This window comes from Tribolium castaneum, chromosome 3 (assembly GCF_031307605.1).
Source record: "Tribolium castaneum strain GA2 chromosome 3, icTriCast1.1, whole genome shotgun sequence".
Classification (NCBI taxonomy): Eukaryota; Metazoa; Arthropoda; class Insecta; order Coleoptera; family Tenebrionidae; genus Tribolium; species Tribolium castaneum.
In genome coordinates, this window is record NC_087396.1 from 9,143,647 (window position 1) to 9,287,825 (window position 144,179).

General features: G+C 34.5%; 1 protein-coding gene and 4 long non-coding RNA genes across 7 annotated transcripts; 3 read left to right on the forward strand and 2 right to left on the reverse strand.

Annotated features, from left to right (window-relative positions):
* Positions 1 to 33,300: 33,300 nt before the first annotated feature.
* LOC135265675 (uncharacterized) lies at positions 33,301 to 37,432 on the reverse strand. The gene is made up of 2 exons (XR_010333453.1): positions 34,754 to 37,432; positions 33,301 to 34,701 (listed from the first exon to the last, which is right to left on the reverse strand). It is a non-coding gene; the product is annotated as an uncharacterized LOC135265675 (long non-coding RNA).
* A 26,867-nt stretch (positions 37,433 to 64,299) lies between these two features.
* LOC135265704 (uncharacterized) lies at positions 64,300 to 66,619 on the forward strand. Its single transcript, XR_010333488.1, has 2 exons — positions 64,300 to 64,551; positions 64,606 to 66,619. It is a non-coding gene; the product is annotated as an uncharacterized LOC135265704 (long non-coding RNA).
* Positions 66,620 to 77,507: 10,888 nt separating this feature from the next.
* LOC103314333 (uncharacterized) lies at positions 77,508 to 81,836 on the forward strand. The gene is made up of 4 exons (XM_015984642.2): positions 77,508 to 77,688; positions 77,750 to 79,286; positions 79,768 to 79,871; positions 79,925 to 81,836. Exons 3-4 carry the CDS (start codon positions 79,794 to 79,796, stop codon positions 81,377 to 81,379), a joined length of 1,533 nt encoding a protein of 510 aa, XP_015840128.2. The 5' UTR covers positions 77,508 to 77,688; positions 77,750 to 79,286; positions 79,768 to 79,793; the 3' UTR covers positions 81,380 to 81,836.
* Positions 81,837 to 92,877: 11,041 nt separating this feature from the next.
* LOC135265643 (uncharacterized) lies at positions 92,878 to 94,476 on the forward strand. The gene is made up of 3 exons (XR_010333381.1): positions 92,878 to 93,617; positions 93,702 to 94,230; positions 94,279 to 94,476. It is a non-coding gene; the product is annotated as an uncharacterized LOC135265643 (long non-coding RNA).
* A 6,591-nt stretch (positions 94,477 to 101,067) lies between these two features.
* LOC107399002 (uncharacterized) lies at positions 101,068 to 104,092 on the reverse strand. 3 transcript variants are annotated; one of them, XR_010333380.1, is made up of 5 exons: positions 103,119 to 104,092; positions 102,869 to 102,943; positions 102,669 to 102,817; positions 102,479 to 102,626; positions 101,068 to 102,425 (listed from the first exon to the last, which is right to left on the reverse strand). It is a non-coding gene; the product is annotated as an uncharacterized LOC107399002 (long non-coding RNA). The 3 variants fall into 3 exon arrangements; XR_010333378.1 differs by having other exon boundaries at positions 102,869 to 104,091; XR_010333379.1 differs by having other exon boundaries at positions 102,479 to 102,605; positions 102,869 to 104,088.
* Positions 104,093 to 144,179: the final 40,087 nt, after the last annotated feature.

Here is a 144,179-nt window from a genome sequence, read left to right on the forward strand (position 1 = left end):
TGTCATTGTCTTCGGATTCTGTGTCTTCGCTTGAGTTTCTGTAGAGTTTGAGTTGAGAAACATTGGCTGTAGTCGTAAAAATGCGTCCCTCCTCCGCAAGACTGGAGATACGATATATATCCGAAGGCAATTTCTCAATAACTGTTAACGGTCCTAAATATTTGGCTTTAGTTTTCGATGATTGTCCGGTTGGATATTTTCGGGAGGATTCCAAGTACAATCTTCGCCTTCTGCAAGCTTAGTGAGTTTCCCATCGTCGAACACGGGTAAGTATCCATGAAGGGCTTCAAATGGAGCTCTACCAGTGGTTTTATTCAGCATAGAATTTAAATTGCGTTCTACCTTGACAATCTTTTTGTCCCATTGTTCTTCGATATCCATTTCGCACATTAATGTGGGTATAAGAGTTCGCATTACTCTTTCCACTTGTCCATTTGCTTGAGGCCACCGGGAAGGTATTAATAAAACCTGTATGCCTAAGCTGTCGCAAAATTTACCGAATTCATCTGATTTGAAACAGGAACCCTGGTCCGCCACTACGAGACGGGGTATTCCATAATTGTCAATACAGTTTTGTAAGGCGCTTACACTTTCATTGGATTTTGTACTCTTCGTGGGGTACAGTTTCACAAACTTCGTTAAAGCATCGATTACCACAAGAGTGTAAGAATTTTCGTCGTCGGTTTTTACTAAAGGGCCTACATGGTCTAAATGAATTTTTTCGAAAGGTCGTCGTGGTGGTCTCGGTGGGTGTAGCTCTCCGGGTCGCTTTCCTGATGGGATTTTATTTAGTAAACACTCCGCACACGCACTGATATGTCTTTGTACATATTGTTTCATCTTCGAAAACCAATATCTTTCTCGAATTTTTGCAACTGTTCGGTCGACGCCGAAATGTCCTAATTGGTCGTGATGTTTCACCACAATACTTTTCCTCATCGATTTTGGGATCACATACAGCCATTTTTCAGTACCATTCACATTAACATTTCTGAGTAGTCTCGCACTATCTAGCTTGTAGAAAAGCACTCGCTGACGTTTCACTGGTGTTCTCTCTTCATTAGGTTTTTTCAAAATTGGGATTAGCTCACGAAGTGCAGCATCTCCATATTGAATCATTAGCACGTAGTCGGTTTCGTCGAGTGTTTGCAGGACTTCTAGTCTCTCATGAATGTGATCACGAGTGTCTTGAGAATCATCGACAGGAGCACGGGAAAGGGCATCCACATGGGCCATTCTTCCGCCTGGACGATGTTTAATCTAGAAATGTTATGGCTTGACAGTCCGTGTAGACCACAAATTTTAGTCCGATTAACAAATTACGCAATCTCTCGATACACCAAACTACCGCCATCAGTTCTAATTTCGTCGAGTGATACTTCTCCTCAACGTCAGTAGTTTTCTTCGAGATATAATACACGGGGTGTAGTTGTCCTGCACTGTCCGTTTGAAGTAGCATTCCCGCCACGCCCGCACTACACGCGTCCGTATGTAATTCGGTTATAGTCGCTTTTGGATTATACAGTTCCGGTTCAGCACACAAACTATCGCGCAAATCCTCAAAAGCTGCACTTTGGTCTTCACCCCACGTAAATGTCTGAGTCTTCTTTGTCAAATCCGTCAAAGGTCGGGCACGTATTGCGTAGTTTCGCAAAAATCTCCGAAAATAACTTGTTAGTCCTAAGAATCTCTTCAATTCATGAATATTTTTCGGAGTTGGAAACTCTGATATGGCTCTCATTTTGGATTTAGCTGGTTGCATCTTCTCACTTGAAATTGTGTAGCCAAGAAATTCAATTTCTTTTGATCCAAATACACATTTACGCAATTTAAAAGTTAACTTTGCTTTCTTAAGAGCCGTTAAAACCATTTTTAACTTGTCTAACATATCTGTCCAATCTTTGGCACCAAGCAAAATGTCGTCAATGTAAGTCATGCACACTTCCAAGGACTATGTGCATTAATCGGCAAAACTCATATGGACCATTTGTTAATCCGAACATTAACCTCTCAAACTGGCCTGTCTCGTCTGGAGTTATAAAAGCAGTCTTCTCCTTCGATTCTTCGTCCAACGGAATTTGCAAATATCCATGAGCGAGGTCCAATGTCGAAAATATTTTTGATTCACTCAGCATCTCAAACTGTTCATCAATACTTGGAATTGGAAAAGGAACTTTTTCAGTTTGTTTATTCAATCTCCTGTAGTCAACAACTAGTCGAGGTTCACCACTTTTCTTCTGGACCAAGACGACTGGGCTAGCATATCGACTATTTGTTTCCGTCACTATTCCATTTTCCTTCCAATCACGGACTATATTTTTAATAATTTCTCGTTCTCGCAAACTTGCTCGATATGGTTTAGCACTTACTGGAACATTCGTATCTCTAATTTTCATTTTCATGACATCTGTGCAACCTAGTTCCTTTAAATTAAATGCAAAACAAGATCTAAATTCGTTGAAAAGCTTGAGTAGCTCGTGTGTAATTTCAGGAGGAGTTGATGGGTCTACTATTATTTGATCTTCAGTAATTTCACACTCTTCGGAAACAACTTCTGAATCTCCTGCCGTTTTCTTATGTTCATCGGTAGAAATTTCCTATTCCGAAAAGGGAAAGTCCCCGCGTTTTTGAAAGATTAGTTTATCGTCTACTCTAAGATAGATTAGATTTTCATTTTCCGTAAATGGTCTGCCAATAATCATGTCCACACTTTGGGCATCATCAGCAACAATGCAGATATCAACATTATCTACGCGAACTTCATCGATTTGAATACTAGTATTCACTACACCTAAGCATGGTATTGGTGGATTATTTCCAAAACCAAACAATTTAACATCTTTTCTCGTGATGGGCCAATTGTTTTCTTGGACAACTGAACTTCGAATTGTGCAAACAGAACTGCCCATATCAATCATTGCATGGATATTTACGTCGGCTACTTTTGCCACTTGTAAATATTTTTCAATTCCATCGCTGTTTTCTCTTGGCTTCTGATGGGACGAAATAACACTAACTTCTTTCGTTACTGTTGCAACAGGCTTTCGCGAAAAATTCTGACTCTTTTCCCCATAAGAATTTTTACAATCCTTTGCCACATGACCCGTTTGTTTGCATTGAAAACAAATTGTTTGTTTTGGCTAAGCACATTTCGACGCCAAATGTCCCGCTTGTAAACAATTGTAGCACTTAGTTTCGTTAATGTTTTTACTCGGTTTTTTCGAACGTTCTTTTATACCGGAAAACGCGCGCGAATTATTCAAAATTCTCGAAAATTCAATGATGTCATGAAGAAGTTCATCCGCGTCCGTATGCGATTTCGCGACAAGTCCTTGCACGATATTTTTATTCGATAGTCCCACAACTATTTGTTCCTTTGTTTCTGCGAAAGGTAACTTCAATTTTTGGCACAATTGGAATTTATCATGAAAATAGGTGGATACAGACTCACCGGGAGGAACAGCTAAATATCTTTATGAGCGCATGCGCATTAATTTTGTTTTGCTTGCTGTCGTACGAACTGTCAATAAGCTGTCAATTGGCTGTCAACAGTGTCAGCACACTACCAAAATTTTGTCATGGAACTTGTTTGTTTTTGTCGTTTTTAACGTGTTAACGATGATGTATGATATATGGTGTCACAACTCCCTTTAATTCCCCATATAAAAATGTCAACTGAACGCAATGCTAGCAACATGGCAAGGTCGGGAACTTTTTTGAACATTGTCCAGCAGATGGAGCTGTTCTACAAATTTTTGACTATTTTTCAAATTTACGTCATAATGACACATCATATTAAATTCTGTGGTCTAAGGCTGTTTACGGTGTTTACGACTATCTACGAACCTGTGCCAGGAATTATATTAGTCAATGAATCACAAGTATGGTCTTTAAAGGGAAATTGATTTATTTAGCAGTAAAATGGTTTCACTACAATAATCTCTTGAGTAGAGACATCAGCTATCATAAAAATAAATAAATTCATATCGGAGGCCCGAAAACAACTGTGAACGCATTATAAGGTGATTGATGTCTGTACAAAGGGTAGTTGCACTTGAGTTTTCGAAAATGTTAGAATACAGCAACGCCAAAAACAACAAGGTAATTATATCGCTTAACACCATAGACAAAATGATTTTGAACTATGTACCATCGAGTAAACTTTGTAATCAAACCCATTTGGATGTAGGAACCAGCCTTGATTCAATGATTTTAACTGAAATTCCGCATAACATAAGAAATGACAGTAATTAATAAAGTTATTAATATTTTTAATCAAAACTACAGATGAGAAGTATAATACACAATTAGCAAAATCAGTCTTTTAATTAATTACAGTTGGGTGTGAGTCTCTTAGGTATGTAAATGTGTGAACTTGTCTTTGGGAGCCACTTTTTGCAAAATTTTTACATACACAAGTACCACTGAAAACACAAACCATCACAAAATATCAGTTTGATGTGCCCGTTACTCAGTTAAAGACCGGTAATAGTATCACTATCTTCCCTTTTTCAGTAAATTGAATCTTATCTGCCAAAATGCTACTGTCACTGAAATCAAATTTGAAGCATTTTTGAAGTTCAAAATGTAATCGGTAATAAGGATACCTTTAAATCAAATTCAAAAAGCGCTATCTAATGGCCATTGTATGAAATGGTTCCCGACCTCGTCAGTTCGTTCCAGTTTAAAACAAATGAAGGGAGTTGGAGCACCATACCTTCTAACACCACCGTGTTAACCGTCCATAAAACAAGTCTACTTAATTTTAATTGAAATAACTTCTAAATGGTAATGAGTTTTATTGAAAACAACGAAAGAAGACAGCGATGAAGACAGAGTTTTCAGGGCGACGGAGGAGGAATCAACTACTAGGTATGTTTTGATTTTGTCGTCGGGAAATACGTTTGGGGTGCAATTTTCCTTTTTCTTTGAGAAGAAAGCTCAGGTAAGTGCGCTCCCTGTTTTTTCTTTAAAATCTCCCCTCCCTCTGACAGTTTACCAATTATCATCTTGTAGTCATTTTCGCAAGTGCAATCCTCAAGCACTGATTCAAAAAGATTTTGACATTCTGCACGCCACAATTCTTTGTCTTTAGTTCCGCTACTCCTGTTTTTTTCAGATTGATGAGCAATGCGGATGGCCATTTCCTCATTCAGATCATCAACCTGCTGATCGGCACCGGAATCTAAACACTTGAATTGTGGAATGAATCTTTCCTCGGCAGAACTTGAAGCAGCATTTTGAAGCTCCTTATTTTTGAGAAAGATGGCTACAAGATGAATGTGCTTGCAAAAATAAATGATTGTTGGTGGTAGCGTCTCGACAAGTACAGGTAAATTTATGGATGCAAGTTTCACACACCACACAGCGAAAAGTTCGACAACTGCACCCTGAATTTACTAGCACTACCTCATAGAAATTAATTTCTCTTTCGGAATGTACTAAAAATTTAGAGCCACTTTCTTGAGCGACGTCATCTAAGCTCATTTGTATGGCTTTTCGGTGGTTTTTATTTACTAAGAGGTCCTGATAAGTGGCTGTGGGTCTTAGCACTGATGCCAATCTGGACCAAGATTTATCAATGATAAGCCTGTCTAAGGCGTCCAAACATGTTTCCAATCGTTGGACCGTTTTCCCACAGAAATACTTGTATTTCAATGTTTTGTGCATGGATTCCAAATGCATGTTGGTGTTTATACCAACATGCTTTCGGAAACAGTGAACCCACGATTTAATCCTTTCTTCACTTTGGAAGTAATATGTTTCCAAATAATTTAAAAACGTCATTTCATTATTAGTTTTTAAATATTGCTCTAATGCTTCCTTAAGCCTCGTAAATTCGCAGACTTCAGTTTCTTTTAACAGGACATTCAAGTCATGTTCAACTTGCTTCCTTATGTTTTTATCAAGAATTTTTGTTCTCGTGTGTTGTAGCCAATTTTTTTTGACGTGCCACGTGCAAAGTAAACGGTGTGGCAAAGGACCCATAATTTTGTTCCACGCGTTGTAGTACACATACGTGTCGTCCGTCATCATATAATTTGGAACAAGCACCCCAATGATTTTTTTTTAATTCCTTTAAAAACACTTCTTGTACAAGGGTATCTTTTCTGTTTGAAATTAAGAAGACTGCTGGGTAACCATTATTCTTATCATCTAGGATTAAAATAGTCGTTAACTCAAAGTTGTACGGATTGGTTCAGTGGGTGCCGTCCATACAGATGATATTTTTTCCATACACTGTCAGCATATGTTGCATTTCATCGTTCATGTATGCAAACACAAAATCATCTTTTTTAAGGATCTCGTGGTCATCTCCTATCTTTTTATAGAAAAAAACATTTTTCTTTCCCCCCAAGTTCCACTCCGCCACTTTAAGGTCGACTGCCACCAAGTCAGACTTATGTCTTTTTCCGCTAAGACCATTCTTCTCTGCTAAGTAGCGAATGTCTTTAATAGTTAAAAGATTAAGTCTGGAACAATCCTGCCCCTCTGCAATAGTTCTTGCTCTATTAATAATAGTATCATAAGATACACCCATCCGAATTTGGTCAACTATATATTTTTGTTCCGTTTCAGATAATGATTGACATCGAAGTTCTGCGTCGTGCCCAACATGCGTAGAAGTAAATTTTGCAGTCACTGTTCCAGTGGCGCTGCAAATTTCTGCCCTAATGCGAGGACACACACCATCCACTCTTATCGAGCCAGAAATTTTAGGTGCTCGTAATTTACAAGTACTTTTAAAATCAAAGAAATTGCTCCTGTGGCACTCGAAGTACAATGTTTTGCCAGACGTACTGTTAGTTGACGTCTTCAGAAAATAGAAAGATTTTGTCTCTCTTTCCGTCTTTTCTTTCCAGAAATTAAACGCTTCTGTCGGAAAAAGCCAACTGCTTTACTTCACATTTTACGGAATGAACGTGGTTCAAGTGCTCCACATAAAACTCAAAGGAGGGAAAAGGTGTAGAGCACAGAACGCAAGAAATGCGGTGTTCCCTTTTATTGAAATTGTCAGGCAACTTTTGATGAAGCTCTCTTAAATGTCGATTTCGAGACGACACTGAATGGAATTTTTTTCCGCAAATATTGCATATTGTCACGGTACTAAAAAGTTAACAGTAATTGATATCAAGACAGTCTAAAAAAATAGTTATGTAAAATTTACCTAGACATTTTCCCAAAAAATGCACTTGATAAATTATTAAGAAGAAGTTTTTTCTTATGACACTTGACAAAGTTGATTACGTGGGCAAGGGTGGCGGGAAATTCCTGGTGAAAATCAGGGATGAGGTGGAAATTGGTAGAAGCGCGTACTTTAAATTTGTATCATTTTAATTTCAATTTGTAAAAGTTAAACGAAATGTAAGATAATTTAGAACTCAAAATAAAAATTTTCACTTTAGTTATAAAATATAATTATAGTATATGTTAAGTATACGCAGGTATGTATATGAGTACCTATGTGCACGTTAATAACGTGTTATATCTTGTAAAGAATTAGCCCTGATCTAGTTTTTGGCGCTGAGGTCGATTTTATTACAGGTTAACAAATATAAAATTGCTCGTGGAATTGTTACAAATTCTAAACTAATACTAAATGACTTTGCTTTTCTTTTTTTATTTTATGATTTATGAAAGGATATTTGTCTTTAATTATATCATTTCTTATTATTACATAAATACCGTGAGGTTTTTATTTCGCTGAACATAGGCCAACAGTTACTAACAAGCAAGCAAGCTTTGCGAGTTTATTTGGTTGCCTACATTACAATTACCACAACACGTTGATGCGGTTTTTCAGAAACTGAACATAGGGCTATGTTCAGTAAAATAAAATCCTCACTGTATATTGGCTCGTATGCTTTCCTAGTAAATAAAGTTACTGATAAATTTAATAGCGTCAACATAAAACGATATAGATTAATGCCAATTTATGCCGTTTCAATGAGTTAGAAAAAGATACAAACGTTGCAATGGAAATTATTATCATGAATAAATTTATTTATTATACAAGGAAAGCATACGGCTCATTATTTTTAAATGAAAAGTACATTATGAGAACAGATTTAAAATTTTAACAAGAAAGTAATTTGAACATTTGAACTAGCCCGCCTAGGAGTAGGATTTGGCAGCATTTTTGACCTGTAATTTGACAGCAAGCAAAACAAAAGCAATGCGCATGCGCGCATAAAGATATTTAGCTGTTCCTCTCACCGGGTATCTGTTGCCTACTTTGCATTTGTCGCCAACACTCCGTTGTGCTTACTCTGATTTCGAAGGTTTTCTTAAATTGGGTAACGAAGTCGGTCCACGTTTTGATTTCCGCGCGATGGGCATCATACCATTTTCTTGCCGCTCCCACAGGATGGTTTCGGGCTGTCTCCGAGCAACATTCGTTTGACCACGAATGGATTTCTGCCGTGACGTTTATCTTCTCCAACCATTCGATTGCTGCACCACTCTCACAATCGCCATCAAATGTCTCAACTGATTTCGAAAAATCGGGCACAGTTTGAATCGTTGTTCCACGATTTTGTTGTTCCAGCATCATTTTCATTAATGTTTCCTCGCTCGCAACACGGTTTTGTTCCATGACTCGTAAAGCGTTCGTGAACATCGTCATCATGTCCGCAACAACTTTCTCGGTACTCATGATGATAATTTCTTCCACTGCTCGGCTGCTCTTCACTTTTTTTCTCCACACACTGGACTTTTTGGGAAAATCCCACTTCTGATTGTTAGATTTGAGTGTCAGGGAACACAAAACACGGTTTGTTAAAACAAAAGTTTAATGATTGCCGGAAGATTAACAGATTAACAACAAAACCCATTTCAGGCCGACGCCATCACAGTCGTTCTTCCTAGTTACTTTCTGACTACCAACCTTATAACCTAAACTAACTAAATATTTTAACACTTATTTACTGTGCATTTATTATTTTTACTGATCAAAAATACTTGTTTAAATAAAATACTGTGCATTTAATTTGTACCGTTTAAAAAACTATGTTAATGGCTGCACTGTAAAAATGAAACACCCTGTATGGGGTAAAATAATATTAGAACGTACACTTTGACTTCCCATTTGCAGTAAAATTTGATATATTTCGATATCTTTGACAGTGTACGAGCAATCGAGCACGCCCATATTAATGACTCACCCTGTATAGGTAAATTTTCATAACAAGAAATATAGTTTAAACGACATAATATTCAAATTGTTTAAAATTTCATATGCACCAAACACATGTTCCTCTAGTGATTCGTTTTGGTAATATAAAGGCAAAGCATCCCACTGTTGCACTTTTCTATTGACCACAGCCTCTAAAGAAAGCCATTTTGTTTGGCAAGGCCGCAACATTTTATGAGGTTCTGCCTCAACAAATTGTTAGAATTGTTAGAACATTTAACTAAGTTGAGTATTTACCGATTAGGAAATGAACAAGTAAATTGTAACAAATGTTCAAATAATAAAAAAGGCAAATCATGTTCCACAGCAAACACAATTAGTTTATGTTCTAGTATTTTAATTTGCTTATTCATTTTTAGTGTTGGCGTATTTGTTATGGATGTCTTTATATTTACTGCACTACGAATTTTACGTTCATTCATTTTATGAACTTTAAAACTTTAAAAAATGAGTCACGGCAATTGCCGTAGTAATTACTACATATTTAGTCAAATCATGTTATAATAACAAAGTGAATAATAGCGATATCGCTTCCTTTACACTTCCCAAAGATTCGTCATTGAAACAAAAATTGTAAGTATTGTGAGCATCATTAAGAATTTCACAAGTTTAGAGCACGAAAATGGCTAGAAGCAGTTAATTCGTTTTAGTCGTATTGTAAAAGAATCATAGGTATTTTACAATAAGACGAAAATTGATTAGGCGTTTTATAATACGCCTAAAATTTTCATTCGCATTATAAGAAACCGACATTTATTGATTTATTTATAATATGCCCAGTTGTTTACAATATGACTAGGCCTTTTATAATACGCCTAATTTTAATATTAGCCTACGACAGATACACTGATTCAATGAAACAGATTTGCTTAGGGTGGTACTATTATTCTCCAAAAGGATACAGAGAAGTGGCATTAACACTGCATCTACTTTCACCGAGGTCAATAAGAAATTGGCAATCACTACTTAATGTTGGTCCTGGATTTAATGACGTCGTTATGTCTTCCATTACATTCGAAATTGTCCAGACCAACATATTGCTTTAACTTTACTATTTTTTGATGAAATGAGTTTAAAAGATGAAATTCATTATAGTCCTAGTAAAGATAAAATTATCGGTGTTGAAGATGATAGTGAAACTCGATCTAATAAAAGAGCTAAAAGTGCTTTAGTATGTATGGCAACTGGGATGGAAACTGCGATGGAAACATGTGCTTGGCTACTGGTTTCTATGCGCAAAACAGTACTCAAACACAAATAAAAAAATTGTGTTAGAAGCTATAGCAGCCGGATTGACTGTGAAAGCTATCATTTGTAATCAAGGACCCATAAACCAGGGATTGGTTCATTATCATTACGAAATCATTACGAAACAACTTACGAAAATACAACTTATTGTGGAATGATCAAATAAACTCGGATCACTTTTGTAATATTAAACAAAATCGCATCAACTTCAAAATTTTGGCATTGTAAGTTGCGTCATTTATCGCGAATTTAGGCTTTCAAAAATAGGTTACGTTATATGTCAGTGTCAAATTGTTCAATTCTTTAAGGCTCTAGACCAGGGTTGCCCAACCTTTTTTTGTCCGTGGGCCGGATTCATCATGACATACGATTTCGCGGGCCGGATTCTTTATAATTGCATATCTTAGTAACACCTTTGAAAAAAATTCAACATTTTCAATGAATTCACGAATATGTTTGTGCTGATTCATTTTTTTTAAATATTTATAAATTTTATGAAAATGTTGCGTTTTTTAATTTATTTTTAGAATTAAATGAAATCATAAAAGGTTAAAATTTCAAAAGAACAAAATCTGTACTCACGATTTATTAATGTGAAGTCTGATGTTGTTTTTCGGAAACTAATTTTTTAATATTTGGTTCAAGTTGAGTGACGTTCATCCTTAATATGGAACGAAGGTGATCATCTGAAAGTCGAGCGCGAGACGCTGGTTTGGCTCTTTTTAAAGTTGAAAATGTTTGTTCACAAATGTACGTGCTTGCAAACGCCGTTGTCATTTTCATTCCAAGGTTTCTCAAATTCGGATAAGAATCTAACGCTGCATAAAAATCTGGTAAGGACTTCTCGCGAAAAAGATCCTGTAATGGTGTTTGGCATTGCAATTCAATTAATTCTAATTGTAAATCACCTGGCGCCGTAGAAACATCCACTGTAAAAGGATTTTCAAACAAGCGTATTTCATTTTTAATCCGGTGAAAATCTGCAAATCTATCTTCGAAACTTTTGCTGAGTAATTGCAGCATCTTGGTAATTTTTTCACTTGGAAAATGATCATTTTTCCTTTCTTTACGTAAAGCAGTGCAAGTCGGAAAGTGCGTCAACTGTCCTTTTTCCGTTTGCTGTATGAAAAGCTTTAATTTTGTTTGAAACGCACATAAATCAGCATATACATGGGAAATAAGTTTGTCTTTGCATTGCAATTTGAGATTAAGTTCATTTACATACGCAGTTAAATCACAGAGTATAGCTAAATCCCACAGCCACACAGGGTTACTTAGTTCGTGGAGCTGAGTTGATTTTTCAATAAAGAATATATCAATTTCATGTCTCAAATCAAAAAATCGCTGTAGTACCCTACCGCGGCTCAGCCAGCGGATTTCGCTATGATAAACCACATCACCATATTCGGCTTCAATTTGTAAAAGAAATTCTTTGAATATTCTGTGATTCGTAGAATATGATCTTATTAAATTTACGGATTTAGTAACTACCTTCATAACATGATCTAAATTTAAAATTTTTCCACAAAGATTTTGTTGGTGAATGATACAATGTATATCCAACGGCGGTGATCCATTTGATTCCAGCACTTTTTTCCTTAATCTGGCTACTAGCCCATTGTGCCGACCAACCATAGATGGAGCGCCATCTGTAGTTATGGCCGTTAATTTATTCCAGTCAAGGTTAAGATCATCAAAAATTTCGGATACTTCCTTAAATAAATCTTCACCCGTAGTAGTTGTTTTAATACTTTTCATTGCAGCAAGTTCCTCCGTAACTTCAAAACTATTATTTATTCCACGGATGAATACAAGCAATTGCGCAATATCAGTCACGTCCGTAGATTCATCTGTAGCAATGGAAAACATTTTGAACTGACTTGCTTTTGATTTTAATTGTACCATAAGATCACTTCCTAAATCTTCTATTCTTCGTGTCATTGTCATACGTGATAAACTCACAGATTCGAATGCACTTTTTTTTTCCGGGCACACTTCTTCCACTACCGCCATTAAGCACCTTTTAACAAATTCCCCATCTGAAAATGGATGAACTTCTTTGCCTATTATGTGACCTACTCGATAGCTAGCTCGCACAATCGACTCATTAATATTTTTCGCGTTGTTAAATAGTTTGGTTAATCCGCCAATTTCACTTTGTAAATTTGTAATTTTATTTTCGCGGCACACACCGACGTATTTGTTATATGTCTGCTTATGTTTGGAATCGTAATGTCGTTTGATGTTATGTTCTTTAAATACAGATAAACTTTCCTTGCAAATAAGGCATAAGCATTTTTCCCCTTGCGCCACAAAAAAGTACATGTTTGTCCATTTCTCTTGAAAAACGCGGCACTCACTATCCACTTTACGTTTTTTCGTCGACATTATTTGGGGTAAAAATATTCAATATTATAAAACTTTCACAAAATTAAATTTATATTTTTTAATAACTTATTTATCAAAAATTAACTTAAAGTTTTCACAAAAGTTAATGTAAACATATGTGAGCATCTCCTATGAAATAATTACCACAAGCACAGATCACTTAACCTCTAATTCTAATCTGTGCCACAAGTAACTCCATGATTATAACTAACTTCACTCTGTAGTCACCTCGACTATCGGCCACTCGCGGCAGCACTAGTCGACACACGGTGTGTCATGCCGATATCATGTACAAATACAAATTATTCAATCAAAATACATATAACAATATCAGAAATATTGTAGTTAATAAAATTCACAGAAAATACTTTAATAAATTTAAAAAATACGCGGTATTTGGTCAATAATTTACGAATATCCGACTAGGAGCTCGCGGGCCGGATTGAGCTTCTTCGCGGGCCGGATCCGGCCCGCGGGCCGTAGGTTGGGCACCGCTGCTCTAGACCCTTTGGGAGCTGGCGCATACGTTTTACGTGTAAACTGTTTTCACTGTTTTTAGCCGCAAATTTAGACTTGAAGAGTTTCTTGACATTTGCAGTGTTTCTTTATAAGTAAATGTAGTTCCAAGAAACATTCTTGATTACGACTGCCGCAAAGCATCTTCCATGATAAGAACCGCGTTCTGAAAAATTTATTCTTTTACCCCCAACAAGTTTGTTAACTACTGAATTAAATGACTCAACACAATTATTATCGACATCATACAATAGACTTGAAGATAAATTTGCAACTCGTTTTAATGCCTACATGAACAACTCAAACAAGGAACTATTTTTAAAGTCAGAATATGCAACTGCATTTGTTATTTGACCAACTGTTTTACAAAAATACGTAGCGCACTTTGAATGATTACCAAAAATATGTGCAGGTCCATTTAAAATATCATTTTTCAGGTTTTCTGCTTTTTGATCGAAAGTACAGTTTTCGTTTTTTCTGTATTTTATCGCTGAAACAATTGCGGTTCTAAATTTCAAATAATTGTTGCGCAAAAAAGTTTTTATATTTATGTCAGAACGAGGAGTTTTAGCGATTTCTCTAATTTTAGTACAAAAATTTCGTAGTATATGATTTCGGCATTCAATTTTTTTAATAAAATAATTAGGCCCGTATGGTCTTGCATTATGAATTTTTTTGTAGACGCTACTATCACCATCTCCTATGAGGTTTTTAAATCTTACGTTATGCATGTCTACTGATTTTTTAAATCCATCCAAAATAATTGCTGCTTCCATTGAAGTTGAAGTGTTTTTCCAATTTTTAAAACATTTATGAGGGGGCGTCGTTTGGTTTTTTTTCTTATAATACATACATTTTTTACAATTTTTATTTTTAACTCCCACGTATAAAATTTTTTTAGTCCTTGCACCGACTATTGTTGCAACAAACGAGAAATAATTCCTAAATTCTAAAATAATACATAATTATAAAAGTATCATTTGTTTTACTAGGCGTAACGTAAACAAATTATATCCCTAAGACTGGATCTTACAATCTCTCGATACGTTATTTGTACTATAATTATTACTGGGTATAGTTACAATAAATTTTTACAACAATGTATTTTTCAGAATTTATTACCTGGATAAAATTATCAGACGAAAAAGCGGGTTTAAAGAAGTTTTCATCATTTTAATGAGATATTCCTAGTAACTTTTTTAAAGTTAAACTGTTTTCTGAAAGAACAATAATGTTTCACCAATTAATTTTTTTATTTTATATTTTTTCAATGCAAGTGATCCAATTAGAAATGCACATGACACATAATATAGCGAACAGAATTCGGTTAATTAAAACATAAAACCCAAAAAATAAATGGTGTAATGGTGTATTATTTTTTACAAAACTATGCTAGTATTTTAGTATCAAATTTTTTTAACAAAATAAAACAAAATAAAAAACGCATAGTTTTGTAAAAAATAATACACCATTTATTTATTGGGTTTTATGTTTTAATTAACCGAATTCTGTTCGCTATATTATGTGTCATGTGCATTTCTAATTGGATCACTTGCATTGAAAAAATATAAAATAAAAAAATTAATTGGTGAAACATTATTGTTCTTTCAGAAAACAGTTTAACTTTAAAAAAGTTACTAGAAATATCTCATTAAAATGATGAAAACTTCTTAAAACCCGCTTTTTCGTCTGATAATTTTATCCAGGTAATAAATTCTGAAAAATACATTGTTGTAAAAATTTATTGTAACTATACCCAGTAATAATTATAGTACAAATAACGTATCGAGAGATTGTAAGATCCAGTCTTAGGGATATAATTTGTTTACGTTACGCATAGTAAAATAAATGATACTTTTATAATTATGTGTTATTTTAGAATTTGGGAATTATTTCTCGTTTTTTTATTTTAGTTTAGAAAGTTTTTCATAAGCTCATGAGTCATAAGACTTGTATTTAGTGGAGGGTTTAGGGTGGTGGTTGGTACTTATATATAATCAAAACATATATTTCTACAACTTCTTTACTCTTTGAGTCTTTGCAGAGTGCTGGTCATTTTCTTGCCCCACAGTGTTTTGTAATAAGTGGTAATTTTTAAACAGTGGTATTTGTAGTTTTTAATTTGTTACTTTGCAGAATATCAATTTTATCTATTTCTTTTTATTTAATTATTTGTTGCGACTGCTGGTTGGTAAGTGTATTTCCTAATTTCTTATTATATCACTTGTAAATAGTTGAAATCTTTGTATATTTAAAATTATGGGTAATGATAGTAAACTAAGTTTTTCAAAAAAAAGAAAAAGTCGAAAACAAATAATGCGTAATTTTTGGAAAAAACAACGAAAGGGTTCTAAAACGGAATTTCCAAGTAAATCAAGTCTCGCGGAGTGTAGCTTTCAGTCAATTGAATCAAGTTCCGATGATGATGAAGTATTTGTTATTGAGAAAGATACTAGTCAAGAACAAATTTATATCCCAAGCGGGGTAGAAGGATTGTTGACATAGGTCATTTATTTTCGGAGTTAAAAAACATAACACATGACATTTATTCTTGCAGTTTTTTCAACGTTGACATAGTACATGAAGCGCATTTTGGTTTTAAAAGTGTTTTTAAATATAAATGTAGTATGTGTGGAGTAACAGGGACTTTTAGTACGGAAAAAGCAGATAATAACATAAATGAAGCAGCTGTCTGTGGCACAGTAGCAATACGTGCTGGTTATTCTCAACTAACAGAATTTTGCGCAGCTTTGAACATTCCACAACTTAAAAAAAACATATATTAAAACCGAAGGAAAAATTTTACATATCGCGGAAAACGTTGCTCTAGACGAAATGTTAGCAGCCGGTCAAAAAGAGCGTGCGTTGGCAATCGAAGCCGGTGAGATTGATAAAGATGGAGTACCTTACATTACAGTTGTGGTAGATGGTGCGTGGTCTAAACGTTCCTACAAATCAAATTACAACGCATCTTCTGGTGTTGCAACAATAGTCGGTGCAAGGACTAAAAAAATTTTATACGTGGAAGTTAAAAATAAAAATTGTAAAAAATGTATGTATTATAAGAAAAAAAAAAACAAACGACGCCCCCTCATAAATGTTTTAAAAATTGGAAAAACACTTCAACTTCAATGGAAGCAGCAATTATTTTGGATGGATTTAAAAAATCAGTAGACATGCATAACGTAAGATTTAAAAACCTCATAGGAGATGGTGATAGTAGCGTCTACAAAAAAATTCGTAATGCAAGACCATACGGGCCTAATTATTTTATTAAAAAAATTGAATGCCGAAATCATATACTACGAAATTTTTGTACTAAAATTAGAGAAATCACTAAAACTCCTCGTTCTGACATAAATATAAAAACTTTTTTGCGCAACAATTATTTGAAATTTAGAACCGCAATTGTTTTAGCGATAAAATACAGAAAAAACGAAAACTGTACTTTCGATCAAAAAGCAGAAAACCTGAAAAATGATATTTTAAATGGACCTGCACATATTTTTGGTAATCATTCAAAGTGCGCTACGTATTTTTGTAAAACAGTTGGTCAAATAACAAATGCAGTTGCATATTCTGACTTTAAAAATAGTTCCTTGTTTGAGTTGTTCATGTAGGCATTAAAACGAGTTGCAAATTTATCTTCAAGTATATTGTATGATGTCGATAATAATTCTGTTGAGTCATTTAATTCAGTAGTTAACAAACTTGTTGGGGGTAAAAGAATAAATTTTTCAGAACGCGGTTCTTATCATGGAAGATGCTTTGCGGCAGTCGTAAATGTAAATAACAAAAACAAATTTGTATTTAAAATTATAGAGAAAATATCAGGGAATAGTGGAATTTACACCACAAAATTTTCAAATCGCTTATTAAAAACCAAAGAACTTCAAGCTACAAAATTAAATAAAAGAAAAATTCGTATTCAAAGTGCAGATTCGGATTATGGTGCGACTAATGACTAATGAATTGGTCAACGTAATAATGAGCAGTGGGATAAAGAAAGAAATAATAGATTAACGGCTAGTAATTTCGGAAGAATTATTAATATGAAATGTACGACCAATACAGCGAATGCTGTAAAAGATATCTTGTATCGTGTGGGATTATCTAAATTCAAAAAATTACCCGAACCACTACAGTGAGGAATTGATAATGAAGAGAAAGCAAAGGAGAAGTTTAAACAGATCACAGGTATAAAGGTAGATTCATGCGGCTTTTTTGTTGATAAAGAAAAAAATTTTTTAGGTGCAACACCAGATGGGTTAGTGGGTTCAAATGCTATTGTTGAAATTAAATGTCCATTTAGCGCAAGAAACACAAATATTAAAACTGCCATAGAACAAAAATTGATTAAATACTTAGAAATAGATTCTCAAGATGATAGTAAAATAGTTTTAAAAGAAAAAGATAATTACATGTATCAAGTACAAGGTCAGCTCCACATTACTAATCGCCAAACTTGTTATTTTATAGTGTACACCTCTACAGATTTAAAATATTGTATTATTGAGAAAGACGATAGTAAATATTGGAACGGAAGAATGATAGATTGTCTTGAAAATTTTTATATGAATGCCATGTTACCAGAAATAATTTACCAATTTACCATTACGCAGCATAATAAAAAAGGATTTGTAAATAATATTTCAAGTTTAGTTTTAGACATTTTTACATAAATACATAATATGATGATAAGCATTTTAATAATAATTATAATTTTTAATTTGAACAATAAAAGTAAAAAAAAACTTCCTCAGTGGGTTGACACCTTGTCGTGGTGAGGAAGCTCAGTAGTTCTATCACAGAACCTGTGCAGAACGAAGCTAAGTACAACCAAAGTTTTAATCATCTTTTTTTATATTTTTTTTAAAACAGGAATAATTTTATTGTTAAAAGTATTCAAAAAAATAGCGAGCGTGATTACTCGTATTTCAAAATCTCATAAGATACGTTGATAGCAGTGTCTACAAAAAAAAAACGTAATGCAAATCTATAGGTACCTAATTATTTTGTTAAAAAAATTAATTCCGAAATCATGTGCTTTAATTTTATACCACTATTAGAGAAATCGCTAAAATTCCTATTTGTGCCGATACATTTCTCTGTCTTGAACAAATGCAATAAAATTATTATCTTGTGGGTCACCCCAATGGTGGTTACCTCCAGCGGTGCGTCCTAAACCCGTCATAAATCTTCTTCCAGCTAGCTACGCATTCGAAGAAGGATGCATTAAAAGTTGCCTACTTACAATTTAATTTTTGCTTTATATCTAACAATTCAGAACAGTTAACAAAAATCTAAAATATCTCAAGTCTGTATTTTTAAATTTCCTATAAAATGGTTTTTTTAAATTCTCAATACAATGCACCGTTATCAAAAATTCGTATCAACTTCATTAACAGACATTTTATTTAATAAAAAAATATCTAGGCATTTATTTCAACCAAAAATGACTCTTCGACCTACATTTACTTATAAAGAAACACTGCAAATGTCAAGAAACTCTTCAAGTCTAAATTTGCGGCTAAAAACAGTGAAAACAGTTTACACGTAAAACGTATGCGCCAGCTCCCAGAGGGTCTAGACTCTAGAGCCTTATGATATACCGGCACCTATCGCGAACGGCACCCCAGCAGAAACGACGGAACAAAAGGCGGAGGCACTGGCGGCACAATACGAATCAGTACATAGAGCAGATCAAAATTTAAATAACGAACAAAATGATATTAAAAGGCAAGTTGAAGAATTCATAAATCAAAATCGCGAGCAGATAAATTCACAACACTATCTATCACGAATTGTAACAAACCCAACCGAAATTGCAGAAATAATTAAAAAATTCCCCAATAACAAAGCCCCGGGGCTAGACGAAATAGAAAATAAAGTAATTAAAAATTTCTCACGTAAAGCTTTAGTACAACTGACAAATTTAGTTAATGCAATGTTCAAATTAAATCATTATCCCCAATCATTTAAAATCGCAAAAGTAGTACCCATTTTCAAACCAGGTAAAAACGCGCAATTACCGAGTAGTTACAGACCGATTAGTTTACATTCTTGTATCTCCAAAATTTTCGAAAAAGTAATTCATTTTAGACTCAGCAAAATTCTTCAGAAAAATAAAACAATTAATAATTGCCAGACCAAAACACAATACCACACAACAACTTGCCAGAATCGTTAATGATATACAGATTAATTACAATAAAGATAAAGTTACCACAATGGCTTTACTTGATATTGAGAAAGCATTTGACCGCGTTTGGATCGACGGTTTAATATACAAAATGATCCATTACAAAATTCCGAAAAGTTTAATCTTATTAATCCATTCATATTTAACAAATCGGGAACTTCTAGTACAATTAAAAAATACCCAATCGACGAGGAAATTAATTGGAGCTGGGGTCCCGCAAGGTCAGTCTGAGGTCCGACCCTTTTTAATATCTTTATAAACGATACACCAATATTCGCGAACAAATACGGCGCTTTACGCAAATTCAAATTCATATTAATTTATTGGAGAAATTTTATGACAAGTGGAAAATCAAAATCAACGCGGAAAAAACACAACAAATAATATTTACACGAAAATTTACCGACCATAAAATTTGGGATAAATTACGGGTATCCGATAACAAAATTACAGACGAACCGCAAGTTAAATATCTCGGGACGTACATTGACACACGTTTAAATTTTTTCAAAAACACTAAGAGCCGGTTTACAGAAGATTTTAATTGCAATTAAATTTTAATCGCGATTAACTGGACATTTGTCAATGCATTTTAAATGGCAACTTAATTCGAATTAGTTTAATTTTGAATTAAATCTTAATTTCGCTTTCTGTAAACTGGCCCTTAGAGCCGGTTTACAGAACATTTTAATGGCAATTAAATTTTAATCGCAATTAACTTGACATTTGTCAATGCATTTTAAATGGCAACTTAATTCGAATTAGTTTAACTTTGAATCAAATCTTAATTTCGCTTTCTGTAAACGAACCCTAAAAATCTTTAAAACAAAAACCACCCGTTTCTAACAGGGGGTGAGTAAAAACGTAACAAATTAAAAATTGTCAAATTTTGATATGTTGTGAATTTAGATGCGCAGATAAGAACTATACAATAATGTTTAGATTTCACCCCTAGATTTAGTTCAATGTCCTCAGGAACTTAGACGATTTTTAACAGAAAACACTTATGACGTAAACAATTATAGAGAACACACTCGCTCCGCAAACAGTCTTTTCGAGATAGCATCGTTTAAAGCAACAATTCCGGAAGACAGAAATCAAGATCAAAGTACCTGGTGCTTTAATATCTGCGAACAAATTTACCATTTCATACAACCACTACTTTCACAAACAAACCGACAACCAAAAAATTAGAAACTACTATTTTAATATAAAGAAGGACTGCGTTTATTAGAGAACGGTTGGAAGCAAACACAATTGCCTTACTAGAGCATGTATTAAAACAAGACAATCCATTACGGAAGTGTTAAGAGAAAGACGACAGCAGACAGCGAACAAAGACGATGAAGAAGTAAGAAACGTTGACGTAGCATTTAAAGATAAAATAAATGACCATCTACAGGCACATAACCTTCCGTCAAGTCGCAGTGATATTGCGGCTGTATTGGTCGTAGACGAACCCGCATTTTGAGAAGATTTGATACTGTACCTCCAAAGAAGCACCCCACTGTCATCACAAACTTAAAAATTTAAATCTGCTTGCTGATCCCATGGTTTACCCACTTTTTTTCCATACGGAGAAATGGGATACAACAATGTACTGCACAGATACGAAGACAATAGAAGACGAGCGGACGCCGATGCTATGACATTGACAAAACCTCCTCAAAGCATACAAGAACAAGAGGAAAACGAAAACAGATTGAAGCAAAAAGTCATAATCAGAGAATTCAACAGATATCGTCTTCAAGTCCGAGACCATTTTTCTAAATTTACATAACAGCGGCAAGCTATTTCAACAGTACATTGTTGATGCCTGGGTGAGAGCAGAATCAGACTATTTATGGTGGATAAAGCAAAACCAAAACCAACTAAGAGTAGCTGAATATACAGCGATAAGGCGGTATCTAGAAAACAGAGCGGTGAGGGAAAATGCAAGAATTGGCAAAATTACCATTTCACCGGCAACGTCTAACGGCAACGTCTGTTAATAGCCCACGAGAAAAATAAAGAAGACGATATCTTAATGCAATGACAATAGTAGCAAGACACGGCAAACCGGATCTATTCATTACTATGACATGCAACCCCAAGCGACCAGACATACACAAACAAAAGTATGAACATAGGCCGGACCTGGTGTGCAGAGTGTTTCATACCAAACTACTTCATTTAATCGACCAAATTTCAAATGGGCAAATTTTTGGCGTTGTGCTAAATTATATGTAAGCTAGGTGAATACAATATCGCCAAGCTGGCAATTACGCCAAGGGCTAAAATCTAGGATTTTTTTTGGGTTCTAAAAGACAGAAGACACTTTAGGTATTTTCCCAATCATAAAAAAACTGCATTTCAAAAACCATTAAATTTTAACCACAAATTTTAGTTTGGCAGCGCATTTATCGCCTAAAGTGTTACCATTTGATCGACAACGGCTGCTAATAACCAACAAGAAAAAAAAGAACACGATATATTAATGCATTGACGTTAGTAGCAAGACACGGCAAACCGGATCGATTCATTACGATGATATACAACCACAAGTGGCAAAAAATACAAGCAAACCTACCACACAAACAAAACAGGCCGGACCTGATGCGCAGCGTTTCATACTTGTTACTTACTAAAGAGAACATGCCTTTTAATCTGATAAATACGAAAACCGAGAACCTACATCCACCCATTTTCCGGTTGCATCTTTTCCGGGTCACCTTTCTGTGTTTTTTCTAGTTTTTTGCCCTCTACCAACAGTAAATTTTTATTGCTCAAATCGATAGAGCAATCACTTACGAATATGAAGAAGTATAACCTTCTATACCGCTGATATGCAACGTTCAAAATTTATTTTTATTTAAGCAGAGGCTTGAGGGTTGACCAAAAAAAAAGTATTCGATAGGTTCATCACATCAAATATCTGGATGCAAGTGTCGGTAATTACTGGGTGGCGAAAAACCACCCATCACGGACCAACATCGGAGAACTTGGTTCCCGACATCCGTCAATCAAAGCTCACTTTGATTAAAAGGCATGTTCTCTTTAGAAAGTTATGGTGCATAAACGAGTTTCCATACCCCTACTTCGCAGGGCGGTAAAATTCTTATCAGTTTCGATAGGACACAAGTTATGATAACAACTAGCATCATTTTATGAGTCCTTTTTGAGTTTAATTTATGAAGAACCCTGTATCTTGGTAACCTTGAGACCTGAAGATAAATTTAACACAAAAGAATTAGTTGATCCAGCTGTTTCAGCCGAAATACCAGACAAAGAAAATGAACCATGCATGTACATGTTGGTAAAAAAAACACTACATACATAAACCGTGTAGTAATAAATACTTATCCCAATCCAGTGTGTATGCAAAATGGTGAATGTAGCAAACATTATCCCAAACCATTTTCTGCGAATAAACTGTTACTAAGAGATAATCTTTTGCGTCAACCCGATTATAAACTATCAAAAAATGAAAGAACAATAAAGTATGAAGGCACTGCTATTGACAATAGATGAATTGTGCCTTATAATAAATATCTATGAGGGTATAACGACTGTCACATGTATGTAGAGTGTTGTGGGTCTATTTATACAACCAAGTATCTACATAAATATGTCTAAAGCAGCCGATTACATCACCGTACAAGCGCAACAACAACAACCAAATACAGAGGGGGTTATTAATTAGGACGTAGCATAGAAAAATGAAACAAGAACTAGTCATGCCGTGAAAACGTACGTCGTTTCTTAAAAATCATATCTACGCGATCTGTACATCTCTCCCATTTTATATCTTTTCCAAAACTTTTCTATCTGCTTCTATTGCTATGGCTAAACGTCTCCAACATGCGACACGTCAGCGCAGTTGTCAATTTTCTGGTGTCAAAAAAAACAATTTGTAAATTTTTGAATAATTGCTTAAAATAGATAAGTTAACAGAATGAGATCCTGTATGATTTGTTCCACTCCCTACAATCCTTCCACTGCGGAAAGAATTTCGTTTCATCGGTATGTGCGCCTTTAACGTCCATTTAAATTTTAAATGTTTGGCTCAACTATTAAAACTTTTTTCAATTTTCCTGTGGATCAAATAATAAGAAATAAATGGATAAATGTTTGTAAAATAGAAGAAAAGCTAAAAAACTACAAAGATGCAGTTATTTATTCGCAACACTTTAAAATGTCTGATTATGACCAAACCCGATTACCCTAAAAAATCCTTTTAATAGATCTATTCCATCCCAGATGTCAAATCCTGCGAATATTCCAAATATACAGATCTCCATCCTACTGGTAATACTAATACGAATGTAGCCTTAAACTCTTTTACGTATCTTACCGTAATTTGAATACTTCATTTCTTTATTTATAGAAATGAACAATTCCAACATTTCACAACAAATGCATGTATAGTCGATTTGTTTTATAATCAACTGTCTAAGAGCCGGCAGGTTGGCATTATCATAAATAGTTTTTTTTTTAATTAAGGTTGCTGTAATTTTTTACCTGGCAAGTTCAGTTTCCAAATTTTTCAAGTTGTCTTCAATGTAAAATACGTGCAACATTTAGTTATTTTAGACCACCTTTAGACTAACGAATTAACGATTAACACTAAAGTCCAATTTTCAAAAATGTTAAATCTGGTTATCAAAAATGTCAAATCTGGTGTTAAAAATGTCAAATACAGAATACAGTCAGTTTCAAAAGTGGTTGGACATGAACTTTTAGGGTGATATAGTCTGGTCTTTATTAGAATTTTGATACTGACAGTTAATTATATAAAAAAATAAAATTTTGATGCTAGATACATTGGAGATATACAGCCTTATCATTTCAGTAATCCCCAAAAAGCAAAACGTCACCTAAATATGGTAAAGCAATATGTTGACAAACAAAAACAAGTAATCAAAAAATTGATGACCGAAAACTTCAAACTAAGCACACATTTCACTAATTTAGACAATTTAATAGACCAACTTGTTGAAAAAAAATTGTTATCGGAAGAAAGACAAGAAACTATAATGGTATGAATTTATTTATTTGAAAAATGTTTAAAATTTTTACATTTACATTGTAGAATTCAGTATCTGATGCGATAAAAGAGATTTTAAAAACGCAATTGGCTTCAAATAACGTTAAATTTAGCCCAGAGCTTAGAGCATTTGCCCTTACTCTCAATTTTTATTCTCCAAAAGCGTATAACTATGTTAAATCGACTTTTCAAAACCTTTTACCCCATCCTGTCACTATTAACAAATTATACTCGGCTGAGGATGGAAATCCCGGATTTACATAAGAAGCTTTTGAAGCAATCAAAATTCGAGTGGCCAACTGCACCAATAGACCAATAGTCTAGAAACAATTGTGGTAAATTTGGTGTTGGATGATATAGCCATTAGACGAAAGGTTGAACACAGTGGAGGCAAATTTCACGGATATGTTGAATTGGGCGTGGAAAATGAGGAGGACTTAAACAGTCCCCAAGAAGCTACAAACGCGTTTGTATTAATGGCAGTTGCTTTAAACGAAAATTGAAAGATGCCGTTGGGTTATTTTTTAATCAAAAACCTTTCAGCCCAGGAAAGTTTCAGACTTTATATTAAATTATTAAAATGCTAAGTATTCCAAATTGTAAGTTCCAAACTGTAAACAAGTTGAGAACAATGAAATTACCTACTTTAAATCAGTTTCCGAAAATTCAAAAGCAGAAGAAAGAATAATGTACGTATAGTAAAATTCTTTTAATTTTGGTCGAATGTTGTATAAGTGTATCAAATAACACTTTCCCATCTGCTACTAGTTTTGTCTTTGTTGTTACTATGCGAATGAGTGAAACAAAAGTACAAACCGTCAAGCGTAGCGGAAAATGGGAGGGTTTACCAGTCGTTCCCAAACTATGGGATACCACTTTGGTATTTGTTATGTTTATTGTTGTTAAATAAATTAATATATCTTTTGTTTGTTTGCCTGGTCAACTTTATAAACAAAATGTTTACAATTATCAACAAATATACATGTTAATTATGAATTTCAATTTGAAAGTGATTTTTAAATCCCAAAGACTTTTTAATGTGAATAATTTGTAAACAGCATTGTCTCTTATTCTCTTAGAAGATTATGTTATGTTTCATTTGTAATTACTTAATTTACTGCTATAGCAACTTTCTAACACTTTATAATGATATTAGTACCACTAAAGGTAAAAATAGGAATAGTTTCTCGGACACAAGTAATTGGTTGTAGATAAGGGCTTTCACTTTAGAAAGTTGGTTTTAAGGGTTTAAGGGTCATTTTACCCTTATCCCACTCTCACAAATTCAGTTGTTTCTACGTCTGATAATAGATAGGAGGTGTCAGTTACTTCGAAAAAATGTATGATAAACAGTGTCGTGAATTAATAAAAAATGTTGTTAAGTTTATGTTAGCTGAAAAAGAAAACTTGGGGCCAGTAATTCCTGTTCAGTGCTACAGAAGACGTGCTGCGGAAGCATTAAAAATTGCTGAGAACACTATAAAAAATGTCATAAAAGAAAATTTGGGTGAAAAGGAGGCTCCCCAAAATACTCGACCCAAAAAGAAGAAAAAAACTGAAGATGTTTGTAATTCTGTAAAAATGGATGTTAGACAAACGATATACCAGATGATTAAAGAAAATACCTACGTGACAATTAAGGGACTGAAACAAGTATTGGAGGACAAACGCATCTACCAAGGCAGTTGGTCGAGTTTGAGAAGGCTTCTTCTGTCTATTGGTATGTATTTTGTTAAATATCTTATTAAGTACAACGAATGCATTTTTTTTGTTTTCATAAAATTTGTAATATGAGTAAGCATATACGTATAATATAACATATTTTTGTTTTTACAGGGTTTCATTATAAAAGAGACTGCAATCGACGAGCTTTGTGTGAGAAGCCACAAATTGTTTCAAAAAGATTAAATTTTTTGAGGAAATACAAGGAGTATAAGGCCATGAATTTATACGATTTTGTATTTCTCGACGAGACATGGATCTTTGCCAAAGGAGGAAATCGTCATTCTTGGCAAGATGATTCTATCAAATCGTGCCGAAGTGCTAACGTGGGGAGTGGTAAAAGGTACATAATACTTCATGCCGGAGGACGTAATGGGTTTGTGGAAAACGCTTCCCTTATATTTTCTTCAAAGGCAAAATCAGACGATTACCACGACAATATGTCCGCGGAGGTATTTGAAAAGTGGCTCCTTGAAAAACTCTTACCGTCTTTAGAAAATCCGACAATAATTGTACTAGACAACGCATCTTACCACTCAAGGGTAGAAGAAAGACAACCATCGACATCATGGAAAAAAGACGAAATTAAAACGTGGCTTGAAGAGAAAAAAATAGTGCACCCACAAAATGCTTTTAAACAAGAACTTTTAGCAATTGCAAAGTCTAATAAACAGAATGTTAATTACAAAGTAGACAAACTTGTTGAAGAACATGGCCATAAAGTATTAAGATTGCCGCCTTATCACTGTCACTATAATCCGATAGAACATGTTTGGGCGTTAAGTAAAACTTTTTACGACAAACATATCGGGAAAGTTGATTATACCGATGAATCTATTTTACAAACGTGGCAAAGGGCTTTAAATCAAGTTACACCAGAAGTTTGGAGCAACACAGTCAATCATTGCGACAAACTAATAGAGGAAGACATAAAAAAAAAATTTGTCTTGACCAGGTGCAAAAAGAAATTATCATTAACGTGAATTCGGATAATGATAGTGATAGTGATAGTGATTTCGGAGAATTTGACGATACAGCTAGTGAAAGTGAGAGAGAAATGTTAATTAAATTGTAAATAGATTTGTAAATATTGTACATTTAATATTTTTATACATTTTTTGTAAATAAAATTCACTTATTGTCTGCGCTTGTTGCATTATTTGAACATGTTGAGAATCACTCATATATTTTGGGTGGGTGGCGTAGTTGGGCTTGCGAAAGTTTCCTGTCTCTTTTAAATGACCTAAGTGCGAGAAAGACAATATACCCTTGGCTCGAGCCGAGAGCGGCCCATCGTTTATCTTACTTGCTCCTAGCTACTTTCTCGAAGAGTGAGAAAGACAACAACGTTTTACAACATTCGACCAAAATTAAAAGAATTTTACTATACCAACTCAACATATACTCTGTAATTTGAGAAAACGTTTGAAAAATAACCGGTAAAAAATGGTACCAAATGCAGTTCCATTCTTACTGCTGTATTTTAAAACGACTACTCGTTTCAGATCAGTTTTGACTTTTCGATTCAAGGAGGTTAGATGGAAGGAGAGAAGGTGGCCTATACTCTCAATACTCAAATGTTGTGTGCATTCGTTCACGCGTTAGTAACCTTTTATGATCCTATTTGAATTGCGCGCCACTTATTCAAGAGAAAGCGGCCACAATACAGAGGCGGGGTAAAATTCTTGGAACTGGGGTAGCGTGGTTGGTACTCGATGGTTGTTTATTTGTAATTGTAAAGCCGTGAAGCGGCGATGCTTGTTTGAATTTTAATTGTTATATTTAAATTCAAAAATTTAATTCATGATTTTAAAAAACCAATAAACGAAAAAATATTTGCGAATATAATTACATTTAATTTACATATTATAGAATATTTTAAGGGATAAAAAATTGACAACGAATTTGTACTGAAATCAAAAAGGAAAACTGGCTTTTTAGGTTTCATAATAGGCTTAGATTCAGTAATTAATATATTACAAAACTGTTTCAAATAGCCCTTCATTATTAAAGTTTTTGCCTGTATACAAATGCAGCCAAGATCACTTGGAAATGTTTTTTAGCGGTGGACGTGCACTAGGTGGATGCAACGATAATCCAACCTGTAGACAATTTAAAACGGCGTATAAAAGTTGTTAGTTCACGCTGAGGTGAGGGATGAGGGTATAGGAAATTGTGTTCCCTTGGAACAAATATCAATATTAAATTCCTCTTTAACTAAAAAAACTCCTGTTGAAATAATTAATTGACAATTTATAATAATTCTTTTTATTTAGAAAATGCAAATGAATTGGAAAGTAACCTTATAATAGAAGATAATTATTTTATAAAACGAATTAACTTTTCTAATTTTGTTAATGAAATCTTAGTTTACATAGCGGGTTTTGTGGCTTTCGAATTAGGAAAAAGTTTAGCATTTCTTCGCTTATTAGAGTAAAAGAAAATTTAGTAGAAAGTTTTTTGGATTTTAAAAACAGAGGGGGGTTAAGTTACCCCAGTGATAAGGTAATTACAATATGTAAAGAAAGTGAATTTGTTTACAGGTCTTACCAAAAAAATAATCAAATTAATGTAAACAGAGAAAAAATAATTATTAAAGTATTAGAATATTTTATAGAAAAAAATATTTTAAATTAACATGTGACACACATACTTATTTTTTAATTAAAGCCATAATTGATTCCTTCCTGAATATCCGTATAAAACATACTTGTAAAACCTTATCTACAAGCGATGTCTATGTTAGGAATAATTATAAAAAATTATGCATTTAAAGGATCAATAAATATAGTTTTTAACGAATTTTTTGTTTCAACCCCTTCCTTAAATATTCTGGTGGGTAGCCTCATCTAATAACCTGTTAGCTGTTACAAGTTTGTTTATCAAACATAACATTCGTTTCAAATACATATAATTTGGTGGGATACGCAGCAAATGAAGCAAATGTAATGATGGGTCACAATCAATCATTAAAAACATTATTTTGCTCCGAAGTGCCTAATCTATTTGTCACCAAATGCATACGCCACCCACTAGCCCTTTGTGCATCTGCTGCATGCTCCAACTCCAAGTTACCTATAAAGACCTAGAAGAGTTTATCAGGAAAATATACTCGCATTAACAACATAGTTATAAGAAACAAGTAGAATTCCTACGATTTCAAGAATTTGTGAATATAAAACCACATAAACTTTTGCAGCCATCCCAGACCAGATAGCTTTCACTTTTGAGTGCGGTTGATTTGCCGCCCGGGTGCGCAATATCGCCTAAAATTAGTGCCGCCAGTTGTCTTTGCCCCCGTAACCCGATCCCAAACCGGGGTTTATTGGCAATTGGCATGACATTTTCAAATCACCCAACTGTACATAACGCGTGTTTTTGGATTTATAGTGTGTAGTTACTGATTCCGTTTGTCCTGTAGTCGAGTTACGTTGTAATTTTTCGTAATGAAAAATAATAAAAAGCAATCTTGCGTTTCCTAAAATTTAACTAGCCTACTGTCTCTCACCTGAGTTGCCGCCGAAGCCATTCTTAGGGGCGCCTCCTCCAAGTCGATTTCTTCATTCATGTTCACACAAATGCCTTCCTCATCGCTTGTTTGCTCTTCAGGCATTTATGGGGCACTTTTAACCGAAATTCGTATCGCCACACCCGACGTGACTATCGTCTTTTCTTATCGCCGTTTTTTTACACTGACGTTTTTCGCTCGTACAAGTCCTTGACGCTAACTTCGTCGCAATTTCAACCACGGCACTCAAATTTCACCAACTTGCACGTGACATTATCCCACTTCTGATTTGTTACGAGACTGTTTCAAAAATCAATTCATTTCCACAAAATTTTAAATACAAGTCAGTACACCACTCAACACCGTGTCGTCGTCGCTTCGATACTCTCTCTCTCGAGTCTCGAGCTATCGCTACTGCCGCCGCGCCGTCGCACTGCTCATCACCCGGTCGTTGTCTCTCTCGCGCCGCCTAGTTATCCCGCCAAATCCCTTTACACAAATTTGCTTTAAATTCTGAAGTAAAATAAAAAACATGCCCTCTTAGATTGCATTCAAGTTCAAAGTTAATTCGTCTTGTATCAAAATTAAAGTTTAATTCGCGCCTCAATTTAATAAAAGTGTACTTCCGGTTAAACGGTCCCTTGTCTGCGAATTTCTTCAAATTTCACGTTGAATAGCAGCATAGAATCACTTTAATTCGCGTCGCGGTTTAATAATTTATTTTCTCTTATAGGTACTTATAACGTTGTTCCATGTTCCATAGATACGAGTAGAGGTAGTACAACTTTATTCTACAAGTGGTTATTATGGTACATTATTTCATTTAGTTTTGGTTTGTTTTTTTATAAACAATTGTCAGTGTCAAAATCGGGTATAAAAATAGGTGAGTAATACACCTAGTTCATTTTTTTTATATAATCAACTGTCAGTGTCAAAATTTTGATAAAGACCAGACTACATATATCACCTTTAAAGTTCATGTCCAACCACTTTTGAAACTGGCTGTATTCTGTATTTGACATATTGTACACCAGATTTGACATTTTTGAAAATTGGACGTTAGTGTTAATTGGTTAATTCGTTAGTCAAAAAGTGATCTAAAATAACTAAATGTGTTATTGTATATGTTTTAAATTGAAGACAACTTGAAAAATTTGGAAATCGAATTCGCCAGGTAAAAAATTACACCAACCTTAATTCAAAAAAATTACTGTTCATGATAATGCCAACCTGACGGCTCTTAGAGAGTTGATTATAAAAAAAAATGACTAGTTATAGAGGGTGATTCAGATAAGATAAAGAGCCTGACGATCTGGCGACGCAACCCAAAAAACGAACTCCATTTATGTCTTGATCTAATTTTACTTACGATTTGCATTTGCAATCCAAGTTATCTTATGTTGCTGACAGTGCTTGACAAGCTTTGACATCGGTGCTAGTCATTATTCACACTGTACCCTGCATTGCTGTTGCTACAATGAATTTGTTTGCCCAACGTTTCCCAAATAGACAACATCCTAGAGGCATGGTCTTTAAACGTTGTGAGTGGGAACTTAGAAGAAGTTGGCCTCTTTGCAAAAGAAGAAAACACACTGCTAGGATCTTGGAAAATGAAGTTCGTCTAATAGCTTACATAACACAGAACCAACAGGAATCAGCCTGTGGCGCCATCTAGTAGTCAAGGGCCACAAAACGTCGGCTGAAGCCGAGGTACCGGCAAGAACGACGAGCCGGGTCGGCAACGACAGGGGCCAGTTAGACGCCATACTGACGACAGCAGTTCTCGCGAGTAACTGATCTGATTTCATTCTTTGTATTGATATTTTGAATAGATGTTAGTGTTTGATTGAACGGTTTTTATTGCTCAAGGCTCCATGACCCACAAGATGCCACCACATTGGTGACCTCCGACGTGATTTTAAGCGACAATAGATGCCACGTGGTGACGCATCGCGGAGTTTTTTTTAACGCGTTCTGTAGTGACCGTTAGTGACCGGGAGAAAATGTCGGTGGAGGAGCAACAGAGACAAACTATCGCCAACTTGGAACAGCAGTTGGCCGAAGCCCGAGCCGCACAAGCCGCACTTCAGTCGGACCGAACAGGAACACGCGACATAGACGCTAACATAGAAGAGATCAAGAATACCAACTTAAAGTTGCCGTCGTTTTGGCAGAGAGACCCCGCGCTGTGGTTTGCCCAAGTGGAGGCGCAGTTCCACGCGTATCGAATCAAAGCAGACCAGAGCAGATATTATACGGTCGTCGCAGCGCTCGACTGCAGCGTGCTCCAGGCAGTCTCCGATATTTTGACAAACCCTCCTGAGACAAACAAATACGAAACCATCAAGACAAAATTAATATCGGCGTACAGCGACTCGCAGGAGAAACAGCTCCGGAGGCTTTTGAATGAACTGGAGTTGGGCGACCGAAAACCATCCCAGTTGCTACGGGAGATGAGAACCCTAGCAGGAGTACAGGTGAACGAGGAAGTTCTCCGTACTTTGTGGTTACAACGCCTACCGGCCCAAATTCATCTTTGGCTTTCGGCGAGCGAAAGCACCGGCATTGCCGTCTCGAACTCCAGGCCGTCAGGTTACTAGCTTTTGTTTATTGTGACGTCATCGTAAGAGTCGTGACATTTGTTCGCATCGTTTGAATTTTTTGTACTTTTTGGTGTTTTTGAGTGTTTTTAAGTAATTTGTTGTTGTTTACGAATTTGTTGTTTTGTGGTTGCGTTGTAGAGAATGAATTTTGTGTGTTTATAGTCTTGTGTGACGTGATTTTGCCAATTATAGGTTAGGATAGTTTTGCATTATTTTTGTTTATAAATTTGGTTTTATTGTTTTTAATCGTTTAATTTGGTAATAAATAAGCAGATAAGGTATATTTCAGTCTCTAAATCTAACATACTTAATCCTATTATATTCCTAATTTTAGAAAATGCCGAATAAGTGTTGTGTTCCCAATTGTGTGTCCAACATGAATGGTCCTTACGTACCTATGTTTTCCTTTCCCAAACAAGAATCCCTGCGATCATTATGGTCAAGAAAGATACCCCGAACTAATTGGACTGTTACCAAGAACAGTCGTGTTTGTGTGAAACATTTTCGGGATGATTTTATAATAAAATATCACGAAGTGACCAGAGATGATGGTTATTATTACTTTCTGTACTTTTGCTAATAATTACCTTTTACTAATTTTTACTATTATAGGCTCCCGACTAACCTTACCAAGACAGAGACTAACCCTTAAAAGTGATGCTTATCCATCACTCTTCCCTGACCTTCCTGCTTATCTTTCCGAAAATGTTCCTGTCAAACGAAAAAATCCAGCCAAGAGATTCTGTTCCCTGAATGACGTTCACCATGAAACGCGGGTTGAAAAATGTGATGAAATCTTAAATGAAATTGAAAGTTTAAATGAAATTATTGCCAAGTTACAGTGCAAAGAATTAATATTTAATAATTGGATTGTGGAAATGAAAGAAAGCAGCATTTATTTTTTCAAAATTGATTTTAACGCAATCCCAGAAATTGTTAAAACTATAGTACTTAATCATAACTTAACTGTTACAATAATATTTAAAAAAGTTACACTGCAAACAAAAAAATATCAGTATCTATTAGGACCAAATTTATTATGTGACTCATACAGTAAATTACGAGATTTAGTTAATGCTCTTGATAATTTAAGTGAGGTAGAAGTAACCCGGTCGGAAGTAGTTGATACGGTATCAAGCCTAATTACAGAGTATGTTGGAAAAGGTCAGACAGAACAACAAAATAGCAAAACAAAATTTTTCATTGAACAGCTAAATTTTCTTAAGTCAGAAAAACATTGCTATTCCACAGATTTTCTACTATTTTGCTGCACATTTTCGTTTACTTTCCCCGCTGCTTACAAATTTTTAAGAGAGCAAAATGTAATCACATTACCTAATCCAACATATCTCAAAACTTTTAATATTAATAGTAATTTAGGTTCCGGCATTAATGAGTCATTACAGATGTATTTAAGGAAAAAGTCAGAAAATTTAAACGACCATGAACGTCTGGTGTCTCTTTACATAGACGAAATACACGTTAAACCTAAAATAACATACGCAGCGGGAAAAATTGTAGGGTTAGCTGAAAACAGTGATAATCTAGATGCTGCTACCACAATTCAAGCATTTATGTTTAAGTCTGTATTAAGTAAAAACAAAGAAATGGTAGCGTTATTTCCAGTGAAAAAGTTAGATGCAGATTATTTGCATGAAACTACTATTAAAGTTTTACAATTGCTTCACAGTTCCAGTTTTAGAGTTGTATCAATTACTTCCGACAATAACAAAGTTAATGTAAAATTATTTAAAAAATTATCTAACGGAAATATGGCCCCTTATATATTGAATCCTAATAATGAAAATGAAAGAATTTACTTACTTTTTGATACAGTTCACTTGTTAAAAAATATACGTAATAATTGGCTTAATGAAAAAACAAAAACCTTTTTTACTCCTTCATTTTCAGATCACTCTTCTATAATATGCTGCTCATTTACAAACATAATTAATTTATATGAATCTGAAAAATTCTCTGTTGTAAAAAAAGCTCCCGGTCTTTCATATAAAGTTTGTTATCCTAACAACTTAGAACGACAAAATGTTAATCTTGCATTACAAATTTTTAATGAAAAAACCATAGCAGGTGTAACAGACCAAGGTACAAAACAATTTTTAACCATTGTTAATCGATGGTGGAGGGTAGTTAACGTAAAACACCCTAGCAAAGGCAAACACTTGCGGGACATTTATGCCAATCCAATCATTAGTTCATGTAGTCTAGGTCTTCAATTCTTGCAGGCCTTTGTGTCCTGGCTTAAAAAATGGGAAGATATTGTAATTGTAGGCGTCCCTAAAAAAGCCCATAAACTTAGCAAAGAAACACATTTCGCTTTAACATTTACCACAAGTAATTTGATATTGTTAAGTGAATATCTTTTATATAACTTAAATTTAAAATATGTATTGTTAGGAAATCTACAAACAGATGTATTAGAACGTCGATTTGGGCAATATCGGAAACTTAGTGGGTGCAATTACAACGTGTCTGTAAAACAAATTCTTGAGTCTGAAAAAAAAATCAAAGTTAAAAGTTTGTTGCGGTTAAACACCAATAAAATTCAGATAAAGGAAATGATAAAAGAAATTAATAATATAGAGGATGAGGAATTAAATAAAAGAGACACGTTTGTAGTTGCATACATGGACGATATTATTTCTGATTGTAATAATATTAACATATCTTTTAGTACACTGGAGAGCTTAGTTTTTATAGCGGGGTATGTAGGGTATAAAGTTTCATGTAGTTGTAAATGTAAGAGCTGTGTAACGCTGTTAATTACGAAAACAAATCTTACATATGATTTTGAAGGTTCAGCTGATGCACTTATATATACTCAACATCTAAACAGAGGGGGATTAAAATATCCCACCCAATTTTCCACCCACATTGGAGAAGTGGCATACAAAGTATTCACGGTACTTACATGTGCAAAATTTGAAGCGAATTTTCTTCGTATAACGAAGCAGAAAGCAGTGCTGCGAACTTTGGTACTCGAATTGTTAGAAAATTTTCCTTTGCCTGAGTGTAAATGTGGCCAAAGTTCGCAGACACTGTTAAATAAATCAATTTCTGTTTGGGCTAATATTCTACTTAATAACTATACAAAAATCAAATCAAATATTGTTACTACTACAAGTAATAACAAAAGAAAGTTAAATACTTACAATAAGTAAATAAAACCTAAAAACCCATATCATTTTTTTTTATCTTACGATGATCTACGTAAAATTCTTCGTTATATTCTTATACTTTCGATCACACTTTTACGACTAATTTAAAACATATATAGCGAATAATAACATGTTGCATTCCATAAGAACCTGTGTTAAAACTTGGATAAAACGGTCATCTTTATATCGCGGTTATTCAAAATTTAGGCCCGTAAGGAGAATGTTTCTATTAATGGACGTAACTTTAGATGTTTAAGCACGGCTAGACGGTTTAAGCTATCAAAAAATATAAACTTTATTATATGTTTTTCGGGTAATAACAAACGGATAAGCTACTTTAAATCACAACGTATGTCACTATAAAAATTATAGTTGACCGATCGTTGACCACATTTGCAGTATCAGGATTCTTTAGATACACTTTTCCGTCGTTTCTTGCATAAAACGTTGGGCGCAACATAGTTAAAATTAATTTTTTTCAAAAATTCACAAAGTTAGGTTATGATCACTTAGACTCTTACTGTGACGTCACAATGTCAACATGCAGGCCTGGAGTTCGAGACGGCAATGGCACCGGGCTCGAGAAGATGGCGAGCGTAGCAGATAAGCTCACGGAAATCCATTCGGCAAATGCAATGGCGTCAGGTTCCATTGCCGCCATTACAGACGCCGCAGCAACGCCATTTAACGCCGTCGCACACAACGGCACCAGAGCCGAGCTGCAAACCATGCGCCGCGAAATAGCTGCGCTCACGACCTTGGTGGAACAGCTTTCCACCGACAGAGGGCGCCGGTTCGGGAGAGACCGTTCGAATTCGAGGGAACGCGGTAGGAGCCTATCACGTAGCGGCGAAGAAGGTTTGTGCTTCTACCACAACCGGTTCGGGAGAAAGGCAAAGAAATGCAGGCAACCCTGCAAGTTCTCCCAGCAGGGAAACTAGAAGGCCCGTCAGCAGTGGAGGCGATGTGTGACGGAGCAGATTCGCAGCAAAACCGCCTTTTTATTACTGACCAAAAATCAAGAATTCGGTATCTAGTCGACACCGGCGCCGAAGTTTCGGTCGTACCCAAGAGACTTGTGGGTAAGTCTACGTCGGGACAAAGTTCGCACGTGCTGTTCGCAGCCAAGTGTCCAAGCCTTGCTGAATTTGTAATTAAGTTTAGTATAACTTTGTAGTAAAATGTTTAGCAATGGTTCTCATTTATGGAGAATATTTGAAAAATGCTTCGTATGCTGCAAATTTATACACGTATAATATACAAATAAACGGGCTCCGAGTGAGTTTTCAAACACGTTGAAAATAGACTGCGGGAAAAATGGCCTCCAATTAAAAGAAATAAAAGAAGAGTAGCAACATCAGCTGAAAATGGAGCTACAGTTGTTGCAGTTATTATTAATGAAAATAGGTGGGATAGGAAGGAGTTCCGTGTATTCTTGGCTCTCTAGAAGTCCCGATATGACGCCTTTTGATTATTTCGTATGAGGAGTGCTTAAGAAAAAGTTTTATAGTGCACCTATTGTTGATCGGAAACATTTGGAAAACCGAATTGTTGGAGAGTGTGCGAATATTGCATCTAGAACACTTGCTGGTGCGAGAGGATCATTCTTAAGAAGAATTGATACATGATACGGAAACTGTCAGATCTGTGAATACCTTATAGATTAAGTTTGAACATTTAATTGCAAATGAATTTATTTACGTTTGACTAAATGGAATTCTAAAACTGGGGTAATGTCAATATGACTGATTTAAATTTGTCAAAATGAAAATACGATTACTATGTTTGATTAATTGAAACCAAATATTTTACTATCCACGTAATCTATGAAATGTAATGTTGGTTGCTTCAAAAAAAAAGGCTCATTATTACTCGTGGATCATCCTGTATATCAGAGTTATTGAGTAGCCCTACTTTTAAATCGATTTGTATAACCTTATTCGACTAGGAATACTGTACAACCATTGAGCATGTGGGCAAAAAAAACTGGAGACGAAATTCATAGTAAGAAATGTATCGACTACGTACTCGTATGGCTAAAAAATCTCTAACGCCGCCCAATATCCGAGGGACTGATGTAATCAATTAATCAATCAATCACCACTATCCAAAATCACTGGGTCAACCCCCCTCAGGCCTAATCGTTTTTGAGCAGGGCAACATAAACAAGAAAAAACATGTGTTACCACAACAATCCGTCGTAGGACGTTTAAAGAACATCTTACCTTGCCAGACCTTCGCCGGACAAGGACCAAACAACAATTTGATGCCACACATAACAACGATCCAAAACCGAAAACACAACAACGAGAAGACGCCATCGCAATACCTTGTGACACAATTCCGCCAGCTAGACAAAAAAACTGCTAAATAAACACTTTCGTACCAGTGCCTCGCCTATAAACAGTGTGTTCCAGAACTAAGTGTAGTGCCGAGCTCTTTAGATAGGACATATTTTTCAGTCAATTTTTAAAACAATTTATTATACAAATAAAGAAAAGTTGTTTATTATCTGTGGGTGATAAAGGAATCACGAGCAAATAATGCCAACTTTTTTTTACGTGAATAATCTCTTATAATAGGTACACTGAGTAATTTTTGTTAAATTGTTTCACCAATAGAATAAAAAAATTACCAAATAGAATAAAAAAATTACCAAATAGAATAAAAAGTCACCAAATGGCTACTTTATTCCTTCGAATTTTTGTTGTATGGCTCGAATTGAAGAAATGTATTCAGGGTGTTTACGGTCTAGGAATCTAAACTTTACCTGGTGGTAAAAGAGTGTAGAAACAAGGTAACGGCGAAAAAAAACTCAGGAAATTGTTATTTTTAAGAATGTTATTTAACTCCAAAGTACTGGTACAGAGTTTGAGGGTCTTTGTTAAAATAAAATTTGATTTTTGCAACAAATAAGAACATTGTTACCACGACAGTGAAAAACGTCACTTCATAGTTTTGACAATGTCATCATTTCATTTGGCTTTACTTTATTTCTGATCAAAATTTAAATCCGTTGGTCCTCTGTTGATCACTTGAACCGAAATCGTTTCCAGCAAGTTTGGTTTGTGTTCAGAGGAGGTTTTTCATCTTTACGTCTCTGAACTACAATTATTGAAATAATGAATTGAGTGTCATGATTAAGACTTACGACGAAGCACAAGATAATAGTAATTCACGAGAGAAAGGTAGAAAAGTGCCACCTTGGGAGTTGTGGGGAACTAAGACCTTACCTTCCTTACCTTACCTTTCTTCTTTAGTAATAGTAATTGTTGTAGTCGAAGCAGCAGTTCACAAAAAATATGTAAATTTAATTATTTTCTGTTATAATGTGAATTTTCTTACACATATTTTTTAGAGTTTTGGGGTTCTTCCATCACTCATATCATCCCCTTTAAGTTTCAACCCCACAACCGTAAACACCCTGTATAACTAGATGTATTGCTCACCCCAAATCCAAATACGTAATATAAATCTAATTTCTCAATTTGTCCTTTTAAGGCGATATGAAGTTACTTTTATACCCGATTTTGAAACTGACAGTTGTTTATAAAAAAACAGACCATAACTAAATGAAATAATGTACCGTAGTAATCACTTGTAGAGTAAATGTGCACTATTATCGGTTCACGATTGTTTTAAACACGCAGCAGGCCTAGATATATTTTTATTAAGTTGGCTTCAGGTCCTGTCAGGTACTGTCTTCATGACGTTTTACTTTCAAAGATTCGCCTTGTTATCAGTTATATTTCTTGTCAATTTAAATGCCGAATGTAATTTTTGTTGATAAGAAAATGTGTATCAAAAGGTGCCTTGAAGAATATCAGAAAGATAGACGGAACCTTTTTACCTAAAGATAATGAATCGAGTAACAAGAAACAACATATTAAATTATTTATTTAAAACATGAAGCAGACTGACATTGCTTGGTTGTCATTAATTATAACCTAAATTAGATTTCTTATGACAACTAACAGTACTGCCAAATAAAATACCAGATATTCATAGGTAGTCCGAATTTAAAACAATCGTGGACGGTGTATACCTCTACTCGTATCTATGGAATGAATAAGCAACAAAACATTATTACCTATTAGCTGTTTCAAATCTATAAAAACAACAACGTCGCATTTTGCCGAATTATTTTTTGAAATAAAATTGACAAAATTGTAAAAAAGTAATTATGATTAAATCTCTCGTTGAAAGTATAAATTACATTAGCTATTAATTAATTTTGAGAGAAAATGCGACGTTGGCATTTTTATAGTTTAGAAGAAACAGCTAATATTTTGATAACACAAATTTTTGGTAACTCTAACTTTTGTACTGGCTACTGCGTTTTCGTTATGGATGTTTGACTGTAGTACAGTTAACATTTATATTATTAATATAAAAATATTATTTGAGACAGCCTCAAAACAGACGTTAATTGTGTGACTGCATTAAATCAGGGACGTAATCACTAATCAGGCGCTAAAGTTGTATATACCGCAAGTGCACGTGCAACTAGTAGAAAAACGTGAGACGATGGAGGCGATATTATTAGAAACATGCTCACACTTCAAATATTATTTATTTACAAAACATTGATAGTGCCGGTCAGCTCGTTTTGCGTGTGCGTCATCAGTTTCATTTTTTCATTACCAACATAAAACTGTTTAAAACAATGCAAATTTTAACAACTACAAAGGGGTATCTAAGGGTGGTATTCTTGAAAATTATTCACATTATTCGACAACACCATCAAGTATCAGGATCGGTTGAATTTGTCAACTTGCCATTGACAGTCAATTATTATCGTTATCGCATCGTTTTCGAAATTGTTGTCGGTGTTATTCGCAAGCATTTTCCATTCGTTCACTGTGTTTTTGAGTTTTGTGATTTGCGTTTCGTTAGTTTCTGTTTAGTGTCACTTTTTTTTGTTTTGCATTCCGTTAATTTTTGTTTTGAGTTCCTTTTCCATTTGAGCTGGGTTTTTTGTTTTTTTGAGTCTGCGTTTATTAGTTCTTGTTTTTTGAATTGTATTTTTGAAATTAAAAATGTCAAAACCTCTAAACAAACAATCAAGCAAAATGATTGCTTCACTGCTTGAATACTTAAATACCAAAGAGAGGGATCATCGAGGACCATTTGTGTCTCTAAATGACGTTCAAGACATAAAGAATAGGTAGGTTTTAAAAGCTGCATGTTTTATATGCACATTGTAGCGGTGCAGAGACTCTCAAAGTTAGTCTAAGAACAGTAAACACCATCACCCGAATGGTAAAAACCGAAGGGCCACCAAAGCCTCCAAAAAGAGTACCACTAAGGAAGAGACCAGTGACAGATATTTCCGATCCTGAAAAATGTGATATTCAGGAGTGCCTTTACGAATGGTGGAGAACAGTACGCATTGTTTTACGTACCTATTCGCTTAAATATTTCATGTAAAAATCTATTGAAACTTAAACCTTAAATAACGAAGACAAAATGTAATTTACGTGGCCGACGAAAATGACATTTCGCTTCACTCCTTTGGCCGTTCCACTGAGCCTAGTTTCCATTGTTGAAATTGATTCTATTTGACATTTCCAATTGCTACTATATTCTACTATAACTACTATATTCTAAGTATCTGTTAAAAAAAATTAATAATTTGCTCATATGCGTCAAGACCAAGATGGTGAGTTAAAATAGCTTCCAAAGACGTTTTTCAGGATGGAAGTTAATTTTGTTCTTTTGGAAATGTTTAATTAAATCCCAGTACGATAAAGAGTACGTAGAATCACACCCCGATACGCTATAATAATAATAATGAGCTTTGATGTGATGTCCTAAGATTTGGAAGAGTAAATACTAAGTACGTACGTACAACAGAAAAGTAAAACAGAAAAAAGGACATAAGTAGTCAATAATTTGCTGTGAAGATGGTTTACGCAAAGTTTAGTATTATACGTAATTTTTTAACCCTTTGATAAAATGAAAAAATACATTGAACAATACCTAGGGAGTTAAACTATAAACTGGAATTTTAATTTCAAACAACTTTTTCACGAACTCTTCCTTCACCTCCATGCACATACGCCATTTCTTTGGTAATTTTATACCTTTTTTTTATAGAAGTTTTTTGGCTTAGTGCGTTGCCAGTTATGTAGAAGAGGTTCTTAGGTTCTCAGTGGATTTAAACACTTCAAAAGGAACTTTTTCAATTCAATATTACGTATGATAAAACCTGAATTCGTCATTTTACTCCAGAATTCAAATAACTCTATTCCAATTCAAAAAAGTGACTACCCATATTTTTCCAAAGCCGATAAATCAAAGTTGTGGTTTCAGATGGAAAAAACATGGTTTCTTTATTTTGGAAGACGTTTGTGGCTAAATACACGGATTTTTTGGAAACCAAAATGATTCCAAATGAATGCTCCTTATTACTTTTAATCGAGAAATTAAGTCTTCATTTTGATCAAAAAGACGGAATCTTTCAGCAAAAGGTGTGATTTTGTTGCAAGAAAACGCCCTACCGCATACTGCCCATTTGATGGCAAAGATTTTAGAAAACGTACACTGAAAGACTCCTCCTTATAGCCCTTAATCTGTCACCTTGTGATTTTAATTTTTATGGAACCACATAAAGAGGCACTGGGGCACTAGTTTTAAAAAGTTTTAAATTCCACAATGACAATGAGCTTCAAAATTTTGCGCATACGACGTACTTACGCACTTGGCTAAAAAAATTGCCGTAAAGAAGGCTTTGTGAAACTATCAAAGAAATGACGTATGTGCACAGATGTAGAGGAAGAGTTCGTGGAAAAGTAGTTTAAAAAGTTTTGTTAAAATTTTGTTTCAATAAAAAATTATAAACAAATTTCGATTTATATTTAAACTCTCCTCGTATATTGGTTGTTTCTACTAAGTAATAAGTTAATAACCTATGAGAAACTATAAGAATACCACAGTATTGTGCAAAGAGAGTTAATTACACATTTATTACAAGCTTCATAGTTGCTTGAGATTTTAAATAAAGATTTATTCGGGTTACTGCAGGCGAAACACTTACGGTTATTTAACCATTGAATAAAATGTAAGAAAAAACACAATTACAGGAAAAAACGAAAACAACAACTCAGAGCGAGATTATTAAATTAAGAAAAGTGCCTGAAAAGTGTGAAGAGCTGAACAGTCACAACAATGCCCCTTCAAATGTGTATTATTTAAGAGTAAATAAGTAATGGTAAAATTTTTCAAATTTCGCGGTTTTATTCTGCTATTCTGCCATGTAGAGGGCTCTCATGCCGGCCGCCTCAAGGCCTTCTGATCAGAATCAGAATTTCATGTCCAGTGAAACCATGGGGGTGAAAGTGGGATACGCGCATTGGCAACTCGAGAGTATAGGCGAGGGGGGGCTTTGCACTCCCGGGGAGATGAAAAGGAACGACCAATGACGACTGTTTATTTTAAAACAAGCGCGTATTCATTAGGGATTTCATTAATTTGTATTTTTTGACGTAACAATGACATCTACGCTTGCGCTCAGATCGCTAAAAAGATCGCGCCGAAAATATGGCGCCAAAAGTGTTGTGTTTTGTCACTCATCGTTCAACGTGTTACCGGAAGTATGTAGCAATTATTTGTTTAATCGTTTAATCAAAGCAAAAATTCTGATTACAGTTCTTTAGTGAGTCAATTCCTGGTGTTGAGCACCGACCAAAAAGATAAGTATCTCTTCTTTTGTTAACATAACTTCATCTTTTTGATTGGTGTTTCTTTCTATTTTAAAGGCATTGGTCTCTGGGCTGGGGTGACGGATTTTTGATTTCTACTACTCAAGCGAACTTTAGTCATGGCTGGTTATCGCAAATATTCCTGCAAATACCCCGGATGCACCAGTGGTTATGTTCCCAACAAAGGACATGCCAACAAGCATTTCTTCACCTTCCCTAAGAATCCAAAGCTTCACGAATTGTGGAGGAATGCCAGCAAAATTGAGGATCCTGTAAGTTCAAAATTTTGGCGTTTATGTGAGGATCATTTTGAAAGTCGCGATTTTGTTAATGAGAGGAAGGATAAATTAAATCCACATGTAGTTCCAAAACCATGCGTTATGGCCCCACAAGAGGAGTTTGTTGAGGTTTCACAAACAAATCTTTCTGTTACAGAAGATAATTTTGTGGAAAATTCAATAAATCACCCATCTTGTTTTTGCAATTTGCCTTCAACATCCAATGCCAGATGTTTTGCTCATGGACTTCCTCTTTTTACAAACAGTGAAGTAATAATAGGCAACAATACTGTTCAACAAGACCACAATTATTGTCAGGGAAATAATGCAATCACTGGGAGGTGCAAAAAATTTGCTTTTTTGAATGAAGGTGACAAAAATGGTATTTTAAACAAAATGAGACTTTCAAAGGCGGATTTAACATCAAGAGAAAAGCAAATGTATCACATTCATAGAAATGTCACTTCGCGCTTATCGAAGTTGCAAAAATTATTGCAACAAGAGAGGAGCAAAGTAAATACTCTGCAAGATTTATACAACTCTGGCAAATTTGAATTCATTGATGAAAACCTGAATTCTGTAACGAAGGAATTCATCAATTCACAACTCAGAAACGCGACCAAACCACCATCGGGGCGCAGGTGGAGTGAACAGGATAAAGCATTTGCTTTATCTGTTTACAAACGCAGCCCACGGTTGTATAAATATTTGCAAACTTATTTTCAATTGCCCTCCTCGCGGACCTTGAAAGCCATTTTATCTAAAATTCCATTTGGCCCTGGAATTAACGAGGCAATTTTGGGGCACTTACAAGGAGAAGTCATCAAAATGAAAAGTCAAAATCGATTTTGCACTTTGATTATTGATGAAATATCCTTATCCCATGGATTTCATTATGAGGCCCACCAACAATTAATTAGTGGTTTTGAAGACTTGGGTTCTTTGGGGCGGACAAACAAGGCAGCCAACCACGCTCTTGTTTTTATGGTCCGAGGCATCAGAAAGCAATGGAAACAAGTACTTGCTTACTATTTTACTGCTCATACGGTTTTTCCTGACAATTTAAAGGTTCTGATTAAAGAAATAATACGTCGACTTCAGGAAATTGGCCTTGAAGTTGTTGCAACTGTTTGCGACCAAGGTCCAACAAATCAAAAAGCCTTGTCTCAGCTCTGTGCTGAACGACACCCCAGGCAAGGATCCTATTATTTCTTTGTCAACAACCGGCCAATTGTCACAATTTTTGATGTGCCGCATTTATTAAAGAACACCCGAAACTCGCTATTGCGATGCAAGCTTCAATTTGAACCACACAAATGTGCCAAATTCGAACACATCGAGGCCGTTTTCAATCTTGACCAGCAAAAACAATTTAAATCGTTGCCGAAATTAAAAAAGAGTATTTCAATTTTAAGGATTCCTATGTGAAAATGAAAGTCAAAGTTGCTGCCGCCCAACTCAGCAGCTCAGTGGCTAGTGCAATTGAGACGTTCTCTGTTTTTACAGACAAATTGCCAGCCGACGCCATTTTCAAGGCAGAATTTGTCAAAAAAATTGATGATTTGTTTGACTCTTTGAACGGTTCGCGAGTTTTTCCAACTGACTCAAAAAAGTACCGGTGTGCTTTGACAGATGAGTCGCCCCATTTGGCATTTTGGTCAAAATTGTTAACGGAGATGGGCCATTGGAAACTAATAGATTTGAAAAATGGAACTGATCAGTTTTCATTCGTCAAGGGTTGGCAGACGACAATCAGGTCTATTATTTTTTTATGGAATCACCTCAAAAACATCGATGGGTTTGATTTTTTGAACTTGAGGGGTCTAAATCAAGACCCCTTGGAGAATCTTTTTTGTAGTATTCGCCAGAACGGTGTTGCAAACACGAATCCCACATGCCACCAGTTCACAGCTGCCTTGAAAACCGTAGTTGTTAACAATTTGGTTTCACCAAAAGGCTGTGGTAATTGTGAGGATGACGAGTGCACGCCTTTGGAAAACTTGGGGAGATTATTGACTTTTTCAGGGAATGAGGAAAGAGAGCAGGAATCGCATCCAGAAATTTCAGTGGACTTTTCTACATTACAGCAACCAGACCTTTGCTGTGAAGACAGTCAAGGTTTGGCTTATGTTGCTGGCTATGTATTGAAGGAAATTGAGGTTCCTGATTGCGAAAACTGTCAGAATAAACTATATTCTGATGAGCCGACAGAGCACCATCTCTTAGTCTCATTCAAGGAATTTGACGATAATCAGCGGCGACTGAAGTATGCTAGTGAACATGTAATGTGGCTTGTTCAAAACATTCATGACTGTTTATACAGTTTCCTTGATACCTATGCTCACCTCGCAATGTTGGAAGACAGGTTCAAAGAAATTTATAAATCTCAGTTTGATTTTGGGCCAGTCTATTGCATGACTCACGATTGTGATAATTTAATATTAAATAGGTGTACCACCTTTTTAATATATAAATACACAAGAGACAAGCAGAAAGCAAAATCCGTTACCACCGGTCATATAGAAAAAATGAAGAAATTCCGAAGGCTGTGATTTGTACTCGTAAATAGACTGTGATTTGTACATAGAAGGCTGTGATTTGTAGATATATATTTAAATTATATATATATTTAAATTATATTTATATTTAAATTATATTATAATTATATTTGTACATGGTTCTTTTGGACGAAATATTTCTGTTTTAATGTATATAGTTTAAAATTGTTTGTTAAGTTTTTTGATGTTTTTTAGAATTCTCTATTTAGGTTGTTTCAGAATTTACTTTTAAGTTTCTTATTTGCGCTCGAGTGTGTCAGTGCACTGCATGTACCTCCTCGTGGTCGTAGCGCGGGCAACTGTTTGCTGACAGACAAGGTAAAAGTCATTGCAAAGAAGGCCTTATTTTGTTTTAAGTCTGGAGCAGACAGGCAAAACATGCCAACACTGACTGATTCAATTTTTTGATAATTTTTGTATAATTAAGAAATAATACAATTCTTTAATTTTTTGAAAAATTTAATTTGTTATGTACAATAAAATAAAAGTGTAGAATAAAAATGTTAACAAAATCTGTGTTTTATTACCCCAAAACAACTTTTTTTGTAAGTTTCATTGCAAATTTTGTTTAAAATAAATATAAATTGTTTTCATTTCGTTTTAAATGAAAATATTTTTTTTTATTTTGAACAATTTGCAATGAAACTTGTAAGATAAAAATAATAAATATAAAAGGGATTTATTCAAACGTGGCGCTTTACCGTGGTAGTAACGCACTTCAGCACCAGAGGCGCTGGATTCTCGTGTTGCCAGTGATTTACTAGGGAATTATCACTTCTTAACCCTTACTGTTCTGTGAGTGAAACGGCCACGTGAGTGAAGCGAAATGTCATTTTCATCGACCACGATAATTTATAGGGCAAATTTAACATTTCGAGCGCCTTTCCAAGAAGCAACTTACTAAATTTTATTTTACGGGAGTGCATATTACCGCAAGTTCCTTGTTATACCATTTAAAGCAAAAAGAATCATTTAATGGATCAGTTAGTTCGTTGAAAAGGACCTTAAATAACATTTGTTTTCGATTTAAAAAGAACGATCCACGAAAAAAATGATGAAGCTGCCAAATGTTGTTTTCGCTCGAACGAACTTTCTGCGACAGTTTATGTTGAATATGAATTCAAAGGATCATTTAAAATGGAATTGTGTTTATTTAGACGAAACGTGAATTTTTTAAAACAGTACTGCGACAAAATGACAGTCACAAAACAGCGTAAAGGAGAGGGCAAAAGGTAGTACCTAAGTGTTTATTATATGAATTCCAAACGACTTATTTAAGGTAAGGTATATTGTACTACATGCGAGTAATAAAGATGTATATATTTATTCAAGGAGCTTATCTGGTATTTTCATCAAATTCTAAAAATCCAGATTGCCACGAAGAAATTAGTAAGTACAACTTTTTGGATAAATTGAAAAGTCTCCGGCCTAGCCTAGATAGGATGCAAATTTGGCAGATTTTATTATGGCATTATATTCTTTCATATTTTATCAGTCGTGCCTTGGAATATCAAAAACATCTGTCAAATAATAATTATTTGACAGTTGTTTGAATTCGATGTAGTTTGGTGTTTGTACGCAATGGAGCAAACTGAGATTCGTGCAGTGATCAAATATTTTTTTATTAAAGGGCTATCCTCAAAGGATATAAAATCTGAACTGGACAATACATTGGGCGACTCTTCTCCTTCTTACACGACAATAAAACTTGGGTCGCGGACTTTAAACGTGGTCGTAAAAGCACGGAAGATGCACCACGTTCAGGACGACCAAAAACCGCTACGTGCAAAGAAATTGTAGAAAAAGTCCATAAAATCGTCTTGAATGATCGCCGGTCAAAATTGGTAGAGATAGCAGAAGCTGTGGGCATTTCAACGGAGCGGGTACATTACATCCTAACTGAAGTGTTGGATATGAGAAAGTTATCTGCGCGATGGGTGCCGCGACTGCTCACACCAGAGCAAAAATTGATTAGAAAAATGATTTCTGAGGAGTGTTTGGCCCGCTTACAACACAATCCGGTGGATTTTTTACGAAGATTTATAACTGTAGATGAGACGTGGATTCACCATTATTCACCCGAAACCAAACAGCAGTCTAAACAATGGACTGCAAAGGGGGAACCCGTTCCGAAGAAAGCGAAAACAGTTCGGTCGGCCGGAAAAGTTATGGCGTCAGTATTTTGGGATGCTAAGGGTATTCTTTTCATAGATTATTTGGAAAAAGGAAAAACAATCAACGGCCCATATTATGCTTCCCTGCTGGACCAGCTGAAACAAAAAATCCAAGAAAAACGCCCGGGACTAGTCAAGAAAAAAATTTTGTTTCATCAAGATAACGCCCCCTGTCACAAGTCCGTTATTGCTATGGAAAAAATTAATGAATTGGGATTCGAATTGGTACCCCATGCGCCCTACTCGCCAGACTTGGCTCCCTCGGACTTCAATCTATTTCCAAACTTGAAAAAATTTCACGCTGGAAAGAAATACGGATCAGACAGTGAAGTCATTGTTGCCACCAATGCTTATTTTGACGAGCTCGACGAAAAGGATTATAGAGACGGCATAAAGGGACTTGAACATCGCTGGACCAAGTGCATTCAGCTCGAGGGAGATTATGTTGAAAAATAAAAAAAAAGTTACTTGATTTGCTTTTGTTTTCTTAGCTAGGCCGGAGACTTTTCAATTTATCCTCTACATTGGTTTGAATACCAGCTTTTTCCAAATTTAGAAAAATAAGTGTCCAAATGGTACTTGAAAGAAGGAACAGACTAGAAAATGGCTTCAGGAACATAATATTGAAGCTCCATCTTCGTATCATAAACCGGAATTTGTTACGCCTAGTTTCAGAGTAATAAAAACAAACTTTTACCCTAATCAGTTTTTTGCCGTTTAACATATCTTGTGGTTTTCAATTGATCCATCCCAAAATTTTCAAGTTGCGTTACACCAATGTTAATATTTTTTTAATGAAAGAAACAGCATATCGTTTCCAACTGAGCAAAAGTTTGTTATTATTTTAATTATTAATGTAATAATCTTTTTGAAAACAAACCCCCAAAGACCTATGTTGCGGATAAAATGGCAGAACGATATGGTCATAAAGTGTCACGATTGCCACCATATCACTGCATTTTCAACCCGATTAAGGTAATATGGGGAATTACAAAAACCTATTACTCAAAATATATAGGTAGGGATGGATATGGGGGTGCAAACTCTGTGAAAATGTGGACAGAAGCCCTGGAACATGAAACACCACAAATTTGGAGCAACTCTATTGACCACACAAATAAAATAATAAAACAATGGTGGGAACGTGAATTCCTGTTCGATAGAAATGAGATTGTTTCGATAATAATAAACCTATCAGAAGATTCGGATGATAGTGATACTGATTTTAGGAACAGTGACTGATAATAATAGAAATTATGGTGGAAATGAAAATAGAAAAGGCAATGCGCTTTATCCTTTTTTATCAGTTTGTACTCTAATTATTAAATAATTTATGAACAATGTAAACTAAAGGCCGTTTTATAAAAGCGTCATTAACGTCATTCGCAATTGAATACTTGATTAATAGATCACGTGACCAAATTAAATCTGCTCTTGTTCACAAAATTAACTTTTAATAGAACATTCAATTTTAATTGAGCATTCTATAAACCGGCCCTAAGAGTTTTAAACGGTACGGTGAAACATACTTGATATTATAACTACAGATTTAAACTAGTGAACGAAAAACTAGTTTATGACTTAGGTATACAATAGAAGGAAAGTAATTATTATTGCAGACATGTCGAAAACTTTACGCTAACATTAGTTTATCTTTAGAGTACTAAGCATTGTTCAAAAAAATAAAATTGTGACCAATACTCAATACCTTACGATTAAACAGGCATCAATGTACTTGTGTTGATATTAAAAACTAAAGTAATGAGAATTAGCTCTTTTAATCTACTCAAATCTTACAAGTGCCAAAAAATGTTCAAATAATGTTGCACTGGTAGTGTGTGTACTATCTGTCACTATGTCAAAAGCTCTATAAATAAAATTACTAAAACATAACCGTAAACATAACAAAAATGTAAATTGTAGAACCTTACATGCTGTAAGTATATTACATAATATACAAGTGTCTCAAAATTGACGCCCGTGCTTTAGGAATTTGATTAAGGGGGCTAATACAAATCGAAAGTTATGAGTAAAAAATTTTCCAATTCTTTTTCGTTATCGAGTTATTGATAAAAATGTAAATAATAAGCTTTATGCTGTCTTTCCAATTATTTGTGCAATGTACTCGTAATTCATTAGTTGATGTTAGCGATGTTAAAATTCAGAAAAGCTCTGTCTAGTGACAAGTATTATTAATTTCCATCGATTTTGTATGTTTAAAATGATACGATACTATAGCACTAGTGTATTCGAGATTTTGTAGATATGTTAAAAGCTCGATTATAAGTTAGATGTGTAAATGATGGTAATGCCACTGCTGAGGCTAGGGCATTTGCGAAAAGTTTCTCAATCGCATTGTAGTACATTTTGTGACAACAAATATGGTAAATTCGCTTTTAATAAAATTTTATGTTTAAATTTTTAATTTTTGTTTTTTATCAATAACTCGATAACTAAGTCCAATCGGACACGGTTTCACTCCTAACTTTCAATTTGTTTTAGTTAGTCTCTTGAAACAAATCATAAAAGCACGGGCGTCAATTTTGAGACACTCTGTATAGTGTACTGAGTTCTGGGGCATATAGATGATGTATTGTTTACAGAGTCCATAAATGAGTAAAGCCGAATTAAGCATTCACACAAGAGTGATCTCCTGAGTTCTAGACGGTCAAAATTACAAATTTGATGTCTATACGTTTGCTTCTGGTGGTGAGCTGTGTATGTACAAGTTCAAGGAATTCCAGGGATGTACGGGGATGTACAAGGAAATTATCTTATAAATTGAGACCACTATGCAAGCGCAGAGTTAAAACGCATATGACGCGTGATTTCTAAAGCTCTTGTGTAAATCGATGTTAAAATACTTTCTTAAATAAACCAGCAAAGAAAAAATTAAGAAGGAATTACAATTTATACTTTGTATGTCTTAATAGCAAATAACCTCCTAGACATCCCTGTATTATCAACATCCTTGTGCATACGCCTTAAATTTTCATCCCTTTGTCGTCAGCTACCCTGGCATCAAAATTTTCAATTTTTATTGATTCGTTTATGAATTAGGGGATGTTATTTTTGGAATTTTGAATTACAATAGTACTTACAACATATTTTATTTCAGGCTAATTTAAACAAAAAACTGGTAAATTATTGTCGTAAAGGAAAAATTCAAAACCCATACCAAGTACTTTTTACCAGCTATTATTAATTGATATGCCCCTTTGTTAAATTAAATTGGCTTTTCTTTTGAATTAAAGATTAACGAGACTTTTGATTTTTAAAATAAAATTATTCTTGACTCATAAACTCTTCAACAAAAATTATTTATTTTACCATGCATAGATAAGAAAGGGTTTTTTTCTCACGTTTAATAATAGTAGTTTATCATACAAGTAAGAAAAGTTCTTCACGAGCAGATAATGCCCACTTTTCTTTACGTGTATGATACGTTTTCTCTTATAAATATAAAAAATTACCAAATAGCTACTTTATTCTATCGAATTTTTGATGTATGGCTTTAATAAGAAATTTATTAACTAAATGTATTGCTCACCCCAAATCCGGGTACGTAATGTAAATCTAATTTCTCAATTTTCTCTTTTTAAGGCGATATGAACTACTTTTATACCCGATTTTGACACTGACAACTGTTTATAAAAAAATGAGACCATATCTAAATGAAATAATGTACCATAGTAACCACTTGTAGAATAAAGCATAGTCAATTTTCTTTATAATCAACTGTCTAAAAGCCGTCAGGTTGGCATTATCATAAATAGTAATTTGTTTGAATTAAGGTTGGTATAATTTTTTACTGGCAAATTCAATTTCCAAATTTTTCAAGTCGTCTCCAATTTAAAATACATATAACAACACATTTTGTTATTTTATACCACCTTTAGACTAACAAATTAACGATTAACACTAACGTTCAATTTTCAAAAATGTCAAATCTGGTGTTCAAAATGTCAAATACAAAATACAGACAGTTTCAAAAGTGGTTGGATATGAACTTTTAGGGTGATATACTCTGGTTTTTATCAGAATTTTGACACTGACAGTTGATTATATAAAAAAATGAACTATACGTATGTACAGTATGTATACGTATGTGTTTCAAATTATAAAGTTATTGGAATGCACGATTTTGTTACGTTTTTTACACGAGAAGACCTTCAATATCATTTTGTGGGTAATTTAAAAAGAGTTGGGAAATATGAAGGGTTCTTGATGACCAATTTTTGAGACTAGATGGTTAACTAAAAATTGTGACTGAAAGAAAAGTATTTTTAGCATTGAAGTATGTTTTAAGTTATGTATTTAATATTAAAATAAATATCGAAAAATTTCAAAAGTGAACATTAATATTTGTAGGTATTCAATTATTTTCTTTTTTTTTATAGTTATCCCAAAATTCTTACGTTTCCTACGTCCCTGGTTAAATTTGACGTAAAATTATGTCCTTTTATGCATTTGATAAAAATTATAACTTTGAAATTATTTTCGAGATAAACCTCTGACATAATTTACTAACAAGAATTCTACTAAAAAAGGATACAAATATATACCTTATCCACATAATACAAAATTGGCTCGGATTGACGTTCAGTGTCCCAACTCTCCCAATAAAGGAACTCTAGAATAAAGCTGTACTACCTCTACTCGTATCTATGAATTAAGCAACATTATTTTAATACCTACAAGCGAAAAAATTAAAATATAGGGGTCTTGTTAAAAAATTTTAAAAGAGTGGTTAGCGCTTATTATTTTTTGTTAGTTTTGAACTCTCTTTAGTATTCTTGCAATGAGAAATGATATATTTTTAGTTTGAATTAAATTGGATTAAAATCAAAAGCTACAAAACACTAAAGTTTCAAAAATAAAACACCACTTCTAACTAAAAACAAATCGACCAATAATTTGTTTTTTCTCTCCTTTCCAATGCCAGCACTACAGTAACTATAGAGTCACTGTAGCCAGCACTAGCGATTAGGGAATGAAACCAAAAATGTAACTAATATTGGTTTCGAATTTCTTTTCGAAATGCTAATCGATCTGTTTTTGCTTGAAAATACATTTACTCTATATCAAAAGTTATTGAGAATGTCTCCCATTGGAATACTCGTAAAATAGTACTTAAATCAATAATGGGTCAATTCAGGCACGCGTTCGAGTCCTTAAAATTAGGCCTTTTTGGACTCAAACCAAAAAGTTGTGAACTGACATTTGAGTTTCCAAAATGAGTTTTTCTCGCTCTCAGTACTAAAAAGTCACCAAGGCAACTTTTGCCGATCATTTAGGTGAATAGAAAAAAACAGCAGATGATATACAGTGTTTTAACTGGAATTTTAACTGGAATAAAATTCATAACTTGGATATAAGCGATTTTTGTGAAAACTCCCAAAACAGGTCGATTTGAATTTTTTCTTTCCCATCATTTGGTGGATGACTTTTGTGTATCTGCTGTCACAAATTCTAAATTTTTTTTAATGTAATTATGTGTCATGTGACACCTCCTGTGAAAGAGCACTTCGAAAGCAGTACAACGCACTATTAGTTTTCTGAACATTGTCAAGGCCTACGTGATAAAAAATTTATTACCAGTGTGTAGTCCTTGACTGGAATAAAACTGATAATATGGATACAACCGACTTTTGCAAAAAATGCAGAAACAGGTCGATTTTTGTTGCGTATCATTTGGTGCATGTTGTTTTCGTTTATCTGCTGTCTGAAATGCACAGCCACCTGTACGTTTTTTTCAAATGTAACTATGATAAATAATACTTTTTGTGAAGGCCACTTTGCAAGCAATACAACGCACTATTTGTTTTTTAAATATTTTCAAAGCTTACGCGATGAAAAAATAAAAAATAATTTAAACAAGTTGAAATTTGGCAAATCACACTCGAAATGTTAGAAATTCTTGTTATTATCGTTATGTTATTTCCCAGGAAAGAAAAGATGTCCATTTTGAACATATGTTGCATTAAATACTGTTCAATTTATAAAATTTGTTTTTATTTTTGTATTACATAGGCTTTGAAAATATTCAAAAAACAAATAGTGCGTTGTATTGCTTCTAATGTGACTTTTGACACGAGGTGTCACTTGACATACCATTACATTTGAAAAAAAAAAAAGTTAGAGGTGGTTCTGCATTTCTGACAACAGATAAACAAAAACCATATGCACCAAATGATAGGCCAGAAAAAAATAAAAATAGTTTAGTTTCAGAAATTTTCTCAAAAAACGGTTACATTTAAATTATGAATTTTGTTCATATACAAGTTCAAGAAATTCCAAAGAATTCCAGAGATGTACTAGAATGTACGGCTTATTCCAAACCTGGTGGCAAACTGACATTGTCAAAAATGACTGAATTTTGGCATTACACATATCTTTACAAACAAGTTATTATTGGTAATAATAACGTTTCTATGTATCTTTGTCTACAAAATTTATAATGTAAAAATGACAACTAAGTACATTTTAGAGAAAAAAAATGCACGCCCATGTATTTTATAATCTTAACCAATTGGGTGCATTTTAACAGTTTTTTATGTCACTGTGAGTTCGCCACCAGATATGGAACAACTAAGGTACTGGATGCTGTCATGGACAGAGGTACTACCCATGGACAGTAAAGACATGGTTGCGCCGTAACTTTTAGCCAATCAGCAGATAGCGCGCGAATACGTCGCGAGATTACACTTTTGAATTTCATATGTATTTATATGCATGTTTGTGTGACTTGGAGAAGATTATAATTACGGGACAATCAAAATTGTAATGTACAAAGCTATTCCAAAGATATGGTGCCACACTTTAGGGAGGTTCTTGCGTGAGAAATCGTTTGTATACCAACCGTTAGTCGAAAATATGCCGTTTCTCCCCTGAAGCCACTTTGGTCCACATACGTATTGCTATTTTGTTCATATTAAAAGACTTTGACATTTATTAGCTAAAATATAGCTTATGGAGAGTTTTTGAGTTAGGGGTAATTTTATTTTTGGTCGTAGTACCTAGTAGCCTTTGATTTTAAGCCAACTTAATTTAAATAAAGCACATATAGATTCGTCTTGAAAAGCGAGAGTCTAAAACTAGCATAATCTTCGCTTTAGGTTGCATCATCCACTTAATTAGAACTTTAAATTGTACCCCCCACTTTTTAAAACCACCCCTAACTCAAAAATCTACAATTATGTGTTTTTTCCACTAGATTAGTTTTTCCCTTCTTTCTAATATTTTTTTTCTTTCTAACAATAATTCATAATGTAGGAGGCGCTATTTAAAATGTTAAAGGAGTGGCTAGCAATTAGGGGATGAAGCCTAAACATAAACATACGTAATGTTGGTTTTGACCTCTACCTTTGCAAGTCAAATTGAAGTATTGTTTGTTTAAATCAAATGAACTTAAAATCAAAGGCTCCCAATGACTAAAAATTTCAAAATCCACCTCCAACCCAAAAACAAATCAACAATTTTTTACGGTTAGACAAGCTTTTTCTTTCTTTTCCAAAAATTGAGAGTTTCATGTAAAATTTTAAAATAAGGGTGACTAGTGTCTAGGGAATTGAAGGATGTTTTTAAGGGTTAAATCAAAGGGGTTAAAAAAGGGGTTAAAAGTAATACCAAATGATAGCCATTATTAAGTTATTTATATAATCCGTTCACGATTGTTTTAAACACGCAGCAGGCCTAGATATATTTTTGTTAGGTTAGCTTCAGGTCCTGTCAGGTACTGTCTTTACGACGTTTTCTTGTCAAAGATTCGCCTTGTTGTCAGTTTTGCTTTTTTCAAATTTAAAATGCCGAAAGTTATTCCTGCCGACAAGAAAGCCTGTATAAAACGGTGCTTTGAAGAATACAAGAAAGACAGACCAGACTTTAGCAATGAAAATATTTTCGAAAGACTGTCGCGCATTTTCGAGGTAATTTTTTCAGTTATTTAGTGATGGTGTAAGAGCATATTGTTTTATCACAGATCGGTAGAAGTTCAATAATCAATATTTTGAATCAAGATTTTAAACATTTGGAACCATCGTTTTGCAGCAAAAGACCTAAAACGGATAAATTTTTAAATCACGTATTTCACAAAGATCTTCAATCTCTTATATGGAAATATAATTCAAAAAATCAATATTTTACTTTAAACACATTACAAAAAGAATCTAGAGAAAATTTGGAGTTTGAAGGAGGGCGAACAACGTTATATGAAATTTTAAAAAATATGGGTTACAGATTTCGTTTAGTTAATGGAAGAAAAATTCTTTGTGAACAGCACGACCTCCTAGATATCTTTATATGTTATCTTTATTTTTTAAGGGTATTAATGAATATAATAAGTTACCAAACAATATTAGAAATGCAGGTACTCTATCTATATTTAAATCAAAAATCAAAGATTATGTGAAGATAAATGTGCAATAAGTGTGACTTTTATCCACTAATGTAATTTTTATTTTTTTAACTATTGTAACTAGGTTTCCTATTTAATTAATTAATAAATTCTTCTTATTCTTCTAGATCAAGCAAGAGACGTACGGTCTCTATCCGGCCAGTCGTATCCCAAAGGTCTGTTTTTTGGCTTTGACGTGTAGGCCCTGTACTGTATCCCCATCTATGAATGAAATAAAGCAATCGAAAAATGGTTTATGCAACCAAAAATACAACATTTTTAAAATTCAAATCACAAATATCAAGATAGGACTAATGGGCTGAAAGATTTTGTCACTTAAACTGTCACTGGTGTCACTTTGTAATTTGAAGTTTGGAAAAAAGTATACGATTTGCGGCTGGCATGCTTCTGCTATGCCTCGAAAAAAAATGGGTTTGTTTAAAAACTTGCAATTCTTTTGGTTTGGAAAATGTTTCCTATCATAGTTTACCTTCAAATTTGATTTTTAATTTAAAATGGAAAGAAGCTTTATTACACCATGCTGGTAAACTTACAAAAATCTTTACATTAGATACATATTTAATTTCTGCTTCTGCAGATGTAGAACATCTATCAGAATACGCCGTTGTTTGTAGTGAACATTTTACAGAAGACAGCTTTATTTTTAAAACAAAACGGCGCCTATTAAAAAGCGAAGCTATACCTTCCATATTTCCAGTACGATAAAATACAAAATTTTATTATTCCAATAGTTAAGTATACTTATTTATAATTTCCAGCAATCTGTTCATTGCCAAACTATTGAAACTGCCGAGGAAACAGTTTTGCCAGAAATCACAGAATATTTCAAGAAGCCAATAGGTGTACAAACAAATTTGACTTCTTCTCAAATTAAGGATTTGTATTACACTAAGCAATGTTTGGCCCAAAGATGCAAACGTTTGCAAATTTTATGCAATCGATTAAAAGAGGATCTAAAAATTGAAAGGGAAAAAAACAAACAAAAAGATGAGAGTAAATATTTGGATAAAATCAAATTAGACGCAGATTTAAGTAATCCTCGCGCTATATTCATACTTCAAAATTATGATAAAAAAAAAGCCAAGATGGCCAGAATCAACCATTCGCCACTGCATTGCATGGCGATTTTGTTCTCCTAAGGGCTACGAATTTCCAAGGGATTCTCTTGTTAAGCTACCATGTAAGACTACATTAAACAAATATTTTGGAACTGGAAATGAGAATTTAATACAAAATCGTTTGATATCTGAAGTTAAAAAAAAGTATGCTCACTAATAGTTGATGATATGGCCGGCAGAGAAACAGTATATTTTTCAAAAACAGAACATTGAGTTTTTGGTTTAGAAACTGTTACAGACGCGTCTTGTGACAAAATTGGAACAAAACCTGTTGTTGCAAACCAGCTTCTCTGTTTTGTTATACGTGGGCTTTCAACAAAATATGTTATTCCTGTAAGTTATTATTTTCATCGACAACTGAACAGTAAGGATCTGTATAAATTAACGTTGGAAGTTTTGAAATTACTGCTCGAATGTGGCTTTGAAGTTATAAGAATTGTGGGGGATAACCGTAAAAGTCATGTTGCACTCTTCAAACAATTTGGAAATGGAAAGCTTGAAAATATGGTCGTTCATCCTGTTGATCTTGCACTTAGATTATTTTTAAGTTTTGATTACTGCCATCTCGTCAAGAACTGTATGAACTTGTTCTTGGATCACGATATGGCTTCACGTGATGGTGTTATTACGGCGGACTATCTTTTAGAGCTTTTAGAGCTTTTAGAGATGCAACAGAACTTGATTATTAAACCAGTAAGATTTTTAACCAAAAAGCACATGTACCCTTCTAATTTGGAAAAAATGAAAGTTTATTTGGCAATTAAATATTTTTTCCTTCAGTTACTGCTTCAATTCAGTATCTTGCTAATCGTGGAGGCCAAGAATATCTTCATTTTAAAGACAGTAAAGCCACAGTGACTTATATGGAAAACATATTCAATTTTTTTAAAATTCATGATGTTTACACTTGATACACTGTTAAAGCAAGCAAAAGACAATTTGGAATTTGATGGTGAACGAACTACTTTGTACAAAATTTCAAAGTCCATGGGTTATAAATATAAACTGGTAAATGGGAGAAAAATCTTATGTGAACAAAAACATATTGTTGCATCCAAAATCGTTTTTCTAAGAAAGTTTTTGCAATATCAAAATTCCAGTGAAAATATAATGTTTGTGTACTTGGATGAAACACGGATATACCAAAATGGTAGTTGCATTCGTCGCTGAGTTCATGAAAATGACTTAAAAAGTAATCCCTCAAAAATCAAACATGAAGGCAAAAGGTTCACTATACTGCATGCAGGGTGTCAGTTCGGTTTCTTGGAAGGATGTGACCTTTTACTGGATGCAGCAAATAATGATCGAGACTATCATAAAACAATGAACGGCGAAATATTTCAGAGGTGGGTGATTAATCAATTAATTCCTGCTTTAGCAAAAATCCAAAAAAAATGCGTGGTCATGATGGAAAATGCACCGTACCATTCGATGCACTTAAACAAACTGCCCCCATTTTCTGGTAATAAAACTGTAATGCAGGAACGGTTGATTAATCACAACATACAATTTGATAAAAATATCACGAAAAAGCAGTTGTGGGAGTTAATACAACCTTTTAGAGAAAATTTAGAAAAACATTATGTAATCGACAAAATTTTGAACGACCAAGGCCATGAAGTTCTTAGACTACCCCCAAACCATTGTCAATATAACCCTATAGAATTGGCATGGGGGTTTTCTAAGAAGTATTACAACAAACATATAAGCGAGCAACCACCTTCAAGACATAAAGTTGCCAGGGTTGGAACCCCTGTTACAAACGTAACATATCTATTACTTTGGTTCTATGGTTATTACGCTATTACGTTTTATATAAAATCTATTACATTTAGGTTTGATTAGTTTTTATTGATATTGACGGTGAAGCAAATTTTGAAAATTAGCGCCACAACCGTTAGATGTTACTGTTTTAATGTCAAAAGTCAAACATAACATCAGTCATCCCATCAGCTGTCAATTTGGTTGTGTAATGTGTGCTTGTGATGTGTCTGTTGTGTGTTGTGTTGCGGGATTTGTCTCTCATGCACCTCATGTGCTCATGCGTGGTCATTACTTTGGCGCCAAAACCCAACCTAACCTCTCTCTTTCTCTCCGAGTTTGACAATGCTGTGAAGCCTAGAATACTGTGAAGGATTGCGCTTTTTTTGTCTTTTCCCGAAAACGCGATTCGCGACCCTGTTTCACGGTTTTAACTAATTACCATGGACAAGTAAGTTCAGATTTGAGTATTTAAAAAATGCAATAGAAAATAACGACTCTCTTAGGTTTATCACTAATCGACCAAAAAAACTGAAACTGAAAGTACTGAAACTCAAACGACTGGTTCAGTGGCTGGAACTAGTCAAAGTCAAGAAAGTGAGGAGACACAGTCTTCGCTATCATCAGAAGACACGAACAAGGAACCAACAAATAAAAAAAGAAAACTTCAGTAAAAGCAAAAATTTAAAGAGTCATGGTTAAAAAAATCATTTTGTAAATGGCTAGTGAAAAACAGTAATGGGGAAGCGTTTTGCAAATTATGGTGTAAGACCATAAGAGGAGAAATTACGCATCTTGAAAGACACGAACGATCAGCCCTCCATCAAAAAAAACTAAAAAACGCCACTGAGTTGCCAAAGGTGTGATATCAATATGAATATTAGCAAATGTTGACATGAGTTTTTAGGTCTCCAACTTTTTTAATAATAAAAAAGAAGAGAGAACCCAACAAGGAGTGCGGGGAGGTGAAATAAAATTGCTTGGATTTGTTGCGGAACATAATTTGTCTTTATCAATTATGGATCATCTTCCTAAATTGATTAGCTCGGTGTGTTCCGACTCGGAAATAGCAAAGCGCCTTAAACTATCAAGAAGGAAAGGGACAGTATTAATGAAAGATGTGGTGAGAAAAGAACAAATGACTGAGCTGACGAAAACTTTAAAAAACATAAAATTTTCTTTGATAATCGACGAAACGACTGATACATCCACTTTTAAATGTTTGGTGTTGATTGCACGATTTTATTGTAATAAGGAGAATCGTGTCCTAGACAAGTTTTGGGGATTAGTTAGGCTTAAAAACTGTACATCACAGGGTATTTTTGATTCGATAAATCAACATTTTTTGGAAAATAATGTACCGATCACAAATCTAATCGGACTAGCAGCCGATAATGCCACAGTCATGATGGGTGCGTTCAACGGTGTGCAAGCCAAGCTAAGGGAACTTGTGCCCGATCTTTATGTACTTGGTTGTTCATGTCACTCGCTTAATTTGTGTTCAACACCTGCCTGTCTTATGCTGCCGACATCAGTAGAGAAACTGACTAAAGATATTCATCTTTATTTTGCTCATTCAAGTAAAAGAACTGAAAGTTTTGAGGAATTCCAGACGTTTACCAATGTTGAAAGTCACAAAGTTCTTAAACTTGCCCAAACTCGATGGCTGAGTTTGGGAAGTGTAGTAAAACGAATTCTTGAGCAGTGGCCAGCATTAGTGTTATTTTTTCAAAACGAAGCCGATGTGGAAAACGTTCCAAAAGCGAAACTTATTTTACAAGCATTGAGCAATCCTATCTTTAAATTATATTTTCAGTTCCTTGCTTTCATTTTGGATATCATCAATCAAATCAATGTCGAATTTCAATCTGAAAAGTATAAATTGCACGTGTTACTTAATCGTCTCAAAAATCTGAACATGACAAAGTTGTTTACCATCCGGATTATTACTTGGACATTTCGAAACTGTATTTGGGACCAAGAGTAGTGATAACATTACTAGAATCAAAGTTGCCTCAAACAGATTTAGTACCTTTTTTTACATCATGTTTGAATTTTTACATCACCTTTTATAAAGAAATTCAAAAAAGGTTCAAGTTTAGCGACATGGTTTTACGTTTTGCAAGGAATTTGTGTCCGAAAATTGTTACACAGAATCCAGAATCCTTAGTCGGTATGTGTATAAGATTTAAAGACAAACTACAAGGGATGGATGTCGAAAAGCTTAGTTCCGAGTGGAGAAATTTGAAGCATAATGATATTTTGTTGGAAAATAATGACAAAAGTGTAGAAGAATTTTGGAGCATCGTTTTTGAAATGAGAAATGGGGTGGACGAGTTCATGTACCCAAACTTAACTATTTTTGTTAAATTATTTTTGTCATTGCCTCATTCTTCTGCAGGTGCAGAAAGAGTATTCTCTCAGTTGAACTTAATTAAAACAAAGAATAGAAACAGACTGGATGTCACAACGTGTGAAGCATTACTGCATACTAAACAGCTTGTTTCAAATGTGAAATGCTTTAATTTCCAACCTACCAAAAATTTTCTGACTTGTAACTTAACAAGAGAGAACGTAGAAAAGCCTGATAAAACGGAAGAAATTGCTGACATATTGTTTTAACTTTTGGTATATGCAATATTTTGATTGTTGCTGTTATACTTATAGGTATAGTATTAAATATTGAAAAAAAGACTTATTTGTTTTTATGTAATTGTTATCTATTTGTATTTCTGTACTTTTTTAGAAGTGCAATTTCTCCTAAAATTATATAAAAAGACTGATTTTAAAATTTAGATAGGTAGATAGAATGTGACCTTTGTAAAGCTAGGTTCATACATTTTGTGTTATTAACAGATATATATTTGTTGTTTTTTGCAATTTAATTGCTTTCTTTGAATATTGTCGGATTTTATTTTATGTTATAGTTCAGTTGTTTCATGTGGATGTTGCAATAATACATTATTTTGAAAGAATTGAGATTTATTTAATAAAATGACGTTGCTGAAATTAATTTTGATTAAAAAAAATCTATTACAAATTACAGGAATCTATTACAATTCACCGCGAGATGTCGTTACAATTGCATAGAAAGCAATGCCCAACACTGAAAGTTGCCAATTTATGGCTTGAATCTCTTTCACACTGTACGCCTGTTATGTGGCAAAATTTTTGTCGACATTGTGAAGACTTAATCTATGCAGATTGGACAAAACATGTGGGAAATCTTTCATATACCAATATACCTCCATTCATTATTTCATTAGGAGAATCTGACTCAGAATCGGATTTCGAATCAGAACCAGAAAATTAAAAATTGGAAATGACAATAGTTTAAATAAAGTTAACCACAATTATTAATATAATTGGTGTTATATTATTTCTATTATTAATTTAATACTTTTTTTTAATTTGGAAGTATATAGGTAAGGAAACAATGCCTGTGATCAAGGCTGACATTAATATGTTAACAACTCTAACCTACAAAATCAAATTCCAGTGTCACCAACTAAAATGCCATATTTCCATAGCCACTGCGAACCTAAATACGTCGTGAACGGCATATATACAATCTTGCTCTGCAGAAAAATGATTGAAAGGGTTGTCCAAAGAAACTGCAGAAGCTTTGATTTTCACCTCAAAAAGCTCGTATTTATGCATATCATACTTGCTAAAAGATTTAAATTTTTATTACGTTCTTACAAGACGATTCAGTTCAGATCCAGTGGAATCAATCTTCGCAAATGTACGTCTTCGTGGTGGTTCAAATGACCTGACCGATTGTAGAGCCGCTGAACACGCACTACGCCAAATTCTAAGAAGTGGCTTAATAAAAAGCGTGAAATCAAGTAATTCGCTTTCAACATTAGAGTATATCAGTGAGGCAAGACTACCAACCGAAAATTTGCAAGATCCTATAAGCGAAATTTCAAATGTTTCTGTTACACTAAACGAGAACATTATTGCAAAACTTGAAAATTTGGGTATTGTCTATTTGGGTATTGACAATAAGGCTCTTCAAATAGAATCCGCAGCAACAGCATTTTTGTGTGAGTACCTTATTATGAAAATTGAAGACCGTGTGAATAAGTGCAAAGATTGTTTGACACCGCTACGAAATACACATCTACAAAAGAATAGCCCGTTACTTGAGTTAATTTACAACCAAGACAGAGGGAAATTAAACTATCCCAATAAGCTCTTTGTAGGTTTGGTAACTTTTATTGTGGAAATAATTGTTGAAATTTTTACAAGTTTGCCCAAATAAAATCCAGACATTATTTTACGACAAATACTTGTTTCATATCTTCCAATCTTTCGATGCAAAGACCATTGTAAATTAGTGTGTAATGTGTTAGTAGAAAAATTAATACCTCCTATACTAACGAATTACTGTAAATTACAGTCAGAAAAAATTAAAAAAACATCTGTTAATACAAAAAAACGAAAATTGTTAAAACTCAATTAACAAAACATTTTTATTTTGAATTAATTTTTTTTTATTTGAATCTCTATTATTTGTATGTGTGAATGTACGTATGGTGGTATTTCACTTAATTAAAAAAAACGCCTTAATTGCAGGCAACCCGCAATTATTGAATGGGGAAATACAGTAGCGCTCTCTAGAAACCACAAATAAGCCCGGTAACTAAGAATACGACTGGCCGGATAGAGACGGTACGTCTCTTGCTTGATCTAGGACAGTGTTCTTCAACCTGTGTTCCGCGGAACCCTAGGGTTCCACCCAAAGGCTTTCGGGGTTCCGCGAGTCATTGCTTCAATTCGAGAGACGTCGGCCGCGCCGCTCTTCAGAATGCACATGCGTCAATCGGAGTTTCATGTTGAAACATGTTATCCATTCGCATAGTTGACTTACACTGCACTTAACCTTAATTTTCAAAAATATGTAACTGTACTTGTGGTCGTAGTTTTGTTGTTGTTTTAGGTTTAGACAAGCAAAGGTAAGTTAACTTACAGTTTTAAAATAAATTGTATTTTGTTTGATCCTAACCTAGAATCGTTCAGAAATATGATGCTGAATTGGCTCAAAAGTGGCAAATTGGAATCACAATCCCAAGAACAATCCTCTTGCTATCTTGAAAATTCCAACTGTCTTCCGCCAACATTAGACTCGACAGATATTATTGGAGAAGAAAATAAAGCGGGAACAACAAGTCGAAAAAAACGAAAATATGATGAAGATTACTTGAACTTCGGATTTACTTGGACTGGTGATAAAGATGAGCCAAATGGACTTTGCGTAATATGTGAGCAAGTAGTGAACAACAGCAGTTTAAATCCTGCAAAGCTGAAGCGACATTTGGACACTAAACATCCGACTTTAAAAGGTAAAAGCGAATATTTTAAAAGAAAATGTAATGAACTAAATCAGAAAAAGCATACCTTTGAAAGATATGTTCGTGATGATAATAAAAATCTACTAAAAGCATCTTATTTAGTTAGCTTGCGCATAGCTAAACAAGGCGAAGCTTATACTATTGCTGAAAAATTAATTAAACCTTGTACGAAAGACTTAACTACATGCGTATTCGGCGAAAAATTTGCAAGCAAAGTCGATCTCGTCCCATTGTCTGACACGACGATTTCACGACGAATTGAAGATATGTCATATTTCTGCGAAGCGGTACTAGTAAATCGTTTGAAAAATGCTAAATGTGGATTTACTTTGCAAATGGATGAGTCCACAGATGTAGCTGGATTAGCAATTTTATTAGTATTTGTGAGATACATACACGAATCTTCTTTTGAGGAAGATATGCTTTTTTGCAAGGCTCTGCCAACTCAAACAACAGGTGAAGAAATATTTAATTTACTTAATGCTTATTTTGAAAAACATTCAATTCCTTGGAATTTATGCTATCACATATGCACTGATGGAGCCAAAGCTATGGTGGGTGTTATAAAGGGCGTAATAGCACGTATAAAAAAGCTGGTTCCAGACATCAAAGCTAGCCATTGCTGCCTTCATCGTCATGCTCTCGCTGTCAAACGGATACCAAATGCTTTGCACGAAGTACTCAATGACGCCGTTAAGATGATTAATTTCATCAAATCCAGACCTCTAAATGCCAGGGTATTTGCCCTATTGTGCGATGATTTGGGAAGCTTACATAAAAATCTCCTTCTTCATACCGAAGTAAGATGGTTATCGAGGGGAAAGGTCCTAACGCGATTTTGGGAATTGCGTGATGAAATTCGAATCTTTTTTAATGAACGTGAATTTGCTGGAAAACTTAATGATACTAGTTGGCTTCAAAATCTGGCCTACATTGCAGATATATTTTCATACCTGAACGAAGTTAATCTTTCACTTCAGGGACCAAATTCTACAATTTTTAAGGTCAATAGCAGAATAAACTCGATAAAATCTAAACTCAAGCTTTGGGAGGAATGTATCACCAAAAATAATACGGAATGTTTTGCTAATTTAAACGATTTTTTGGAAACCAGTAATACTGCATTAGACCCGAATTTAAAAAGCAATATTTTGGAACATTTAAATGGCTTGAAAAACACTTTTTTGGAATATTTTCCTCCTACGTGCAACAATATTAGTTGGGTCGAAAATCCGTTTAATGAGTGTGGTAATGTGGATACCCTCCCAATTAAAGAAAGGGAGCAACTGATAGATATACGCACTGATACAACATTAAAGTCTACTTTTGTACCGGATGGCATTGGCCCATTTTGGATAAAATTAATGGACGAATTTCCAGAAATTTCCAAACGTGCCGTAAAAGAATTGATGCCTTTCGTGACAACCTACCTTTGTGAGAAATCGTTTTCTGTTTACGTCGCACCAAAACCCAAGTACAGAAATAGACTTGACGCTGAGGATGATATGCGTCTCCAATTAACAACGATCCATCCCGATATTGATAATTTGTGCAATAATAAGCAAGCGCAAAAAAGTCATTAATTTTTATTTTTTATTTTATATATTATTTTATTTGGAATATTTATCTTTTTGTTTAAAGTTTGTTTAAATAAATGCAAATTTAAATCTTATTTAGAGTTTTTATTACCAAAGCACGGGCTCACCTTGTTCGTAACAAGTCAACGCAGCTGTCCCTAAAATCTCATCTGGGTGTATTACTAAATGAAGGGTTCCATAAAAAAAAATATCTCGACAAAGGGTTCCGCCGGATGGCAAAGGTTGAAGAACACTGATCTAGGAGGTCGTGTTCTGGAGATACATGTTCTGGCATCAAAAATTGTTTTTTACGAAAATTTCTTCAGTACCAAAACTCCACTGAAAATTTAATTTTTGTATATTTGGATGAAACGTGGATTTATCAAAATGGCAGCAATGTTCGACGGTGGGTTCACGAAGAAGACTTAAGAAGCAATCCTTCAAAAATTAAAAGTGAAGGCAAAAGGTTCACTATATTACATACGGGATGTCGGTTTGGCTTTTTGGAAGGATGTGACCTTTTACTGGATGCGGCGAATAATGACAGAGACTATCACAAAACTATGAATGGAGAAATATTTCAAAATGGGTGATTAACCAATTAATTCCTGCTTTAGCTAAACTACCATTTAAATCTTTTGTGATAATGGATAATGCTCCGTATCACTCGATGCAATTGGAAGAAATGCCCACGTCGTCTTCTACCAAGAGTAAAATGCACGATGGTTAAGATTAATCATCATATAGAATTTGATCAAAACTTCACTAAAAATCAGTTGTGGGAATTAATATAACCTTTAAAAGCAAATAATCAAAAACAGTATGTAATAGATAAAATTTTAAATGACTATGGACATGAAGTTCTTAGATTACCCCCATATCATTGCCAGTATAACGCAATTGAATTGGCATGGGGGTTTTCTAAGAACTATTATAATAAACATATAAATGAGCAACCTTTAAGCAGAAATAAAGTTGTAAATCTATGGTCGGAATCACTCATGAAATGTACACCCGAAATGTGGCAAAATTTCTGTAAACACTGCGAACAATTAATTGCTTCATATTGGACAAAACACATGGGCAATTTTCGGTTTGCAAATATTCCTCCATTTATTATTTCTCTAAGTGAGTCTGATTCAGAAACAGATTTTGATGTTTCGGATTCTGAAATTTAATACTTAACACTTGGAATAATTTGATGTTTAATTTGTTAAATTCTTTTTTAAGAATTTTTATTAAAATATAACTCCGCTACATTATATAACGTTATGTGTAAATTTCATTTCAATTAAAATTTTTTATGTTCTCTAATGATAATGTTTGACTAATACAGAACCGAAAACTGAACCGCAACGTAAATTTTGTTGTGAACCGGAACTGAAGCCGGAAGAATTATTTTGATTTTTTTTTGAACTGTTACGGCAGAACCTTTAAAAATAAATCGTCCTTTTAATTAAAAAAAGGAAAAATTTGGTACAATATTATGATTACGCCCTTGTGTGCAACTATAATAATTATAATATTATTTATTTCTTTACATAATTATCATTAGAATATAAAATTTATATATGTACCAGTTTCAGTTATACCTTAGACCGTTTTTAGGAGATACAATAATTAAACACATTTAGACTAAAAAAAAGATTTAACACATTTATAACCGATGTAGTATTGGAAACCGGACCGAAACCGAAACCGGAATTTATATTCCGTTTTAATTTTTTACTATCGGACCGGCATCAAAATTTTCTTGCTCATCTAGAACCGGAACCGGAATGGACCCAAAATTTTACTCATTTAGAACCGAAACTCGAACGGAATCTTTATTTCGTTGGGTCCGGGTCTCTGCTATTGAGAACGTACGTATTCAATTATGACTGTGTTAAAAAATGTGACAAACTGACAACAGTGCAACAATGTCACATTTTCATAGATAGTCCGAATTTGAAACAATCGTGAACCATGTATATGTGTTGAATTTCAAGTCGGTCGGATCATTTTAAAGCCCTGGTCTGCAAGGTTGAATTGGGGGATGTTTCTAAGAGTTGAATCAAAAGAGTTAAAAGTAATACCAAATGAAAGCTATTATTAAGTTGTTTATGTGTGTTAAATTTCAGGTCGATTGGATTATTTTAAAGCCCTGGTCTTCAAATTATTATTGGTTCTGCAAAATTGAAATTCCCCTCCTAGTGGTGTTCCTGTTTTTTTTCACTGCACTGCTATCAAGCTAAACAACACAATTAACTAAAAAAATCATCACCACTAGGTTACAATCATCATTTTTTTTATTAAAAACCATAAAAGACACGATGTAAACAACACGTTTGTAATATTGTGACGTATCAACGTGGCGGTTCTCCCACTCCTCCACAGAGTTACGTCCAATGCCCATCCGAAAAAAGCCTGACCCACCCATGTACTCCCCGGCAAATTTGCAGATTAATTATTAAATGCAGTGTTGGGCGATTATGAATGATATTATCGAAATATTTCGATATGTCTGAATAATCGATCATTCGATTATACTTTAGAAATCATTCATAATCGAAATCCAATTCATTCGTATCGTTCCGAACACTCGTTTTTCGATTCGATGATATTTCGTTTCTCAAATGAACGAATGAACCATGGTGGGAAACTGGGGAATAATCGAACTTGAGTTTTTGTTATGTTGGTGGTTCATCGGCTGTTTAAATTTTGTAAAGTGACACATTAGATTAGGAATTTATCAAAACAAAATTTATTCAAATTTATTTACATTTGCAAATTTGTGTTTAAAAATACTTGTTAGAATAGTTCCCAGGGTTGGAGTCTGGAGTCTTGGATCAATCTTTTAACACCGGTGATACGGCACTTAGGATTATCGCAAATGTTTAGACCAAGAGACAGCCCGGAACGACTTGCTCGGGATACGAAGTACCAAGGGGGCAGAGGGACGGTATCCCAGATAGCGAGAGAAAAATCAGCCGGGAGGGACATTGAATTAGGCCGTGAAACAGTACACATGTGTCCAATACTAAATTAAATAAACTTTGGTCTGAGCGTCTTGAATTTTATTTCAATAATCTGAATAGCGTTTCTAACATACTAGATAATCCAAATTTTTAGGTTCCAGTCTATTTCTTCGGTTATTAGTTATGATGCCTGTTTTCGAAAACATACATTCTCGCGTGACGACACGCATGCGCACTGGACAATAATCGATCATTCGAATAATCATTCGATTATTTCAAACGATTATTTCGATTCATTCGATTATTAAAATATATCGATTATGCCCAACATTAATTAAATGCTACTCATACGTGATGCAAGTATTCATAAAACCCATACGTTAGCAAATTAGGATTTCATTTCCATCAACACTTAAAGCTAACTCAGCTTAGTACCACGAATTGATGACATAGCGGTCGAGATATTGAAGTTTGTAAATATTATCGTCTAGACTAGCACTTGTGGTGTTTATAAGTAGTACATGTTTAAAAATTAATACACAGACACTTATGGCTGAATATAATTTTTTGCACGATTGAGCTCTGTTTCATTGTTTACTACGCCTGTTTCCTAGACAGTATGTGGTGTTTACTAGTTGCTACGTCGAAAGGCGTCAGTAAGTAAATTAGGCGTCGGTAAGTAATTTTGTCGACGCCTTGGACGTAGCAGCCAGTAAACATAACCTGCTGTCTTGACACTTATTTTGACATTATTTAATAATTATTTAAAAAAAATTAAGAATCGTGCAAAAAACGCCATAAGCATCACGAACGTTAAGGATTGCCGATCTCAGACAATAATTGGAGTCGTCGCTACGCTCCTCCAAGCAATTGTCTTCGATCGGTAAAATCTCCTTACCGTTCTTGATACTTAATATACTATTCTTCTTAGTTTTGTTCGAGACGTCGCGTGCTTTACATACGATATTACTTAAATTTCATTAAAATAATTATATTATCGAAATGAGTAAGCGATAAAAGATTCCTTCACGGTTTCCGTGAAAAAGACAAAATCTAATGACACAATTCAAGGTTCGACTTCTGTAGTTTCTGAAAAGGAAACAAAAATTCGGATTCCACATCAAAAGACAAAAGTAAACAATCCACAAATGCAGAAACAGTACCGTCATTTCCGAGCACCTCTGTGAAAAAACCAGGACCATTAGACATTTCGCATTCCGTTAGTGATGGGCCTACACAACCAATTTTGAAATTTTATAAAAAAAAAACTAAATTCGGCAATAGATACAGACAATTTAAAAAAGAGTGGTTCAATTTATGTAACGATTGAATATAGTGTAATTAATTGGTGATTCAGTGTTTTGTTTTTGTTGTAGACATTTTGCAATCAGTGTTGACGAAAATACCGTATTTATTATTGTGGCATTTAAAAATTGGAAACGGGCCATGGAAAGGGATTCGGGATTTAAAAAACATGAATTTAGTGTTGAACATAAAAACAACCAAATGAAGTGAATTTCTTTAAAAACAATGACGCTGGAAGTGTTGCGTCTTAAATTAGCGGAGCTCATTTGGCACTTGTGCAGGAAAATCGACAGTACGTCCTCATAATAGCAGATATTTTGCGATATACTGCTACACAAACAATTACACAGCGCGGCCAACAGGAGGACTTGACAAGTTCAAACAGAGGAATTTTTTTAAGTTATTAAATTTAATGGCAAAATATAACAACATAGTAAAAAAAATTGAGCGGTCAAGACCATTATAAAAATGCCAAATGTACAAGCCCCAAAATTCAGGTTGAAATATTAGAAATCATATCAAAATTGATTTTAAGGCAAGTATCTGCAGAATTAGAACGAGCGTCGTATTTTGCAATTATATGTGATGAGACCAAAGACATTTCTAAACAAAAACAAATCTTGTGATAAAGTACTACGTTGATGGAATTGTTTATGAACGAATTTTGGGATTTCAAGCAGCAAGTTCTTTAAATGCTTCACCTCTTTCTTTTTAATTACATCAAAACTACGTTAAGTAAATGCCAGATTGCCATCCAGAATTGCATCGCACAGATCTACAGTCCATTCCACGAGGATATCCCGATAAACCATAAAACGTCACGGGACAAATACAGAAATACGTCCATACTGCTATCTTCTTTTATACTGTAAAAAGGCATGCGACAAAGATAGAACGTACCGTATTAAGCATGTCACACTTTCTATCCTCTTTTAGCTAACGAAAATAACAAAGACGGTGCTTGTTCGTCAAGTGTAGTATTAGACATTTCTTCGTAGAGCAATCTGCATAAATTTCACTTTTTTCCAAAAACAAATTTAAATATTTATTTCAAATTTATTATTACTTATATTATAAACAATTAAAATACACCTGCATAATTCTTACGATTTTAAAGAAATAACTATACCGGATGGTTGGATTCAATCTCATCCATATATCGTTTCTAACGTTGCAACAAATAAAAACATGTTGTGGTTTTGCTAAATTTATTGAACTCCAAAAGGAAATACGTCCTTCTCAAAAACCGACAAAATTGAAGCATACATCATTCACTAGATGGTCCGCTCAAGTTTTTGCTACATTTGCAATGAAAAAAGTTTTAAGTGAAGTATTAATCTTATTAAATAATTTAAACTCTGAAAATCACGACCGTTCTGCTGAATCTGTGGGTTTACTGCATCAAATTGATTTTGATTTCGTGTTTTGTTTGTGTATGTACTCCAAAATTTTGACAATGTTCAAAGATGTAAGTGACTATTTACAAAACTTAACATCAGACATCGCAAGTGAATTTTCCCATCAAAATGGCGGAATCTTATTGCACTAGGTGAGTTATCATCTTATTAATAGTTTTAGAGTAAAATATAGAACTGTAACTAAAATAAAAATTAACGAAAACTAAGTACTTACTAACTAAATTGAATCGAAATGAACATAATTACAAATTTGCTAATAGACAAAATTAAATGTAATCTAATTAGTTTATGTGCCCAACGAAAATTTTCTTGGCCCACCAATGTGCCCACCCAGATTTGGAAGCTAGTACCGCCACTGCCATGACAGCATCCAGTACCTTAAGAACAACCTCTACGAGGATGTGCAGAGATCAAAAGATGTATGAGGGATGTATGGAGGAAGTGTGGGATGTATTTTACTAAAGGGAAGTATGTATAATAATCAAAATTTAGATCAGCTGTTTATCCCGCGCAATTTTCAAAATACCATTGATCATAAATCAATTTCGTGTTTCTCGACAATAAATCAAAATTAAAAAAAGGACATGGTTGCATAGCCAATAAAAGCACCTTCAAAATGATGTGTTATTCGACGCATCTTGCAATTTAAATTTTCTGAAGGGGTAGCCCTGAACGCCAGAGGGATGCAGAAAATACTTTGGGGGTCATTCACGAAACTTATCTGCAAATCGTTGCTATAACTGCAACTTGCAATTCCGTTACCGAGGCTTATCGAGATATTTGCAACCTAATTCACAAAAAAATTGCAAGCTATCGGCATCTTATCGAGTAGCTAACGAATTGCCCACAGCACATTGATTTGCAAAAATAAACGTCACTTGTCAAATATCTGAAGCAATTCGAATTCAAAATATCGTGTCTATTCGTAATTTATGTAATCTGTGTATCTGTGTTAACCAAAAATGGGAAAGGGAGTTAAGAATGATGGGGAATGGCGCAAAAGAAAACCCAATTTTACCGCGGTAGAAGTAGAGGTATTAACGCGCGAAGTAGAAGCTCGTCGTCAATACCTTTTTGGTGAATTAAAAGGGCCTCAACTCACACAGAACGTAAGGGATCGCTCATGGACTACCGTAGCCGAAAAAGTAAACGCGGTGACCCCAACTATACGTTCCGTTACAGAACTGAAAAACAAATTTGCTGAATTAAAAACGCGAACATAACAAAAAGCAAATGCTTTATTCCGGGAGGCCAAGAAAACTGGAGGTGGGCAAAATACAACAACTAAACTTACAGATTCAGAGGAGCTTCTCTGCTCTTTTATTAGAAAAGAAAGTATTGAAAGTAAATAAGAATAATTCAAAAATTAATCTAACTGTAAAGAGATTTGCTACTATATAGTATTATAGGAATTCAAGGTGGTATGGACATTGGTGTTCCGCCCCTAAAACACTGCGCTCATCCGGTTGAGGTGATTCTTCCTCCTCCAGCGGAGTTTGCGACTAACGACGAAAATGAATCGTCAACTCTGTGTGAATTAACGGGACCACAAATACCACCTATAGAACCAGCCAGGCAGGAAACACCAAAACGAAAAACTAATTTAAGGAGTTTAGTGGATACTGCTACTAAAACAAATAACGTGTTAGAAAAGATATATTCGGAGGTGAACGACATTAAATTAATAATGCAGCGGCAATTAGAAATAAATGAAGAGATGTTAGTAATAAAGCAGAGAAAACTTCAGTTAAAAGAAAAAAAAATATTCGAATTAATTTTACAGCTAATTTAGATTTATTAGTGTACTTATAATAAAATCTAATGAATAATTAAAAACATTCATTCGGTATTGTGATATTTTATTCGGTAATATATTAATCGTTTCTGTGGATTTATTCTGCTACTAAATTTATTTTTTATTGGTGAAACCGGTTTTACTTGAAAAAAAAATGTTTGAAGTAGCCAGTTATGTATAGTTAAATTTGGATTTAATAGTTTATTTATAATAAAATATTAACAGAAAAATTTAACGAGTGAATCTGTCCCTAATTAAGCGAGTTCGCACATTTTCATCAATAATTTGAACAACCGGAGGTGCTACATCTCTGCCTATGTATTCTGCAGCCACTATGTCGTCATCTACATCTATGCGTTCTCCACGTTCAACGCAAATGTTGTGTAAAACACAACATGCTGTTGTTAAGGCGCATACTCTTCCTGGACTATAGACAAGTGCACCTCCAGTCATGGCCAAGCACCTAAATCTAGATTTTAAGACTCCGTTACATCTTTCAATAGAGTTTCGCGTTGCAATGTGAACAGAGTTATAAAGTTCTTCAGCCCGTGATCTCGGATTTCCCACAGGAGTCATAAGCCATGCTTTCTGTGGGTATCCAGAATCGCCTAATATACAGGGTTATTCATATTTATGAGACAATAAATGAACCTCAAAAAGGACCTATGAAATGATGCCAATTCAGATTATAACTCGTGTCCTATCGAAACTGATAAGAATTTTACAGCCCTGGGAAGGGGTATGGACAGACGTTTTTGTACCATAACTTTGGAACCATTTGACCAAATATTACAAAACTTGGAAGACTTACTAAAGAGAATATGCCTTTTAATCTGGTAATTACGAAAACCGGATACATCCACACAGTTTCCGGTTGGAACATTTCCGGGTCACATTTTTTGCCCTCTTAACACTACTTTTTTATTGCCTAAATCGATAGAGTAATCAATTGCGAATAAAAAAGGTATAACCTTCTACACCGCTAAAATGCACCATTTGATAGCTATTTTAATTTAAACAGAGGCTTGCACTTGACCAAAATCAAAAAAGTGCATCTGCACTCAAAGCGCTGTCAAGTCCTGTCAGACACTTGTCAACTTTAACTTTGGACAATTTGAGGCTCTAAATTGAAAATATTTAATAAAAGGGTTTAGTTCAGTTTAGTTCAATTTGAGGCTCTAAATTGAAAATATTTAATAAAAGGGTTTAGTTCAGTCTCTTAATCTAACCTACAAAAAATTGAAACCAATCTGGTAGCATTTTTCATTGATTATTTCACCGAAAATTGACAAAAAAAGTTATAGTCAGTACCTGATTATTTGTTCCGTTTTGTACGTTTAACACACCAAATTCAAATAAAGACATTAAAACTCTTAAAAGCGTACCCCTACTAAATGGGTGCATCTACTCGCTTGTCTTCCAGACCACAGATCCAGACACTAAATGAACAACACTCAGTTCACTACTAAGTTGCATTATTTTGTAATAAAAGCAGCGGTATTTTTGACTGAATTTGTATTGTTTTCTTCTAGGAATTCGGCTAACAATGTCTACGGACGCCTGCACCGGTCTTACGTACGACATAACCTGTAAAAACTCAAGCTTGATCTTTGATCACAAAAAATGTGATCCGGAAATGTTCCAACCGGAAACTGGATGGATGTATCCCGTTTTCGTAATTACCAGATTAAAAGGCATATTCTCTTTAGTAAGTCTACCAAGTTTTGTAATATTTGGTCAAATGGTTCCAAAGTTATGGTACGAAAACGTCTTTCCATACCCCTACTTCCCAGGGCTGTAAAATTCTTATCAGTTTCGATATGTCACGAGTTATAATCTCAATTGGCATCATTTTATTGGTCCTTTTTGAGGTTCATTTATTGTCTCATAAATACGAATAACCCTGTATATTTTTTGTCATTGGTATATTATTCTTTTTAAAACTGTGATACCTATGTAAAAGCCAACCATCAGGAAGAAAACCTTCAGAAAGAGATGTGCGTAGAGCACTATTACCCCAAATATAATGATTTCCACCAGGATATGCAGCAAATACATTGTAAATTTTGAGATCTGGTCCACAAGTTAATTGTTCATTAATACTATGATGGAAAAATCTATCCACGTATTGCTCTGGATTTTGAGCCGGTTTTTGTAAACGTACATGTGTACAGTCGATTACACCTAAGACATTGGGAAAACCGGCATGAAATCTCCCCCATTGTCCAATTTCATAAAATTTTTGTTTTACGTTAGGATATTCTTCAACTGTAGGAAATTTTACAAACTGTGGAGCTAATTCCACAAGAGCATCAATAGTATAATAATTCTGCTAGCGGAAGCCTGTGAAATTTTTGCAGTGTTTCCTACTAACCATTGAAAACCACCACTTGCCAAAAATTGAAGAGTAACGTAAATTTGCAAGTCTACATTCAAAACGTTGGAGCGTCGTGTTTTTCTCCTAAGACTGTCGTCTATTAGATTTTTTATATAATAGAATGTTCCCCTTGTTATTCTTGTACTTCGGTACAGATTCAAATTTGAAATACGGCCTATATCAAAATTTTCTCTGAGTTCTGTGTTTCCTGCATCTTCATCGTCGTCAAAAATTTCGGCAACAGCAGGCAAGAAAATAGCCATTTAAATTAATTAACTAAAATTTAAAATCATTGATACTTGAAAACTTGTTACCTACTCTAAATAAGAAGATACCAAATTGAAAAATCGTTGAAAAATCCAACTTGCAATTACTTTGCGGCAGAAAATGAGGTACCGCAAATTACAAATGCTTATCTGACATTTGCAAGTGTTTGCAAGTTTTGATGAATTACTTTAACGAGTGCTAACGGTTGCTATAGATACTAACTTTCAACTTTTTCGTGAATTACTTTAACGACGATTGCAAGTTATCTGACACTATCGAGCGTTATCGAGTTTCGTGAATGACCCCCTTTGAAACTAAGATAAGATTTGGTCCCCCTTTAAACTAAAATTAATCTATTTCAACATTTTTTCCAAACTTGGACGAGATTGAAGATCTCAGGGGATGCAAATTTTAGTTGGGACACCCCTACTGGTTTGGCGGGTGCCAAAATCGTCTCTCGCAGTATAATCAAAATGAATTTTTGTTAAAATTTTTATGTCGCCCCCTGACTTGCCGCCCAGGTACGAGACACTCCTGGCACCCGAGTTGGTGCGGCCCAGTGTTGCCAACTGGTGAGAAATTACTCATTTGGTGAGAAATTTTTATTGCAGAAATTAAATTTGAGAAAAAGGGAAAAAATTGTCATATTTAGGGAAATTTAAATAAATTTTGAGTGTTGCTAGTTTTTCTTCACTCTCTAACGGACGTGCTGCGACACTAAAACTCTCCACATGTTTGGGATGAATATAGACTTGATATTCTAATATGTTTGATACTCTATGGTAACAGGTGCTGTTTTCTGTCAAAAGTCACTTTCTCTCTTACGTGTCACAACGTATCATAACCTCATTCGTGTAAATTTGCAATAACTACCCACGTAAACAATCAATATGAGTGCAACAAATGAATCAAGTTCCAACGAATCAACAGCTAAAAGGAAAAAACGTGTGTGTATTCGAGGAAAGAAAACTTTTCAAGAAAGTTGGTTACAAAATGAAAAGTACAAGGGGTGGTTGGCGAAATCTAATGATCCTCTCAAATCCAGGTAGTGTAATAGCTAAGTTTTCTACATGAAGTAGAAGTAAAATTAATATGTTTAATTTTAGATATATCGCTTGTGCAAAAGAATTTAACACAGGAACTAGTGAATTAGATAAGCACGCAAACGGTGAAAAGCGTGGAATAAAGCTTGATTTATAAATTCCCGTTCTGTTTACGTCCCGCTGACGTCCCCGCTCTGTACCCGTCACGTAATGTCTTTCCAATTTATAAATTTACGTTACAAGTAAAAACGTTGCGTTTTGATTGGCTACATTTTATTAATAGAATTATTAAAGTTTAAACTTCACATTAACAAAAATAAGTTGTCAAATTTTTTTTCATAAACGATGGATAGTTTAGATGTTTGTTTAACAAGTTTGGGAGTGATTTGCCTCACAGCTGCTACCATTTTATTGAAAAGAAAAAGAAACCGACGCTACAAAACAAGGCTTTTACATAGAAACAGAAAAACTAAAGGTTTTTATAAAACAAAATTCCTGCCTATGAAAACCCAAGATCCTGAACAATTTTTTAAATATACTCATATGTCCATTGACTTATTCGAGTTATTATTGAAGAAGACAAAACCATTTTTAATTTAATTTTTAATTTTGCATTGGCTACCGCTAGCGCAAAAGTTGGAACTTGGCCATGTTTTGCGTAAACGGGAACGTAGCGGGATTTTATAAACGCCGTCATATAAAATAGCATGATGAACTTTTGCGCTAGCGGGAACGTCAGCGTCGCGTAAACAGAACGGGAATTTATAAATCAAGCTAAAAAGTTGCTGCTTTAAAGATTACATCAAGTTGTGCAACCTTTAATTTAAATAAAAGTGATGAGCATGAACAATTAATTTGCAGTGTTGATCCACATATTTGTGACAAAAAAAGTTTGTGCGTTTTAGCCAAATATTCAAATATACGAAAGCGCTGAAGGGTCACACACAAAAAATTTTTTAGACTAAATTGCCAGTTAGTAAGTCGGAATTGCGAGATACTAAGTCGGAATTGCGAGATACTAAGTCGGAATTGCCAGTTAGTAAGTCAGAATTGCGAGATACTAAGTCGGAATTGCGAGATACTAAGTCGGAATTGCCAGTTAGTAAGTCAGAATTGCCAGATACTAAGTCGGAATTGCCAGTTAGTAAGTCAGAATTGCCAGATACTAAGTCGGAATTGCGAGATACTAAGTCGGAATTGCCAGTTAGTAAGTCAGAAACTCTTAATTTGTGCTTTATTTTTCACTTTGAAAAATGCAATTGCGGTGTTGCAATTCTACTATGAACTGAAACGGGATATAGTTTCGTTTCAAAGTCCACCAACAGTGCTAGAAAATAATATACTACATTCTAACAAACTTGAAACAGTTTTCGCAAAAATGCAAAAAGTGAAATAAACGCCTACTAGTTACCAATCAAAAGATCTGACGGGGCTCAGTAAATAAATTAGCAATATTGGTGTGGTCCACTGTAATTGTATGTTCTACATTGAGTAGGTACCGACACCGAACCTTCGCAGAGCTTCACCATTTTACTTACAATTTTGTTTTCAAACGTCGAACCGTTCCAAAGTCAAACAAACATACTGTTCTACATTTTTGGTAAGTATTCTTGTTTAGGTCTTTCCGTAATTTATATTTATTTACTTTGGGCCGGTTGATAGGGTTATTAAATTAATTGTAATGTTATTGTAATCAAACGTTAAGAGTAACGACAGATCACGTGACCAAATTCAACCAATGTGACGCTTAGATGTACGAGCATAGAATATGTACGAGCTAATGGCGAATCAACTTAACTTGTATAGCACTTCCATCGAGAGATTAAGCTTTTTCAAATATCCCGGAAACATTAAAATCATTTAAATATACCTATTAGTACGGATTGCTAGGTTAGTAATCCTACGACGATTTGTAATGATGCAATGCCTACCTACATAGATATTTTTTACTATTTCTGCCTTTATTGTAAGCATTTCTCTGCCACATACCATCGGTGCCCCGATTTTTGAGCGCTCCGTATAGTTGGTAAATAAATTATGCTACGCCTGTCCCTAAACTATTGTTTTGTTTTTGGTTACAGACAAGTATTTTGTTTTACTTTTAAATATGGATGAAAATTTTGAAAACTTCTTGAAAAGCAGGGACATCGAGGAAGATACCATAGAATATCTTCGCACAGAAAAGGTGTGCAGGATTCAACATTATATAAAATCAATATTAATTTGTCAATTTTGTAGATTGATTGCAAGGTGATAGACGTCATGAGTGACGAAGATTTAGCAAAAATATTTCCTGTGTATGGAGACAGAATTGCCATATCAAATTATTGCAAAAATGCTGTGTCATCTTGTTCATCAAGGAAACAAAGTCTTTTAGACAGACTGCGAAAAAAAATTAATCAAAAACGAAAAAAGAAAAATGTTTTGTCAAGTAGTGATGAAGAAAATGAAGCGTTTCCCAAAAAATTGAATATGGATAAAAAAATGTCTGTCGCTATGAAAAAGCAACACAACAGATTTATTGAAATAGGCTGGTTGCATAGTGAGGACAGTGGAAACAATTTTAAACAAGTTCGTACAAGGAGTGGTGGAGGAACGAGAAAAGTAAACGTCGCTCAAAGCTTCAAAAAAGAAGATTTGCTGAAAATTGCGATAGAACTTTTCTTTCCTAACGGTATATCTTCAAAAGGAAAAATCTCAGATTTTAAAACTGATGTCTTTGATTTTGGTGGTAATCAACTTAACGACCACTACAATGTTGAAGAGATGTATACTGTGACTGGCTTAACAAGACTGAGAATTTATTTGTCGACTCAGAGGATAATTGGGCAAGTTAATGAAAATATACACGCAATTGAGCCTAGAACATATCCTAAACAGAAATGTGAAACATTAACAAGTGGTGCATATGAATATGAATCGTATTGTGCAAATATTGCAATAGGGAACCCTTACGAGGAGCGATTAACAAATGAACGTGTCATAGATGAAAACGAATGTTACAACGTCGAAGAATTTCTAGTTTTGCCAACTCCAAGTGAGAATACTGCATCAGATTTTTTGTTGGCACTAGAGCTTCAGCAGGTCGAAGATGCCAATAACTCAATTCTTCCCATTGAAAAGAACAGTGTCTCAGATGGAAGTATTGCTAAATTAACTTTGCATCGTGGCCATATCTTTGAGGAGTTAATTGATATTTATACATCATTAGACATCAGTACTCAAATTGACATACAAATTGTGTTGCCGAATGGCAACGAAGAAGCGGCTGTAGATTTTGGTGGAGTATTTAGGGACGCATTGAGTGAGTTTTGGACCACAATGTACGAAAAATGTACACAAGGTACAACAGTGCGTATTCCTGTTTTGAGACATGACTTCGGAGATAAAAAATGGACAGCTATTGCAAAAATATTTTTGAAAAGTTGGTTAACCGAAAAGTATTTTCCGATCAAACTTTCCACTGTATTTATCGAAAATTCACTATTTAAAAAGACCATAACTCCTATCGAAGACGAATTTATGAAATATGTCAGTGAGGAAGAAAAAGAAGTTTTTACTCAAGCACTGCATAATTTTGGTACAGTGGATTTTGAACCACTTTTAGATCAATACGGAAGCAGATGGAAACCATCAGAAGAAAATTTTTCTCAACTCTTAAAGGAAATTGCCCACAAGGAGCTTTTGTTGTAAATTGTTTTCATTCCGTTATTAGCAATAAAATAACCCAAGAACAACTTGCTGAGATCTATAATAAGTCAAAACCCACTTCGAAAAACATTCTACCTATTTTGAAATTTGAGGATGTGACTTCCATCGAAAAAGAGAAGGTGATGGGCTATTTGAAAAAGTATTTTCGAGATTCAGACGAAAACTACCGAACGTCTTTTCTACGTTTTTGTACCGGTGCGGATATGATTGTGGGTCATGAAATCAAGGTTACCTTTTCTAATGTATCAGGATTAAAGAGACTGCCAGTTGGACATACATGTTCTTATACATTAGAACTACCCTTCGACTATCAAGACTACACAGAATTTAGATCCGAATTTAATTCCGTGTTAAGTACAAATATTTGGATAATGGACTTGATCTAATTAAGTACCACCTGTTAAGGATATGTTCCTAAAATTAATGTTACGTTTTTATATTTCCAGAATTGAACTTTTGTTAAGTTGTATATTAACCTTTATTTTCTATTAAACTTTATTTATTTTTTGTAGTATAATTTTTTTGTTTACATTTTACAGATAAAAATGAATCACTTGCGTCGTGTTTACTTTAACATAGTTTATTAATAATTTACATTATAATAAGTTTAATATTTGAGTTCGGAGATATACGTACAGATTAACTGCATTGTATGGATCAGAAGGTTTTTCTAAGTGCCCTTCTTCTATTAGTACATTACACAGTTCAAAAATGTCTTTATCACAAGGCATTCTTTTGTCCAAAAATGTACACTCATTTTTCACAACTTCTATTTCATCATCTGGCACTTGTAATAGGTAATCAGAAGATTCATACAGTTCTGGCATATTATACATCACAAAGGGTCTACCTGTTGGATTTATATTGTTCCTAGAACTTGTGATTGAATGTGAGTTCCATTCTAAGCATATTTCGTCCAGTTCATCCTGCAATGTTTAAAAATATTGAATTTACTTTTTACACATTTACAAAAGTCTTCATACATCAATGTCATGATGATGACATAAATGTGTAAAATGGCTGTATAAAAACAACCTCAATTTTGATTTGATGTATGAAGACTTTTGTCCGCCAATTAATAATGTTCTGTGTTATGCTATATTCAGTAAAATAAAAACCACAGTTATAATTGTGGATTAACTTTCTCGGCATTTGAATGGACATTAGTTTTGATAGATGTTAAGTAAAAAATAGATATCAACTTGAATCTACTACTGTCAGACGTCATCATAGAGCGACGTCATAGGATCTTTAATTACTGATGAATAATCCTGTATAACACTTATAAAAACCAAGGATTTGTGATGAAACTAATATGTAACTATTAGCTGTTTCAAAACTATAAAAACCCCAACGTCGCATTATACTGAATTATTTTTTTAAATATGGTTGATAAAAATGTAAAATAGGTATAAATAATTAGATCTCTCATTGAAACTATTGATTACATTAGCTATTAATTTTTTGAAGTGCATAAATAATTTATAACAACCAATTTTGAGAGAAAATGCGACGTTGACATTTACATAATTTTGAAACAGCTAATATTACTGTACTAATTAATTTGCAAATTAGAAATTTTACTTACTCGAATTATATCCATGAAACAAAACTGAATTAGAGACTTGTCAAGAAATGTTCCTGCAAAATATCCGTCTTCCTTTAGTTTACTAAATAAATTCATCCAAAATTGAGCATTATGTCTGCGTAGGATAGACCACCAACATTCAATTTTTTGATTTGCTGTACTAGCTCCATATATGAAAGCTGGTGGAGCATGTTCATCATCTTCAAGACGCTTAAAGAAAAGTTGAATTTGTTCTAGATAATAATTTTTTGTACCCATATCAGTACGAACAGTACGTGGGCATCCTCCACAACGATACACTGTTTTTAAAAAGTAGCCAGCAATAACTCGAGGATCATTGCTTGTACTTCCAGCCTCAAGCCATATTATGGATCTAGAAAATCCATCTATGCAACCATTGATTACAATACCATATGGTTTAAGCTTATCATAGGATTCTACATGCCAAAGAAAATTGGGTCCTTTATTGAAATATTGTCTTCGCCGTAACCTTTTTCTTCATCTATACTCAACTCCAACAGGATCAATTATCTGAAGTATGAAGCGTACTGTTTCTTGACGTACTATAAAACCTTTTTGAAGGCATCTCAAGTGCATCCATCTATATCCATGCAATTGTCCAGATTTTTGAATTTCTTCTTGTAAGAATACCAGAACATTTTGCAGACGTGAATACCTTTTTCTTCGAAATAGTTGTAGTCTTCTCAAAGCTCTTTTTTAAAGTGCTTTCACTTATAAACACTCCGTGTCGAAGAACCAGGAAAGATAAGATTTCAGCATGCCGTAAACCCAAACGAAAATAAAATTTAAGTAAAGAATCAACTTCCATACTCTAAAGCTATGGAAACTAGATAACAACTTGCACTTTCTACAAGTTAAACAACTTAGTATGTTTAATCGCACTGTAAACCATCCCACAACGAAACTGTAAATGGACTGTTATCTATTCTTATTATTGATTGATAATTACTATCTGTACATTGCCACTTACTAACTGGCAATTCCGACTTAGTATCTCGCAATTCCGACTTAGTATCTGGCAATTCTGACATACTAACTGGCAATTCCGACTTAGTATCTCGCAATTCCGACTTACTAACTGGCAATTCCGACTTAGTATCTCGCAATTCCGACTTACTAACTGGCAATTTAGTCTAAAAATTTTTTTGTGTGTGACCCTTCAGCGCTTTCGTAGCAATTTCCTAACACCCTGTGTATTAATATATATTGCACCGCTGCTATAACAATCGTAATTGTAACTTGTATCTGTGCTTGTATATAATTTATTTTATTTTCACGGAATGTACTATTACAAAATCTTGAAGAGAACTTGTCGTTTATTGATTAGTCCCACTAACTGGCAATTCCGACTTAGTATCTCGCAATTCCGACTTAGTATCTGGCAATTCTGACTTACTAACTGGCAATTCCGACTTAGTATCTGGCAATTCCGACTTAGTATCTCGCAATTCCGACTTAGTATCTGGCAATTCTGACTTACTAACTGGCAATTCCGACTTAGTATCTCGCAATTCCGACTTAGTATCTGGCAATTCTGACTTACTAACTGGCAATTCCGGCTTAGTATCTCGCAATTCCGACTTACTAACTGGCAATTCCGACTTAGTATCTCGCAATTCCGACTTACTAACTGGCAATTCCTACTTAGTATCTGGCAATTCCGACTTAGTATCTGGCAATTCCGACTTAGTATCTGGCAATTCCGACTTACTAACTGGCAATTCCGACTTAGTATCTCGCAGTTCCGACTTAGTATCTCGCAATTCCGACTTAGTATCTCGCAATTCCGACTTACTAACTGGCAATTCCGACTTACTAACTGGCAATTTAGTCTAAAAATTTTTTTGTGTGTGACCCTTCAGCGCTTTCGTAAAATTCCAAACTGACATGGAAAATCAAGCGTAAGTATTGTTATCATAAAAAATGTATTAACTACTATTTAATTAATGCCAAACAAAATACAAATTATTTGTGTGATTACTTTCAGAACGATTAAAAAAGGCCGGCGGGCGAAAAATTTCACTCCCACGGAGGTCGAAATTTTAATCGTGGAAGTTGAAAACCGCAGAAATATTTTGTTTGGCCCATTGAAAGGGCCATCATTAACGCAATACCATCGCGACAGGGCCTGGGATCAAGTCCTGTCGCATGTAAATTCGGTGGCCCCCTGCGTCCGGTCTGTGGGCGAATTGAAAAAAAAATTTAAAGACCTCAAGTCGAGGACCAAATCGAGGGCTAATGCCCTGCTTAGGGAATCAAGAAAAACGGGCGGGGGCGAAAATGATGCGGCTCCCCTCAATGCATTTGAGGAAAAAATGCTTGCCTTTGTGGGAAAGGAAAGCGTTGAGGGAATACGCGGAGAGGTATCGACACCTTTGCTTTCTGTAAAGTTGGTAAGTATATGAACAAGAAAAACGCAATAGTTTGTGACATATTTATTAATGCATTTTACATTTTCAGACAAATATAGTTTTTCGCAACTTACAATTTTGTTTACATGTAATAATCCGTGTTCATTCAATTTACAGAGTCCCATGATCCAGTTCCGCCCCGTCCTGTTTCGCCGCCGCAACGTACTCTTTCCCCGCCACAATATCCTCTAACCCCGTCTCCACATCTTACCCCGCCGCCACGACTTCCTACCCCACCGCCACGACTTCCTACCCCACCGCCACGACATCTAACCCCGCCGCCACCACTGCCTGCGAAGACTCCAGCCCCCCAAGTACAGAAAAAAAATTTTTCAAAGAAATCTGCACTAGATGAAATAAAAAAACTTCTGCGATGCAAGCAGATACAAATGTACTTCTGGGGCCGCTGGTGGCGAAAATGCGAGAATCAACGAAGGAAATTAACATGCTTGTAAATTTAAAGGAGAGAGCTAGAGATTAGAGAGGAAGTTGGCTATTAAGAAAAAAAAATTGAAATAAACTTTTTTAACCAAAAATTTTGTAGTTCAATTTACTTCTAAATTTTTTGTTTATTTTAACTATAACTGCTTGAACCACTTTTAAAGATATATGGAATTAAAAAAGAAAAACATTTTTTAGTTTGAACAGACTAATTTTAAAGTGGTTATCAAGTGTAAATAGTTGCCAATTTTGTTATTCCAATTAATATCTTATCTTAATTAATATTAATATCCAAATATGAAAATATCTGGTGGGACCACGGAGAGGATAGCAAGTTCCCACCGGGATAGGAAAGGGACAAGGTTTAAATTAATTGGGAGAAACTGTTAGTTGTGTTAATGGGAAAAGTGTTTAATGAATTACGATATAACAAAAAATAACTGTACTTACATTGAATATTGAAAAATTGATCAAAAACGAGTGAGTCAAAATCGAGAGGAAAAAAAGTTTGTAATAGGTAAAAATAAAGCCAAGATCAGGTAAAATGTCGCTTATCGAGTAAAATGTTGTCTAATCAGGTTTCCTCTAACGTGGTTATAATCGGGGTTTTGCGGTCCTTGAAATGGCAAGTCGTCATGAAGTGGATGTTCCTGGAGATCCTCAACTTCTAGGTTGTACTACGTGCAGATATTGTGCAGCACACAACAAGCAGTCGTTATGGCACAAACCTTGGCTGGACTGTAAGCAAGAGGAGAATCTAAAACATGCCATCGACTTTTGAGAACACCATTTGTTCTCTCCACAGGATTTCGTGTAGAAATGTGAACCGCGTTATAAAGTTGTTCAGGCACAGTGGTTGGGACTGTGACGGGTGTCATAAGCCACGGTTCTTGTGGATAGCCTGAATCACCCACAAGCCAACCTTCTATAAAATTTCCTGCAACTATTCCATCTCGTACAGCTGAGTTTCTCCAGATGAAGGAATCATGATTTGAGCCAGGAAATGCTGCAAAAACATTAAATATCTTCAAACTGGAACTTACCACCAGCTGAACATTGATAGAATAATACAAGTGACGATTAAGATATTTTTCAGGAGCCTCGGTACTAGGTTTTTGAATCCTCACGTGGGTACAATCAATCGCACCCAGAACGTTTGGAAAACCCGCACCATGGCGTGTCATTCCCAAAGCATAAAATGCTTGTTTCACAGCCGGATATTCTGCTGCTGATGGAAAACGAATAAATTGTGGGGCTACCTCGACCAAAGCTGCAGTCACTTCGTGGATGGCTTTCGACCTTGCACTTTGAGAAATGCGACTGCTGCTGCCTACCATCCATTGGTATGTTCCAGTGGCAGAGCTACATACAATTTATGCATGGGGGTCAAGTGAGAATAACGCCCTTTTTTGGTATTTTTCGTCAGAGCTGGCGAAATGAGCTGCAAGACATAATTAAAAACGGTTCGATCAAGCCGAGTTCGTTGAAAAAGTAGCCTCTCCGGAATGTCGTTCATCAAAAATGGTCTCACTGGATGTTCTTCATTATCACTACGTTCACTATCATCACTGCTTTCACTAGAATTTTCAAGTAAATCATTGGCCAAAGCGGCCAATGCTTGTCGCGCAACCGCCATTTTCACTTGAAATTCAAAATTTGACAGGTCGCAAATCGACTTACAACTGCTCGAGAGGTGTCGCAGCCAACGGTTGCAAATTTGCGCGCAAAATTTGACTTGAAATTAGGAAGCGACGGTCGCATCTTAACACTGCGCCGTTGCTATGTCAATCATGATTTGCGCGGGTCGTAACTCAACTTGAAATCGGCCCGAAAAAAGTGTGCGGACCTGTCCAAACTTTTACCTGCTCAGATTAGCGACAACCCTTTGCGACTTGCATCCCTGCTAGTTGTGCGTTCCACCTTGTGTGAAAAATCGTTTTTCTCAAAACGAACATTTCCAAAGTGAGAAACAGATCGAATCTCACTTACAAAACTGTGCCCACAAAGCACACTCTTGATGCCATCGGGGATCGGGCGAAAACCCGAAAACCGAAGAGAGTACCGACCATTCGAATTCCGCCTCCGGCGGAATTTCCGAAACCAATACCAACGACGCCCATGCCAATCGAATTGGAACCGGAGATGAACTCCAAGGACCTGTTCCAATCGCCACCGGCGAAGAAGACGGCTAGGACACCACCTCCTAGCCATTCAGGTAAGTCTAAGATAAAGATCAGCAATAGATTTGATTCTTTACAGGTGGAAGACATGGAGACCATGACATCCGGAGAAGCAGACCAGTCTGCCGGCCCCTCCCAGGAGTCACAACCAAGGAGAAGCCCCTCCAGAGAAACGCCTACCGCCGATCGTGATCCACGGAAAGGCAAAAGACCACGCTACACTTCTCCAGTTCTGCAAGAGGCAAGCTGGAGAAAACTTCACAATTAAATACACCCGGGAGAGAACCATCATCTCCACAAAAACGAGGAAAGAATTTAACGCAATTAAGGATAAAATGGAACAAGATGAGCTGGAGTACCACACGTACACCACTAGAGAAGATAAAACACACACATTCGTGCTCCACGGTCTTGACAAAGGACCCGAGATCGGAGACCTCAAAGCTGAGATGAAAGAGAAAGGTGTTGATCTCATCAACATCTATGAGATGAAAAACACCCAAAGACCGCTGTTCCTCGCCATCACGGGGAAATATGAGACGCTGAACAGCATCTCTAAGAAATGCCCGGCACTAAGCCACATCCGTGTGAGCTTTCACCGGTACATCAAGAAAACTCGCATCACACAGTGCCACAGATGCCAAGAATGGGGCCACGCGACAAGCAACTGTCGCGTCAAACTAAAATGTTTGAAATGTGCCGGAGGACACTGGACGAGGGAGTGTGGAATCAGCGATGATGCCACACCAAAATGTGCAAACTGCGGAGGCCCCCACACCGCAAACAATCTCGATTGCCCCGTTTACCGAAAGCGGGTGCAATACATCAACGAGAGAGTCGCACAAGAAGACGAAAAAGCGGGCCGCAAATCCACCCGCTACATCCCAGCCCCGGCCACAACAACCAACGCTTGGACGAGGGCCCCCACGACGCAATCGCAGCCCATGCCCCCACGGCTGCATCCCACTGTCCAGCGCTGAGCCAGCGCCACGCCTATCAACAACAGGAGCCCCCGAGAGTACCACAGCCCCTGGAGCCCACGAGAGCACCACAGCCCCAGGAGCCCCCCAAACCCCAAGGGACGATGTCAACGGCCGAGACCCTCGCGCAGCTCTCGCAGGCGTGCAAAAGGTTAGACCAGTTAATGGACTTATCTAAAATGCTCAAGGCGGTAGCTGATCTCACCACCCTGCTGGGAGGGTGTACAGATCCTACCTCCAAATTCATGACAGTTTTTGAATTCACCAAAAATCTTCACACTTATGGATTTTAAAGTCATTTGTGTAATATGGAATGCTAATAGTGTCAAACAAAAAATTGACGAATTAATTGCTTTTTTACATTCTAACAATGTAGATATTTTGGTCATCAGCGAAACTAAATTAACTCCTAACGATAGATTTTTTATTCAAAATTACAACATAATTAGGCAGGACCGAGTTGATGGTACTTGTGGGCGATGGCGCTAAAATTCAAATTCAAAATCACAGCTCCCTGAGTTACCGGCCGGGACAACGCTGCGCAAGCGAGGCAGTCTGGTTTGACCGCTGACGAAGATTAGATGCTCTGTTACCTTTATGTGTTGGTTTAATAAACTGTTAATTTTTCGTCTTTTTGCTGCAACAATCACCCACAGTACTAATGCGGCGGGTGGCGTCGCGATTTTAGTCAAAAAAGGTATTTCGTTTTCAAAATTAACGTTACCGTTAAAGAATTTAAAGACAATTTTACATTTCACTTTTCAACTCGGCAAGATTTAACCTTCTTTCTTTTTGAAAAAATTTTATTAATTTGTAACATTTTTATTGTTTTTTTCTTAAAAAACACGTAAATGTAAATTCTTACGTAGTTTTATCCTGTGTTTTTTAAAATGTTTTGACTGCTGATGATGGTATAAATAAATACCGAAACTAGTCCAATTCCTTCTTTTTATTTCCACTTTGGTTAGGCTTCGACTTTAAGTTATCCATTTATTCAATTTGAAAAATTTTACCTAACTTTGAGATGGTCAACTTCCCCAAGAAATTTGAATATGCCGGAGAGAGAAGAAAATTCTCAAAAAACAAGAAACCCATCGCCCCAGCCATCGACTTCCAAAATTCAGGAACAGCCTTCTATACATGTGCCAATTGACACTCTGAAGCAAACAGAAAAAGCTACTACTAAAACAAAAGACTAGACATAAAAGACAGCACTCAGAAATACTCACATCCACTCCGATGAAAATTTTATTAGATGAGAAGAATGAGAAGAAAAGAGTAAAAGAAGAAAAATCAAAAAACAAGGTTCTAAAAACAAAAGTTAAAACAGTAAAAAGAAAAGTACTACAAAGTGATAGTGAGACTGATGAAGAAGTCATTGACGAAAGTCAGATTTGCGACGATGATGAATTAGATAATATTCTTCAAACATCTGAAGATTTATGTGTTCTATGTGAAGAGGCTGGTAAATCAAACGAGGTCTGGTACAGATGCACCTTGTGTGGCAAGTGGGCTCACAAGACCTGCAGTGATGCATCTGGCCCCGAAAATTATAAATGCGATTTTTGCTCTTAACTTTTATACGTATTCATGACTTGTTTATTAAAATACTTTTGTTTTGAATCTACCTTTGTTTTGTTGGTTTTTGTGTTTGTTTATTCATTTTTGTATGTATAATAAAAAAGTATTACCAAAACTGAGTCTTATAAACCTACATGAAGTATAAAAGTTGAATAATTATAATTTAACTTATTAGTAAAACGCAAAAAAAAGCGCGTCGTCTTGCCCTATTCGATGCGTCAACTTTTCCAGTGATGTTGAAAAGATGACGCAAATGCAAAAATTTTTACATGTCTTATTTTTTATTTTTTAATATTAATGTTACTACTTGAACCTGTCTAATCAAAAATGTATAGATTGAAGTATGTCTCCTCTAAATTACGATACTGTATTTTTTTTTAAGTTAATTATGAATTTTTTTCCTTAAGTGCGTCATCTTCGACACATTTCCCCTACTCACTTTTCCTCCAATAATTCCACCCCGACAGTAATAGACTTAATCCTTACGAAGAATTTCTTATTGGAAAACGAACCTCAGTCTCTTTCAGAACTAAATTCCGACCATAATTCGGTAATTTTCGAAATTTCTAATCTTCGTAAAGATAACGACAACCGACAAATAACGTCTTTCAAAAATACCAACTGGCACAACTTTCGTCAAGATTTAGATAATGAAATCCAAATTAATCACAATATTTCAACCACCGAACAATTAGAACACGAAATTAATCAATTCACAAAATCAGTTCAAAAAATTAGGAAAAAACATTCAACAACGCGAATAGTCGCTTCCTTAAGAAAAGACAAAATAAATACCGGATAACTGATATACAGATTAATTACAATAAAAATAAAGTTACCACTATGGCCTTAGTTGATATTAAAAAAGCATTTGACCGCGTTTGGATCGACGGTTTAATATACAAAATGATCCAATTCAAAATTCCGAAAAGTTTAATTTTATTAATTCACTCATATTTAACAAACCGGGAACTCCTAGTCCAATTGAAAAACACCCAATCGACGAGGAAATTAATTGGAGCTGGGGTCCCGCAAGGTTCAGTCTTAGGTCCGACCCTTTTTAATATCTTTATAAACGATATACCAATATTCGCGAAAACAAATACGGCGCTTTACGCAGACGACACCGCAGTGTATGCGAGCTCCTTTTCGGCCCAAATAGCGAGTAAGTAAATTCAAATTCATATTAACTTATTGGAGAAATATTATGACAAGTGGAAAATCAAAATTAACGCGGAAAAAATACAACAAATAGTATTCACACGCAAATTCACACGGACCATAAAATTTGGGATAAATTACGGGTGTACGATAAGAAAATAACAGACGAACCGCACGTTAAGTACCTCGGGACGTATATTGACACACCTTTAAATTTTTTCAAAAACACTAAATATTTAATTAGTAAAGCCTCCGCCGCTCTTAAGAACATGTACTCGCTTATGAAAAGGAACAGTAAACACTCGCCACAAAACAAAGTGTTTATGTACAAAACAATAATTCGACCAATTTTAACATACGCCACCTCCGTATGGTGTCACCTCTCGGACACTGCCTTTAAACCGCTGGAAGTTTTTCAAAATAAATGTTTAAGATTAGCTTTAAATGAAAGTCGCTATGCTAGAATTGTCGATTTGTTACAACACGCCCTTCAGGCTAAAACATAAAACATCATATCAACATTTGAGCATCTACGATAAATAAACTTTCAGGTGGGCCTCAGACCCCTTAGACAGATCCATGGAATTTTATTCTCGTGTGATCTGTCAAAGTCTAACCGAAATGAAACAGCCACCAATTCAAGGATCGACCTCGAGTTCGCTGTGTGGTCCACGAATTTCCAAACGCACTTTTTTGTATATTTGTAAATATTTTATGTAAATAAGTAGGTTAAGTTAAATTAGTTCAAATGTCACGAAATAAATATTTTCAAAAAGTACAAAACTACAGGACTGGGGAGACCTCTGGTTCACAGTCGCGCGCTTAGGTGCGTGCATAGTTTAAGTTAACTTAGGTAGGACGCGTAATTTATGGCTCGGCGGGGTCAATAGAAAAAGGGTTTTTGTACTTCTTTCCCTTAGTTTAATGATAATTTTGTTATGCATGTTAGTTATAAGAAAATTTCACATTGTATTAATTAATCGAAGGCGTCTTCAGCGCACCAATAATTGTTTGCACTACAGGTTAAGCACGACTGTGCATGAACCAGTAAATTATGATTTGTAAATTAGGTTAAGATTGCTGTGTTTGTAGGATTTCTGATCCTTTGTAACTCTTGTAATATAAATAAACATTGTTGAATTGAAAAAAATAAATCACAACCAAGTGATGGTTATGTAATTTTCGTGCACTTGCAAAGCGGGAGCTTCTGGGAAGTGCAAACATATTTGCGCGGTTCTTCTTAAGTGTGGCAGGTTGTATTAAAATCTTGTTTTGCAATTAAATTTACTTTGTTTCTCTTTTATTATAAGGGATATTATTGCAAACCTTGAAGAACGGAAAAAGGATTTTTACGGTAAATACGAAGCCAAACCTTTAAAAGAATTATGCTGCGCGAAGGAAATTAGAAAAACTTGTAGGTCGTTATCAGAGGCTGAAAGTTTAGAGTGTTTCAACACTTTATTAATGAATCAGCCTAATTCTGCTTTGAGTTGCCATTGGTAAGTACTTTAATAAATCGTGTAAAATACGAAAATATTGAAAAAATAAAAAGAAAGCTTAGATGAAGTAAGAGCTTTACGATGGTAACAAAAGCTGTTTTTTTAGGCAAGGTCGTAAAAGTCTGTCTGAAACAGAAGTGCAGAGTCTCGATTCTCAGGTCCCAGATTGGTTAAAAGTGTTGTTCGTACACATAAATGCGTCTCAGTTTTTGAGCTCTCTAAATATAAGTATGGAGCACTATGGGCTAAAGGCGTGTTGCAAGGAATTTTACAAGATGTATTTCCTAAATTCCATTCCAGAAATGGTAGCCCTTACTTGCACAAGGGTGAAAAATTGAACGAAAGCATAGATTAACAGGTAATTTTTTCAAATAATCTGACAACTTAAATGAAATGTTTATTAAGAATGATTTATTTACATTGTTTATTATTTTATTAACAGAATATATCTCGTTTCACATCTATCTACAAATATCACAACTGAATTTTTGGAGTCAAATGGGTATGTTTAGGGACGAATTGAGGGGCTTTTTACATTTATCCACACCAGATAATCTATAAAGGGAAAAATGGGGCTAAATATCTTAGGAAAATAGGGACAGTATTTCTGCCCCGTCAAGAAAACGCAGTCTCACAAGGGTATCACGACATTGTTTTGATAAGTGTTTAATGTATAATTTTCTGTTTAGGTTCTAGGTGTTATTCAGTCTTCACCTACAGTCGAGACGATTGGAAGAAAAAGGCGTTGAATTACTTTAACGAAAGCAAGTTCAATAATAAATATGTGCAGCATGGGATTAAGTTTGAAAAAGAGGCTTTGCAAACCTATAGGAATCGGTTGAATTATGACATTAAAGAACCTGGGTTTGTGATCTCAAAAAGGTTTCCATGGCTAGGATATTCCCCCGATGATATTGTTTATGAAAACGACCGCCCCAAAAGGCTTGTTAAAATAAAATGTTCCTTTGCTGGTAATTAATATAAAATTTCTATAGAAAAATACATTTGCATTGTTTCAGGAAAATCTGCAGATACCAGTGGAACTTGTAAATATATGTCCATTTTTGGATGTGCCAGCAGAAAGAGGGGTCACATTAAAACAGCGCCATCAATACTATGGGCAAGTTCAGTTAGGATTAGTAGTCCTTAACTTAAGTGGTTGTGATTTAATCTTATATTTTCCTAAATCTAAATCTTTCATTAAAATAATTGTTCCTTTTGATCCCGAATTTTGTAAAAAAGTACTGATTAAGATTTCTTACAATGTTTTCAGTTACAAGACTCACGAAGTTTGTGGTAATAAAAGTAGTGTTGAATAAATTGTTTTATTATTTCTATGTATAATTTTGATTAATGATTAATTATCACCATCGGCGGTTTCATTCAAGTTAAAAAACTGAGCCTACTCTGAATTATAAATTCAAATGATCACATGGTACGTATAATAATCACAGCCTTAAAATTTATCATCTTTTAAAACAGAAGATTCTAAATTTACAATTAAGGTTAATTCGTCTATTAGCCCAGTTAAAGACCAGGGTAAGGTTTTTTTATCTTTTCATTCTTTGAAATACTCTTTTCACATGAATTCTCGCTTTAGAAATTCTTAAATTTTTATTTGCCCCTTCTTTAATAAATTGACTGTTATCATGTAAAAAGAAAGGTCTAATCACTTTTATTCAATGACAATGAAAAACATTATCTATAACAAAACCTTTATCAACCATTTTTTCAACCAGTGGTTCTAATTTTTCTATTAACTTGCTTTGTTCGAAAATTGCTTTGTCTGAACTCCGATCCCCATAACATTTAGAAATAAAAGTGATCAGTCCTCCAGGACTTACACCTATCATGCATTTAATAGTTTGCCCTTCTTTGTAATCTGAATAAGTCATTATGCGGTATGACAAATAAGTTGGTTTTTTCACAGGTATTTCGGTGCAGTCGAGGACAACTCTTACTGACTTAAAATTAACAAAACATTTAGGCAAATTCTGTGAATATAGTAAACATAGGTAATAGTATTGGGCCATGAATCACATTTATTTAATATATTTGCCAAACAGCTTACACACCAATAAAACGTATTTTTAACACTTGTTTCGCTAATTTTGAATAAGAAAGCTAATACATTAAAGTTAATAATACTCTTTTTTAACTTCATAAATGTTAAAAATATTCTGTCCAGAAAACTTAGTTTGTGGACTCATTGGTCTGGATACATTTTTGCAATTAAGTCAGTAAAGTCATTTAACATCTTAAAAGTTGCAAATTCCTGTTAGACACTTTAGTTGGGTATTTGTTGTAACAGTAGAAGAAAAACTAATCAACAGTTTACCACTTTTCATTTGTGTTGATTTATCAGAATTGTTATGAAAGACGTTTGGTTTCTGCACTAACTGTAGTAAAATCTCAACGACACTTAACTCTTCTTCGCTTAAAGTGTTTTGATTGGGAATGGGGCTATCAGTCCTTTCATCTTCTCTAGATTCCGTTATCACCTCCGGTACAACAAGTGCAGGGCACTGTTGTGTAGATGTTTTAAAATATTTCAGTTAAAATGTACACTTTCATTTTTCAACAAGGTTCTTCTTTCCTTCCTATCGTTCACGTGTTTCTTTCATTTCGGATAATTCGCTGGTCGCCAGAGGTAAATTAATCGAGGACACTGCGGTTTTGGTAAGTCTTGGCGCTTTCATTTTTGATCTAACACCTTTAACACCATTTTTTTAACAATTTCGACCCTGTTTATATCTATAATTCGATACTTACTCTTTGGATAATAATAATTTTCTTTAAAATGACGAGAACAAACGGTCGAACAATCAGTTGCCTCTTTTTTTAATAATAAAACTCTTTCCCAAAGTTTCCTCCTGTTTAACTTATGTTTTCACCCCAAAGAATCCACTCCCATCACTGGTAGTTCATTTTTTTTCGGAAAATTATGAAAATGCAAAGACCAGTTTTTTCTTGATTTGGGGCACAGTTTGTGTTGTAAAGTGTTTTAAGCATTTTGGTCTATAACCAAATAAATTTGTAGTTGCATTAAAAACCAACACACACATTTATACTGATTTTAACACAATCACATAATCAATCAATCAATCAATCAATTCAAGATGAAAAAATCAACCTTCTTAAAGTCAATGCAGCGCTCAGAGAGGTAATCGAAGGCCAACTTAAAAACGATCGCGATAATGGAAGAGAAGTTCGCGAAAAAGTGAATGCAGGTAAACAAGCCTGGCTTATCAACAGCGATGAACCTCCGAAAGTACCTTTCAACTTGCAACGTCCTGCGACGATGATGGATAAGGGTTTGCCAAATTCCAAAAACCTGACAAAAAATAGGGACAGAACATTTCCTCCCACATTACAAGTAACAATTCCTTCAACTTCCGGAGTCTCTACCGCTGATACCAACACAAAAACGCCGCAGAGTGATAAAGAGGACGGCTTCATTCTGGTCCAAAACAAAAAAAAGAAGGCATCCGCGTCTACCAAAGTGGCCCCACAGAGCTTACAAGCAACTAAACCGATCTCGGTAGCTTCTAGAAAAAAACCAATGATTGGCTCATCAGCCAGTACTGTTTTAAAAAGCGTTCCTAAATCAGCTCATCTTCACTTGTCTAGATTAGATCCGGACACCAAGGTCGAGAATATCCTGGACTATATCAAGCCCCATGTGTCCAAAGCAAACTGCGAAAGACTACAATCGAAAAATCCAACCCTATACTCGTCATTCAAGCTATCTGTGCCACTAGGAGAACTTGAGCAAGTCATGAATTCTTCCATCTGGCCCTGTGGAGTTACTATAAATCGTTTTTTCTTCAGGCGCCCCCAAAACAACAATCCACCAAACCAGAGTGTAGTGGCGTAACTGTGTTAAATTTATATCACCTTAATATTCAAAGCTTAAAAAACAAAATTTTAGATCTAGAAGCCTTTTTGCTGTCCGATGGCCCTTTTGAAGTACTATGTATCAATGAGCATTGGATGACGGCTAATGAAATCGAGGTTCTTAAATTAGGAAATTATTGTACAGTTTCTAGCTTTTGCAGAACTTTGCGCTATCATGGTGGAGTAAGTATTTTTGTTCATAATTCCATGACTCATTGCAAATCTTTGAGTTTTGATAGTATTGAGTTTGATTTTGAAGTTTCTGGATGTTTATTAAATGACAACTTAAATGTAGTTACATTGTATCGTTCACCTTCGGGGAATTTTGATGTTTTTCTGAAAAAATTAAATTTAATGCTTTCGTCTTTAACCAAAACCAATAATAAAATTATTGTAACAGGCGATTTCAATGTGAAATTTGGCACTTCGGATAAGCTTGCTGTTGCTTTGGTTAATACTTTTCTTTCATATGGTTTATACTCAACTGTTTTTACTCCAACTCGAGGAAATTCCTGCCTAGATAACATTTTCACTAACTTTCAAATCAATGATTATCAAGTAACAACTCATGATCCAGGATTATCTGATCATTGTGGTGTATGTATGAGTGTCTTTGTTCCTACTTCGTCTCTAGTGGCAAATGAAAGTTCTAATACCAAATATAGACCTATAACTGCTTTAGGATTATTCCACCTATATAACTTTATTGATAATATCAACTGGGATTTTATCAACAATACTAACAATGATGTTGAAGACTTATTTACTCAATTTAACAGTATTCTAGTACATTATGTATCTATTTGTTTTCCTGAAAAAATTTTATCCACTCGAGCATCAAAAAATTGGTTTAATGACAATTTGCGATCTTTACGTAACATGCAAACTCTGCTTTTTCAACTTCAAAACAAACAGATTATTGATAAAGAGGTTTACACTGATTTCAGAAAATTCTATCGCAGTGAAATTGCAAAAGCTATAGTTAAATTTCATGATAACATGATCAACAACGTCCCTAACAAACAAAAAGCATTGTGGGATATTGTCAACACAAAGAGAAAAAATTCTGTTAAATTGCCTACGAATCTGTCGCCTGACACTATCAATAACTATTTCACTAACATTGCTGCCAATACAATTAACGCGTTACCCAAAACATCAAATATTTTAACATCGTTTGAAACTGACTCTCGATTTTCTTTCCATGAAGTTACTTATAATGAAGTTAGGGATGCCATTAATCATTTGAAGAAATCTAATAGTTGTGATGCCTACAATATTAGTTCAAAAATTCTAAAATCGTTAGTAAATCTTATAGTTATTCCTTTGACTAAAATCATTAATAGGTGTATTAGAGAAAGTATATTTCCAGCAGTTCTAAAAACTTCCAAAGTTGTACCGGTTTTTAAGAAAGGAGATCCGAATGACATCAGTAATTATAGACGTATTTCTCTAGTGCCTATCTTAGCAAAGGTTTTTGAGTTTATTTTAAAAAAGCAAATCAACTCGTATTTTGAGAATAATAGTCTCTACTCGCAGTTCCAATTTGGTTTTAGATGCAATCACTCAACATCCCTAGCTATTAACTACCTTAGTGAAAAAATTTTGTCTAGTTTTGAAAATAAGGAAAATACCTATGTTTGCTGTTTGGACTTAACAAAAGCATTTGATTGTGTTGAGCATGGTATATTGTTACAAAAATTAAAATCATATGGATTCTGTGTCAGAAGTATTAGTTTGATGAATTCATACTTAATAAATAGATGTCAGTTCGTTTCTGCCCACAATATTAATTCCAATAAAATGGAAATTAAATTTGGTGTACCGCAAGGATCGGTCCTAGGACCGACTCTATTTCTCATCTTTATAAATGACCTGCCACTTTCTATTAAAGATACTAATTTCTTACTGTTTGCTGACGACACCACTATCTATGGCGCTTTTGATTTAAAAGAGGCTCTGGATCACATAAAAACTTGTGTTGAAACCAAAATTAAAGACTGGTTTATTGGTAACAAACTTACCGTTAATTGTGCCAAAACTCAAGAAATTATTTTTTCCTTAAACAAATCATTTATTACCCCTTCTTATATTAAGCTGTTAGGTGTTTTTCTGGATTGTGGATTGACTTGGGAAACTCATTGCGACTACTTAGTTACTAAACTTTCTAAAAAATTGTTCTTGTTTAGGCAGTTGGTATCTACCTTATCGACTAAAACTTTATTATCAGTTTATCATGCCATATTTCACAGTGTTCTTTCATATGCCATCCTTGCTTGGGGTCATTCGCCACATACAGCTAAATTATTCAAAATACAAAGAAAATGTATCAGAATTATTGCTGGCTGTCACTATCAGAGTGACTGTCGTCAATATTTCAGAAACTTCAAAATTTTAACGGTTCCCTGCACTTATATTTTGCAATGTCTTCTATATACTCATCAAAACTTAAACAAATATGATTCGTTTGATCATACATACTCCACCAGATTCCGGCATTTACTCAGACCAAATTTTCTGCGATTATCACGTAGTAGAAACAGCACAAGTTATTACTGTATTAAATTATTTAACATGTTACCTGACACCTATAAAAACCTCGAGTTCAAGGCTTTTAAAAACTGTGTTAAATCTTTCCTGCTACAAGAGGCATTTTACTCTGTTGATGAATTCAGTAATTATTTTTGTAAAATGTCATCTTAACTAAGTTTTCTTATATAATTATTATTATCTGCTTTTGTAAACGGTTAAAGTGTATTTTCTTGTTTTCTTTTCTTTTCTTGGTGACGTATGTAAGATACTTTGTATTTATAACATCAATAAAACATTATCTTATCTTAATCACTTAATCAGCAATAGACACTCAGGAATAATAATTCTGAGTTAATTATTTACTTATTAGTTTAAGAAAAGAAAAACTTTCCGAAATTGCGTATTTCTGTCAAAAATTACTGTTTTCGACATAGTACCAGACGTCATCACCAGAGAGCGTCGAGTTAATTTTATGGGTACAAATTAAATGCATAACTGAAACTAGATACAGACTGATCCAGAAATACTGAGTCTGTTGGCAACACATTTGAAATTATTTGTGCTCGTAATTTGCAACATTGCAGCCGAATTCGATTTTTCTTGACAATTATTTGACGTACAACCCGACAAAAATGTTAAATTATTGTTCACTGGAAGCGTACTCCATTGGTATCCTTAAAAATTTAAGTCGAGTGTTGCCAACAGACTCAGTATTTCTGGATCAGTCTGTACAATTTTTTTATTGGCTAAATTTTAATAAAACACGGTGCGTAGTTTACTTGCCATTTAAATTTTTTACTATGCAAAAATGAATTAAATACTGATTATTTATTATTTGTACTGTACAGCTATTAATTAAATCCTTGATCATTTATTATTTTTTACTGATCAAAATCGAATTTATTACTGATCGATCGCTTTATTACTACCCTAATTTTATTTTCGATTCACTATTTGTAATGAATTGATAATTAATTTACATTCATTTGGCGGATTAAATTAACTAACAGATAAAATGTCACAGTGCACCTCGATGTATTTAAACTCCAGTTGTATCTGTAACCATAAGCCGAACCGGTGCAGTTAGGCCTAAGAGTTTATATAATAAGCACAAATTTTCTGTCTCAATGACCGCTACAACACCCCAACGTCTGGCAACATATTTTTGAACCACTCCGCATATTTACATTTACAAAAGCAGGAACAATATGTTTTAGTTTTAGAACATATATTTTATTCGTACGCAGAAGTTAAATAGGTAGTAAGTATGTACGTTAAATATTGTTTTATATAGCCTTCAATGTATTTCTTTCAATTGTTTGACAATGTTGAGATCTGTACGATTTGTGAAATAGATATTTTGTTATTAAACCGTTTATTATTATTACTAAACGTCTTTTGCAATTAACATTACAAAAACATTAAAAACGGAAATAAACCAAGTTTTTATTATTAAACTATCATCTTGCGCTTGAAGTGAAACTGGTATGGCGGTCTAGTACCATTCGAGTCGTCTGAATTTTCTTTTGCAACTCATTCGCGCTATGTGGTCTACGAAAAGGTAAGTATTACCCACTCAGTTAATGCCATGTCAAAAAACAGCTTATTTACGTCTTAAATCGTTGGAAATTAGTTAATGTTATGGAATTTAGCGACACTACGACAAAGGAAAATACGCCGGGCTGTCCCCTTCGACCGCCTGTTGCAGAAACAAATTGCAATAACTCGGTGATTATTGTAGATGCTTCCTGCACCAAACATTTATTTCAACTATTAGCCTCATTTCACCTAGATTATGTAGGGGTCTATCTTTGAAAATAAAAAACGTTCGAGCATCTCGAAAATTTTACATACAAACATGACACGTTAATAAGAAAACTGAAATTTTTTAGCTTGGGCCATATTACTTAAGAAACATAACTGTTATAAAATCGTAATATAAGCATGTTTATAGACGCTAAACATAACTATGGTTAGCGAACGGCTACATAAGCTGAGCCTAACATAACCAATGGTTAGATTTGTGTATTGCGATTATAAAACGTTATAAAAAGATAACTCAGTAAAACTGTGCTACTAGGGATTTGTCCAATTTTAGGTTTTTGTACATTTTTTGCTAAAACGCCTTTTTTACAAAGAAGGCAATTTCAAATCAAACAATTACCTTCAGATTTACATTTAGCAGAAAATTTCATATAACAATCACGTGTTTGTGCTCAATTTTAAAAAATGTACACATCATCCCATAACATTTAACCACCCCAAACTCTGTTAATTTGCATATTATCCACAAAATTCAAGAGGTATTTTATGTTAAATTTTTTGCTTTACAATTGTTATTTAAAAATTTTTTTTCTAGCTCTTGTCGATTTTTAAAAAACACTTAATTTTCGTGTTTTCAACCTCTTCGTGGGGGTTGAAACGAAAAATTCTTTGACTATACTTTTTTAAATACTTCACAGAAAGTTATATCAAGAATGTAAGTTTATTCTCCACATTTTAATGTGACAATTTATTTGACTGGGCCTAGGTTCGATACGCACGCCAATGGGTAGCCGATTGGACCGCTTCTCCTTCACTCATGCTGCTCAGTTGTTATGTATTACTACAAATCAAACACCAATAACAACAAAAGTACATCGATTCCCCAAAATCCATAAACAAATCGCAAAGATGTTAAAGCAAGGAATTATCAAAGATTTGGTCAGTCCATATAAAAGCCCCTTATGGATTGTGCCTAAAAAAGCAGATGCTTTCGGAGCAAAGAAATGGCGCATCGTTGTCGATTACCGTAAATTAAATGACGTCACTGTTGGAGATTCATATCCTTTGCCCAACATTGAGTCAATTCTCGATCAAGTAGGTCACCCAAAATATTTAACATTAGATCTTGTTTCCGGTTTTCATCATCAAATACCTATGAAAAAAGAAGACGCTCCTAAAACAGCTTCCTCTACGCCCTTCGGTTTAAAAAACTCACCAGTGTATTTCAAAGGTCAATTAATAATGTCCTAACAAGTCTAACAGGCACACACATTTTTGTTTATTTAGATAATATTGTTGCTTGTTTCAGTTGATGAACATACACAAAAATTATAAGAGGTATTCCAAAGACTCCGAGCAAATAATCTAAAGTTACAACCAGATAAGTGTGAATTTTTACATAAAGAAATTGCTTACTTAGGAGACATTATTACCGATCAAGGTGTGAAACCCAATCCAAAAAAAATTCGTTTGTTATAAATTACCCAACTCCTAAAAACCCCAAAGAAATAAAACAGTTCTTTGGTTTAATAGGTTACTATAGGAGGTTCATAAAAAATTTCTCTGCTCACGCAAAACCTCTAACAAATCTCTTAAAAAAGGATATGCCTTTTATTTAGAATAACGAACAAGAAACAGCCTTTAATCATTTCAAACAAGTACTTACTAGTCAACCTTTACTTAAATTTTCCTAACTTTGATGAAGAATTTATTTTAACAACTGATGCCATTGGAGCTACATTATCACAAGGTCCTATTGGACAAGATCTTCCTATTGCGTATGCATCTAGAACACTTAATAAATCTGAATGTAATTATTCTACCAAAGAAAAAGAATTAGAGTCTGTCAAATGACAGAACGCCACACCTGGGCGTGTATGCGTAGATGACGAAAACGCGTCCCGGACGAGTCCATTGTCAAAAGCAGGGGAGTTTTTAAATCAGTGGCGTGTTGATGTGCTTTATTATCGCAATATTTCACAAAGAATTAAAGGAAAAGACATTATTTGCAAACTTATTTGAAGCAGTTGTAAGTGAACAGCAATTTTGACAGTGGAATTTATTATTTACAAGCAATTGTCTCTTAAACAATCCACTAACACATTTTGTTACGCCACTGCTCCTCGGCCCCTCTTACATTTGTGCGAAATTAGGCTCCGCCCAGGTGTGTGCTTACCTAATTTACACCACTCTACTTGCGATAATTTTCGAAACACAGCATTTTCGACCCTATCTGTACGGTCGTAAATTCACTATACTCACAGATCATAAACCCTTAACTTGGCTTTTTAATTGTAAAGATCCAAACTCCCGACTTGTCCGTTGGAGGGAAGAATTCGAATATGAAATCAAATACAAACCAGGCAGAATAAATTCAAATGTAGACGCATTATCGCGAAATCCTGTAGTCACGATTAATTCAATAAGTATAACTACAGAGTCATACAACATTCTATTACTGATTTGACAATCCTGTACAAATTAAAACAATCAAAGAAAATCTGTTTTCAAAATTTCCTAATGCTTTATTCATGCCATCCAGGTCGCGTTTAATTTTTAAAAAACAAATTTTGCTTGTCTATATGTAGTAAGCTAATTGTAAAATTAGGCGATAATACGCCTAAAAAGCCTAGTCATATTGTAACGGACTGGGCAAATTGTAAATGAGTGAATAAATGTCGGTTTTTTATAATGCGTCTGAAAATTTTAGGCGTATTATAAAACGCCTAACCAGTTTTCGTCTTATTGTAAAATACCGATGGTTCTTTTATAATACGACTGAAACGAACCTAAATTATTTAAGCGTATTATAATGCGCAACTCAGTATTATTGTAAAGTATTCTTTGAACATTAAATTTACATTATAAATTATAGTTTTAAAATGCTGGAAGACACAGAAAGCAATACCACCATTAATAAAGAGCTGTATTATCAAGAAATACAAAAAAAATTCGGTGATAACTACTAGGTACAGAAAAAAAAATAACCTCAAAATCACAATACTACAGGGTGAATTAAAAGTTGTGAAAATAGGTATTTCAGAGGGTGATAGTAGAAGTCAAAATAAGTGAAAATAACAACTTGCCTTATCAGAATGTTTACAGCTCTTGAGATATGCAAGAATTTTGTCGACAAATACAATTAAATTTAGGGTGCAACTTTATTATTTTTTTATTAAATTACCTAATTACAATAAAAGGTGGAATTTTATTATTATTTTCCATTTTTTTACAAAACGACTGAATGTCATCAGCCGTTTAATAATGTATGTAAAGACTGTGACATTAACTGTGATTCTTGGCGTAAGATTGTATCGTCCTTATCTTTAGTGTAGTATTAGTGTAGTTTTTGTAACTGTGTTTATTTACTGTAAATGGGTTTACTGTTGTAAATAAAGACTTATTATTATTATTAATGTCAAATTATTTAGATGAAAATAATCCTTACTACTGCTCTTTATCAAACACACATTATTTACATAGAATTGTAAAGAAATCAACATTTACGACGTAATAGATTTAATAAATGATAGTAAACAAGAAACCCTCATAGCCAATTCCACGCTTAAATCATTTTGACACTATGACTTATATAGACTTAAATTTTATTCTCTATTAAATCTCAAGCGAAAAATAGAAGAAAAGCAATTTGCCAGAATATTTATAAAAAATCCGATTGAATACAACGGCAGTTTTAAACAAGAACTTATTAATTTTATATAAGATAGCTAATAAAAAACCCAAAACTATTTCTCACCTCATAAGTTGTAAACATAATATACAGAAAAGAGGATTATTTGATGGAGTTTCGTATGCATTTAGATGGTTATTCGGTACTACATATGCCGAAAACGCAACTTTTTATACTGATTCAATTAATGATCTGGTTCATCAAAATCATGAAACTAATTTATTAATGAAACAACAAATCAACATACTGTCTTCTGCAATTTCGAACTACAATCAATCTGCTTAACTTTTAAAATTAAATGAAGAAAACCTCATTATTGACATCGAAAAATTTAACAATTATATTAATAAGATTAACAAAAGAATTTAATCATCTTAGCCATGTACAATTAATAACCGATCACCTTAACCTACAATCCAACTAACAGGAAAGTTGAATGAAGAATTTGACACTATCATATCTTCTATGTTATTTAACAAACAAAATATTCTTAATTCAACAATTATATATTACCCCAAAACATTTGAGAGAATTACTAAAAATCAAATTAAGATCTGATATGGAATTTCCAATTGCACTTATAGATTATGATAAAGTCCGTTCTACGGTACAACCCAAGTAACCTATAATCAGTGGTAGTCTTTTATGACGGCCTGACAATGGGACGCTGTAATAGTATTTTACAGTATTAGCAAGGTAAAACGGTTTTTTACTGGCGAAAGGAGGGAATGACTGGCAAGCCGAAGGCGAGCCTGTCACCTCCTGGAGCCAGTAAAAACGGTTACCTTGCGTATACTGTACAATACTTTATTTGTTTCTCACTTGTAAACAAAACGAAAGTTATTAATAAAATTTGAATAAAAAATGTGGCAATTTTCGAAAATTTATCAAAATGCTGTAGAAAATTACTGTGGAAACGACATGACAACAACGTTATTTATTAAACAATTTCTTTGCAATTTTGCAATTATTACATCTTTAACAGATTAATAAAATGTCTCACGTACCAAAAGCAATTAGAAACGAAGCGAGAAGTGTAGTTTCGGGTTTATTACCCAAAAAATCTTCAGCAAGGTACAAGTATTTAGATTTTAAAAATTGGCAGAAGAAGCAGAACGTAGGGAGTGTAAACGAGGAAGTGATATTCGGAAATAAAATTAACTAGACGCCCTCTGGTGATGACTTTTGAACTATGTCGAAAACAGTAAAGAAATTTTCGTAATGCCACATTTAACAGACATTTAATTAATTGTTCAACAATTTTGCGTGTATAGTGTTAATTACTTACAATAGAAAGAATTACTTTAAAAGTACGTGGTGGTAAATACTAGCGTTGACTTTGGTTCTGTAGTTTTTCGTGGTGTAAAGTGTTTATTGTTGGAACTTGAAAGTGGATAAAAAGTGAAAAATATTTAAATTTTGATTACAAAGTGTTACCAAACAGTTGTCTAATTAAAGATTATAAGTAATGGATCACAGCGAACACAAAGTTTGGCTCAAGAAACCAATAAATTAGTGAAGTGTGTGAATTTTAGGTTAGAATTTTCCACAGAAAAAATCATGAAATGCTGCGGTAAATCTACAAAACTACAATAAAGATTAACAACTGATGATACATTTAAACGTAAATTATGCCAAAAGGTAGGCTTTTCAATGTCTTTGTAATAATTTTCCAATAAAGAAAGTGGACCAAACAGTCATTCGTTATTCGTGTTTTCCTCGTCATCTCTCATTTGTCAATATAAGTTTCTTGCATCAAAGATGCAATAATCATTCCGCATAGGCAATGTAATAATTGTGAAGCCCCAAAATTCGTACAACGCTCAAAATATCCGAATAAACATTTTCCCGCCATTTATGGTTACTGTTTTCAACCTAACTCAGTGGCGCTCCCAACGGTAATTTTACTTCCGAATTGGGATACTTAAATCAACTGTCGATGAAATATAGCCCCAATTCTTTATGGTCCAAGTGGTCAATAAAGCTGCTTAGAAATTAAAGAAAATATTGGAACTGACAGGTTTGCTGTTTACTGTAAATAACTGAAAGAAATAACTGTTGTTTTATTTAGATTTTATAAAGTAATTGCTTTTTTAAAAAGAAAAAATGAGCGTTACACGCCAAAAAAAGCCAAGATCCTAACTAAAGAGCAAGCCGAGACTTTTCTGCTGGAAGCTCCTGACGACTAGTGGTTACTCTTTAAAGTTGTGACAATTTTTGGAATTTTCGGAGCTTGTCGGTGTGATGAGCTTTTGTCTCTCACACCAAACGATGTAGAAGACACAGGGAAATACATAATTGTCACTTTGCGAAATACAAAAAATTTTACAACAAGGAGGTTTACAATAACGGATGAGGAGTGCAGATTTCAACCTTGCTTTTTGTATAGAAAATATGCGTCTCTTCGACCAACTCAGGCCGAAAGTCTACGCCTTTTCTTGACTTATCGTGGCGGTAAATGCATCTCCCTGAATGTTGGTCAACACACTATTGGTGGCATACCGAAGAAAATTGCGTCGTACTTGAAATTAAGTGAACCGGAATTGTATACCGGTCATTCTTTTCGCCGCACAGCGGCAACTATGGTTGTGGATTCTGGGGGAGACATTTTGGCACTGAAACGTGCAGGAGGCTGGAAATCTAGTGCTGTAGCAGAAGGATATGTGGAAGATTCAATTAAGCAGAAGCTAGAACGAGCAAAAAAATTGTTTCTAGTTCCAGAGCCGACAAGTGCTTTCTCCAGTTCCAAACACGCCTCCACAGTTTCAGAAGAAACAAGTAAAAAATTTAATGTTAGTGGGAATCAAAATTGCAATATCACTATTAATGTGTATAGCCGAGAAATTAATCCTGTCAATAATGAATAAGTTGTTCTTGTATTTTAATAATTTGTAGTTTAATTCAGTAATTCAGTATCTATTTGCAATAAAAGCTTAAGAATTACGAGTAATTTTGCCTCAAATTTTGCTAAATATTGATGGTTGTAAAGAAAACAATTTCTATTCAATATAAATCAACGTTGCGAACGTGTTAATTTTATAACTGGCGCTCCTGTCAGTTTTACTAGTAGCTAACTTGTAAAAATGAAGTTTCGAAGTGATTAGACAGATCGGATAATTGACGTTTACAAGTGAGGAACAAATAAAGCTTGTTTACCTATTCGACAGATACCATAATATTTCCAAGTCCGTATCCTGAGTTAATGCAACTTTTGTGTATGCGGTGCCATCACTTAAAAATAAAATTTGTCAAATTTAACTAAACTCAACATAAAATGTTTTATTAGGGAACTAATTAAATATTTTAATTCGGAACACATTAATTGTTTATACAAATTTAATTTAAAAATATTGAGTACGGACCATTTCGGAAGAAATTATTTTAAACATCTGATTGGCACTCGCTTTGATGGGTCTTGCGACCGGGGTGCTATAAAGTACTTAGTGCACCAGAGCCACATCCTCCAAATATCGTTGACTGAGCTATATAACATATAAAGCGTGTTCGGTAAATGGACCGCTATCGCTTCACAGCGAACTCACGAGTCAGAAAATTATTATTCAGCATTTGCATATTCCTTTTGATCATGCTGTGAAGAACTTGAGAAACTTAAAAAGGACCAATGAGTGTTCCCACACGTTTTATTATCACTCTTTTTGATGTATCAAGTAGTCTATTTGCGAAAAAAGAAAAACCGTCACATCTGACAACAACATTCAATTAATATTCAGGGGCGCACAATTATATAATAATTTCAGAATCAAAAGTAATTTGTTATTAAACAAACTTCAAGTCCTACCTACTTAATTGTGTATAAGAAATGCTCAATTGCTTAAACAGGTGACCATCTTGCTGTATATTCACAAACGGACTCGTTTTAGCAATGACGTTCTAACATTTTCGTACAGATCACAATTATTTCGTATTTCATCTGAAGTAACGCGGTTTAAATTCAAATTTTCCGGTCTAAGAATACAAAAAGACTGGTGCATCTGAACGGTGTAAGAGTGCACTGGAATGCACCCTCAAGATATAAAGGAGGGAGGAAGTGAAACGGCTGGAAGTTGGTCGTTCTTAGACTACCCCAAGTGGTTCGAGTGTTGTGTTGTGAGAAATAATTGTTTCAAAGTTTTAAAGAAGCTTTTGTGTGATTATTTATTAACCAACAGGTACCCGTATTGTATCCAAAGTTTATCTATCTAGGTAATTTATACGCGGATATCTTGCACCGAGTGAGATATTTCAAGATCTGGGTGAGAGTGGGGACGCTACGGAGAGACACCGAAAGGACGCCACCCCCGTTACTCAGGTAACTTGTTGCATGTGCATGTTTTTCTTGCTTTTATGTTGTTAGAATGGAAAAGAGGCCCCGTTTTTGTTAATTTGTGTAATTTTTGTGTTATTTACCTAGGATTCGGGGTCTTTTGTTCTGGGGAAGCGCGTCGAGAGGAAGTACGCGGAAGTAAAATCTAGATTTGTGCCTCGTTTTCAATTTGTTAATTATTACTATTTTATCTGGAAATTGCGACTGGAAGAGTGATATTTGGTTTCAAAAGATAGTTTTGCCTGTGTAATCCAATCAGGAGAACTTTTAATGGCTAGGTCTTTCCATCGGGTGGCAATGGGCGATAATAGTAGTGTCTACAGTATCCCTAACATAGCACATTTGTATGAAGCACCCGCTTCATTGACACCCCCGGGGCGAAGACTAGTGTTTGGGCCCCGAGGATGTGCCCCACGGTAGTTGACGCCGCTATTGTAAGGGTGCAGTGAAAGGTTCATGCCATTATCATTCTCTACCTTCAGATAACCCTAACATGCAGTGGTTACGTTCGGATCAGGTAGCTGTTTACTCTGATCGGATGAGGAAGGAGGCGGTAGATAGTATACACTTCCAAGCGAAATAGTGAAGAATGACTAAAGTAATATTTCATGATAACAATAAAGTTGGAGATAGAAAATGATTAGTCTGCACTAAAATGCAAATTAGGGTTTTTTCGGGTAAAGATGTTTATTGCTCACTTCGTCACACTTTTCAAAACAGATGTTGCCATGAACAGATATGAGGCCTAAGCCGAAGCAAGCCCGAAGAAACATTAATTTTACTGCAGACTAATCATTTTCTGTCCCCAACTGGATTGTTATGAAATATTACTTTACGTCAATCTTGACTATTTCTATTGGAAGAGAGTACAAAGCGATCGAAAAGTCCTTCTATATATCAAGGAAGTATAGTATGGAACTCAAGCCTAATGTTAAAGGAAAAATGTCAAAAAATTAGGCAAATTAATTTATTGTAAAAATTCAGTTTTACCTCATGAACACCATTCACCGTTCGGGTGATATTTGTGTCACGAATTCACGGCATCTAACACCTTACGTTTGAGGTGATTTCAGTTTAAATTTTGACAGCAAGCTGAACTACTAATACACGACACCGGACACACGTTCTCAAGTAATATGACTACTTGATAGCTTTTTGATTGCTTTGTAGTTTCTACAACTACTTGCCTTTGGGTGCATTTTTGTTGGTTTGGCTAATTTATCTGGCCCCGAAGGCGTACGATCTTACTTGTTATGCTGTAATACCGTCTATTTGACATATGATGAAATGCAACCTTTCGACGCTACAGGTGTAGTTTTATATTTTAGTTCTTTAGTTATATTTTAGTATTTTATTTGGGGTTTAAAAGATAATAGTCGGGCGTTTTTATTGTGGATACGGTTTGGGGAAGGTTTTATCCGGTCCTTCTTACAGTAAACATCAGGCACTTTATTTGCTTAATAGAGGTGGTAGTAGTGGTTTCTTTGGTGTTGTTTTATTTTAGTTTCTTTTTTGTTTAAATGTTATTTATTGATCATTATGATTATTTCACTTGTTTTACAATTTACTGCAAGAATCAAACAATAAAATAATGCTCCCTTCCAACTAGTTGTTTTATTGTCCTCTCCCATTCGAACCTCATCTGAACTCAGCCGACATTTGTTATCATTGCAACGTAGGATTCGCTTTCCACCACGAAATGACGATCTTATTTTGGCCACACTTTTGAATTCAAATTTTTACAGCGCCCTTTCAAATTCGGCGGCAAGAGTGGTTCAATACATATCGGCAAATGACAAAATACGAAAGACACCCTCCAGAAATTCCATTAAAAGTAACACCAAAAATTTATCGTCCTTTCTAACAACTTAACATTGATTTATTCACAATCGAACAAAAAACTTTTTGACAATAATTGTCGCTTTTACAAAATTAGCTCAAGCCTACCCAATTCGAAGTAAAAACGCAATCGACATAAGTGATACATTAATTGTTTACTTTTCACATTACGGAATCCCAGAAAAAATAACTTTTGACTCAAGAACAGAATTTCAAAATGATACAGTCCAAAAACTTTTAGAAACACAAAAAATCAAAATTCATTTTACAACTCCAAGACATTCTTAATCAAATGATCGAAAGATTTCACTCAACGATAACAGAACATTACCGAATTTTAAAACAAAACTTTAATGACCTTCTAGATAAAACAATGATTTATGCAATAATAGGTTACAACAACTCAATTCATTCAGTAACTAATTTGACACCCTTAGAACTACTTTTCGGACACACATCAACACGAAACCCTTCTGACTTATATCATAACGTAACAAATCAAAAGACAGATATTTAGACCCATTCATAATTGAATCATTTAACAACGACAACACTTGTATCTTGAAAAACAAAAATAACCAAAGAAAGAGAGAACACCTTGATAATTTAAGACCCCCTGTTCCAGAATATCCTCTGGATCCTCATCACCCAATCCTTCCAGTCCCCGAAATTGACAAAAATAACAGAAAATGCCGGACTTTTACCACAAAAGTTGAGTATAGCGAAAAATATAATAGATCATTGGATCTTCATAAGAATATTTGATGTAGATAATCTTATCTCAGAGTATAATAATCTTAGAAACAAAGTATATAATCACGTTTCAAATGTAGAAAATAGATTTAATTCCAACAACTCAGATCATTTTAGAAAAGACCTAATACATTACAAAACTATTTTAAACGAATTATTTATTCAAATAGTAGATGAAAGAATTTTACAATTATTTCCCAACACAATTTCAGAAAATAAAAGAACAAAAAGAGGAATAATTATTATTAACGAGTATTATTTCACATTGACCAACGAAAAATGTAACGAAGTGAAACCTGGAGATTACATTTGCAATTTACCGCAAATTACAAAAATATCTCAAGACGCACCATGTGAAATTCAACGTCTGAAATTTACTCAAAAATATCAAGCTTGCCAAATTCTCGACATCCGAATCAACGACGTACAAATTCAAAAAGTGGACAAAAATCAGTGGATAGGAATTTTTCCAACCGAACAACCAGTAATATCAATTTGTAATCAAGATGAAGAATCCCTGTCAATAAAAGGAAGTTATGTAATCGTCGTTCCTCATGGATGCAAACTCCAAATCAATTTGACAACTCTCCAAACCTATCAAAAGAAACCCTCCGAAGAAAAGATGATAAACCAATTTCATACAACACAAATATTTGGACAATTTTAATCTGTTTTATTGTTAGCTGCTGCTCTCATCTCCTGTGAACCAAAAGTCTTCACCCTCGACTAATGATGCGAAAACTCAATCAACAAGCCGCAAGTCAGCCCACAGTCAGCCCACGCCGTCTGCTATTCCCATTGAAAATTTGGCTTCTCAAACGATCCCCAAATTTCCAATCCAACGGAGGAGGTGTTATGTTATCGCCATCCACGTGCCATGGATCAGCATTGAACCATCCACAAAGATCCATTAACGACACGCGCTTTCCAACACTTTAGTCATCAGAAACCTTGCAACTCTTGCAGAAGTTATTATTATAAATTCAGAATCTGTTAGAGTCAGTTAGTCTTAGTCTTCAGTCGTGGTGCTGCTAGTCGTTATTTTCGAGCCATTCATAATTTCGATAATATTGAAAAGTTATAATTAATGTAAAAAGTGAATTAATAAATAAAAAGTGAAATAATTGTAAAAGTTAAAGTTATAATTATAACATAACATAATTATAACACCAAGTGTAAATAAAATAAGTGAAAACAAATGGTTTTTAAAAATACTTTTGTTAACGCTCCCACGTTAACTAACTTTTATTGAAAAATTTCAAATAGAAAAAATGCTTTATTTATTAAAATTAACACACGTATTTCTGATAGACCCGGTATACATTAAATGTTTAGATTTCAACCTTAGAGGGTAAGTTTTACGCCTATACAGGGTGTTCCAAAATTGGCGGAACAGATTAGCAGTCCAGAAACATCAAAAAAAAATATTTAAAAAAAATCCATCTTTCATAGTTTTTAAGATATTCGCTCATTTTTAAAAGAAAATTTGGCAATATTGCAGTTTTACCTTGATGATCTCGATAGACATAAAGGTGACCTCTTAAGTTCATGAAAACAAGATCCACGTGCCCCAACAATAATGCAATAATAAAAACTATGGAAACCATATAATAGCGACAATAAAAACCAGACTTCACAAGTCACAAAATCGTTTCAAAACGTCAATGTAAATATGACAGTTTAATGGTGAAACGAAAATCCGTCTTAATACAGCTCTGCCACAGTCCTACGACGATTTTTGTTCTTGTGGTAACAATGGTCGAAATCATGCAACTTTGGCCTGGTACGGTAAAACCAGAGCAGACGGTTTTAAAAAGTGGTTTCTACATCCGGTTTGAATCTTTGGGCATTTAAGCTGACAAAATAAAAAAAAAATAGCAAACATTTTTGTTTACAGGCATCAACGCATTAAGCGACTACAAACAAAAAGGTAAGGCACAACTCAAAACTCGGAATTTATTACTTAATTTTTTGTGCGTTATTGGGAATAAGTTCATTGTCATAAGCATTGTTAGTGGCAGTGTTGCTGCATATTTTTTCAGGTAAAATGGTCAAAAAATAAATAGCTGTAAAAGCTACAGACAATACCGCAAAAAGCTGTAACTTGGAATATAACTTTTTTATTTATTTCTCTAGCAAACCGCATTTAAAAAATACATGAAATTTTTGTAGGTACTGAACTAAGTGAGGTCAAATTGAAACCTCCATTACAGCTTAAATAAAAGAGATATCTGTTCCGCCAATTTTGGGACAACCTGTATATGTAATTAAAGATTTTTAGAGTTCGACAAGGTCAAAATTTACGATTTCTCCTGTGTAAGAAAGTTTAGACAAGTGTTTGACATATCCCAATACGAAACGTCAGAATACTTTAAACATATCTAAAGCAATATTAAGCCTTGTTGAGTCTAATTCAAACAATAAAACGTTGGATTCAACTGGTTTTCGTGTAAATCAGTTCATTTTGTTTTCACTCGTGGTTTAACAATCCACTCGTGAAATAAAGCATCCGATTCACACAATGAGACAAAAAATACCAGCACCAAAAAATAACCACCCGTTCCCTATCATAACCACCCCTAAAGCCGACAAAAAACCGAAACTCTAAAAATAAAGCCAGATCGACACGGCTTTTTGCATACAAGTACTCCATAAAATATAGACTACAAATCTTTAAACAAAAATCACCCCTTTCCATTAAGGACTGAGTAGAGGGTTAAAATGTAACGAATTACAAAATTTTAAAAATTACCAAATTTTAATATGTTGTGTATTTAGGTGCGAAGATAAAGCCTATACATTAAGTTTTTCAATTTCACCCTTGGGGAGTGAGTTTTAGGCCTTTGTAATTTTTTTTTTATTTTACATGATTTGCTTGTAACCGATAGTCAACAAGACTACCATTAACAACACGAGGCCGTTTCTTTTGTTGCAATTACGGCAAAGTCAGACTCCCAAATTTAGTTCAATGTCCTCAGGAACTTAAACGACTTTTAACGGAAGACATTCATGATGCCAACAATAATAGAGAAAACAGATTCGCTCCACAAACAATCTTTTCGGGAAGGCGTCGTTTAAAGCAACAATGCCGGAAGACAGAAATCAAGATCAAGGTGCGTACCTGGTGCCTTGATGTCTGCGGACAAATTTACCATTTCATTGAACCACTACTTTCACAAACAAACCGAAAACTACATACTATTTTTAAACGCACAAAATGCAATAGAAAGAAGGACCGTATTGATTGGAGAACGGTTGCAAGCAAACACAATTGCCTTACTAGAGCATATATTAAGAGGAGATAATCCTATGAAGAAAGTGTTCAGCAGGCAGCGAACGAAGACGATGAAGAAGTAAGAAACGTTGTTGTAGCGTTTAAAGATAGAATAAACGACCATCTACGAGCATATAACCTTCCGACAAGTCACAGTGATATTGCGGCTATATTTGTCGGAGATAAACCCCCATTTCGAGTAGATTTGATACTGTACCCAAAAGAAGCACCCTTTCGTCATCACGAACTTAAAAATTTTAATCTGCTTGCTGATCCCATAGTTTACTGACTTCTTTTTCCAGACGGGGAAATGTGATACGACTACAATTTACTGCACACGTATGAAGGCAATAGAAGACGCCTAAGCTATGACACCTCGTCAAGGCATACAAAAACAAGGAGAAAACGAAAACAGATTGAGAAGAAACAGAAGGACCAAAGTCCCAATCAGAAAATTCTACAGATATCGTCTTCAAGTCCAAGACCATTTTTCTAAATTTACATAATAGCGGCAAAGTATTTTGACAGTATATTGTTGATACCTGGGTGAGAGCAGAGTCACACTATTTATGGTGGATAAAGCAAAACCAAAAACAACTACGAGTAGCAGAATATACAGCGATAAGATGGTATTAAGAAAACAGAGCGGTGAGGGAAAATGCAAGAATTGGCAAAGTTACCATTTCACCGGCAACGTCTGTTAATAGTCCACCAGAAACAAAGAAGACATCTTGATGCAAAGACGTTAGTGGCAGGACACGACAAACCGGATTTATTCATTACAATGACATGCAACCACAAGCAGCCAGAAAAACACATACAAACAAAAGTATGAACATAGGCCGAACCTGATGTGCATAGTTTTTCATACCAACTACTTCATTTAATCGACCAAATTGCACATGAACAAACTTTCAGTGTTGTGTTAAATTATGTGCCTAGTGTAGAAATTTAAAAACGAGATCTACCTCATGCACATATCTTGGTAACACTGAGACATGAAGATAAATTAAACATAAACGAATTAGTTGTTGCAGCTGTATCAACCGAAATACCAGATGAAGAAAATGAACCATGTATTACATGTTGATAAAACAACACTACATACATGTGGTATATCCCGATGCAGTGTGTATGCAAAATGGTAAATGCCGCAAACATTATACCAAACCATTTTCTGAAAATACACTCTTATTGGGAAATAAACCTCTGAGTCAACCCGATTACAAACGACCAAAGAACGGAAGAGTAATATAAATATATAATATATATTAAATGATGTATTTATAAGACGCAAAAATAAAATACCTAACAACATCGTTAAAATCCAATGTACTCGTATATGTCACAGTAGTGCACTGATAGCTAGCAGGGCTTGTGAAGAACTACCAAAATCGCCTGAGGATCTTTTGAGAAATACTAGGAGATAATCCATTGCGTCAACCCGATAGAAACGACCAAACAATAGAGGAACAACAGAGTATGAAGGCACTGCTATTGACAATAGATGAATTGTGCCCCATAATAAGTACCTATACCTATCAGGGTATTACGACTGTCACATGAATGTAGTTATATAGAGTGTTGAGGGTCTATTTATACAATCAAGTATCTACACAAATATGTCGAAAAAGGAGCCGATTACACTACCACACAAGCCCAACACCAACAACCAAATGGAGACGAGGTTTAATAATTGGGATAAAGTTAAACAATACCAAGATTACCGCTATATCAGTTCCACTGAAGCAGCATGGAGTTGCTAAAATTTCCTTTGAGTGACTGATCACATGGTGTTAGAGTTTTACCAGTTCACTTACCAAATCAACAAGAAAACTTATTTAAAGAGGATGAAAAGTTGAGCACTGTCGAATGATTTTGATTGATTATCGAATAATCAGTTATCGAATGATTTCAACTATCGAATAAATTATTCGAAAAAATTCATTCATTCATTTCATTCACTCGTTTGAGCAAATGAATGATAGAGCACATAATCAGTCACCGCGCACCGTATTGTTTAGCAATCTGTTTTTAATGTTTGTTATTAGTTGATGCAGCTGTAGCAGCTGAAATACCGGATGAACAAAATGAACCACGTATGTACCTGTTTGTAAAACAAAACTACAGACATAAACCGTGTGGTATATCCTGACGTAGTGTGTATACAAAAGAGTGAATGCAGCAAACATTATTAACGACCAAGAACGGAAGAGTAATATAAAAATATAATGTATATTAAATGATGCATTTACAAGACGCAAAAATAAAATACCCAACATCGTTAAAATCCAATGTACTCGTATGTCACAGTAGTGCACTGGTAGCTAGCAGGGCTTGTGAAAAACTACCAAAATCGCCAGAGGATCTTTTGAGAAATATATCTAGTTATGTATCAGGAAGTTCTAAGAGATTAACGGTCCTGACGAAATTTCAGGAGTTTTTTAGTTTAGAAAAACATAAAATCTTTTTTTACAAGCATTGCTTGTAGGCTTGATTCTCCAAGAATTGATATACAATTGCAAATTTTGTCTTTAGCGTTTACTGTTGAGCAAAAAAAAGTTTCAACAACTGAAAATTGAAGAACTTTGGCATGAAATTGCGACAATTGAAGATTACAACGGTACTCAAACTGTTCCCTGTTGGGAAACAGTGTTTTTATTATGTGAGAATATTTTCGATGATGAGAAAAAAAAAAAAAAAAAAGAAATCGTCTTGGTTATGGACTAATTAAAATCCATCACAGCTTTTAGAAGTTCTCAACAAAACAAAAATAAGAGGTTCGGACCAGGTCTGTGGCACAACTCAGGGCTAGTGTTGAGCACAATCTAATGATTTTGACTATCGAATAATCAGTTATCGAATGATTTCAACTATCGAATGAATCAATCATTCTTTCATTCACTCGTTAGAGCAAATGAATGATGGAGCACATGATCAGTCACATCACCGCGCACCGTATTGTTTTACAATGTGTTTTTAATGATTGCTATTTTTTATTATTTATTTAATAAATAAATTACTTTATCCACAATCACATTATAATTGGAGTTTTATCCACACTTATGAAGCATATAAAATGACCTATTATTCACTGGTGGAATAATAATATATTTATAAGTGATAGAAATCCATCATTATATGCGAGTGGGACACTTCTCACGAGCTTTATAATAGCATTTCGATCACGTGTGACATACGATGTTTTATATTACAAGTGCATAGTAAAAAAATCTAATAAATTCTATTATAAAATATCCTGTGTTGTTACAGCAGGAATCGTCCATTAATGAGTTCTAATGATCAGATGATTATCTGTCATCTCGACATAAATGAATTCATCCACAAGAAAATATTTGTCCATTTTTATTTAATGAACAAGTGTTCAGTGAAAAAAAAGTATTTTGAAAAACCAACTAAAACAATTATTGGTTACGCATATGCGTCAACAAAATACCATAATCATCACAAGAACTGAATAAAAATACTTAACTGAAATTAAAAGTTACAAGCAGGTAGGTATGTTTACTCGTAATATAATTAATATAATTAATGTCTCGTAAAGGCATATTTCTTGCAAACTTAAGATCTAATAGTTCTGACAAATAAGCAGGGAAAAAATTTTTTCCAATTTTTCTTTGATTTCAGTATCCCAATCTTTTTTATCTCTTTCGGTGATTTCATAAAAATGTGTAAATAAAAAAAAACAATAATTTCAATTTGTAATTCCCAATAATCCTTGAATTTGAAACATATAATTACGGTTACGTTTTAATTTTATTTTATTATCTTCTTATTATCTACACTGCAATGATCAATAATTTTATTTTTAACTGCTTTTTCAATTTTCATGTCCCGAGCAGCGTGAGGACATTTGATTTCCAGGATGAAGTCATTGTCAATCAGTCCATCTGACCACAAAGTGGTCACCCTCAGGTGTGTCGGGTTTTTAAACTTTGTTTTAGTTAATTTCCATGCCAAGAAAATTCAACAAGAAGTATTATTTAATTTATTTAACAAATAGTTATTTATGTAACAAGTCCGCAAAACAGAGTTTCAGCGGACGAATCAGATTAAGAACGAGGCGACGAAAGAGTTGCATACAAACTTTTTTGGTACCAGCTCTCTAAAACAACAAAATTGCAAAATTAGGAGCATTCCATACAGCAATCGATTACGAATCGATTGACAATAGCAGGCGTCGTCTTGTTCAATGAAAAGCGATGAATGTTAATCTTTCTTACTTTCAAATTTTAATTAATTTTTAATAAAACGTGTTACCATTCTAAAAATTGCCAATAACACGTCGTTTGAGACAATAATATTCAAAATTCAAAAACTCTTGTTTTCGTGTGATGATTGATAAAATAAAAAAAGAAAAAAACTGATAAAGCCTTCTCTAACTATAAATTGAATTGATCACATGGTATTTTAAAGTACCCGTATAAATTTAAAACTTTGACAACAATTAGCAATCTTTTGGATTGGAAAGATTTCGTATACAGCATGCTCAAAAACTGGCGCACCAACTCAATGGTGTGTGGTAGAGAACTGGTTATATATAAAGGTAAAAATAGTAAAAAAATAAAAATTCTTTGTATAAAAGTTATTGATAAATAACGGATTTTAGATAAATGATATGTGGCAACGTTGTCTAACAGTCATGATCGCAATAGAATTTGCGATAAAATAAAAACAATAAAAATAAATTATTTTTGAAACGGTTTCCTAGGAAATAATTCCCAGTGTTGGCACATCTACACATTGTGATTTTTTGGATGAATTTAATTTTTTTAAATTAAAAAAACTGCTAAAATCTGATAGTAAATTTAAAAATAATTATTCATCGTTTTGTTACGGAACGATTACCTGGTATGAAACATAAAAACATAAAAAATAATGAAAACTAAAGAAGTTAACACAATAACTTTGTAGCTCCAGATTTTTTAAAATATGACTTTAGGAATTTTTTCAACATTTTTCTCGTAATCTGCACTTGCTTCTCAATAACGTACCACTGAGTTGGTGCGCCAGTTTTTGAGCACTCTGTATATTAGATATTTGCCAAGAACAAATGTGGTCCTATAAATTATGTTATGTCAATTGACTATGCGCCACTGATTTGTTTAATGCTTTAGACACAAGGTGATGAAGACGTAGATGGTACACCACAAATCTCAGTGATTGTGGATGGGGCATGGTCAAACTATAATGCTTATACAATCTTATATGTTGGCGTAAAAAAATCTCTCATATATGTAATAAATATTTAAAAAATAAGACGGAGATTCTAATACACGGGAAAAGTTGGACTAAAACGTCTACCTCCATGGAATATTTGTTGATGGGTTTTTGTATTCCCTAAAAATGCACGGATTATAAAATAGACGAAAATAATAGTGATAGTAGACGGTGATAGTAGCTTATATAAAAAATTAAGGAAAATAAACCATAGGGACCAAATTATTTTGTCTATAAAATAGAGTGTAGAAATCACATTCTTAGAAATTATTAAATAGAGTGAGCTTTGATTGACGGATTTCGGTAACCAAGCCCATAGACCAAGTCTCTCTGATTATGGTCCGTTAGGGGTGGTTTTTCGCCACCCAGAAATTACCGACACTTGGACGACCGATCCAGATCTACAAGATCCTCTCGGTCATCGTCTGGTTTTCTTGGATTGCGAAGTTCTTCCGAAATTTTGAAAATTCCTCAAAATTTGACAGTTTGTCAATTGAATATAGAAGGAATTTCAAAGAATAAGTGTGACCTTTTCCCCTGTGGACAAATTCCTGGTTACACCTTGATAGATTTATATATTTATTTTATGCTTCATACGATTGTGAAACATATGTTAAATCCAATTTCGAAGACTATCAGCCCATCGCCAAGACACAGGAAAACAACATCTTTCTTCTCAGTGTCAAAATTGCTGGGATTTTTATTATTAACGTTTATAGACCCCCTAAAGACCAATGGCCTGAAAATCTGGTGCTGAATTATCATCCAGCTATTTACATTGGCGATTTCAATGGTCATCACAATTTGAGGGGCTATGCGGAGAACGACAGGAACGACGCTCTTGTTTCATGGATGGAACTAAAACCTAGATGAAATTTTCAAAAAGCAAAATGGAATGAGTTTGCTAAACAAATGGATACTGATCTTCGTTGAATTCCACCAACTTCAATGAATTACCACAGATTTGTTGAAGGCATCAAGAATGCTGCTAAAAAATTCATTCCCCGAGGATTCAGAAAGAATTGTGTTCCCTGTTGGAGTGATGAAACAAAGAGCTTTTACAATGCATACGTTTCTAATCTTAACCCAGAAAATGCCGATGCTGTCTTAAATTCGTTTAATAAGGCGAGGAAAGAAAAATGTAACAACTTAATGGAAGATTTAAATTTCACACACAGTAGTCGCAGTAGTTGGAAGCTGTTGCAAAAACTTGGATCTTCGAACATCGCACAACATAAAGCAGTCTCTGCTATCAGTCCGAATGCTGTAGCTAGCCATCTAGTAAACGTGTCAAACTTCGTTAAGCTAGACATAAAGATAAAGAAGATGATAAAGATAAAGAAGATGATTTATCAGCGCATTTCTTCTCTTGTTGAAGATATTCTTCCCTCTGAACAAGCTGAATTTCGACCACAAAGAAGTTGCTGTGACCAAGTCTTAACTTTAACGACCCACATTGATTCTGGTCAATCACGGAAATTGTGTCTGCATCCAGCAAAATGAAAGAGTTTGTTGTTACATCTTTGTTGAGTAACGCAATATTACAAGCATTTCATTCCTGCTTAAAAGATTGTCTAGAATTCTCTTCTAGTATCGAATGGATAAGAAAACAAATTAGTTCCATGCAAATTTATATAGTGCAACATTTTGTGCCCTTGGTCGGTCTTCGTGGCGCCTGCCTTATTGATGGAATTGTTATATGTATTGGTAACCTGGCGGGAAGCGGAAGCCCTGACTCTGAAAAGCATCAAGCTGATCTGATAACCTTAGCATGTCATGAATGTGGCCATTATTTGGCAAGGGTGAGCTGCAATGATTTCAATTCCTCTGATCAGCGCAATGTACGCAAGGATGCTGTTAACCCAAAATTGAACTTGGAACTTGGACGAGCTGTTGAGTTTTATCTTTTTGATAAAATACAACCTAATTGGTCTTGGTCATCAAAACATGCAGCCATCGAGTTTCTCAGTAGGTTAAGAATTCGGAAAACATATCCAATTATTAAAAACGAAGAATTTCAGGATTTAGGCTTAGTAGGCCGAACCGACACGTCTCCTGCATTTGGGTTCGACATTATGGAAATAAGGACCGCATTTATTAGAGAACGGTTGAAAGCAAACACAATTGCTTTACTAGAGCATGTATTATGACGAAACAATCAATTAAGGAAGTGTTTAGAAGAAAGACGACTGCAGGCAACGAACGAAGACGATAAAAAAGTAATAACGTTGTTGTAGCGTTTAAAGATAGAATAAATAACTATCTACGAGCACATAACCTTCCGACAAGTCACAGTAATATTGCGGCAGTATTTTGTCGGAGACGAACCCCCATTTTGAGCAAACTTGACACCGTACCCAAAAGAAGCACCCCTTCGTTATCACGAAATTAAAAATTTAAAACTGATTGCTGATTCCATGGTTTACCCACTTTTTTCCCATACGGAGAAATGGGATGCAACTACAATTTACTGCACACGTACAAAGGCAATTAGAAGACGCCTAAGCCTAAGCTATGACACCTTCTCAAGGCATACAAAAACAAGGAGAAAACGAAAACCGATTGAGAACAAACAGAAAAACAGAGAATTCTACAGATTCCGTCTTCAAGTCGGACAGCAATTTTCTATTTTACATACTAACGGCAAGCTATTTCAATAGTATGATGATGATGATGATGATGATGATGCCTGGGTGAGAGCAGTCATAATGCTATTCATGGTGGATAAAGCAAAACCAAAAACAACTAAGAGTTGCTGAATATGCAGCGATAAGGCGGTATCTAGAAAACAGAGCGGTGAGGGAAAATGCAAGAATTGGCAAGATTACCATTTCACCGGCAACGCCTGTTAGTTAATAGCCCACGAGAAACAAAGGAGACGATATCTTGATACAATGACTTTAGTAGCAAGACACGGCAAACCGGATCTATTCGATGTCATTACGATGACATGCAACCCAAAGTGGCCAGAAATACACGTACAAACAAAAGTATGAACATAGACCGGTGTGCAGAGTGTTTCATACCAAACTATTAGCTGTTTCAAAACTATAAAAACGCCAACGTCGCATTTTACCAAATATTTCTCTTAAATTATGCTGCAAAAAAATGGAAGACTGCAATGTTGATTACCATAGAAACATGGAATCAACAATATTTGAAGAATGGTTTAAAAACTTTTTAATTTCAAACTTAAAAGAGAATAGTGTCATTGTTATGGGCAATGCTTCGTACTATTCAAGACAATTGAATAAAATACCCAATGCCACTTCTCGTAAATCAGAAATTCAACAATTCTTGCATAAAAATGATTTATACTTTGAAGATAACTACACTAAGAAACAACTAATAGAAGTTCTTCGAACAAGGACGTTTGCAAAGGAATATGCTATAGAGCAAATAGCACAAAAATATAGACATACTGTCCATATTTTTGTATATTTAACCCAATTGAACTTACATGGAGTCAATTAAAACAAAGAATTATACGAAACAACAAATTCCCGAAGTTTGATCAAAAAGTAGTCGAATTTAATACAAAATGAGGTTGCAAAGATCACTGCAGAAGATTAAAAAAAAGATAAATAAGGTCATTCAATATGACGATTATTACAGAAATTTAACAAAAGTTATAGCCCCAAATGGAATTAAGAAACTCATTATTAACCTGGGTGACAGTAGAGATAGCGACAAGAGTGGTGACGACGGAGGTGTTGAAAATTAAAACTTTTAATTTGTTTAACGACATCGACTGTCGTATCGAGTAGTAATGTAGATATTCATATCTGTGGAAATCACAGAAAAAACCTCAAGCAGTTTTACAGAGTGAATCGGATATCAGATACAAATATTGATATAAAATGTGTAGCCGAAAAAGTAATGACTGCGTAAAAGAAAATAATTTGTTAAAAATTTATTTTTCTGAATAAGAAAAGTCCACTTTGCCAAAGGATATTGTTCAATTTTGGAAACACTTAGGCACACTGACAAACTTTAATGATGAACTCATTTTTAAGACTATTTCTGATCTGGCTCCGACTGTTTTGTGTATCCCACATGATAATGCTGATGTTGAAAGAATATTTTCCAATATTGCTGACATTAAAACTAAAAAACGAAATAAGCTTTCAACTCTACTTTTCGTCTCTACTTCAAGCAGTAGTACTACATATTAAACGAGATTTGCACAACAATTAAATATCTTGTTATGATTTTGAATTCAGTAATGAACATTATAAAAGATATAATGTCAATATGTATACGTTTAAAAAGTAATTTTTTGTGTTTTTATATGAAGTTATTATTATTATTACATCGCAAATTACGGATAATAATGCACTTGCATAGGTATGCTTGTTTAAAAGTTTTGTTTAATTTTTGTGAAAAAAAACCAATTTTTGAAATTATGATTGAATTGAACATTGAAAATTGCTTATTTTAAACCAAAGACTTACTAAATCAATTGAACTTTTTAGTTTCAATTTGGGATTTGTTATTACCCAGTATTTTAGTAATAGTATTTTTATCTTGTATAGCAATAAAATTTATGTTGTTATAAATTAGTTGAAGGTTGGGAAAGACTGGTGGGACTGCAATTGGTAACATCACAGCCACAGCACAGAATCAGAATCAGTGGAAGTTGGAACATTTCGCGGACAACTTTCGCGGTTGGCGAGTATATCGCGGGCGTGCAGCTGTTACGGATGCTTACAGTCCCTTTGCGACCTGCTGAACGATAGGTAAATACTGCACCCGCTTAGCTTGCACGCTTGCCTACACGGCGGCCCCGAAAAAGCGCATGGAAGCGCCGCCTTGGACGCTTTTCCACACTCGTACCAATTTTTGTAAAATTCGTGACAAGCCTTTATTTTCCCAGTCGGATCATTTCGTAATTTATTTTTATTAAACACTTCCTTTGGTTCTCTCATTCCCTATTGTCGCTAATGTGTGTGTGTGTGTGTTCATCGTGCGGAGGGTTTTCGAATGCTCACCTGTGGTAAAAATCCCGAATTTTTTCAAGAAAAAGCGTTTATTTATGTGGAGGAGCCACGCGTGGTGGTTGGTCGATGGCGTGTGGACGGGTTGTTGTTGTGTTTTTCTAATGAGTCTATACTTGTCATTCGAAGTGCACGAGCATTTGTATTTTTAAATGAGAATTCCGCTGGGATGCCAGACAGATCACAAATGATAACGATTTTGTTCAATCGGCAACGTTTTACCCAGATTTTTAGATAATATATTGGACTGTTTCTTCAATAAATTGTGAATCAGCCACTACATATTTTGGATTTGACTGAATTATTTTAATTAAAGGGCTGACTGTCATTTGTTTAGTCATTGTCAAAAAGTGTAAAAATAGCTTCTCAAATCTTACAAAACTGTACAACTTAAAAATTGCTTATTTCCTTATGTTGTCGCTTATGTTCTCTTTTGCAATCTGATTTTCTTTATCTAAAATTAAAAACAAGACAACTACAAAATTATACATGTGTCACTTTAGCAAATTTTTTTAATTGCTTACTGTGTGATATATATATATTGTTTTATTGTATCCAACAACATTATCGTCCCTATAATTCCTTCGCAACGCGTTGCATTAACAAGAGTAGTGCTGCTAAATATTGTAGATGTCGTATGGTAATAGTAAAATTCATAGACAAGACAGTAAACTATAGAACGCAGACTCCTATGCATTTTTTTGGAAATGCACCCACAAGCGGCCAGGGGTCGCTACCGTTTTATAAAAATAAAAATCGCGGAGACTTATGCCAAAATTTTAAGAATTGTGTTTTGACGTAATAGTCACAAATAATTTTATTGAATTATGAGAATTTGTAGCGTGCAAAGTTGTTATAAACCAGGTGGAACTAGCCATAGATTTCCAAATCCGATTAAATATCCTGGGCGTTTTATGGAATGGGTTAAAAAGGCGGGTAACAAGCACTTAGAAACTTTGGAACCTCTAAAAGATTATAATAACTACACTATATGTGTAGCCTTCATTTTACTAGCAAGGACTTCGGCACAAACAATAGATTGTTGAATGTGGCCATACCCTCGGTACAACTTCCCTTCGTTTCCAGTACAAACTTACCCCCATAAGAATTTCCTTGTTCTTCCAGTAATAGCAAAAAATATTGTTATGTAATTGTAACTGAAAATTACTTTTTATAGTTTCATCCGATCCATCTATTTCTACTGAAGACGCTATAAATTGTGTAACCCCTGTTTTGTGTACTAATGAAGATATCAATTCTTATGAAACCTTCAAAAAGAAAATAACAAAAGCCGAGCATACTATTCAGCATTATAAAAAGGCAGAACGTCGATGAAAAATTCGGGCTACAATGTATCGAAAACGTTTAAAACTATGCAAAATTCGATGTGAAAATAAAGGGCAAAATTTTTGGTGAGTATGCTATAAATTTTTGTCTGTCGCAATTGAAAAAAAGAAATACTAAACCAAAAGGACGGAGGTACATAACGGAAGAGAAGACTTTAGCGTTGGCTTTTTATAAACAAACCGGCAGAGCCTATTCAAAATTGAGACAGTTTTTTGCCTTTCCGACTAGACAAACCATTATGTCCATGCTAAATGAATGTCGTCCCCCTTAAAGCCGGCATTAATAAATTAATTTTTGACAATTTGAAACAGGCCATTTTAAAATTAAAATTTCAAGACAAGTTTTGTGCCCATATATTCCATAAAATGCATATTACGCCGCATGTTGATTACGACAGACCCAAGGATAAATTTTATGGATTTGAAGACTTTGGAACTATTCAAAATTTAAAAATTGCCGATCATGTTCTTGTCTTCTACTTGCGCGGAATTTTTGAAAAATACCAACAACCAATATAAATCTGCCGTTTTAGTAAATTTAATGAAACTTTTGATCAAAGAAGTTCAAAATTGTGGACTTAAAATTATAGCTACCATTTGTGATCAGGGTCAGCCAAATCAAGCTGTTATTATTACGTTATTGAAAATGTCTATAAATATATATCTAGTAAACAATGAGTAAATGCCCCCTTTTCGAAAAATATGACCTTGAAAGTCCTTGACTTCATTTTTTTTTTTTTTATTGCACTTGTTATGTCAACGGCCAGTGTACCGTCCCGCACCGTGGAAACTGCTGATCTAATTATCTGGGAAGAAGTGTAACACGGCATCGTGGGAGGAACACCTGTAGTCATCTCGCCAATAAAATAAGATATAATTCAGTAGTTTGTAGTAAAGTTATTAAATTTTCTAAGTACAAAATCGGTCTTGATTTTCCCAATAACTTATTTCACTTTTCTTCACAAGTATAAACAAAACACTTTACTTTACATTTGCTGGCCAGTAGGCTAGCTTTGCCCCAGCGGGCTACAAGAAAAGATACACCACGAACGGCACGAACAATTAAACTTGAAACCGTGGAACTAGAAACGTGGAATAGTGGTTTTTATGGAACAATGTTGCGCGAAATGGAGAAAAAAAGATATGCAATGACAAACGCAAATGAGTAAACGCAAAAGAGCGTAATACCGAATGCACCCACTATTAATTGTCAAAATTTTCAGATATCCCATTTCAGATCTTAGTAATATTTTGCAACAACGCATTTGCGTTTGTTTGTTTCTATATGAGAAAAGAACTGTGTTAAAGTGAATCCCAGCGACAAATTGAGCCAAGAAAACCCATCAATTTAATGAGAAAAATAATTAAAAAAATTGGCAGTTTTTGCTAGAGGTTGGAAACGAACCACAAGCGCATGTGGTAATTTCACTAGGTGCAAACTTCAGTCATTCAATTCAATTCATTCATACGAATTATTAGAGTGAGATAAATATATTACTCCCAGCGTGTACGTGAGAAAGAAAGAAACGAATAATTTTGTTCGATAGTTTTATTCGATTCTTTTTAACGAATGATTTTAAACAAATGAATGAATTTTCTACTATCGATTTATTCCTTAAATTCATTACTACTTAAAAGACGTGGAGAATTCATGAAACTTTATTTATGTATATTCCATAGTATTTTTAATGAATTTAATTGGTTTAGATAACGTAGAATTTTTAAAGGCTATTTTCGATTTTAATAAATTAAAAATAGATTTCCAAAATTTACCTTCCAAACGGATCAATACTTTTTCAATAATAATAATATGAAGATAGCAGACTCGGAGGGGGACTGTTCTGGTGTCTTTGACGATCAAGAAAACATTATCACGTACACAAAATTTAGTAAACTGTTTCATAATAAGTGCGTCAACATCGATTTGAGAGGATTCCACTTAAAGAATTCCATTTGGAAGTTTTTTGGATGTGGTTTATCCACAGCAGAGCAGTCCAGAGGTGTCGTACCTAACAAGAGACTGAGATTAGATAATGGTGGCGATCAACCGTGCAGTTTGGAAGATGTTATGTCTCTTATCCAGGGATTGGTAGTTCCGGTTACAAAGTTGAAGGCCAACGTGCGAGAGAGAGAGCTGCTGCTGCTCGATAACGAAAAACTTCCTGCTGAGTAATTTCACAACAAGTTTCAACTTTGAGTTGCCAAAACGCCTGGATCCTAACTTCGAAAAAAGGAAAAGCAAAGCCCCGAACAAATTGTCATCTTCGTTGTCTCTCACATCGACGGCGATGTCAGGGACATCGGAATATATTTCTAAGCATTAATATTTTGCTAATATTCTATCCGTAGAGTCTTCGAAACAGAAAATCTCCACGTCCTCTACAAGTTATGCAAGCGTCCTGGAGAAGAATCTAGATGATGATGGTCTTCGCGTTATAAATCATCATAAAAAGAAATTTTTAAGAGGAACGGCCAATAATGAAGGTACATTGATAAAAAGTGTGGCGCGCAAAAGCTAACTGTATGTTAGAAACTTAGCTCCTGGAACTACTAGAAAGGAACATATTGAAGGCCATTTAAAATCCCTACATCCTACGGAAGAATTTACTGTTGAAGAACTTCCTAAACGGAAAACCGCCAAAAGGTTTGCTTTCAAGATTGCGGTTAGTAACACAATTGTTAAGTCATTGTATGGATCCTGAGGTCTGCCCGCAAGGTGTTATTGTCAAGTTTTTTTTTTTCAAAAAAGGTCACCAGCGAAGTGCAAACTCAAGAAAACCCATTGCAAGAACACCTAGGAGTCCCTTCCGTACGACACCATACTCACACTTTACGTGAACAGTCTACGTTTTTAGACTACAGTGCGACCTCGATAATCCGTACCTTTAATAAATCGGATTCTTCAGTAAACCGGACAAGCATTTTAATTGCATTGTGTCCTTTGTAATCCGGATTTCAAAGTACTTGATAATTCGGACCTGCGTTTAGAATGAATCAGATGTCTTGTTTTGTAAAAAATTCTTGGTAAAAAACATTAAAATCAAAACAAGTGGTTCCCCGAACTTCCAAAAGCGCACATACATTCGTCCACTGTGAGTTGTTTTCGCTACCAGAAGCAAGAACTGCTTTTAGCTGCATTAAAAATGCCTCCAAAAAGAAAACATACCACCTTAACAATTAAACAAAAATCTGACATCATTGACAGATTAAGCCGTGGTGAAAGTGGCAAAATGTTGGCAAATGAATACGGGGTTGGTACATCAACCATTTCAGATATAAAAAAAACCATCAGAGAATTAAAAGGTATGGTTCAATATTTTTGAAATTGATAATGACACTTGGTAGATTCACTACGTACATACATACTCGTACATGTAATGTACATATGTACCTTCTCCCAGATTTGTTACCAGCTGTGATTCTGGTCCCGGTACCAGAAGAACATTAAGAAAGGCTGAATACCCTGAAATGGAAGCACGTTTGTATGCGTGGTTTTGTACACAACGGTCAAGGCATGTTCCGATTTCGTACGACATTTTGGCTGCCAAAGCAAAACAGTTTTATGCCGAAGCCTATGAAAATGATAAATCTAGAGCTAGCCGAGGCTGGATATCTAACTTCAGAAAAAGACATGGTCTACGTGCTTTAAAAGTGTGTGGCGAAAAATTATCCAATGATCAAAGCTCTGTCGATTCATTCATATCTGCAATTACAGAAACGATACAACAGTTAAACCTCACAACTTCTCAAATATACAATGCAGACGAATCTGCTCTATACAGGAAAATGTTGCCCGAAAAAACATTGGTTCGTGCTCAGGAAAAGACTGCACTAGGTCGAAAAATTAGCAAAGAACGCGTAACATTTCTAGCATGTTGCAATGCAGATGGATCCCACAAATTGAAGCTTTTGGTCATAGGAAAGGCAAAAAATCCTAGGGCTTTTAAAAATATAAACATCCCTGTTGAATACAAAAACTCTGCCAATGCATGGATGACTACAGCCATTTTTGTGGAGTGGTTTCATAGTTCATTTATTCGCCAAGTGAAAAACCATTTAAGAAGTCTCAATTTGCCTCAAAGAGCCCTGTTAATTGTTGATAATGCCTCGAGTCATGGAACCGTAGAAGAGTTGACAAGTGAAGATGGAGGAGAATTCACAACATTGCTACTTCCACCTAATTGTACAGCACTTTTACAACCAATGGATCAGAATGCAATCAGATTGATAAAATTATTTCATCGAAAGAGTCTATTGACACATATTTTGTCGAATAACGAAGAGAACGTTGTTAAGGTGCTAAAAGGCATTAATTTAAAGGACGCTCTATCCCTTCTATGCAATGCTTGGGGAAAAGTCTCATCAAAAGTTTTATAGAAGTGCTGGCAAAAAATTCTTCCACATTTAGCAATAAATAACGACTCAGACAATGAATACGATGCCGAAGATCTTATTCCTCTCATTGAACTGCGACGTAGTATGCTTTCTTTGGCCGAGGAAGTAACAGATGTGTCAGATATGCTCAATGAACTGACAGAGTAAAATCTCACCAACCTGGAAGTACGCAATTGGCTTGAAAACGACGAAGATTTGTTACCACTCGAAGATACATATGTTCAAGACGAAAATGTCGACAGTGATACTGAAGATACAGAAATAAACACAAATAAAACTGTTACAAACCATGAAGCCGTTAAAAGTTTTGATCTTTGCATAAAATGGGCGGAGGAAAATAATATTGCATTACACGATGTTCTAGTGCTCCAAAGACTAAAAGAAACTGCTTTCATAATTAATGAAAAATTAATTAAGCAAACAAAAATTACTAATTTCTTTAGCAAATAATTCAATTTTCTTTTCTTAGATATTTGTTTGAGTTAAAAAACATGTATTTTTGTTTTTTTTTTATTATAAAATTGTTCCGCTTCTGTAATCCGTATCATTTATTAATTCGGATCATCCTGGTTTTAATTAGTTCGGATTATTGAGGTCGCACTGTACTATTATCAAGACCTCACAAGCTTAACTTCAAAACTTTTACTGTGCTTGCTTGAGCAAACATTATTATAGCATGGATGTATTAACTTAAACTTAAACATGGTTGTCACCTAATATCTTCAGCCTAGAAAACGTTTCAGATGCTACACAAGTGAAGCCAATAGCACCAAATCCTCTGGTGGTGGCGTGCTCATCGCTGCGAGAAAAGCTTTGTAGTTCTTGTGAAGTGTCATGTAAGTGTTCCTGTGTTGTTTATACACCTTTGTAAAAAGGTGTATAAACTCTCGTGAGGAAATTACTAGTTGTTTACCTGCCTCCTAACTCTGATACATCAAAATACTCAAGTCATGTTGAATCTGTGACAAGTATCTGTAATTGCTTTACCAATGCGGATATAACAGTACAAAGCGATCAAAAAGTCCTTCTAACAAGTAGGCGTATTACTTAAGAACGTATGTCTGGCGTCATGTATTAGCTCAGGCTGCTGTAAAAATTTAAACTGAAATTACCTCAAATGTAAACTGTTAGATGCCGTGAATCCGTGACACAAATAAATAACACACGAACGCTACGTAGAATCACACCCCGAGATGCTATAATAATAATGAGCTTTTCCAGTGACTGATGTGGTGGCCTAAGATTTGGAAGAGTAAATACTAAGAACGTACGACACTTACTGCAATAAGTAAACAGAAAAATGGACGTAAGTAGTCAACAATTTGCTGTGAAAATGGTTTACGCAAAGTTTAGTATTATACGTTATTTTTTTACCCTTTGATTAAAAGAAAAAGTACATGGAAAAATACCTATGGAGTTTAAATATAAACTGGAATTTTAATTTCAAACAACTTTTTCACGTATTCTTCCTCTACCTCCATGCACATACGCCATTCCTTTGCTAGCTTTATACCTTTTTTATAAAAGTTTTTTCGCTTAGTGCGTTGTCAGTTATGTAGAAGAAGTTCTACTGAGATTCTTAGGTTCTTAGTGGATTTCAATAATTCAAAAGAAACTTTTTCAATTCAGTATTACGAATGATAAAACCTAAATTCGTAATTTTTTCCAGAATTCAAATAAATTTAATCCAATTAGTTGTAGTTTAGTTGTGGTTTCAGATGAAAAAACCATGGTTTCTTTATTTTGGAAGACCTATGGAATTAAATACACGGATTTTTTGGAAACCAAACGTCTAGATGAATGCTCCTTATTACTTTTAATCGAGAAGTTAAGTCTTCATTTTGATCAAAAAGACGAAATCTTTCAGCAAGAGGTGTGATTTTGTTGTAAGAAAACGCCCTACCGCATACTGCCCATTTGACGGCAAAGATTCTGGTTCTGAAAGACTCCTCCTTATAGTCCTAATCTATCACCTTGTGATTTAAATTTTTATTGAACCACATAAAGAGGCACTGGGGCACTAGGTAAAGTTTTAAATTTCACAATGACGATGAGCTTCAAAATTTTGTGCATACGCCGTACTTACGTACTTGGCTTAAAAAATTGCTGTAAAGAAGGCTTTGTGAAACTAAATATAAATAAAGAAATGGCGTATGTGCACAGATGTAGAGGAAGAGTTCGTGGAAAAGTAGTTTTAAAAGTTTTGTTAAAATTTTGTTTCAATAATTTTTTTTAAATAAACTCCGGTTTGTATTGAACTCTCCTCGTATATTGGTTGTTTCTTCTAAGTAATAACCTAACTACAAGAATACTACAGTATTGTGCAAAGAGAGTTAATTACACATTTATTACAATCTTCATAGTTGCTTGAGATTTTAAATAAAGATTTATTCGGGTTATTGCAGCCGAAACACTTACGTTTAACCATTGAATAAAATGTAAGGAAAAACACAATTACAAGAAACAACGAAAAAAAACAACTCAGAGCGAGATTATTAAATTAAGAAAAGTGCCTGAAAAGTGTCAACAGCTGAACAATGCCCCTTCAAATGTATATTATTTAACAGTAACTAAGTAATGGTAAAATTTTTCGAATTTCGCGGTTTTATTCTGCTACTCTGCCCTGTAGAGGGCTCTACATGCCGGCCGCTTCAAGGCCTTCTGATCCGAATCAGAATTTCATGTCCAGTGAAACGGCCACATGAGTGAAGCGAAATGTCATTTTTGTCGGCCACGGAAAACACTTTTCAAATTGGATTCAATCCCCCAAGGAAAAGTAGTATACGTTTCCATGAAGATTCAAATCGATTTGAATACGGATCCAACCATAGAATGATCCAACTCATGAAAACACCTTGACTTGAACGTATTGAAGTCGATCTGAGTCTAAGGTTAAATTTTGGGATCGTATCGTGATCGAATCGAACCTTTTCCATGAAAAACGAGGAATTTGTAAAAAAAACTTAGTTTGCTGGACATTAAACCTTGTGCTATCACTAACTGAACCACTGAATAGGTTAAATTCATTGTAAATCCATACATTTCTTCCAGAAACTGTTCACAGATAAATTTAAGTTGTACTTCCAATGACAAGTGACAAATAAAATTGTCAAAATTTCAAATCCAGATTTAAAATTTATCATGAAAACACGTTTGAAATTGGATACTAAAACAGTTTTCAAATCGAAATGAAATCTTCATGAAAACCTAGTAGTATATGTATGTAATTCACCTAGCTTTTAATCGAAAATATTGATTTAAAATTATATTTATAACAAATGTTTTTCAAAATAGTAACAATGTAAAATCCACTCCTCCAGGATCCCCATAAAAGAAAAGAAAAACCTTCGGGCACACAGTATCGACAAATGACGAAAGAAAAACAAAAACAAAAACAAAAATTGACAGGTTTGTTAGTGAAATTTTTAAATAAAGATAAAAAAATAAAGACACGGCCACGACGACATCGACTGTCGTAGCGAGTAGTAATGTAGATATTCAAGAAATATCTGTGGAAATCACAGAAAAAACCTCAAGCAGTTTTACAGAGTGAATCGGATATCAGATACAAATATTGATATAAAATGTGTAGCCGAAAAAGTAATGACTGCGTAAAAGAAAATAATTTGTTAAAAATTTATTTTTCTGAACAAGAAAAGTCCACTTTGCCAAAGGATATCGTTCAATTTTGGAAACACTTAGGCACACTGACAAACTTTAATGATGAACTAATTTTTAAGACTATTTCTGATCTGGCTCTGACTGTTCTGTGTATCCCACATGGTAATGCTGATGTTGAAAGAATACTTTCCAATATTGCTGACATTAAAACTAAAAAACGAAATAAGCTTTCAACATCTCTACTTCAAGCAGTAGTACTACGTATTAAACGAGATTTGCACAACAATTAAATATGTTGTTATGATTTTGAATTCAGTAATGAACATTATAAAAGATATAATGTCAATATGTATACGTTTAAAAAGTAATTTTTTGTGTTTTTATATAAAGTTGTTATTATTATTACATCGCAAATTACGGATAATAATAATAAAGCACTTGCATAGGTATGCTTGCTTAAAAATTTTGTTTAATTTTTGTGAAAAAAAAACAATTTTTGAAATTATGATTGAATTGAACATTGAAGATTGCTTATTTTAAACCAAAGACTTACTAAATCAATTGAACTTTATAGTTTCAATTTGGGATTTGTTATTACCCAGTATTTTAGTAATAGTATTTTTATCTTGTACAGCAATAAAATTTATGTCGTTATAAATTAGTAGAAGGTTGGGAAAGTCTGGTGGGACTGCAATTGGTAACATCACAGCCACAGCACAGAATCAGATTCAGTGGAAGTTCGAACAGTTCGCGGACAACTTTCGCGGTTGGCGAGCATATCGCGGGCTCCCCATAATAAGTGCTCAGTGCTGCAGCTGTCACGGATGCTTCCAGTCCCTCTGCGACCTGCTGAACGATAGGTAAATACTGCACCCGCTTTGCTTGCACGCTTGCCTACACGGCGGCCCCGAAAAAGCGCATGGAAGCGCCGCCTTGGACGCTTTTCCACACTCGTCCCAATTTTTGTAAAATTCGTGACAGGCCTTTATTTTCCCAGTCGGATCATTTCGTAATTTATTTTTATTAAACTCTTCCTTTGGTTCTCTCATTCCCTATTGTCGCTAATGTGTGTGTGTGTGTGTGTGTTCATCGTGCGGAGGGTTTTCGCATGCTCACCTGTGGTAAAAATCCCGGATTTTTTCAAGAAAAAGCGTTTGTTTATGTGGAGGAGCCACACGTGGTGGTTGGTCAATGGCGTGTGGACGGGTTGTTGTTGTGTTTTTCTAATGTCTCTATACTTGTCATTCGAAGTGCACGAGCTTTTGTATTTTTAAATGTGAATTCCGCTGGGATGCCAGATAGATCACAACTGATAACGATTTTGTTCAATCGGCAACGTTTTACCCAGATTTTTAGATAATATATTGGACTGTTTCTTCAATAAATTGTGAATCAGCCACTAAATATTTATTGGTTTTGACTGAATTATTTTAATTAAAGGGCTGATTGTCATTTGTTTGGTCATTGTCAAAAAGTGTAAAAATAGCTTCTCAAATCTTACAAAACTGTACAACTTAAAAATTACTTATTTCCCTATGTTGTCGCTTTTTTTTTTTGCAATCTGATTTTCTTTATCTAAAATTAATAACAAGACAACTACAAAATTATACATGTGTCACTTTAGCAAATTTTTTTAATCGCTTACTGTGTGATATATATATTGTTTTATTGTATCCAACAACATTATCGTCCCTATAATTCCTTCGCAACGCGTTGTATTAACAAGAGTAGTGCTGCTAAATATTGTAGATGTTGTATGGTAATAGTAAAATTCATAGACAAGACAGTAAACTATAGAACGCAGACTCCTATGCATTTTTTTGGAAATGCACCCACAAGCGGCCAGGGGTCGCTACCGTTTTATAAAAATAAAAATCGCGGAGACTTATGCCAAAATTTTAAGAATTGTGTTTTGACGTAATAGTCACAAATAATTTTATTGAATTATGAGAATTTGTAGCGTGCAAAGTTGTTATAAACCAGGTGGAACTAGCCATAGATTTCCAAATCCAATTAAATATCCTGGGCGTTTTATGGAATGGGTTAAAAAGGCGGGTAACAAGCACTTAGAAACTTTGGAACCTGTAAAAGTTTATAATAACTACACTATGTGTAGCCTTCATTTTACTAGCAAGGACTTCGACACAAACAATAGATTGTTGAATGTGGCCATACCCTCGGTACAACTTCCCTTCGTTTCCAGTACAAACTTACCCCCATTAGAATTTCCTTGTTCTTCCAGTAATAGCAAAAAATATTGTTATGTAATTAGGACTGAAAATTACTTTTTATAGTTTCATCCGATCCATCTATTTCTACTGAAGACGCTATAAATTGTGTAACCCCTGTTATGTGTACTAATGAAGATATCAATTCCTATGAAACCTTCAAAAAGAAAATAACAAAAGCCGAGCATACTATTCAGCATTATAAAAAGGCAGAACGTCGATGAAAAATTCGGGCTACAATGTATCGAAAACGTTTAAAACTATGCACAATTCGATGTGAAAATAAAGGGCAAAATTTTTGGTGAGTATGCTATAAATTTTTGTCTGTCGCAATTGGAAAAAAGAAATACTAAACCAAAAGGACGGAGGTACATAACGAAAGAGAAGACTTTAGCGTTTTTTGCCCTTCCGATTAGACAAACCATTATGTCCATGCTAAATGAATGTCGTCCCCTTGAAGCCGGCATTAATAAATTAATTTTTGACAATTTGAAACAGGCCATTTTAAAATTAAAATTTCAAGATAAGTTTTGTGCCCTTATCTTCGATAAAATGCATACTACGCCGCATGTTGATTACGACAGACCCAAGAATAAATTTTATGGATTTGAAGACTTTGGAACTATCCAAAATTTAAAAATTGCCGATCATGTTCTTGTTTTCTACTTGCGCGGAATTTTTGAAAAATACCAACAACCAATATAAATCTGCCGTTTTAGTAAATTTAATGAAACTTTTGTTCAAAGAAGTTCAAAATTGTGGACTTAAAATTATAGCTGCCATTTGTGATCAGGGTAGCCAAATCAAGCTGCTATTATTACGTTATTGAAAATGTCTAGAAATATATATCTAGTAAACAATGAGGTAGTGAAAAGAAATTGATAATTGACAGTCAAGAAATAGTACCCTTATTCGATGTACCTCATTTAATCAAAGGAATCAGCAATAATTTGTTAACGAAAGATTTAGTTTGGGAAGTAGATGGAAGCATTTTAACAGCAAAATGGCAACATGTAATAGAAGCATACTTTAATGATACAGCCTGTGGTGAATTCAGAGCACTTTTTAACTGATCTGCATATTTTACCGCACAAAATTCATGAAATTAAAATTTGCTATGTTACTCAAGTTTTAAGCCGTTCAATGGCAACAGCGACTGCTTCCTCGTTTATTAAACAAGGTAAATAATACATCGTTAACATTACACCAACTATTTTTTTTAGGTAATATGGCAAAAGAAGCTTGAGAAACTGCAATAAATTTAATTTTTTTGATAAGTTGTTCGATAGTGTAAATGGCGGAACTTTTCATTGTCGTTATGGCAAACCATTATGTGGTCGGGTACATAAGGAATCAGGAGATATTCATTTTTAGCAAGAAGCAATTCACAATCTACGTAATATGTATTTTGTTGATTGAGATGGTAGAAAACAAGTGCCACCAAGTCTAACCAACTGGATAAAAACATTGCAGGGATTTTTGGACTTCAACAACATGTTAAGTTGAAAGTGAAATATTTAAAAGTTTTTGACCACGATCTCTAAATCAAGATGTTATAGAAAATTATTTCGGTAAAATTAGGAAGTCGTAATATAAATCTGCAATTTCGAGACAGTTTTAAATCACTATTAATTCGAGATTTAAAAAAAATTAGTAGGGACAAACTGTGAAGCAACCAAAATCCGGATATATTTAATATTAGAAATTACATTGATAATATGAACAAGAACATTTATTCTGTTGAAAATATTGATAATTCATTTGAAGTGTGTCCTATCTATAAGTATATTTCAAGATTACCAGCGTTCGAACTTGAGAAAAACTTACATAAAATCATTATTGGTTACGTGTCTGGGTGGATTCAAAAAACATTAAAAAAATTAGAATGTGAAAGTTGTGTATCCCAAATTTCTGGTGAATATTTTGAAAATGAACAGTGTTACAATTTAATAAACGAAAGAGAGTACAAATTAGAAAATAGAAAATTAAAGTACTGCAATTTACAATTTATAAAAAATATCAACACAATATAACATAATATATCTAAAATCATTCTTAGTAACATAACTTCTCCTCATATCAAAAATAAAATTTTGATAGTAATTCCACATTATGTCAAGTTTTCGTTTACCTGTGAACATAAAAGCATAATCGAAAATGAAATTACCAATAAAATAATTAATCTTATAATATTTAACTTTAGTCAGGGCATAAACGTAGTTTTAAGCGGTAAAGGAACCAGAGCTGTCGAATTTAAAAACAAAATTTATAAAAATGCGATGGAAATGTATCGGAAAAGATTGAAAACAAAAACATCTAAATAAATGTGGTCTTTTATTTTCATAAATAAATTAGGAACTTTAAAATAAAATAAATAAAAAATCAGGGTATCTAGTTGGCTGTGTCTAATTTGGCACCTACCACAAGCCAGTAGATGGCGTGGGGGCACAAAAATCTATGAGAGTTTGCGTTCTATAGTTTAATGTCTTGTCCATGATAAAATTTATTTATAAAACGCCTAATCAGTTTTCGTCTTATTGTAAAATACCTATTCATTTACAATACAACTGAAACAAACCTGCATTATTTAGGCGAATTATAAATTATAATGCACAAGTCAGTACAATTGAAATTTATACTTTGAACATTAAATTTATATTATAAATTATCGTTTTAAAATGATGGAAAACACAGAAAGCAATGTCTTCATTAATAAAGGGTTGTATTATCAAGAACTACATAAATTTTACGGTGTTAGTGATACTTGTTAACTGATAAGAGTGATAAGTGATTGATAAGTATCGAAAGAAAAATTAACCTCAAAATCAAAATACTACAGGGTGAGTTATTTGATCGTTGTGCAAATAAATGTTGATGAAGAACAGGCAATTATAAAATGCCAGCAAAAATCGAGCAACTTTGCCCAGGCGCTTCGGAAAGAACATTGGAGACAAAAATAAAAAAATATTTTCACAATAATTTTCCATTTTCCTTTTTCTACCGAACTCCTGCTATTTGTGCTCAAAATCCAAATTTTAACGCAATACAATGGAGGGTAAACCTTTCTCCCTCCACGCGCAATACAATGTTTAATAAAAACAAAGTATTAGTCTTGATACCCTGCTTTTGGATCAGTTTCATAACTTCACAGATTTAATTTAAGTGAATAATTAACAGATTTTAAAAATTTGAGACAGGGCGTCTAACCCATATTTGTGCCCACTGTCAATTCTGACAAATTTCTCACTAGAAATTACTAAAACCAATAGCGCTCGTTTAAAGACCGACTTATATAGGCCAAATATAAAAAAACTTACACTAGGACGTGGTTTTTATAAAATTGAACCGGTTTTAGTGACTTCTTTTTACTTAAAAAACTTAAAAACAAAGTCATAGGAGATTGATCAGAGCAGCTAGATAGAGCTCTACAAAATAATATTTTCGAAAAAAAAAAATTCATAAAACCGTTTGTTTTGTCTTTACGACGTTTTTCTTTCAAAGATTCGCCTTCTTGTCAGCCCTATTTTCTATCAATTTATATGCCGAATGTAATGTAGACACAGGCCACTAGATGCAAATCATAATAACATACATTCAATTAAAAGGTAATATTGAGTAACATGTCTTATTTATTTTTTTTTTTGCACGATTGAGCTCTATTTGATTGTTTACTACGCCTCTTTCCAAGACAGTACGTTGCCAACTTGCTACGTCCAAAGGTCTCAGTAAATAAATTAGGCGTCGGTAGAGTTCTTTTATTGGAAGAGTTGGGACACTAAACGTCAAACCTAGCCAATTTTGTATTATGTGAATAAGGTATACATTTGTATCCTTTTTTATTAAAATTTTTGTTAGTAACTTATGTCAAGAGGTTTATGTCGAAAATAAAAAAATAAATATGCGTAGGATGGTAATGCCATCACCCAAGTGCCAGAGATTTCAGATCGCATCTACACCCTCTGATCTGACCTAACGACCACTAACTAGTAACGACCGGGACCGACGGCTTAAAACGTCTCCTCCGAAAGACGAGTTAGTTGCGATGTTTTAGCATTACATTATCGAAAATAATCTCAAGGTTATAATTTTTGTCAAATGAATAAAATGACATAATTTTACGTCAAATTTAACCAGGGACGTAGGAAACGTAGGAATTTTGGGATTACTATTTAATAATAGAAAATAATTGAATACCTACAAATATTAATGTTCACATTTCTGAAATTTTTCGATATTTATTTTAGTATCAAATACATAACTTAAAACATACTTCAATGATAAAAATGCTTTTCTTTCAGTCACATTTTTTAGTTAAACATCTCGTCCCAAAAATTAGTCATCAAGAACCCCGTCGTCTTTTTAAATTTCCCAAAAAATGATATTGAAGGTTTTCTCGTGTGAAAAACGTAGTAACAAAATCGTGAATTCCAATAACTTTATAACTTGAAACAAAACCCAAAGTTCACGTAGATGCTAAAGGCGGCCAAGCAGCGACAGGTTCAACTTTTCTAAAAAATGGACCCAATTTTGGGACCAAGTAGATAATCTATTTTGATGAAAACCCGTCTCCGCCTATGTCTAGATATACACTGCTCAACAATTGAAGTGGATATTGAGAGAAATTCTAAATTTTGGTAATTCAGTGTATTTTAAATAACAAAAAACAATCACAGTAAATAAATTTATACTCGTTCACAAAATTGTCCGTGAAAATCCAGCACTAGAAGTAAAACACAAAAACGAATAAAACGTAACGAAACTTAAAAAGTTCCCAAATTTAAATTTTACATCATCCTTACAAAAACCTTGTACCGTGTATGACCTCTCCTGGCTCTTAGCAGGGCTCTTACTCAATTGGGGAGACTCATTATCAAATTGTTTATAAAATCTTGAGGTATCGCTTCCCAAATTCCTTGCAATGCATTAGCCAGCTCTTGTAAAGTGTCAGGAGACTGCTGGAGCTGGTTTAAACGCCTAGACATTTCGGCCCAAACATGTTCGATGTAGTTTATGTCAGGCGAGCAGGGTCGCCACTCCATTCGTGTAATGCCATGGTGTTCTATGCGCTCATTCACAATTCTGGCGCGATGAGGGCGGGCATTATCGTCAATAAATATGAATCGTTTGCCTATCGCACCAAAAAATGGCACAATTATCGGCTCTATCACTCTGTCTCGATAGCGGACAGCAGTCATTGTTTTATTAATTAAGACCAATAGGTCTGTGCGGCTATTAAAACATATGCCTCCCCACACGCACACTGATTCGCCACCAAAAAGAGTGGTTGGAGCCATCACATTTTCATTATACCGTTGTACTCTTAGCCAAAATGCTAAAAAGTGTGGAGGGAAAGAGGACAACGGTACAATGCAAATGTAATGGCTCCAACCACTCTTTTTGGTGGCGGATCAGTGTGCGTGTGGGATGGCATATGTTTTAATGACCGCACAGACCTATTGGTCTTGATTAATGAAACAATGACTGCTGAGCGTTATCGAGGTAGAGTAATAGAGGCGATAATTGTACCATTTTTTGGTGCAATAGAGGAAAGATTCGTGTTTATTGATGATAATGCCCGCCCTCATCGCGCCAGAATTTTGAATACGTGCATAGAACATCATGGCATTACACGAATGGAGTGGTCACCCTGTTCGCTTTATATGAACTGCATTGAACATGTTTGGGCCAAAATGTCTAGGAGTTTAAACCAGCTCCAGCAGCCTCCTGAAACGTTACAAAAACTGGCTAATGGATTGCAAGAAATTTGGGGGGCGATACCTCAAGATTTTATTAATAATTTAATAATGAGTCTCTCCAATCGAGTAAGAGCTCTGCTAAAAGCCAGGGGAGGAACTACACGGTACTAGGTTTTTGTAGGGACGGTGTAAAAGGACTAGGCACACTTCATATGGGAATTTAAGGACCACTCAAATTAAATAATTTTTATATCAATCGATGCATTTCAAAAAGCTGATCAAATCATATCATTGCGCCAAACGTGTAGCTTGATTAGGAACGCCAGAAATTGCGATTGAATTTAAATTATTCCTATTGTTGGAGATATTAACTTCTGTCCGCTTAAATCCCTATTTCCATAAAAGTGTCTGTTCCCTATACCTGACCCCCAATCCAGTAATTGTAGTAATACCGCAGTGTTGTAAATCTCGAAGATTTACAAGCTCTTTGTACTCACCCAAAAGCCGCCCCAATAGTTTTCTTATGGGACAAATCTTCACTTTGATTGCAATTTCCCGCGTTCCTAATTAAGCTACACGTTTGGCGCAATGATATGATTTGTTCAGTTTTTTATGACGCATCGATTGATATAAAAATTACTCAATTTGAGTGGTCCTTAAATTCCCATAAGAAGTGTGCCTAGTCCTTTGATTTTGAGAACTTTTAAGTTTCGTTAGGTTTTATTCATTTTTTGTTTTACTTTTAGTTTTAGTTTTTCACAAACATTTTTTTTCAATTTTTAATTATGTGTGTGAATGAGTATTAATTTATTTACTGTGATTGTATTTTGTCATTTAATATACAATGAATTACCAAAATTTAGAATTTCTCTCAATACCCACTTCAATTGTTGAGCAGTGTATTTCCATTCATTCAAACAAACAAAAAAACTATGTAACGTTAACAGCGTAAAGACAAAAAAACTTATCAGTGTCAATGTTAGTGGGTCAGTAGTACCATTATAAAAATTGCTAAAATGTTGCCCATCGGGCGCTATGCACCTTCACACATCCTTCTGGCACAAATCCCCTCGTGATTTCCAAATGATAAGATTCATGCTTGCAGAAAACAAACGGTCAGCTCCTTACTTGAAACACAATTTTAACACTAGTTGTTTCACGTGATTTCATAAAAAACCACACGGATTTAAATCTGGAGAGCCTACATCTGCTGGAGATGGTAAGAGTGTAATCACTACCCCGTACACAAGGACTAGATCACTCAATTCGGCGTTTGAGTAATTGGCCATAATGATTTAATTTCAAACTGACAAATGAATTCA

Coding starts and splice junctions, on each gene's coding strand:
- LOC103314333 (XM_015984642.2), top strand. CDS start 79,794: ATGGATGAAAATTTTGAAAACTTCTTGAAAAGCAGGGACATCGAGGAA. Junction 79,872..79,924: donor AATATCTTCGCACAGAAAAG/GTGTGCAGGATT, acceptor TCAATTTTGTAG/ATTGATTGCAAGGTGATAGA.